The sequence below is a fragment of the Schistocerca nitens genome, chromosome 2 (genome assembly GCF_023898315.1).
Source record: "Schistocerca nitens isolate TAMUIC-IGC-003100 chromosome 2, iqSchNite1.1, whole genome shotgun sequence".
NCBI lineage: Eukaryota > Metazoa > Arthropoda > Insecta > Orthoptera > Acrididae > Schistocerca > Schistocerca nitens.
The window spans coordinates 1,058,952,300-1,059,092,117 of NC_064615.1; the positions used below are offsets into that span (position 1 = coordinate 1,058,952,300).

Here is a 139,818-nt window from a genome sequence, read left to right on the forward strand (position 1 = left end):
ATTAATTGAAAGGTTTCTGGATACCTTCCCAACAGCGAATATGACTCTAATTTGAGCTATAGACAAGAAAAAAAACTTACACAAGTGTCTGGTTCAAAATGGCTCTGAGCACTATGGGACTTAACATCTATGGTCATCAGTCCCCTAGAACTTAGAACTACTTAAACCTAACTAACCTAAGGACAGCACACAACACCCAGCCATCACGAGGCAGAGAAAATCCCTGACCCCGCCGGGAATCGAACCCGGGAACCCGGGCGTGGGAAGCGAGAACGCTACCGCACGACCACGAGATGCGGGCACACACAAGTGTCTGTCCATAGTATTTAGTGAGGTTATGAAAGCAGCTGTAGGTAGGTGGATGCCACAGGGGAGGCTTTTAGATGGTTTTTCCTGTGATTATTGACTAGATTAAATGAAAGATGTTTCCTTCTATATAGCTTGTTAAGCCTCGGCCGATCGGCAACGTGCACCAGAATCGGCTGATAGTCAATTTGTCTTCGGATGTAGCGGCCGTTATCCTACCAACAATTTTGGGTGAGGTACCCATTTCTGTCTGTTGTATTACAGTTCTGTACTCCATTTCATACGGCTTTCTTTTCTTGTGATGAGTGCATTTAATTTACATGTTTATATGTAAGACGATGTCAGTTTTAATTATGAAAAATGTCTAGCGATTTTGAGCTCTGTGCATGATTTCTGGTCTCGTGGACGCATAAACCACTGGTTAACTTTATATCCTGCACGCGATAGCTACGGCTTTTCACCCTATACTGGTGCTGGGTGTACTTCCTCTGTTGCCCTCATTCCATTCATCCAATTGGCCAACTTACAGTTATCACACAGTACATTCTTCTCCTTGGTAATTGAGTGAGAACGTAAAAGAACAAAGACATCGTGTTTTAGGTTCAAATTTTTATTTTTTGCGAAAAAGTAAAAAAGGCATGTAAAAGAGCGAGTGATAATCGATGAGCAAGTAGGTCAGTCTGATGGAGATGCTCGAGGAACTCTGCCAGTTCAGGCGGTGGTGTTGATGTCCTCCTCGCGGCGGTGCACGACGAACGTCTCGTCGAAGTGCGCGTTGGGCACGTCGAACTCGAACTCGACGACGCGCCTGTCGAACGGGAATCCGGCGGGGTGGTTGTCGCCGCGCTCCAGGATGGGGTGTTTCTCCTGTGAGACGGCAGGGGTGACGATGGCGAAGACGCTGAGTGGCAGCCCACTGCGGGTCCCGCGGGGCAGCGCCAGTCGCTGGGGGAAGCCGAAGTGCGAGCGGAACTCGTCCAGGAAGAACTTGCTCTCGCCCTTGATGGCGGCGAGGGTCGAGTGGTGCAGGTCAGAGTAGCTCGGCGCCTCCTTGCCGTACAGCGAGAAGTCTCGGGAGCTGCGCTTGATGTCGTTCTCACCAACGGACACTGCAAAAGGCGAAGTATACGATCAGCACCAGTTATCAACTGATTCTAATAGGGCAAGCTTCATGTCATTGGCTTTCGGGAGGAAACTATTCAGCCATCTCAATAACGGAATGTCAGTTACTACGATATGAACATATGGACAACGGACCCTCATCAGAGAAATCTCCTAGCCAGCCAGGAATCGACCACAGGTCTCTTCGCATAGGGATCCGGTCAAGTATATGTATCGTCTAAGAGTAAATTTTAATGTACTGGCCCCACTGGGCAGGAAACTGGACTGGATGCCCATTGCTGCAGAGTGTAATGACGTTAGGACCAAACTTTTCGTGTTTTTTCTCGGTATTTAGGGAAGAAAGTGGGACTAGCTGAAGCATTCGGTTTAATTTTAACATCTAAGAACCAAAAATGTCACCTTTCATGCCAACCTAGATCTTTGGCCACGCTACAGATCACTAGGTAAGTTCCTCGAAGAATTTGTTTTCATGATAACTCACAACCAAGCTGTATCCTTACACCATCACAAAGACCTTGGGATATGCTACAGATGAATATACCACCACAAACCTACATTCCAAAAAAATAATATATAGTGTCATACCCTACATTTCATATATTATACAGAGTGTAACCCGTGTAAGTGCAGGTATTTTTAAGTGTAGCGGCTTAATACATACACAAATCTGTGTATTGTTTTTTTTCTCTCTGTGTCGAACAGTCCTGCTACAAACACATCAAAAACTTTACGACCTGATGTTTTATGCATGATCGTAACTGCCCCACTAAGTAGACTTCAACTGTCAGTATAGACTAAACGTTTTGTGCCAATGCATCCACACTTCAACACATGACTTGCTGCCCAGGGGAAAATAAGCATTACTACCTTGCTCTTGACACACGTGATTGAAGGTACTAACCAACCTAAAAACATGCAGTTCGTTAATAGCTATAATTACGTGTCAGCAAATGATGTAAATACTGATGTAATATTTTTCAGGTGCCGACTTCAGTTACTAACGGAAATATCTACCTTTACACCCGTTAAACCTTGTGTAATGTCAGTGCTCTGTTATCCCTCTGTTTGCACATTATGGAGTCACATGCCACATCATCATTACAACAGTATGCGTCGAAGCTGACATGTGCGACTTGTAAGCCACCGACAACAATCTCGCCTAATCTGGCTCTATCTTTCGTAGATCTGCTTAACAGGAATACGGATTCTGTTGCCAGTAAGAATTATTCCAGTCATCACTTACGCTTCTGGTTGAAGATGTCCAGGAGAACGTAGTACTGCTTCCTCTCCTCCAGGCTGAGTTTGCGGCCGAGGGCGTCGTACTTGGGACCAATGAAGACACGGACGACGGAGTCGACTTCCTTGTCGCTCTTAACCTTGATGTGGTAGAAGAACGGCTTGTGGTTCAGGCGGCCCTGGCGAGCCACAAATCTGAACTTTTCACCGTCTTCAGGCTTGGAGAAGGTCAGAGCGTTGCTGATGTCAAAGTCGAAGCTGTCGAAGTATGTGACGAGTTTGTCGAAGGTGATATCTTCAACGGTTACGCCTGGCAGGAGCAGCTGAAATACAAGATTCAGTTTAGTTCACGACTAATGTAGTACTCTTCGAGAAACGGTATATTTTTATATCAGAGGTTTCATTACTTACCTCCTCGTGAGTGTAAGGCTTCAGAAGGTTCTTGTAGTGGTAGAAGATGGAAAGAACGCGCTTCGCGATCCTGTAGAAGAGTGGGTCCCTCAGCTGGGTTTCTGGTAGTTCAAGGACGCTAGCAGGAACCTAAAACGGAAGTAAGTAATGTACCCTCGCATCCAAATACAAATAAGACCAGTGTAACGTCAGAGAGAGTAGACATCTTGCGGACATACTCCGTATCGGTGAACAGGGTCGACAATGTGGCCGAAGAGGGAGATGAGGTTCCTGAAGTATGCGCCGTAGTACTCCCAGTTGATGTTCTCGTAGTTGCCCTCGACGATGTTTCCAAGGATGTTTGTGAGGTCCTTCTCTCTCAGGTTGTACTTCTCGTAGTAGTGCTGTTGTTTTAGAAAGATAAGCAGAAATGATGGACGCATTTCGTATAAAATCGAATTAGAGACAAATCTGCGAGGACACACTTACGCCTGACAGGTAGCCGTAGTCGATTCCGTCGCGGATCCTCCTCTCGTAGTTCTTGATCTCTTCCACGTACAGGATGTCGACGTTGCGGGGGAAGACTCCCTCTGGGCGCGCTGGGGCCTCGAGTCCGTTCTGCAGCCTCAGCTCAGGGTAGTAACCGACCTGCAAACGTAATACACAATTTAGTGTCGTCGTAGGGAAGGTGGATTCTCCACTGTCGTTGCAGGAAGTGAAACTGGTGCCGAAATGTGACGTACCAGCACAGGGTGGTCATAGTCGATGGCCTTGACGTCAGGCAAGTGGTTGGACAGCCTCTCCAGGTAGTAGCGAGCCAGGAGCTGCTGCAGGACGAAGAAGAAGCTCTCGCCGCGGTACTTGTACTCGGGAAGGCTGTAGTTGGCGGGGTTCAGCCAGAAGGGGTACTTGTAGCTCAGGTATGCGTAGAAGGAGTTGAGGCCGACGTCTTCGGTAAAGTAGGAAACCAGCTGCTCGGGGTTGCTCGGCACGGGGTAGCCGCTGTGGTTGGAGTAGAATATGTAAGGAGCCTCCTTAGAGCTGACTTGACCTGCAGAACGGAACACGTAGTTTTGATTAGCGATTGTGTGATGTAACGTGTTGCTATAATTAAAGTGCAGCTACTCGTTGATGTCCATTGTGGATTGTAATTATCGTATGGCAGCGAAATTTCGTACATATGCTAACACGTTTTTTCTGAACGCTGAAAGAAAGCTTAGTTCCAATTTCGGCCACCTAGTGCAAATCTGGCGCTGTACAGTATCTCGTCGACTTCTTAGGTGCTCCTGTTGAACAAATTGTGTAAGCAGCTGTTGATAATAAAATCAACATTATGCCTATCTCAGTTGTTTGGCGTTCCCCAAGGTAGTGTTGTAGCTCCTTTGTTGTTCCTTATCTATATAAACGTTTTGGGAGTCAATCTGAGCAGCCGTTTTAGGTTGTTTGCAGATGACGCTGTCATTTATCGACTAATAAAGTCATCAGAAGATCAAAACAAATTGCAAAACGATTTATAAAAGACATCTGAACGATGCGAAGATTGGCAGTTGACCCTAAATAACAAAAAGTGTAAGGTCATTCACATGAGTGCCAAATGAAATTCGTTAAACTTCGGTTACACGGTAAATCAGTCTAATACATAGGTCGTAAATTCAACTAGAAGCCTAGGAATTACAATTAAGAACAACTTAAATTGGAAGGAACACATAGAAAACGTTGTGGGGAAGGCTAACCAAAGACTGCCTTTTATTGGCAGGACACTTAGAAAATGTAACAGATGTAGTAAGGAGACTACCTACACTATGCTCGTCCGCCATCTTTTAGAATACTGCTGCGCGGTGTGGGATCCTTACCAGATAGGACTGACGGAGTACATCGAAAAAGTTCAAAGAAGGGCAGCACGTTTTGTATTATCGCGAAATAGGGGAGACAGCGTCATTGAAATGATACAGGTTTTGGGCTGGACAGCTTAAAAAAAAGGCGTTATTCGTTGCGACGGAATCTTCTCACGAAATTCCAATCACAAACTTTCTCCTCCGAATGCGAAAATATTTTGTTGACACCGACCTACACAGGGAGAAATGATCATCAAGATAAAATTATGAATTCAGAGATCGTATGGAAAATATACTAGATAATTGTGAAGGTGGATCGATGAACTCTGCGCCAAGCACTTAGATGTGCGTTACAGAGTATCCATGTAGATGTAGATGTTATGCCAACGTCTCATTCGTAAGCCGTTACAAGAAACATTGGTAAACGTCTTTCTTGCATTCACAGCGGCAGATTCGCACCTGGTGGCCAAAGTTTGAACTAATAATTATCCTGCAAAAATCGTTTCCGCGTTAACGCATCACAATGTGCACTAAGTTTCACTACCATACACCTGTTAATAGGCACAGAGGACCACTGTGTGATGCAGACTTTAATTATAACCACCCGGTATACGTTTAGCTCAAGTACTTTTTGTTTCATGTAAACGGGAGGAATTATTTTAGGCAATTATAAGTCACCCCACATAAAACAATACCCCGAATACGTGACCATGCGATTTTGTTATTATACAGAGCAACGTATTGGCCACTTCATTAGTATTACATTTAGATCATTACATTTACATCACCATGATGAGGGTCGTTTGCAGCTGGGGGCGAAACGTTGATTTATACAACAACGTGATTACGCGATCACATCCATTTAAAAGTCTATTTGAGCTACAAGGGGCTTCGCTGCACATGAAGCAATAACGATCTGTAGCGCTATTTGGTAGTATAACAGTGGTTGAGAGAGAAGTGAGGCCGAGAGGGTACTTGTAGTTCACGTGGGCGCAGGAGGAGTTCAGTGGATGTATTGATCATGTTGTGAATAACATCAAAAAGAAATTTGGAAAGGGAATTAAAATTCAGGAAGAAGAGGCGAAAATTGTGAGGTATACTGTTAACGTATAAATTTTGTATGACACGTCAACTGGCTTGGAATGGATAGTGTCTTGAAGCGAACTTATAAGACCAAGAAAAACAAAAATAAAACAACGGTAATGGTATGTGGTCAGTTACAGCAGTCGATGTTGAGGAATCTACATAACGAAAGGAGACACTAAAAGTAAGTAGATGATTTGTGCTATCTGGGCTGAAAAGTAGTTGATGATGCGTGAAGCAGGGAGCATAGGAAATGCTGACAAGCATTTCTGAAACGTATTTCTCTGGGGCGTAGTTTTTTACTGGTGTGTACCGTGGTCTGTAAAGAGTTCGCACAAGAAGAGAATGCCGATTATTAGATTGACAGATCGAATATGGGAGAAATGAAATTTATGGCCAGAACTCGATTAATAGAGTGAAGCAGTTGATAGGTGGTGGTGAATGTTAGGGAGGGGAGAGGGGAGAAGTAAAAATTGTTGGGTGAGACCAAGGTTCGTATGGATGTAGGTTGCAGTAGTTCTGCAGAAATGGAGAGGTTTGCAAAGGATAGAGTAGGGTGGAGAGCTGCATCATACCTGTCATCGGATGGAAGACCACCACCACGATAACAAGGACAACTACATGAGTCCTATACGGGCGGATATGTGCTCAACAAACTAGTGGATAAGTATTTACGTTCGATTCTTAGACGTAGTACACATTAAGAATCCTTATGACATTCAGCCACTGATGAGGTTGATAACAACGATTGTTGTATAGAAAATATTATTCTCAAGTTGATCTGGTTGTCGATTTACTTTGCACAGTTGGTGGTGGCTCCGGAAATGACACGTGCACATAGTTTGTTTGTACACACCTTGTAGCTGGGCGTCATACGCCTTCTGGATGACCTCTGCGTTGACGAAGAGCTGCGGGTAGATCTCGTAGGGAGCTGGCAGTGTGACGTCCTTGGTATCCTCGCGATGCAGCACAGCGACAGTGAGTGAGTAGACGAACAGTGCCTCGTTCAGGTGCTCCCGCGCCCAAATGGCCGTCTGGAATCAAAAGGACACTCGTTATACAGAGGAATGTTTCGGGGAGATGCAGTGCTAACTACGACTTACTTCCTAGTGTCCAGACATAGGTGAAAATTTAGATGAAGACACAATCGACCAGTTCTTCGTGTACAATCTCACTTTACACAGCGCATTCCTTCATAACGATGTAACCAATGCCTGGAATATAGATGAGTCTTGCTCAGGAACGCAGAGCCCTAATTTTTGCGGATTATTTGTGAGTTTCATGTAGTTTGATGGGGAGTAGGCGGATTTAGGACAGATTTGCCAATGACAATTTTCATGTCTTAGTTGAAAAAAATTATGTATGCTCTTCCTCCCAATGCTAACAGAAGATACTTAGTTTGCTCTGGATTCATTAAGAACTTTGAGGTCTGTGGAATTTGGTTTTGGTGAACGTCCCATATGTTTTGGCATCTTTATGAGGACTGCCTATGTTGGAGCACCAGATGGAAGACATTATACATATTGTGAGATGAACATGCCTTAAATGTGCGTCCACTTATTAAAGTTGGACATAGTGGTGAACGGATATTATTCGATAAGCTGCTTCACGTCGGTGTTACGCAAATGAGCCGAAGAAAAAATTGCCAACGATAAAAATCGAAGGTATGCTATTATTTGCAAATACATAGGTATGATCAAAAATTAAGAGGAACGTTTGCTAATAACTTGCTGGTTCAAGCAAAATGAAAAAATCAAAACTGAGTAGTATTTTGTGTCGAAGCGCTCGTACCTTGATGAACGTCTCAAAGTCCTTGGCGAAGTAGAACAGCTCAAACAATGCCCGGGCCTGGTAGTAGTGCTTCTGGTAGTAGATGGAGAACACTTCCCCTTTGGGCAGGAAGCCAACGTCGACGTAGTACTTCCAGAAAACTTCGACCTTCTCCTTGAACTGTAAAGATAAAAAAAACGGAAGATCGCTATAGTTGTCTGGCCGTCCAAGAAATCGGATCCTGGTTTGTAATGTCACGTATTTATACCTGGTAGTTGTCGACGTGTTCAATAGGTTTGTAGGTCTTTGCAATTTCCTGTTCTTCTTTGATGAGTGATGGCTGATGTACGTGGAAGAAGAGCGCCAAAATCTTGTTCTGTTTCTCCAGAAGTTCCTTACCGGCTGGAATAACAATTAACAAAACATTAGATACAATATTCAGGTGGTGGGATCACAACAAAATTGTTATAGGGAGTATTGGACGTTTACTCTACACAGTATATATATATATAGTGTGTGTGTGTGTGTGTGTGTGTGTGTTTTATACAAGCTCAACATGCGACTTTAGCTTGTACGTTAACTATAATTTGATATATGTCTTTAAACGATTTCTTACTCCCAAGGGGAAGAAGTAGGGTGTCCAACATCACTCCAACATACAGGAAATTTTCTCTTTCCTTAATGAATTTTTATTCATCATTTCGATTCCTATTTACTTACATAGGCACTTGCAGGACAGCGTAGTTCCGCTTACAACAATACGCATACGAGGTTTGCTGAATGCAATGTTCATAGGTGTCCCAACGATGGTTTCTCTTTTACATCTAATTCACTGACGTTTATTCACTTACTATATTATGCATCTTTCCTCAAAATCGACTCAGGCTACTACGCACATTAACAAAGGCAGAGAAGGTTAGACAATGCGAACGAGAGAAGGTAGTATTTACTTAATCTACCCGCTGAAATCAATTATTATCACACGATCACATACCATGTCGCAGTGCGCAAGATTCAAGCAAATGCACGCGCTAAAATGGTGTAATGCGCAAACATCTGTGGATCCGTGAGTTACCACCTGATGAAATGCTAATTACTAGTTAAAATGTCTTTTTCGGGAGTAATAAATTTAAGTTAGATGATCAAAAGCTACATTTGCTCGGTTTGAAGAAACCAAACAAAGAACACGTTTGGCGACGCAGACTGCTTGAATTTGCGCGGACGACAACCTCATTGGGTAATTCAGTGCTAAATAACTCGGAAATGGCGCAACGCATCGAATTTTTTTCTGAACAATTGCACCTCAGGTCCGCCTACCCAGCAACACCCTAACAAGCTTTTCATACTGTTTGTGACGACCCTGTGTGTTGAAACGTGTATTGAATTTCAAAGCTGTTGGCAAATAACTCTGCCTAGAAAAAAAATGAAATTTCTAAACCGGTGACGGCCTCTGACATCTAGGTAAAAAGGTTCATTCATGCAAATCATAACGAAAGCTACAATATTCCTACAGCTCCTGTTAAGTTGCTTATGTGTTTTACAGGCCCCAAATATCAATGTACACTACCCACAAACAGTAGAAAAGCAGAAAATGACGCCAAAGCTGAAGTACGAACAACATCGACACGTCAGCCACAGTGCAGCGAGATGGTATACCAACATCATTATCAAATAATCTTTTATTTTTTACGTAACAGCCATAAAAACATTTTACATTGCAATTTGTTTCACCTGCCAGTGGTCATCAGCAGTGTACAAGCACATGATGAATACGCTGACTAGCATTGTTGAGTAGCGTTAATAATTACGTTTACAACGGAAATGAAAATTTACAACGCATGCAGCATATGATGTTAGATGGCTTGTGCGTGTTATCTCCTGGGGGTGATAACTTTTTTTTGTCCCATGTGCTTAAGTAATTATGGAAGTGAAGGTTAACTAACTTTGTGTTCTGACTATTGGCGACGCTAGTTCCATGATCTGCTCCAATGGCAAACGTAAGTGCTACTGCGAATAATTCAAAGATTTCAGAAGAAACGGATTTTACTAGTTTTAGGAGCAGAAGAGTTGTGTAAGATGACAGCTCAGTTCTGTATTTTTCCGTTTTGTTCATGGAAGGTTTACGTTCACATTATTAACGAAAAAGACTATTACTAATGCCTCACTATTTTACATTATATTTGCAGCAGGATTTTGCAGTGTACTGACAGAACGCTTAGAAGAAGCGTAAGGGCTACGAAAGACAGCCTACGCTACGCTTGTCCGCCCACTGCTAGAACATTGCTGTGCTGTATGGGAACCTTACCAGATAAGGTTGAGGGAGGACATTGAAAAAACTAAAGAAGGAAAGCTTTTTTTTTAGTATCCCGAAACAGGGGCGAATTTCTCACGTATATAATACGAGAGCTGGACTGGCAATCATTAGCACGAAGTGTTTTTCGCTTTCGTTTCACGAAATATTAGCAACACTTTCTCCTCTGAACGCGTCCGCTTGCTTATCTTTGTAGCAATATGCCTGCCTCCCATGCAAGGGGCCCGGGTTCTATTCCCGTCCAGGATGGGGATTTTCTCCGCTCGTCGACTGGGTATTGTGTTGTCCTCATCGTCATTTCATTCTCATCGTCGGCAGACCAGTCACCCAAGGTGGTGTCAACTGCAATAAGACTTGCATTTGGCGGTCGAACTTCCCCGGATGGCGCCTTTCGGCTAACTATGACATACGCTCATTTCATTTTTTCCTATGAAGGCGAAAATAGATTATTGCCGACTACCTTGTGTAGGGAGATATGATCATCGTAATAAAATGAGAAATCAGAGCTCCTACGGAAAGATTTAGATGTTAATTTTTTCCAAGCGCTGTTAGAGAGTGGAATGGTTCAAAATAACCCTGTGCGCGGCTCTTCAGTGTGGACTGAGACTAGACATGTAGATGCGGATGTAGCTTGCCATACTGCCCTGTTCCTCACACTGAGAGGTCCAGTATTCGTCTATATGCGTTCTCTGCAAGCTACCTACTGCGTGTGTGTATGTGGCGCAGGGTACTTCAGGGGCCATCGTCAATACCGTCCGTCTTGGCTATGTTCTCTTTTTCTCGTAGTGGTCCTTTGTGATACATGTGTGGCACGAAGTAATATTTTGCCCGCCTCTTTTCCGAACACACGCTCTCAGAATAGCACCAGGAAACCTCTCTATAATACGTAATACAAAACCGGCCATGAAGGATTGATTTTCGCCAAATTGAGTCAACCAGTACCTACATCTGCGTAGTACTAAACTCTCTACCGCTTACGCAAGTGTCGGTTCACCACTTACGTAGAGGCTGTGAACAAGTAGCAGAGTGACTCAGTATGGCGAAAGTATAGTCCGCTCACAACGATCTGAAAGAATTCGTAGGGCGAAGTGGGGAACGGAGAAAGCAAGCTTCACCCACCGATTTCCAGCACGTTTGCAGCCGAGGGTGGACAGGCAGTGCGGGGGAAAAACTCGCGCTACAATCACGCAGTGCTGACATTACGCATGTGCTGACTGGTTTGGCACGACAATCGCCTCGTAACGCCTACAGTTCACATGGCTACTGTATTTTAGGTCGCCAATGTTGGCACCATCTGGACTCAGGAGCATTAGCGGGCTGACATCAACTGAGTTCTACCGACTTCTGGCTTCCCAGAATTCGGCTGCCATGGTTAAAATCACTGAGAACAAATAGTGGTAGGAGGAGCGACTGACTTACCCTCGCTGTGCGGTACAACCGCGGCGGCCGCAAGGGCTGCCAACAGTGACAGGACGACAACGGTCGTAGTCCTCATGTTGCTCGCAGAGGAAGTACGAATTGTGTGCCGGCGGGCGGGCTTCTTATAGCGGATGAGGTGTGCGATTAGCTGGCGTATCTGCGCACTTGGTGGGGGAGGCAGCGACCCCGCGACCTGCCAACGGTAAAACGCCCGAAGATGCGGCTTATGTAACAATCGACATTACAGTTCCCTGCCCCCTGCTATCGCTCGTGCTAGCCCAGTGGTCGAGGCACAGACTGGTTTCACAGAGCAGTGGGGTTAAAATCCCAACACGATCATCCAGCTTCCATTTGACAGAATTTAACTAGGTGCAGTAGCATCCAGACGCAAAGACAAGCAGAGTTGTTACTTGCCCCATACAATACTAGTGTTATAAATATCCCATTATGCAGAAGACATTGTTAGTAGCGGTTTACCGTAGAATTATTGAGTGATTCTCTGGAAATGGACTCCCGCTTAATTTTGAGAAAAAGCTTTGCAATCGTGTTCTGTTGTTTGTTGTTGTGGTCTTCAATCAAGAGACTGGTTTGATGCAGCTCTCTGCGCTACTGTAACCTGTGGAAGCGTCGTCATCTCCGAATAACTACTGCAACTTACACCTTTCTGAATCTGCTTAGCGTATTCATCATTTGGTCTGCCTCTCCGATTTTTGCCCTCCGCCCTTCCCTGCAGTACTAAATTCGTGAGCCGTTGATGCCTCGCGACGTGTCCTACCAACCGACTGATTCTTCTTGTCAAGTTGTGTTACAAATTCCTCTTCTTCCCAATTGCATTCAGGACCTCCTCATTAGCTATGTGATATAGCCATCTAATCTTGAGCATTCTTTTGTGTTTACCAATGCATAGCAACTATGACTACTAAACGGGTACATAGTAATATCGGTATTATGTAGGTAACCAACTCTGCTATGCATTTGGTTTTTCATTAGTAGCCTGTGGTGACCATTGAACCTATGTATTTATCAATGCCAGTAGGTGTTTGTCATTGTCTGAAGTGGCGTACACTAACTACCTGGGTATAATTACCGACTGTATGATACCGAATGAAACAATGTGGTTCCAGAGGCGTTTTAAAGTCTCAAACATGCATGACATATATACTGGGTGTTTCTGTAAGGGCACGAAAAAATATGACGCAGAGAATGCTCCACTGAACAGTTTTAGGTAGGGAACTTGGCGTCAGAGAAGCCAGCTTAAGGTGATATGGAAGTAAACTTGTCTACCGCTTTGTCTAGCACTACTTTTTTCCAGCTTATTTACAACTAACATGCGCACACGTTTAGACGTACTTTGCTGCTGATTTACATGTACACTCTTTATTTCCTGTAAAAAGACAAGGAAGACGAGCCTCATTACCAGGAAGTCATGATACAGGTTTTGATTGCTTCATTTCCCATAAGGTGGCTCTGTTTTTACATGAGAAATGTGGTGTAGTCCTTTACTTTCCTTAATAAGCTGAGTTGCAACTTCAACACAATTATCATGCGGTATACGTCGGATCCTATAAGGTCCATTGTAGGTCAGAAAGAATTTATGACTCAAATGTTCCTTCTTATGTGACAATGAATGGGGTTTCATGAGAACTTCCTGAGTAATATGTATTTTCTTTGCATTTGTCCTATCGTGTAGTTTTCTCCTTTTGTCTGCAGCAGAATTAGTATTTTTAATAGTCAATTATGCCTTTATGTCGAAGTTTGCGTGTATTCGGAAAAGGTACAATTTCTCTGATTCTGTTCGGTGGTTCCTCATTCTTCAATACAAGAACAGTTGGTAAGGCAGTGGAGTCATGAGGCATTTCATTCAGTATGTTTTGAAATAAGTGTAAGTATCTGTCCCAGTACTGATGCTTCCTGTGACAATAAAGTCTGCAAAGCTTATTGATTTCTTTCACCATCCTTTGAGACGGGTTACAGTGTAGTGAGTACAATGAAATAAAACAGGTTTGATTTTACGATTCCGAAGCACGCGTGACCAAACAGCAGATATGAATTGTGGTCCATTATCTGAAATGACTTTGGTAAAGTGTCCAACTTCATGTAAGAAATTTTAACAAAGGCCTTGGATACAGACCGTCCAGTGGCTATGCGTAACGGTGTGAAAGAAACAAATTTTGAAGTAAGTTCATCTGCGACTAGAACGTACGAAAATCCATTCTGTGTTTTGACACGGGGTCCCAGAAGATCAACAGCAGGCAATTATTTTAATCTGGTAGGAACGAAGAGTAGGCTGAAGTTCAAGACATTAGTCAGGAAGAATCAATACGCAAAGAAGTGGGATACGGAAGTACTAAGGAATGACGAGATACTTTTGAAGTTCTCTAACGCTATAGATGCAGCAATAAGGAATAGCGCAGTAGGCAGTACAGTTGAAGAGGAATGGACATCTCTAAACAGGGCCATCACAGAAGTTGGGAAGGAAAACATAGGTACAAAGAAGGTAGCTGCGAAGAAACCATGGGTAACAGAGGATATACTTCAGTTGATTGATGAAAGGAGGAAGTACAAACATGTTCCGGGAAAATCAGGAATACAGAAATACAAGTCGCTGAGGAATGAAATAAATAGGAAGTGCAGGGAAGCTAAGACGAAATGGCTGCAGGAAAAATGTGAAGACATCGAAAAAGATATGATTGTCGGAAGGACAGACTCAGCATACAGGAAAAGTCAAAACAACCTTTGGTGACGTTAAAAGCAACGGTGGTAACATTAAGAGTGCAACGGGAATTCCACTGTTAAATGCAGAGGAGAGAGCAGATAGGTGGAAAGAATACATTGAAAGCCTCTATGAGGGTGAAGAGTTGTCTGATGTGATAGAAGAAGAAACAGGAGTCGATTTAGAAGAGATAGGGGATCCAGTATTAGAATCGGAATTTAAAAGAGCTTTGGAGGACTTACGGTCAAATAAGGCAGAAGGGATAGATAACATTCCATCAGAATTTCTAAAATAATTGGGGGAAGTGGCAACAAAACGACTATTCACGTTGGTGTGTAGAATATATGAGTCTGGCGACATACCATCTGAGTTTCGGAAAAGCATCATCCACACAATTCCGAAGACGGCAAGAGCTGACAAGTGCGAGAATTATCGCACAATCAGCTTAATAGCTCATGCATCGTAGTTGCTTACAAGAATAATATACAGAAGAATGGAAAAGAAAATTGAGAATGCGCTAGGTGACGATCAGTTTGGCTTTAGGAAAAGTAAAGGGACGAGAGAGGCAATTCTGACGTTACGGCTAATAATGGAAGCAAGGCTAAAGAAAAATCAAGACACTTTCATAGGATTTGTCGACCTGGAAAATGCGTTCGACAATATAAAATGGAGCAAGCTTTTCGAAATTCTGAAAAAAGTAGGGATAAGCTATAGGGAGAGACGGGTCATATACAATATGTACAACAACCAAGAGGGAATAATAAGAGTGGACGATCAAGAACGAAGTGCTCGTATTAAGAAGGGTGTAAGACAAGGCTGTAGCCTTTCGCCCCTACTCTTCAATCTGTACATCGAGGAAGCAATGATGGAAATAAAAGAAAGGTTCAGGAGTGGAATTAAAATACAAGGTGAAAGGATATCAATGATACGATTCGCTGATGACATTGCTATCCTGAGTAAAAGTGAAGAAGAATAAAATGATCTGCTGAACGGAATGAACAGTCTAATGAGTACACAGTATTGTTTGAGAGTAAATCAGAGAAAGACGAAGGTAATGAGAAATAGTAGAAATGAGAACAGCGAGAAACTTCACATCAGGATTGATGGTCACGAAAGTCAATGAAGTTAAGGCAGTAAAATAACCAAAAGCAGACTCGCTATGGCAAAAAGGAATTTCTGGCCAAGAGAAGTCTACTAATATCAAATACCGGCCTTAATTTGAGGAAGAAATTTCTGACGATGTACGTCTTGAGTACAGCATTGTATGGTAGTGAAACATGGACTGTGGGAAAACCGGAACAGAAGAGAATCGAAGCATTTGAGATGTGGTGCTATAGACGAATGTTGAAAATTAGGTGGACTGATAAAGTAAGGAATGAGGAGGTTCTACGCAGAATCGGAGAGGAAAGGAATATGTGGAAAACACTGATAAGGAGAAGGGACAGGATGATAGGACATCTGCTAAGACATGAGGGAATGACTTCCATGGTACTAGAGGGAGCTGTAGAGGGCAAAAACTGTAGAGGAAGACAGAGATTGGAATACGTCAAGCAAATAATTGAGGACGTAGGTTGCAAGTGCTGCTCCGAGATGAAAAGGTTAGCACAGGAAAGGAATTCGTGGCGGGCCGCATCAAACCAGTCAGTAGACTGATAAAAAAAAAGAAAGGAATGATAAGGAAACAATGGAGCACAATGTGACATGGTAGAAGGTTTATCTTTTTGACAAAGTTTACAAATAGACAAGGCTCTCCTAATTATCTTTTCCATATTGTTAAAATAACGAGTCATTCGAAGAATATGATAACATATTCGTGTACCAAAGTGTGCGTAGCTGAAATGAATGTACCAGATGAGCTTCTTAACAAATTCGTCAGGAATACAAAGTACCCATAACTTATCATCAACAGTGCAGTGTTTGAAGAGTATGTTGTTTCTAACCAGATAATAATGACGAATCTGCGTGTGTGTCTTTTCATACCATTTACTGTGGATATCTTTCAAAGTCGGATCTTTGCTTGTTCATACGCAATGTCCTTTAATGATGCAGTGATAAAGTTTTCAAAGGCTACTTTTTGAATGTAAAGAATTCCGAAATTTTTCTCAAGGCTAGCTTCCCTGTTGCTTTTCTCAAGGCCAGCTGGCGCACGTGGCTGCCTGCGGTGCGAGTCATTGTCTATTATCACTTTGTGGTCACGCGTCGTTACTGGGATTTAGAGATCTAATTTCCACAATTTCAACTTGTCGAGAGGGCCCTGCCCTGTTTGAATCCCGCCAGTTCTGATTAAATTCAGGTCTGTCGTCATGATTATATCGGCTGTCGTCATGTCGGTAGTTTCTTTCTTGTCGGTTCAGTGGTAGAGAATTTCTCGCAGAATCATAACTGCGAGGTGGTCCGTTGCATCTGGAGTTATTCTGTTTCCCTTAATAATAATTATTCTGGTTACCACATTTTCTGTTTCTATAATTATCTGTGTGTGGCGAAATAAAACATTTAAATTTAATGATTTTTTGAAAAGAATTAAATATGAATATGGAACTTTAAAGTCCGAATTTTTCAAAGGCTTTTATACGGACTGTATTGACCGGCGTGAATGCGGACAAATTCGGTGCTGCGAGAAATTTGCCTGAAATATAATTTACAATAACGATTAATAATATTTTTGAATTCTACATCATTGTTGATTTATACAGAGTTCTCACCCTGTTGATGTTGTTGTGGTCTTCAGTCCTGAGACTGGTTTGATGCAGCTCTCCATGCTACTCTATCCTGTGCAAGCTTCTTCATCTCCCAATACCTACTGCAACCTACATCCTTCTGAATCTGCTTAGTGTATTGATCTCTTGGTCTCCCTTTACGATTTTTACCCTCCACGCTGCCCTCCAATGTTAAATTTGTGATCCCTTGATGCCTCAAAACATGTCCTACCGACCGATCCCTTCTTCAAGTCAAGTTGTGCCACAAACTTCTCTTCTCCCCAATCTTCTCACCTTAAACGTAGAATAAGTCCTTTTGCCTCAATATTAATTCATTAGTCGCCATCGATGTTCTTCTCTTTGTTGACCGTTCGTATCCTCCTAAGTCGGCATCGGTTTACTTCACCAAGACGGTGGAAATAAAGGAATACAATGCTACGTCGCTTTTAATTATTTCCGTAAAACTTAGATACTTTTCACTATTTTTTTATTCATAAGACAATAAGACTTGCTATGCTCGTCAGACAAATCATAAATACTAACATGAAGGCTGCCTTTCAGCACACACCAAAAATTACGTCCATCCCCTACAAGGTAACAATTGAGAGAGTATCTTAACTCCTTCTTGGATTATGAAACATAAGAGAATCCAATATGAACTCAACTGAGATTATATTCTACATTCCTCTCAATTTAATCTTTGGCGCAGACTTTAAGGTAATGTATCTCTCTGCGTCGTAATGTGTCACTACAACTGCCCCCCTACTGTATACTGTCACTAGAAATTTTGTTTGGTTGACAGGATACAGTAGTCGACCTTGCAGTTGATAGGTTAGGGGTTTTATTTACCAATTTCATTTTTACTGTCTCATTTTCATGTCACTGTGAATCCTTTCGTATTACTGAGTCAGTTTTATTTGGCATTCTTATGCTAATATTTAGAAACTTTAGTCCTAATATACAAACTTTTGATTTATACTGATAAACCAACATCATTTAGTAAAGTTTATAGAATAAAATATAAAAGAATACCACGTTATTTACAAATGTATCCTTCCTCATCGGAGGTGAAAATTAAGTCCGTGTATTGCTTTCCGTTTTATTCTGGTGTGGCAAGCTTTGTTCGCTGGCCCCACTGTTGAATATGGCCGGGCGATATGTGCTCCTGATTGTTTAGTTGTTCGTTAGTGGGCGACGTTGGCTGATTGCGGGCCAGTGTAGTAAATCTCCAGAGTGCGGGTACCGCCTACACTTCAGAACCTCAGTATGCGTGTGCTTTTTGTAGCTCCCTCCATTATTTTGACCGGATATGTCGTGGTACATTTTAATATGTTCCCCGAAGAACACACCACTCTATGGCCTAGGCGGGGGACGGTCCCGTCCATGCACATCCAGGTAAGAAGCGTACCATGTCAAACTTGTATGGCATGGTCTTATCTTATTATGTTGCCATGGTCGTTTGACGATACAAGCTTCAATTTTCGATGTCACTTGTTTAGGATCGCTGACACTTGTAACGTAGCACTATTTTTCACAAAATGGTTCAAATGGTTCGGAGCACTATGGAACTTAACATCTGAGGTCATCAGTCCCCTATAACGTAGAACTACTTAAACCTAACTAAGGACATCACACACATCCATGCCCGAAGCAGGATTCGAACCTGCGACCGTAGCGGTTGCGCGGTTCCCAACTGATGCGCCTAGAACCGCTCGGCCATAACAGCCGGCACTAGTTTGTACAATTTTGATTTCTATACACCACTTTGATCGCGAATAATGCGATCGAAACTTCCTTTTTCACTACTCTTTTTTCTTCACATTAACCCCTTTTACCTATTGTGCCGAGATTCATTCCCCTCGATACTTCTCGTCAATGCACATAAATATTCACAAATTTGTAAGTCACGGGACTTGGCATGAAATACAAAATACATCACATACAACGGAATAACACATAAGACACACACAATACATTGTTTTCATTAATTACAGGAAAATTATGGACGAAAATAGAAAAATTTGTGACCACTCATAGTGAGGATTTTGCCTTGTATCGTACTGACACACGCCCTTTGCCATTAATTGGTTGGAAGGAACAAGTCCTTTGTTTTCGTTCTTGAACTCGTGTGTAAGTTAAGGTTTACCTTACGTTATGTGATCTTCATACGCAACGACATGCATCAGCGTGCACAGAATACGCCTGCAGCCGCTCCAATGAAGCTTGCGAAGAGAATTTTCTATCTTCTACGTATAAAATTTCAAAATGCAGGAAATAATCATTTATATGTAGCTTAACCCTAATATGTACAATGTTTCATGTTTGAGCACATTTTGGTGTGTTTGTAAATAATTCTCCCTAATAAAACTTACTACACTAACATGGACATATAAACATAAAATCTTAAAGTTCAGTTTGTAACTACTATTACTACGTACAGTGTTTCATAATAGCGGAACGCCCTTGCGTGCGTGCATCATCTTCAATTAAAGTGAGCTTATAGGCGTCTTGTGTTATCATGAGAAAAATATAAACGTTTTAACGCATTGGTTGTCATGAAAATCTATGTACACGAATAATCCGACTTTCATAATTCTAATCCAGCATACAAATTCTGTGTGACGGTTTTTGTTTATAGTTTATAAGTGAATCCTTTCGTTTACAGGTCGTCGATCACATTACTTACCTGTTCTCGTACAGCGGCGGTAACATTTTCAATCTTTGTGATTTGTAAATCGTGATATGTATGAAAGATATAATTTTCACATGATTTATCACTTCATGTTTCAAGTGTGTAAAATAATTCATAACTTCCTTCTGCATACGTGAGTGAAGTAATGCTAATGTTGCACGTGTAATAGGTTTTCCGTATTTTCTCGTAAACTCGTAGAGTCTTACGGTTTTAATTACGCTGTTTCTTGACGTTAGGTACACATGTTTATACGAGGTTGTCTTAGAATTTAATTTTTCCGTATACACTCATATTTTGTGAAGGTTCCGTACACGAACAGTGCTTCTTTCGCCTTTCGCGTGTTCATACATACATTTATACACACAAAAAATAGCTACCACTATAAAACACACTTTACTGGTGGGTCCCTTTCTCGGTACCCTGCACCATTCCCTCAATATTCCAAAATAATTCAGGGTGTGCTGAGCATCGTCCCCTCATACTAATAATACTTGCAACTAAATATTTCTTCTTACATACATAACCGACTTACGGTCAGTTAATGAGCAATTATTCCATATTTTCCTCCTTTACACTTTAGCTTTCGTACATGTACCCTCGTGTATAGTTTATATATTCTACATAGTTGTGTTTGCAGAGTGCTTTAGGTGTTTTCTAACTTTAATATGTTTCTCTCTCTTATAGGTTTTTGTTTTGAGAACGATTCACTTTCATTACTCACGTTGCATAGATCCGTTTATTATTTTTCTATTTTCAAACTTTTATCATTCGCTTCTTTAGTCACAAAAATTCACGCGTTTATCTTGTTGTTTATTCTGAAAATCGCTCGTTACTGTGTAATGTAAATGTATGGGTTATCTCTTTGCTGCTAGCTTTTCCCTGTATGTAATTGTGTGTTGTTCTCGTGTACATAGCATTTCTTCCGGTTATATATCTGCATTATTGTTTTTTTTTTCTGTTGTGCTCTTTTCTTTCTCCTTCCGTACAGCTAGTCTTACCTCTAAGATTTTATTCATCACAATGTAATATTACAATATCGTCCATGACCAGTATGTACTTGTGTGTCCACTTAATACTACGTAGTAGGCCGGCCGGTGTGGCCGTGCGGTTCTAAGCGCTTCAGTCTGGAACCGCTTGACCGCTACGGTCGCAGGTTCGAATCCTGCCTCGGGCATGGATGTGTGTGATGTCCTTAGGTTAGTTCGGTTTAAGTAGTTCTAAGTTCTAGGGGACTGATGACCACAGATGTTAAGTCCCATAGTGCTCAGAGCCATTTGAACCATTTGAACTACGTAGTACCAGCTTATAAATAAATTTTCTAAGCCACTATTTACAAGACTTGTGTGCCTTTTCTTTCTTGTTTATGAATGACTTTCGTCACTGTGTCTCATAGTAAGAGTAGTGTCAAAACTTTTATTAAACGTTCCGCGCATGCGCGCTTGCGCACCGCGACTGGACTGCTGGCGAGGGGAAAACTCTGAATTGTTGGTGAATATTACACGTGATAGCCGCCATCGCGTAATATGGGTCACGTGTTTTCTGGACTCGACCGCGTATGCGCCTTCGCGCTTTGTATACGCTCGGCCAGGCAGGGGGGGGGGGGGGGGGAGATATCTCCCGGGCTCGCTACCTACAGCGCGCCTAGTGCCTCGTTTTGCCATGCAGCTATCGCGTGCTCATCTGCTGAGCGTTGGATTGCAACTTTGACGCGCGGTTTGTTGCTCGTCTCAAGCGAACAAACTCTGACCTTCGCGCTATATTTGTCATTGTTCCTCGCTCCTAAATAATTGAGTTAAGACTACAAAAGTACCGTATGGTTTATTTTATAGTGTTAAGATTCACAGTAACACATGTTTCATTAGGTGTGGTTAACTATGCGTTTTAAAGCTGGCACATGCCCCCAAGTTGGTAACTAGTTTCGATGTTTAATTGAAACTTCAGTTATGTTTTCTGGTTTAATGCATGTTTTTCACTGACTGACTGTCTTTTTCACTGTACCTTTTAAATTACGAACACAGGACTTAGACTATTTTTCCCATGTTCGCAAGTTTCTTACGCTTATGACAGCAATTTTACTGTGTGATAAAATGTTGTATATTTTCTGTTTTAATAATACAACATATGACATTTAATGGAAAAATTCCCTGATATGTTTGTGAGGGTATAATCCTTTCACCTTGCCCGTTCGTGAGTTACCTAACAGATTAGATCGTGGGTGAGGTTTGTCTATTATAACGAGAGGGCCATCATACAATAACTGCCACTTTTTGTTTAATGCCTTAATTTTACAGGATTTTGGGTGGGTACTGTAGCGGGACTTTGAATTTCGCAGCGCTACACTCGTTCCCTCAGATAAAAAATATCCTGTCGCAGCGGTATGAGCGCTCGACGGCAGAGAAAATACTAAAATCGTAACTTTTTTTGTTTTCTATCCGTTTCTTTATTGTCTCTCGAGAGCGGAAGCTTAATGCAGACGTGATGTGATGAAGACGTTAAAAAAACTTATTAGCTAGTCTTGATCTGATTTTAATGTGTAGACATATTGTGGAAGTTGTTAAGAAATTCGGAGGATGGAAGTAGCAAAGTAAATTAAATTGCATACAGTATCAAGATGATTTTAATTGGTATAAATTAGTGATTCCTGGACGATTACAAGATTTCAAAGCAGACTTTTCACGCAGAATTGAAGGAGATTTTTGAAGACCTGGACGCCGCACGAAAGAAGACATGTTAACCTGGTAAAGGATGAACTCTAAGCTACGCCATTTCCCCCTGTCAGTTACATTTTGTTATTCTCTGTTCTTTTTCAATATTTTTTGTAGTGGAAATTGGTTTAACGTTTGCTCAAAAACGCCACAAGGACCACCCCAACAATAGCTTTCCCGAATAACGAAGTCCGATAGCTTTTCTGTAATACAAAGTCCGATTTGCGTTTCATTCTTTCCTTTTTTCACGGTCATTTACGATTTTAAAACCCCCTTTTTATTCACCATTTCTTCCCACATTTCCAATCTTTCCTTTTCTTTTCTTCTCTTTTTCTTTTTTATTTTCCACTACAACTGGCTCCCGCAACAGGACGCAATTTTCGGATGTGTCGTTTTTGAGCAAATCTGAAACTTTAATTTGTATTTTTTCCCAACAGAGAATATCAAAAAATCCTGAACTTTAAAGGGTAACTAAAACACCAACTTTATTGTACCTAAGCAAATGATTATACCACAATATTGTAAAGAATTTTTGTAACTAATTCAATCTGTTTTTCTTTGCATGGCATTTGTTGATGCAAAACTGTTATTTTGAGGACTTTTGGTGATTATCCGATGGAGATGTATTAAGAAAATCCATATTTTGACGAATACGATTTACGCAGAAGTGATTGACCAGCCGCTGCAGGACAGAAAATTTAATGGTGAGTCACACAATTATGTTTCATTCAAGCATTCAATAGCCAACTGCAGAATCCATTTTTCCCTTTCCACACATCCTGTAGTTTTCTTCTAGATTTTTCCAAAATTATCTATATTATAGTTTGTGGTAATTATAGTATTGTTGAAGCTGCATATGAAGATCGTGAATTTGACCGCCAAACAGTCATTTGTTACGAAAAATTTTGTCCGCCCTGCTGCATTTTTCTCAACCATTGTTTGCAATAGAGCAATCATTTACATTGACGAGGAAATATTTCACCCTAAATTTGAGTCAAATCTTTATTAATCAGACTTATATTATTCCCTTTTTGACTTAACGATTATACATCCTATTACAATGGAACGCGGTAAGGTCGAGATAGTTTCAGCAGATGAGTTAAGTGAAATAGATTCATCGTTCAACCAACAAGAAAGTCCGCGTTTCCCTCCATGGACGAGTACACAGATCAATGTAATGATTTTGCCTCAAACTCGCAACAGTTGTGATAATACACAGATGACGACTTTAAATGACGAAATGTGGAATGGACGCGAGACTAGACCGTCAGCGCCATTGTTAACATCAATATCAGAACCGAATATGAGACAAATTCAGCAATATGACACAAATCGGACACAGGAAACTGACAAACTGGACCGACTATTCGAGTTATTTGCAGACATGAAACGAGACGTTAGTCAGAAAATTGGACGCACTTGGTCAGGACTTTAAACAAAGGCTAGATAAAAGCGACGAAAAATTTGACGTATTAAACCGTACTATGACCGAAAATTTTGAACGAACGACAAAACAGATGACAGTATTAAATAACACCACTCAACAGCTCAGCCAGCGATTTGAGACATTGTCCGATCGAGTCACTAAACAGGGAGAAACTTTGGTTACATTCATACATGAAACAAAAAACAATATCATTCGATGTGAGAATCAGTTAACTCAAACAGTTAATGTGCATCAGGAAGTGAATACTCGTGTGGAAGAGTTACCTCAGGCCCACACTTGAGCTAGCTCCACCCAAGAAGAGCTGACTGACGAAGTGGGAAATATTACCCAACAGCCTACAATGGTAGTTCTTGAACAAACCCAACTCAAAGAAAAGATAGAAAAATTAGAAGATAGAGCAGACCTCGCGTCACTAAACAACGACACCAACATGGCCGAAAGAATTGTACACGAATGTAAATTGTGTGACGACTATCTGGACAAAAAACTTGAAACAATTACGCAGGACATACTTTCAAAAACAAAGACACATGTTAAAGACGAGACAAAACACATAGAAGACGAAGTGACAAAATTACGAGACAATGTAGTGCCGTGTTTGGCGGCTGGTGCAAACGCATCGTCGGGGAACGACAAAACAGCTAAAACCATGGCTAATGACACAGACAGAACACCTATTGTGGAATCACCTATTTCCAATCAAAATTACAATGTGCCGCCTTCTTTTCCACCAAACGAGCAATATTACGATACAACACCTAGAGTAGCAACTGACACAAACCACATCAATACAGTTATGCCAACCGGCATGGCCGATGACACGTTTGTAAGACATGGGTATTTCCAGACATTTTCCAGTGAGGACAAGCACAAAGTCCACCCTATTGTGTTTATTAGATCATTTGACGGTGTTTTTCCACGTAGTTGGTCAAAAGTCGATAAAATCAGATACGTCACCAATCTCATGAGAGGACGAGCAGCTAAGTGGGGTGCCGCTATGAAACGGCGGTGCCTTACGTTTGAACAGTTCGAACAAGCCTTCTTGGACGAATTCTGGTCCAAGAATGAGCGACAGAGTCTTAGGAGAGAAGTGTGCAACCCCAAGACCTATGACCCTAAAAAAGAGACATTAAGACAATACTTTGAGAGGCACCTAGACAAGACACTGTACTGGCCCAAACCAGCCGACTTGCCAGCGATAATTGACACTTTAAAGAGCCACTTACCCTTTCCATACCGAGACAGATTAATAGGAGTACCGGAGAATGACGTTAAGACTTCCTTAAACTTCTTAGATCAAATGGACGTAGTTTACAGAGGCGATTCACGCCATTCAAATTTTTCTCATATTAGTAACCAAAATCAGCACCCACCCCAAAGGAACCGTAGTGACGGTGGTTGGTGGAACCATCCGTCCGCGCCGCGACACAATACGATGCCTGGGCGCGAAACATATTCAAATGGAAACGTGTATGACAGTAGGAACAACCGCAGAAATTCGTGGAATAATAATAACAACAATAATTATCACCCATATCAAAATGGTAACTACAACCAAAATGAAAATCACAGACAGTACAACAACAACAACAATAGGAGACGTGAGAATAACTGGTACAACCCGGGCTACTTTGACAGGAACATGACATATAACAGACATAATTACCACCAAAACAACAACAATCCCAACAATCACCGACAGAATATGTGGAACACACAAAATTCACGCATGACAAATCATAACCCTCCACGGAATCCACCGCCGTTCCCAGTACAGTTAAGCACTCTCTGCCAAGAAGTAGCATTAACAATTGCGGCGCGCCATCAGCTGACGCGTGGGCGCCAACCGGCCGGAATGTAAACATAGTGGAGCTGGTCAATGAACCCGACCAAACACAGCAGACGACGGAAAACAGTCGACGACCGAGCTAAGCTCTCGTGCTTCGGTCGTGAGGTGTTGTAAGAGCGCAACGGCTGAGACGGTTTGTTTCCTCAGGTACGATGACAAAATGACAGCAGAACAGGAATTAACCGACGAGATAAACATTAAATCAGACAGTTGTGTTAAAGAATTCATACAAGCTACGGCATGGGTTAAGTTTAACGGTTATGATGTACAAATTTTATTCGATACTGGTCCTACTGCAAGTGTGATGTCAACCGCATTCTATAATGAATTGAAACAAATTATAAACATACCTACATTACCTGTACAGAATTGCCACGTGGTTAGTGCCACAGGTACTAAATCTAAGAACATACGCATGCAAGCCCTTGTTAACTTCACGTTTTCCAGTACACAGTTCAAGTGTAACTTTCTGATTGTAGACAAGCTTATCGTACACTGCATCCTAGGGATAGATTTCTTAAATGAACACAAAGCAATCATAGATTTAAGTAATGGCATATGTCAATTATCCGTAGGAGAACAACTAATTAATGTTGAACTTAACAAGAAGATTGAACCACGACAAAAACATTACGAAGTAAGTCAATTTCAATTGGTATATCCTACCATAGTTAGTGTATGTAATTTAACACCTGAAGATTCAGACTATCAGGAGACTGAGCAGGATTTATTGTATCAGAAATGTGTCGAATCTATTTAACGAAACAACAGCAAGAAGAATTGTACAAATTATTATGTGATTATGCACAAGTTTTCAGTGAGAGGCCTGGTGTAATCAGAGGTTATAGCTACAAAATGGATGTTAAGCCACATAAGACTTATTGTAGGACACATTATAATATTCCATGGGCGAAGAAACCTGCAGTTTTACGTGAAATCGAGCGTATGTTGACCTGGGGTGTCATAGAAAAATCACGTTCCCCTTATTGCAGTCCTATCCTGGCGGTAGGCAAGCAAGATGGCAATGTCAGATTGGTGCTAGACGCACGTGAAATCAACAAAATTATTATACCTGTTAACACAAGACCCGTCAACTTGGATGAACAGTTGCTAAAATTTTATAATGTGCAATACCTAACTAATATTGACCTCCGCTTATCGTACTGGCAGGTGTCCCTTCACAATGACAGTCGTAAATACACTGCTTTCCTTTGTGAAGGACGCAGTTATCAGTTTTGTGTGTTGCCTTTTGGTTTGCGCGTAAGCGTGGGCGTGTTCATCGAGGCGCTTGACGCCGTTCTCGGTCCGTGCTTGCTGTCACGCGTCACGGCGTACGTCGATGATATTGTCCTGGCAACAAATATGTGGGAGGAACATATTGATCTGTTACAGCAAATTTTATTTAAATTTTCACAAGCTGGAGTCACAGTAAATCTTTCGAAGTCCAAAGTAGGAAGGCGTGAAATCAAGTTTTTAGGCCATATTGTCTCGCCGGAAGGCATTCGTCCCGATTCTAAGAAGATTGATGCTATTCGTAATTTCCCTCCTCCACAAAACCGCAAACAGTTGAAAGCATTCTTAGGTTTATCTTCTTTCTTTCGGAAGTTTGTTTCAAAACAGCTTCTGAACAGCTCTCACCTGCTAACTTTACTGAAAAACAACGCAATTTGGAGATGGACAGAGTTTTGCCAAGCTGATTTTCAGGCTATTAAAGATGCATTGGTGAACGCACCCCTCCTCTGCCACCCTGACATGACGTCAGATTTTTGCCTAGCCACGGATTCGTCATCATACGGCCTTGGAGCTTTTCTATTTCAAATTCAATCCGAATCAAGACAATCTGTCATCACCGGCCGAAGTGGCCGTGCGGTTAAAGGCGCTGCAGTCTGGAACCGCAAGACCGCTCCGGTCGCAGGTTCGAATCCTGCCTCGGGCATGGATGTTTGTGATGTCCTTAGGTTAGTTAGGTTTAACTAGTTCTAAGTTCTAGGGGACTAATGACCTCAGAAGTTGAGCCCCATAGTGCTCAGAGCCATTTGAACCATTTTTTGAATCTGTCATCAAACCGATAAGTTTTGCGAGCCGCACGCTCACTGAGTGCGAGAGGTCGTACTCGGTGACGGAACGGGAGGCTCTTGCCATTATTTGGGCATTCCGTAAGTTTCGCTACTTTCTTTGGGGTAAACATACTCGCATATACACAGACCACCAAGCCCTTTCTTTCTTGCTATCATGCAAATTGCTTCATTCACGGCTCACCCGGTGGTGCCTTTCACTCCAAGAATACAGCTTCGAAATTATTTACATTAAAGGTAAATCAAACGTAGTAGCCGATGCCCTGCCCCGTTTGCCCCAAGGCATACAGGATTTTTCGGAACTTTCCGAGCACACATCAGATTTTAACATCTTACTTATGTATGATGGTACATACGCTCAAAAATAAATTACGTACAGGTCCTTCTTCACATTTACAAAAATATTACACAATACACAAAAATGTACTTTTTCATAGGCGTACCCCAGACTCGCACCATTGGTGTGTTTGTCTACCTGACGCGCATGTTGACGATTTTATTCTGTTCACACACAAAACTTGGGGACACTACGGAGTCACCAAATGCACTGATAAAATAGTACAGTACTGTTATTTTCCCAATCTGCGTCGGAGAGTGTTGCAAATTGTTCGTAAATCTATCATCTGCCATAAAGCAAAATTTTCCAACCGATTATCTTTGAATGAATTACATCCTATTGTACCAACCCGACCTTTGGAGTTAGTATCGTTGGATATCGCCGGTCCTTATCCCAGAGCTCGAGGAGGTGTGAAATACATCGTTGCTGTATTTGATGTCTTCTCAAAATACTTAAAATTGTATGCTATCCGCACTGTCAACGCATCTGCTATTACTAGACGTTTGACTAACAGTTACTTTACAAGGTTTGGCAAACCCCACAGCATTATCACGGATAACGCACGCTATTTTACGGGAAGAAAATGGAAATCTTTTGTTGACACACATAACATCAAAAATATTCTTACATCAGCATTTCACCCGGAAGGGAACCGCTTAGAAAGGATTTTTAGAGAGTTTGGTCAATTCATGAGAATACATTCACCTCGCAAACACACAAAGTGGATCGAATTTTTAGCACCCTTTGAGCAGATAGTAAACAATTTGCATCGTGCCTCAACAGGATACCCACCACAGGAATTATTATTAAACAAACCTGAACAGAACAAATGGGCTATGCCCATTCCAAAGCTAACCGCATCCACAACACATACACATTTGGAAGAGAAAGTAAGACAGGCATACACTACGTTGTGCAATAAAGCCAAGATCAGGAAAGAGAAGTATGACAAACATGTTACAAATACACAAACCTATCAGGTTGATGACCTTGTTCTTTTGCGTTCACATCCCAAGTCTACAAAATTAAAACAACTGAACAGAAAATGGCAGCTATTATATTCAGGTCCTTTCAGAATAGCAAGCATACCTCACCCAGGTTGTTACTCCCTAGAATACCCGTTATCTCACAAGCCGAGGGGGCTGCATCCCCACAGACATTTGAAACCCTTTGTGCACTAAAACAACATAATATAATGATAACTAAGTTGAACATGAGCAAGTTGTTGTGAAAACGAGATCATAAATATTTGTATTGAATACACGAACATTAAGTTATACAGCCTAAGAACACAAACATTCATTTATGGAAATTATATACTGCAGTTACACTTGTACACATAATTATGAAGAGAATGTAAACCCAAGTGAGTACACTTACTGAATGAGAAAAGATATTCATATAGGAATGAGATCTACACAGGTTACATTTGTTGTTAATTGTAAATTATAACGTGAATCAACAATTAGTTAGTTATTTCAAGGCACTCTAATGACAGGAGATAATAGCTGTTGAAATCAGTAATGACATAGGTATGTAGCAGAATGAATGAGGATGTAAGAATGAATGATCAGTATGAATGAGTTAATATTTAAGTTAATATAAGAAGGTAAGTTACTGTGAAGTAGTTGATGGAGACAGATTATTTGAGGGAAATATTATTGGAGTTTTATGAGAATGGAAATGGCAAATGGCCCCATGTACGTGATATATTAATGTTTGATGAGGAACATGTTTAATGTATACGGATATATATATTATGATGAATATGTGAGTAAAGAATGAGTGAGAATGTTTTGGTAATATTGTGCTACATAGAGAAGTAAGTAAACAGTCTACATCTTTAAGATTACATTAGAATTTCAGTTTGAAAGAAAACATTTGTGATGAGTTAGAACACGTGAGTACAAGTCGCTAAATGTGAATCTATTTTCAGTGCCCTTGAAAATGAACGAATGCAAGAAAAGCAGAGTGAACATAATGATGATTACAGCTGTGGAAATAAGTGTAATAAGAATGTAACTTGGAAACACATAAGCTTTAATTTATTTCAGAAGTATAACTTGGTAACCCTTCGTTGTGTTAAGCCATTGTGTGGAAGAAAAGATTTATAGTTTGTGTTCAGACGGGAGAATCATATTTTAAGGAACTTAAGTTGAAATATAGTTTTTACACAGCCCTCATGTGAATACATTTGTATAAAAAAATTTTTACGAAAATGAAATGTAGTGCCATGTTAGCCTTTATTATATTTACACACAACATGAAACTCTGGGGAAGCAAAAGATAGAGTTATTAAGGCCGTTTTTGCGACTCGTACAACACCTCCACTTAGTGAACAGATGACAAAATTACATCTACTTTGAAGACAACATTTGACTTTTCAGGTAATGCAAGGTAAGTGCAAAGGAGAAGTGACCACCCGTGCAGCCGACGTAGCAACGGACACTGAGATAGAGACATTTTACTGTCAATTATAAGACTAAGTTCTTTATATATGTTTTATAGAAAGAAATTATATATATATATATATATATATATATATATATATATATATATATATATATATATATATATATATATATATATATATATAGTTTAACCTTCATTACAGTAGAAGAAAGTTCATGGTTGAACTCTTGAGAGGAAATTTGATATGTCATTATATAATACACATTATGAGAGAGACAATCTCTGAGATACGTTTTCCATTTGTATAGACGGTATCCACAAGAAGTGGAGATATTGAGGAAGTACTGAGCAGATATGTGATTTACTCATGCAAGGAGTTGTTAAGGTATCATACACTTAGTCATATGAACAGTCAGAACACAAACAGAGAATCTGTCATGACGTTACACTACACAGACTTGACGTAAGGACACTTACATTTACCCATGATTTGGTAAATTGAAAGCACCTCCTTTCACACACCCCTTGAAGGTGATGCAAACGTTATAATGTATTATGTTCTCTTTTTTTATGTATTAGCTGTAGGATTTGGTAGTTTTTAGGTAGTGAATAGTTTCTTCCAGTCTATCTTTCTTTCTTTCTCCATTATCCTACCACCTCCTGCAGCTGGGTATTGTTTGTTTGTGGAATGTAAGAGTATATTGTGTGACAGTAAACTTTCAGGTATGAATAAAAAGACATGAATATTGATGGCATCACAAGCCAGGTCAACCACTAGCCAAAGATATGGAATCAAAAGAAAGAAATAAATAATAAATGAAGGAAAGCCCGTGCTTTAAATATTAAGTCTGATATCCCTTGGCACGCCCAAACCTGAATAAAAAAAACTAATGCCCCAATAAATGAAAGCCAATGGGACTTAGTATAATTTTTTTTAGTGTAAATATTTCACATGCATATTCTTGTAAATTTATATGTATTTGTATATGTGTTAAAACTTTGCATATTGTCAACATATTTTGAAATGTGACCACGAAATGTAAGCTTTCATAATTAACTATGTAAACATGCTGGGACACGGTGAACTTCGATAAAATGTAAATATGGCAAAAAAGTGTTGCAAACTGTGTTAAACTGTGAACGTTATAAACGACGAATTTTGTGTTATTTGTGAAACTTATGGTGCATAAACCAAATAACTGTTTGTAAATCGATATAAACTGCAATTTACTTCGACGATAATGAGGATTTTCACACTGCAAATGAACGTTTGTTGGCGAGTGTAAACAACGTGATGATACACCTACCTTTGCGAACATCGACGCCGTTGTTCCTGGCCGGCCTTCAGATGCTTTGGAGACAATAAACTCAGCACCTGTCGTAGGCGATGTGGAGGCTAAAAACTACATCGACCATATATGCCCCGGGAACAATTGTCATGAAAACGCACGGGGACCTGGAGTGTTGTGCCGTAACAGAAGACATGGACGTTGCTTCAGATCACGCACACGCTCAATCTTATGGTGTCGCCGAACTTAACACGCCATTTATGCTGGAATAACAACTTGTAATGAACACTATGTGAAAGTGAATACTGTGCAAGACTGTCATAACACAGCGATTTTGAAACTGCTGCACGCGAAATTCAGTGATGATATTGCGCATGCGCAAAGACTACGTGCTGCCAGAGATGCATTGGGAAACCAACGCTGGAAGCGCACAACATTAACTGCGCTGGCGAACAGCTTGTACAAACAAACTGTATGTAAATATATATTAATTGTGTAAAAAGGATCAAAACTGTAACAATTGTATATAGTATACAGATTTAGAAAAGTAAGAATTGACAAAGATAATCACCTAAGTATGCACGTGGCGTTTCCTATGAAAATATGTATAATAGACATTTAGGTATATCTATTCTATTGTTTGCTACCCTGCCACGCTAAATGTTTTAGCGTGACAGTCGAGGGGGCGATGTAGCGGGACTTTGAATTTCGCAGCGCTACACTCGTTCCCTCAGATAAAAAATATCCCGTCGCAGCGGTATGAGCGCTCGACGGCAGAGAAAATACTAAAATTGTAACTCTTTTTTTGTTTTCTATCCGTTTCTTTATTGTCTCTAGAGAGCGGAAGCTTAATGCAGACGTGATCTCATGAAGACGTTAAAAAAACTTATTAGCTAGTCTTGATCTGATTTTAATATGTAGACATATTGTGGAAGTTGTTAAGAAATTCGGAGGATGGAAGTAGCAAAGTAAATTAAATTGCATACAGTATCAAGATGATTTTAATTGGTATAAATTAGTGATTCCTGGACGATTACAAGATTTCAGAGCAGGCTTTTCACGCAGAATTGAAGGAGATTTTTGAAGACCTGGACGCCGCACGAAAGAAGACATGTTAACCTGGTAAAGGATGAACTCTAAGCTACGCCATTTCCCCCTGTCAGTTACATTTTGTTATTCTCTGTTCTTTTTCAATATTTTTTGTAGTGGAAATTGGTTTAACGTTTGCTCAAAAACGCCACAAGGACCACCCCAACAATAGCTTTCCCGAATAACGAAGTCCGATAGCTTTTCTGTAATACAAAGTCCGATTTGCGTTTCATTCTTTTCTTTTTTCACGGTCATTTACGATTTTAAAAACCCCTTTTTATTCACCATTTCTTCCCACATTTCCAATCTTTCCTTTTCTTTTCTTCTCTTTTTCTTTTTTATTTTCCACTACAGTACGTAATAGTACTTCCTGTACAATGTTGACTTCTGTAATCTTTCTTATCATTTTGTTGAACTGTTTTCTCTTTATTTCTGCTTGTTCTTCCATCTGTAGTAATGCTTGACGTACCTTTTCGTCTAGTGTTATTTCCTTTGTGCTTAATTTAGGTAAAGGTTTAGCCCGTTCGTCAAGTTCTGTGCCTTGAAATATTAACTCTATAGATGTAAAGCCTGTTGAAGTATGAATTAAATTATTTACAATATGCTGAAATGGGGCTAGGTATTCTACCCATTTTGACTGTTTATTTGGTATCTAAGTTCTTATAAAGCGATTAAAGTCTTTAAAATGTCTTTCAATCGGGCTCGATTCTGGGTGAAATTTGGACACTAATATATCTTTTATGTTTTGAGATTCGAGAAATGTTTTCCATTTATTACTAGTGAAGTTTGTTGCATTATCAGTTAATATAATTTTCGGTTTTCCTGCTCGTCGTATGTAATCTTCTATCATGCGTTTGATTATTGATCCCGACACTACTGCTTTTATAGCATACATTTTTAAGTACTTTCTGAAGACATCATAAAATGCGATCACGTATCTAACTCCTCCCGTAGCTCGTGGATATGGTCCTGCTGCGTCCACGAAAACCAGTTCTCTTGGTCTAGTTGGAATGATGGGGTGTAATACGTCCAAACAAGAAATATTTAGATGTTTAACCTTCTGACATATAGTACACTTTCTTATTATTTGCTCAATCCTGCGGGAACTAGCAATACGTTGATATTTTCGCTGTACATTTTGATACCTCATAGTGTCCCCATACTATATGTGTGTGTCTTATCAAATTGTTGATGTATTCTTGCGGGATGCATACACACCAGGTGTTGGGTTGTGGATTGCGCCTGTAGAAAAGAACATCGTTTGACAGTGTGTAATATTGTTTCAGTGTACTATTGTCACCTGCCTGTAGTTTTTGTATAACTTGTCTCCATCAGTTGTCTTCCTTTTGTAGTTTGCTCATGTCTTCACACATCTTTCTGTAATGTGGTTGAAATGTGCCATCACACTGCCCGATCAATTCACTGAACTCGCTGAAGCCTTGTGGCAAGCGCGACAATGCGTCGGCAATTACATTTTGTTCACCTCGAAATCAACTCCCTGGAGGAATAAACACCAACGTGCAATCCGTTTGTGCAGCAATTTACATGTGAGTAAAAACGATAATGCTTGATGATCACAAAACACTCGTGAATGCCTTCCCCACAGGTAGTACTGGAACTTGCGGACAGCCCACACTACAGCTAACGCTTCAAGTTCCGTTGCCGAATAGGTCCTCTCGCATTCCGTTAAAGTTCTATTGGCAAAGCTAATTATGTTTATCTTCTGTTCTCCGTTGTCATTTACTAATTGGAACAGACAAGAGCCTAATTCCTGACATGAGGCGTCCGTGCTCAAACAAAAGTTGTAGTTCATGCCAGGATGCTTCAGAATGGGTGCATTTATGAATGCCTGTTTGATGTTTACGAAATCTTCCTCACATTTTTCTGTCCACAACCATGTTTGGTTTTTCCTTAAAAGGTTGAGTAGGGAATCACTATTCAGTAACTGTGTGCACACGAATTTTCGAAAAAATGACGTGACCCCTACAAAAGCTTTAAACTGTTTACGTGTTTGTGGTGAGGGGAAATATTTTATGGCATCAAGCTTTTTTGGATCTGGTAAAATTCCGACTGGTGAAATAATGTGGCCCAAAAATTTTATTCGATCTCTTCCGAATTCGGCCTTTTTAAAATTTGCTGTGACGTCATATTCTCGGAACTTTTGGAATACCTTGTGTACCAATTGTACATGCTCTTGCCAGGTTTCCGTGACTATTAATAGATCGTCTACATACAACGTCACTTTACTAATCAGTTCTGGACCCAATACTCTGTCTAAAGCCTCTATAAACACACCAGCACTCACGCTGAGCCCGAATGGCAGTACTTGGAACTGATATCTTCTGCCAGCATGAATGAGCGCAGTGTACTTTCTGCTATCATTATGTAGGGCTATTTGCCAATACGAAGCCTTCATGTCAACGGATGTTAAATGCTTCACTCCATGGAATTTAAGCAATTGCTCATATAAGTTTTCTGGCCTAGTGCGTATTGGTACGATGATCTTATTAATTTCCCGCGCATCTAGCACTAATCTGACTGATCCGTCCGGTTTGCTAACAGCTAGTATGGGACTGCAGTATGGTGAATACGAAGGCTATATCACCTTCCACTGAACCATCCTACTTATCTCCTTGCCCAGGGTACCGCATAGGATATATGTCAGTACGTTTTATGTGGGTAGACCTCCATTTTGTATTCATAATTTTTGATTACTATCGGAAGTTTTCTAAAAATGTTTCGGTATTCATAAGTAACGTCTGCTAATTCATTTTGTTGAGGTTCTGAAAGACAGGTGGATTTTCCTACCTTCTCGTGGGCGGCCTGTTCTTTAATTATTTCTGTGTATATTTGTTCGGGGAAAGGAATATCTATCAATAACACTTGTAAGTAAACTAATTTTACTTCAGCTTGTTTCTGTAATTAATTTGCCATTACGCTCTATTGTTGACTTTACAAAATTGACCTTCACACTACGACTGCCCACTCGGAAATAGCAAAGTGCACGGCCTATGTCGGTGTTTACTTTATACTGCCGGAAAACTTCGATACATAAAATACAATTGAAGATTAACTTGTCAACGATTTAGAATGTACAGTTTATCGTGACGTCGCTAATGGTAAGAGGTATTTGAGTGAGCCACTTAATACTTTTTGACTTGCTACTTACAGCTCTCAAGATTTTACAAATTTCCTTTGGCAACACTGGAACTTTTAATGTTATCGAAACCTCTTTAAGTAAATTGTTAGAAATAATATTCGTAGATGCATCTGTATCTACAATTTCGTTGGTAATTATACTCCCTATCTTTGCTGTTATTACAGCCGACACGACGTCACTTACTTTGTTCGGTGCTTTCATCTCTTCTTCACATAGATCTTCTACGGTAGCATCCTGATCATATCATAAAAATAATTGTTTAAGATGTAATGTGTGTATGCCTGTGCCCCCTGTTATCAAATCGGTCGGCCGGTGGGGGCTCATTACGACCGATGATTGTCTACTGGGGGAGACAACGGCGTTGCTTGATTACTGTCCGTTACCTCTACGAAGTGTACTGAGTGGTTATTCTGTCGCCAATTAATTTCCGGACCTCTGCGTGCAATATTTTCTAGCGGCAGCCCGTCGCTGTTTCTCCTTGGTCGGTCATTCCCAGGATTCGAACCTGCGACCGTAGTGGACGCGAGGTTCCAGACAGTAGCGCCTAGAACCGCTCGGCCACACCAACTGTCTCTGGTCTGGTAATCGATGCTTAATCAACTGTGTGCAAGGTTTCATTTGCAAGTGGTTCGTTAATCACTGTGGAGTGAAATTGAATTGTATTTACTTCTACATTATGTTGTGCTGAAAAACTAATTGTGTAATCATTTACGTCACTATTGTCAGTATCGGTGACGTGTCCATGAACATTTGTCAAATTAAAATTCTCTGATTCCATTGTGAAGATATTACTTTTGTCTGGTCTTTATTGTTTATCGAAATCTTTAAATCTCTTGCAAATGAATTAATAACAATATCTCGCGATAGTTATTTGGTGCAAATTTACAAGATGGCGCACTACGTCTTCTAATTCTGCGAATGTTGAACATAAAAATATAATAATCAAAGTGTAATTGTGCGTTGCCACAGACACTACCAGGATTTTAATAGGGAGAGGAAAAAGTTCTGCTTTAAGTGGAGCTAAGCCAAGGTGCAGCCGCTGAACGCGTTTGCGCTTTCCTACCTTAATTCCGGCTGAGCTGCGTCACTCACGATTACGTTAGTTATGTAAATCCCTGTCCTTGTTCCTTCTGGTTATTGTGACATCCGTTTATACAATTAATATTGTTTCACCTTATTCGTCATTTTCCATGTGCGTCATGTAACAGAGAAACAGTAGTTAGTACAACTACAATTGTAATGCAACAATCAAGTACTTACTCTTTGTTCCACCAACACTGTCCCTGTCAGCGGTAGCTAGTGTGGCGAAATAATTAATAAATTTAAGTTTATTGATTTTTTGAAATGAAGTAAAATATGGATAAGGAACTTCAGAATTTTTGAAAGGCTTTTATACGGACTGTATTGACCGTTTGGAATGCGGACAAATTCGGTGTTGTGTCAATTTTGCCTGTAACATAATTTACAATGCCGATTAATAATATTTTTGAATTCAGACTTCTCATCTTAAACGTAGAATTAGTCCTTCTGCCACAATATTAATTCATTAGTCGCCATCGATGTTCTTCTCTTTGTTGACCGTGCGTATCTTCCTAAGTCGGCTTCGGTTTACTTCACCAAGACGGTGGAAATAAAGCAATATAATGCTATGTCGCTTTAAAAAATTCTCGCAAAACTTAAGATACTTTTCACTATTTCCTTATTCACAATAAAACTTGCTATGCTTGTCGCACAAATCATAAATACCAGCAAGATGGCTGCCTATCAGCACACACCAAAAATTACGTCCATCATCTACAAGGTAACAACCGAGAAAGTATCTTAACTCCTTCTTGGAGTATGAAAAAAAAGAGACTCCAATATGATCATTACATTGATTATATTCTACATTCCTCTCACTTTTAATCTTTGGCGCAGACTTTAAAGTATTGTATCTCTCTCAACGGTTATCTTACGGGTGGTGTCTATTTTGGTCACGATTTGCGTTATGAAAGTGGTCTTGTCGTGTCCGGTTATTATTTCTGTGAAATGGTTTACGTGGCTCTAAGTACTATGTGACTTAACATCTGAGGTCATCAGTCCCCTATACTTAGAACTATGCAAACCGAACTAACCTTAAGACATCACACACATCCATGCCCGAGGCAGAATTCGAAGCTGCGACCGTAGCAGCTTCGCTCTGAAGTGCCTAGAACCGCTCGACCACTGCGGCCGGCTTATTCCTGTCGTCACGGAATTGTGACGGATGTGGCCTGTAATTGTTGTTTTCCAGTTTTCGCATCCCGCTACAGTCTGTGTCAATTTCCAATTCTTGTAAAAGTCCCTGAAAAGCTTCGATGTTGTCTTTACAACGTCCTGAGGAAATAATGTCTTAAATGTTCTGGCAACTTAATTCAGCAAATGCGGAAGAGTTCTGGGGGGCTGTACGGGTTTGACAAATACTAATTTTTGTGCAACATATCCTCAAAATATTTTAACGGGCTGGAAAATTCAGGCTATTCAAAATGTTTCATCATTATAAAGGCACGATAGAAATCTTCACTGTGACAATGGCGAATGACCGATTGCATTCTTACAGCTGGTTCATTTTCTAGATAGCCACACATAAATTCTAATCTGTGCTCCAATGACCATTTGGGAGGAAAACAATGAGCAAACTGATGAAGCAAAGCTTGTGGATGTATATCATTACAGGAATTTTTGAATGTTTTAAATTTACGCATTGTGATGAAGAGCTTATAGCCAAATCACCGTGAATCCCTCTTCCCGTGTCGGAGCGTGGTGTCCTCTGAAATATGTAATTCTTGTACTACCTGTGCCAAATGACGTAGGCCTACTTCCCGGATTTCTCTATTGTACTGTGTATTGATTTGATTCTAATTTTGTGTGAATTTCCTAATTTGTTCGTACTCTTCTGTGTCAGTAAAGGCTACCGGTCTTGTATCAAGCCGATCATCAACTACCTTCGTAGATAAATTAGTTACCTTGTCCGAATGTTCAACTACTTGTTTCGATAATGTACTGATTACCTCCACGTGTTTTTCTGAACCAAGTTTCATAGTGTCCATTTGTGTCGAAATCGTATCTACTGTGTCCTTTAGGTTTTCCTGATTTTGAACAAGTTGCGTGACCGTATCGGTAAATGCAACTGAGTCAATTTTAGCCTGCAAGATGTGATTTTCGTGATCAATAGTCTTCAGTTTCTTTATGGCTGCCTCATAATTCTCTAAGGCGTTTTCATGTCGCAAAAAAATAGGCTCAAATGACTCTGAGCACTATGGGACTTAATTCTGAGGCCATCAGTCTCCTGGAACTTTAGAATCATTCAAACCGAAATAACCTAAGGACATCACACACATCCATGCCCCAGGCAGGATTTGAACCTGCGACTGTAGCGGTCGCGTGGTTCCAGACTGAAGCGCCTAGAACCGCTCGGCCACACCGGCTGGCAAACTTTTTGACATTTCTATTCGATTTTAAGTAACTCAGCCGTTAAATCTTCACGTGGTTGCCCTAGCGTTTTCTCAATTTTGTTTAACTTTAGAAGAATTTTTTCCACTGTGTCTAACTTTTGAAGCGTTTAGCCCATTTGTTGTAATAATTGTAGTAACAATATATTAGTGTCTGGAACATGTTCCTTTGTGCTTTTCGGCAGTGCATTTGCACCGGCGACATTCACATTTTGAAAACCAGAGTGTGAGTCTTGGCTTAATTGAGAAAAGGGAAGGACGCAAAACCTGGATCTACGGTATTTGCAAGTGTTTGTTCTCTCATTTCGCATTCCTGATGCGAACTATTGCCGACCAATCGATCGACAATGCTTCCCTGTTCACTAACTGTTTCACTATCTACACCGATATTTACTGCCTGGTCCATTTCTCTATACACAATTACCTAGTTATTTTGGACATTTGTCACTTTATTCCTAGGTGGTGCTAACACAGTACTCTCATCTTCACTGTAATTTCTCAGTTTACTTTGGAGCCTAGTGTTGCGCATTTCACACGCCGTGATTATCACAGAATTTCACACGATAACACAGAAAAACAATTTGAAAAGTAAAAAAAAAAATAATAAAACAAAAAGACACATTCAAAATAGCACTTAAAATAACTTCTAATTATCTGGAAACGCTATTGGGAAATACTTGTGCAACTCCACATGCATGCTGCAACTGCTTTGCTCATTACAATATTGAACAACAATGAAAATCTACAACTACAAATTCTCTATACAACTACACGCTAGCAGTAACAATAATTTCTAACCATGCACTAATTATTCAAAGTACCAGTACCAGAAAAATCGGAAGATTCCAGTGAGGTATATTCGGCTACGGGCCGACAGATGAAACTTCTTTATTTAAACGTATGAATCTGCACTTAAATTGCTGAATGACTGATACCCACAATATCCTAGCGCAACGCAATCTGACTGCTCAAAAAAGATAATCTGACGTCAAATAATTAATTCAAAAGAATGACCCTGACTAAAATTAAATCCTAACAATAAATTATACTTTTCATTATTCACTTACCTCACAAAAATCTTCATTACGCGAACTACTGCAATACAGAGAGCACCAATACTGCCAGCTAAATAAAAGATTCAGTAATTTCCAAGAATGATTGCCTATCGAAGTCGCTGGGATATATATATCGAACGTGCGATCGAAAAGCGATCACGCGGTTCTGCCGGGATCGTGGGTATATTTACGTTTGTCGCTACAGCAACGACAAAGGAAGAGCGTTACAAAAGTAGTAGTAACTGCAAAGGAGACGACTTACCTTACTCGTCGTCGGCGTCGTCGTCATGTGAAAGTCCATTACGGTGGTCTGAATGGATAATTTGGAAGAGTCGAACCATGTATTCTTCCTGATACTCGTTCGTTTTTCGCCATGAAATTGTAACGGTATTTCACCATCGAAACTATTTTTACGAAGTTTCACACACTTCGCACCACCGCAGTATGCACAGTCCTTTCTTTCGTCGTCCGGTAGTACTCCATATTTTGTACAAAAAGTCGAACAATTTTCTACGCCGCCTAAACATGGAATTAGATTCTTCCATGTGAGAGAATCCACCGTAGAAACGTCAAGAACACCAGTCATCCCACTCACTAACGACATAAATCGTCTGGGTTTCCCTAGCAACTCACAAATAATTTGCGGGGATATGTAATTTAGAGCAAGTAAGGGAACGACGCAAAACAGATAAAAACGACGATCACAAATAACTCATCACAACCCCGCCACCGGCGTCGCATGATCGATTTCCGATCGCACGTTCGATATGTATCGTTTCGACCCAGCGACTTCGATAGGCAATTATTCTTGGAAATTACCGAAGATTCACTATGACCTACAAGGAACAAGGCGGCTCACCTCCAGCTGCGCAACGCTTCGCGCTGTTAACAGCCAACTGCCCACCACTACAATAGCCAACAACAATGCAAACCAGCCACAGACTGCACACAGCACAGTCAGTGTTTTTCAAATAGAGTGCTACGTGGCGTTACCAACATAAAAACCTAAGCCCCCATGCTCCCCACAAAAAATCTTACAAATTGTTTTGGGCAGTGTCCAATAATAATTTGATAAAATTTTTCATAATTACAATAACAAAGATATCAATTGCACATACTTATTGATGCAATGTTGGTCAAAAGCAAAAATTGTTCTCATAAAGACAGTCCTGATCATTCATCACAATAGTAATTACAGTTATTTTTTTTCTCAAAGTCTGAGCAGTAAAAGAAAAGCACACGGAAGTAGTGGATTTCCATGCAGTCTTGAAGAAGTAGTGTTGTCCTTCCAACGCAAAGACAGTGGTGTCTCTTGACGTGCAGACAGGTAATGGGCCACAACAGAACAAACCCACAGAAGAGTCAGTCGAAGTTTTGAAGAATATTGGTAGATGGGTCTTCACAGAGCAGACCCACTGTAGTCCTTGTAGAGACGGCCAGCAGCCATCTGTTGCGACTGTGCCGGTGCACAATCATCATCGAAGAGTCTTGCTGACAGTATAGCAAGTCCATAAACCACCACTTGTGCACTCACAAAGTGTTTGGAATTGTCCTTACAACCAGCAATGCTGTTAACCAGTCCCTTGCTAAATTATTAACACACATTCAAACACTAACAGCCCCAACTTCTCATATATTGTGCATATAGTATGACCAACAGAAACGTGTGCAGAGATATGAATGCTTACAAGTTACTTAATTTGATGAACTGGTGTCAATTACAATTTTACAACATGAGAATACAATTACAAACATCATTAAAAACATAATAATACAGATAACATTTGTAGTAATACAGGCTTTACAAAAGAATAGAAATAAACATGTGCATCCTTGTTACAGGAATTATGACATAAGTAAATAAATAAAATAATGAGAATAGCTTTCGAAACATTAATTTCACACATGAGCGTTAAAACAGAACATAATAAATAATGTCTAAGCACCTTTACAAAGAAAATAACATATTATTAGAAAAATTCTACATATAACTCTTATCAGATCAACACATAAAGTCGGGAAGAACACAGATACACAAGGGTACACAAACACATAGTGGAATAACACAAAAGCAAAGGACAGGGTTTGTTTTACTGCAGTATTTTGCAAACAAAACTTTCTTTACTTCTTGGAGATCTCCCTTCATTCATCATTATTACCAAAAGTCCTATCTATACCTGCTTTCTGTATTCTATTCATATCCCCTTTCAAAATAATTGTTCTTCATTGTACAGTACCTTTTTCTACAAACTTTTTTCGTATAATTTCTCAATGCATTTCTTCCAATTCATCGCAACTCATTCTCTTATACAGCCTATCCCCTCTTAAGCTAATTTAAATCTACTGAGCTCAGATGCATAAACTAAGGGACGTGGAAATGCAGCTGCAGAAAACAATTAACACAAACAGCAATGACAAAAAAATGCAAATTGGCAAAGCTAGCAGCAATAAATATAAATTAGCAAAGCAAATGCAACAATACAACTACTATGAGCCAATGTGCAGTGTGGTGTCACAGCCAGACACCACACGTCCTAGGTGGTAGCTTAAATCGGCCGCGGTCCCGTAGTACATGTCGGACCCGCGTGTCGCCACTGTGTGATCGCAAACCTAGCGCCACCACAAGGCAGGTCTCGAGAGACTGACTCGAACTCACCCCAGTTGTACGGACGACAGAGCTAGCGACTAGACGTACTAAGCCTTTCTCTCTCATTAGCCGAGAGACAGAATAGCCTTCAGCTAAGTTAATGGCTACGAACTAGCAAGGCGCCATTAGCCTTACAGTGATTGTAATTAAAGTCTCCTTTGTGCGATGTACCACAATGAGTTATTAAAGATAAGTATGATACCAGCTACGTACTTTTCTTCATAGCATTAATTAGGTATCCTGTTCCAGTACTTCACGCCCATCTGCGTTAGTCTAGCGTGCATTAAGCCACCTCTATCTACAAGGTGTTGGCCCAGCTGCCGACACATCACATGGCGACGAGGGAAAAGTGTTCTTTCTGATTGCTTACATTTACTTGTGTCATGGCTTCGCCAGATGTACTGTCCGAATTTTATCGCTTGCAGAATCAGCAGACGCAGGCGTTATTGGATGCTCTTGGACAGCTCGTCCAGGGTCAACGTGCGCTGCACACCGATGCGGCCGCCGCCGCTTCATCGCTACCGCCGCCACAACATGCTGTTGCACCTCAATTCAGACCCTTTGACGCAACCCAAGAATCATGGCAAGAGTGGTCCCGTCAGTTCGACTTCCACCTAGCAGCCTACAGAATTCAAGGTAATGAGCGGCAGCCGTTTTTGCTTTCTTGTGTCGGTGTGTTCACCTACCGAGTGATAGTGAAGTTGTTTCCCCAGCGGAACGTAGCAACTCTGTCCTACGAAGAACTTTTGTCTGCTTTAGATGCCTATTTCAAGGAAACAGTAAATGTCGTTGCAAGAAGGTATACGTTCTTTCGTACAAAACGTACGGCCGGTCAGACTAATAGGGAGTGGGTTGCGACATTGCAAGGACTTACTAGGGAGTGTGCGTTTGAATGCGAATGTGGCCTTCCTTATTCAGATACTATGGTGCGTGATGCAATAGCACAGAACGTTTCTGATGTTCGCATACAGGAACAGATTTTGAAACTAGTTAATCCCTCCCTTCAACAAGTGATAGACATATTGGATAGGCAAGACACACTTGACTTTGCTCAGGCCTCGTTTGAAACTTCGCCAGCAGTGTGTCACATTAACCGGCCCGCCGGGCCCGCTGCACGGGACGCTAGGCGGCCCTCGCGCCCGTCGGCGCGGCGGCAGCCTAGCTCGCAAACACGTGCGCCGCGTAAGCAAGCTAATGCAGTGAAAACATGCCCGCGGTGTGCAACTCGACATTCGCTTTTACTGTCATAAGAAAGGACATGTCCAAAGTGTTTGCCAGAAAAAGCTCAGATCAGACACTCACACCGATTCCAGGCCCTTTGCTTCGCGCCGGAATCGAACCAAGGTAACTCAGGCTCGTGAACCTTCGCCCATGGATATTCATGTCGTTCATTCCACCCCGTCCGGTGACAGTGTTCATTCCACAAAAAGTGTGCGTCGCCGTCGACGGAAGTCCCGTCACGTCGCACGTGATTCTGTCCCAGTGTCTGTTCCAGTTGCACAAAACAGTCGCTTTTGTCGTCAGCAGGACAATAAACTTTTTGTAGACTTAGACTTTGCAGGCAAAGTGATACCATTCCAGCTCGATACTGGAGCTGCAGTTTCATTGCTCAATCACGACACGTACAACCAACTGGGCAAACCTCCGTTGCGTGCCGCCAATGTTCAGCTCAATAGTTACTCTGGCCAGAAAATACCAGTGTTAGGACAGTGCAGCCTTCTTGCAACATACAAGGGACAAACAAAACTTGTGTCATTTTACGTTCTTCGTTCTTCTACTGCAGTGAACTTGTTTGGTTTAGATTTATTTCAGTTGTTTAACTTGTCTATAGTCAATCAGGTCCTCTCAGTGATTCAGACTGTGCCTTCCGCCAGTGTTTCTAGTCTCTGTGAAGAATTTGCGGACATTTTTGCACCGGGCCTTGGTTGCGCTAAGAACTATGAAGCACATTTGGAACTGAAAGCAAACGCGCACCCGAAGTTTTTCAGAGCGCGCAATGTTCCCCACGCATTGCGTGATGAGGTCGCAAGAACATTAAACGATTTAGAATCTCAAGGTGTAATTGAACGTGTGCAGGCTTCTCTCTGGGCCTCGCCCTTAGTAATTTTGCCAAAACCTTCCGGAAAATTGAGACTTTGTGTGGACTTCAAGGCAACTGTGAATCCACAACTAGTAACTGCTACTTTTCCTTTGCCCCGCCCGGAAGATCTTTTTGACAAACTGTGCCCGGGAACATATTTTTCCAAGTTGGACCTAGCTGATGCGTACTTGCAAATACCTGTGGACGAAGAATCCCAGCGCGTCTTGGTGGTAAACACGCATCTTGGCTTGTATCGCTTCAAAAGACTGCCTTTCGGGTGTGCATCCGCCCCTGCATTGTTTCAGCAATATTTACAAACTGTTTGTGCGTCGGTCCCTACTGCTGCGAACTATCTGGACGATATTGTGATCTCCGGAAAGACAGAAGCCGAACATTTGCACAATCTCCGAACATTATTTCTGGTCTTGCGACAAAATGGTCTTCGCTTGAGGAAGGACAAATGTGTGTTTTTTGCTCGGGATTTACCCTACCTGGGCCATGTAATAAATGCCCAGGGCATCCATCCGAGTCCAGAGCACCTCCGTGCCATACAGGATTTGCCGTCACCGCAGAACTTGAAACAACTACAGAGTGTGCTGGGTAAAATCAATTATTATCATAAATTTCTGCGCAATGCTTCTTCCATTTCAGCTCCGCTTCATCGCTTACGCCATAAAGGTGTTCCGTTCGTCTGGACGACGGAATGCGAACGCGCCTTTTGCCAGTTGAAATCGGCGTTACTTTCAAATACTTGCCTTACGCCGTTCGATCCCCAGAAACCCCTTTTGTTGATGGTAGATGCATCGGATTTCGGGATCGGTGCTGTGCTTGCGCACAAAGATGGATCGCATGATCGCCCTATTGCCTTTGCGTCGAAATTGCTCTCATCTGCGCAAAGAAATTATTCACAGATAGAGAAAGAGGCTTTAGCTCTCGTGTTTGGTGCTACTAAGTTTCACGATTTCTTGTATGGTCGTCACTTTACCATCATCACGGACCACAAACCTTTGACATCGCTTTTTCATCCGAACAAGCCGGTACCTCCGCGCACGGCGCAGAAATTCATTCGCTGGTCTCTTTTTCTCTCGCAGTACCGCTACGATATCTTGTATCGGTCCACTGCTAAGCACGGAAACGCTGATGCGTTGTCCCGTTTGCCTGTTGCTGAGGATAAAGCATTCGATTCTTCCGAACTTGCTTGCATGTTCATTGATGCGGAAACCGATGACGTGGTCGCATCGTTTCCGGTTGATTTTCGTCGTGTCGCTACAGCCATGGCTGCTGACCCTGTCCTTGCTACTGTTTTGCGTTTTGTTGCTACGCAATGGCCCTTGTCAAAGTCACGGATCGCGGATCCGTTGGTTCGCCGATTTTTTGCTCCCAAGGAGAGACTTTTTGTACGACGTGGTGTTTTGTTGTTGCGTTCTGATAATGATCAGTCCCGAGTCGTGGTCCCACGTTCGTTACAGTCCTCTGTCTTACGGCTTCTTCACCAAGGACATTGGGGTATAGTGCGAACGAAACAACTTGCTCGTCAGCACTGTACTTGGTTCGGAATCGATGCTGCGATTACGAATATGTGCTCCTCTTGCGTGGCGTGTGCCGAGCAACAATCCGCACCGCCGCGGAGATTCTTTGCATGGCCGACAGCCACTTCCCCTTGGCAACGCTTGCACATCGATTTTGCTGGTCCATTCTGGAATGCTCGTTGGTTGGTTGTGGTCGATGCTTTCAGTAATTTTCCTTTTGTTGTCCGGATGTCTTCCACGACGTCTTCTGCCACAATCCAAGCCTTGTCTGCTATCTTTTGCATTGAAGGTCTTCCGCAGACTATTGTTTCCGACAATGGCCCACAATTCATGTCCGCAGAATTTCAGTCCTTCTGCAAGGCCAATGGTATTCAACATCTGACGTCCGCGCCGTTTTCGTCTCAGTCAAACGGTGCCGCGGAACGATTGGTCCGGACTTTCAAGTCACAGATGTTGAAATTGAAAGAGTCACATTCTCGGGAGGACGCATTATTGCTCTTTTTGTCCTCGTATCGCTCTCAGCCCCGCGATGGTCGCTCGCCGGCTGAGTTGCTCCATGGTCGTTCTCATCGAACCTTGATGTCTTTGCTCCATCCGCCGCATCGGGTTCCTGTGCAGCTGCTTTTGCTCCTGGCGCCGTTGTCTTCTATCGCACCTATCGCGGTTCACGGCGTTGGCTCGCAGGGCGCATTCTTCGCTGCCTCGGCCGCGCGATGTATTTGGTTTTGGGGGCCTCTGGTGAGGTGCGTCGGCATCTCAATCAGCCGCGCCTCTGTCGTCGCCCGGGTTCTGCCGCTCCCCGTCTGCTTTCAGCGACGGAGCCGTCAGGTCAGCGCCCTGGGGACCCATCTACTGGCTCGCCTCTTCCCCAGGTGTTACCGACGCTGCCTTCCATTTTGCCTCATGGCGTCGCGCCGCCGCTGCAGCCGCCGCAGCCGCCTCCGGCGCCACCCGCAGTGGACGCTTCGCTGCAGCCGCCACGCGCCTCCCTGGGTCACGCGCCGCCGATCGCTTCCTGTGACCAGCTGTCCTCCGCCATGGAACTCTTGCCCGCTCCGGACCAAATGTCGTCATCGCGCGTCGGATTCTCCGACCACATGGAGGTCGACCCTTCGGCCCCTCCTGTCTCTTTACGGGCGCATACACCGCATGTTGACGTTCACCCTGGACTAGGTTTTCAGGCGTTTCCTCGCTCCCCTCGGACCGAATGGCCGGGTGCGGGTGGCACAGCCTCGCCTGTTGTTAGGCTCCCCACCTCATCGCATACGTCAACATGGAGTCCTCCCCACGGCGGGCGGAAACCTTATCTCACGACCGTTCGCCGATTTGCGGGGGAGGAATGTGGTGTCACAGCCAGACACCACACGTCCTAGGTGGTAGCTTAAATCGGCCGCGGTCCCGTAGTACATGTCGGACCCGCGTGTCGCCACTGTGTGATCGCAAACCTAGCGCCACCACAAGGCAGGTCTCGAGAGACTGACTCGAACTCACCCCAGTTGTACGGACGACAGAGCTAGCGACTAGACGTACTAAGCCTTTCTCTCTCATTAGCCGAGAGACAGAATAGCCTTCAGCTAAGTTAATGGCTACGAACTAGCAAGGCGCCATTAGCCTTACAGTGATTTGTAATTAAAGTCTCCTTTGTGCGATGTACCACAATGAGTTATTAAAGATAAGTATGATACCAGCTACGTACTTTTCTTCATAGCATTAATTAGGTATCCTGTTCCAGTACTTCACGCCCGTCTGCGTTAGTCTAGCGTGCATTAAGCCACCTCTATCTACGAGGTGTTGGCCCAGCTGCCGACACATCATGCAGCAACAAGAAAAATAAATCAGTAGTACAACTGGCTAACAGAGTAACACAAAGTGAAATTCAGTAACACTATGCCTGGCAAACAGCAGCAGCAAATGCAATAACTTATATGTAAACATGACAAACCCACAAGCAGAAAAAATAGTACACTAAAGACAACAATGGAAATAAGGGAAATGTCTATTCACATCATTAAAGTGGTGCACCACAACAACTTATTCAAAAAAAAAATTACCAAGTACTTGAAAAGAAAATTATGTATGCAGTTACTGTTATCAGTCCCTTCTTATTGTTCTTTCCTTTCCAAGTGCTCCTTTTTCGAAGAATATGGATCATAAATTTATTATTTAATAGATCTGTTGACAGAAAGTGTTCACATTAGCAAATGCATTTAGTTTTATTTTATAAAACCAATGCTGCAACACAGCTGAAAACCAGATATCAAATGAAATAAGCAACTATATATAGAGCAAAGCATAAAAACATCATTCAATAGCCACGTGGCATTTCATAAGTCGGTAGAACTTCTCTCAACTCTCGTAGAAAGACAATTGTCATAATCAGGTGTGTAGATGCAAGAAGATTTCCCATCAATTCATAAGCATTTCAGTAAGTAGCACAAAGCACGAGCTCCACAGTATAATCATATGTTCCCAGGTAATAGCGTGTCATATTTACGATGCTTTCTACAAAGGAATGTCAATAGCAACGTTAATGGACTCTTTTTTTCTCCACCTATGGGCTTTTTCTCCAGGCGACTGGCCCAGTTGGGCAGCCACAACGCATTACGCCAAGGTCACTTACCTTCCTTACCCAGAAATTTACGTAATCAGTTTGCACTGCAGTGATAGTTTGATTCCAATAAAATTTCACAGGTCGAAAAATTACAGTAGAAATGTGTAGAAACGAAATCTCAGGAATAGCAGTGTCGTAATACATTCATGCATGGACACACAAGTCGTAACTGTTAAAGTATGATTCTTGGTTTCTAACATCCTTTTTCACAAACCAGAGTCCTAACTATTCATTATTCATAAACATATTAACACGTAATCACTTTCCTCATATACGGTAGCATCAGCTTATTGATCATAAACATACCTCAACAGCATAATACAGATTGTCGTCATAATAATAACATCATAAAACCTCAGCCAAATCTCAAAAGTGTAGTGGCTTTCTGCAATAATTTCAAAACCTAAAAAAATTTTCTGTTCATTACAGCAGTGTCATCTACCTCAAACGTACTTTAAAAATCATGATCCCATACCAAATACATGATTCAAAGCTCTCATAGTGTGACAATGGGTCTGGAAAAATATGAAGAGTTCACAAAGTACAGACAAAATACAATTTCATAAGTGTGAAGTTATCCAACTGTGTAATTGCGTAATATGTGTCACTGACGTAGTAAAAAAAAGTTTCTCTCTCAGTTAAATGATCAGTTAGCTGATCATGGTACCGATGTGTAAAGTTGTATAAGCAAATACCATGTTAGCTAGGGCTCCTTGTGCTTGCCACACACATGGTACACAAAGTAAGCGTTTACCCCCATGAGGATAAATGAAATTATACGCTCACATGTTGCAGATTACAGCAATGGAATGAAATGTATCACGGAAAACTTTCTTTGTGTCTTTGTAATTAAAAAATCTTTAAAAATAAATGTTTTATGTACAAAAATTAATCACTCAAATGCGTGTCCTGTAGCGCTAAACTGTGCGTCTTGCTGTAAGATAATTCTGTGGAAGTGTCGTAGTTATCGTCCTCCGTAAGCAAAGTTCTGCAAAAGTCAATGTACTTACCTCATCATAAACAAAAGTGAAATGCTTTGCGTATAGATATCGTTGTTATTACGCTTATTGCCGTGATGAAGAAAGTACTGTACTGTAATGTATTGTTGTACTACAGAAAAGGCTGCCTCATTGTAGCTACACCACAAAGTTACTAATAGAGAATGTTTTACTTTCCAGAATAATACAGAAAAACTGTGCAGATTTAAAACAGATACACCTCAAAAGCAACACTGTAAATTGTGTCACACATTAGTAGCGTCGTGATATAATCGTGTAGCTGTGAAAGAAACCAAATACTAAGTCACCTTTAATCTCACAGAAAGTACTTTAAATAAAGAATGTCTTTTCAAGTAAACCAAAATGTTACATCAAAATATCATTAGCAGTATATGTTCTAAGTATGTAAGCCTTATAGTCGTTACGTAATCGTGCAACTAATAAGCAAGAATGTACAAACAACAACACTGTGTCGTCTGTTCACTATAACATTGCATTCTTAATTACTGTCTAAATATGTTCCCTACGTTCTAGACTGGATAGTTAACTTCAAAACATTGTTCCATGTTAACAGTTTCTATGAGTGACAAAGCGTACTAGTAACGTGAAGTGAAAAATTTTATATTAAAGACTAAACGGTTTTACATGTGATATGTGGTGTAACCCTTTTACCCTTTCTAGTGTGCAGAGTTTCAACTTCAAAGCAATTATCATGTTGTATGCGTCGGTAAGAAATGCTAAAGTTTTTCTCAAGGTTGGCGTCTATGTTATTTTTCTCTTTGCCATCCGGCGCACGTGGCTGCCTGCTGTGCGAGCGATTGTCTGTCTCTTTGTTGGTGTGTGTCGTTATTAGGATTAGGAGACCTAACTTCAACAAATTCACCTTGTCGAGAGGGCCCTTCCCTGTTTGAATCTCGCCAGTTCTGATGAAATTCAGGTGTCGCGTTATGATTATATCGTCAGTCATCATGTCGGTAATTTCTGAAATTTCTTTCTTGTCGGTCACGTCGTAGAGCACTTCTCCCTGAGTCATAACTGCGTGCTGAACTGTTGCATCTGAAGTTATTCTGTCTCCCTTGATAATAATTGTTTTGGTTCCCATATTGTCTGTATCTATGGTTGTCTCCGTCACATTCATTACTATGGAAATACGATCTTTCTCTATAATTATTTTTACTCTGCCAACGGTTGTCATACGGGTGGTGTCTGTTTTGGTAACGATTTGCGTTGTAAGAATAGCCTTGTCATGTCCAGTTATTATTTCTTTCATCGCGGAATTGTGACGGATGTGACCTGTAATTGTTGTGTTCCCGTTTTCGCGTCCCGCGATTGACAGTGTCAATTTCCAATTCTTGTAACAGTCCCTGATAAGCTTCGATGTCGTCTTTGCAACGTCCTGCCAAAATAATATGTCGTAAATGTTCAGACCATTTGATTAAGCAAATGTGGATGAGTTCTGAGGGGCTGTATGCGTTTGCAGATACTGATTCTTATGCAACATGTCTTCAAAATATTTCACAATACTGGAAAATTCAGATTGTTCGAAATGTTTCACCATTATGATACTCGATCTTGCGTAGCTTGAGACCGATATGCTGGGAGGAAGGCATGATAAAATTCTCCTTCACTGTGACAGTCGCGAATGACCGATCGCATACTTACAGCTGGTTCATTCTCTAGGCAGCCACACATAGATTCTAATCAGTGCTCTTAATGACCAATGGGGAGGAAAACAATGAGAGAATTGATGAAGCCATGCTTGTGGATGAATATCGTTGCCCGAATTCTTAAATGTTTTGAATTTATGTGTAGTAATGAACAGCTTATAGTCAAAGTCATCGTGTCGGCGAGGCGCATATCGGTCATTGTTACGTCGTGTCAGCAGGTCCATCTCAAAATTCAGTGCACCTTGCCAATTTCTTTCATAATTTCCGAAATGCCTTGTGTTATTGTTTTGTGGCTTTTCCGTATTCCTAAGTCCCTCTTCCCGTGTTGGATCGCGAGGGTCCTCTGAAATATGTAATTCTTGTATTACTTGTGCCAACTCATCTTGTACTTCCCGGATTTCTCTTTTGTGTTGAGTATTAATTTCATTTTGATTTTGTTTAAATTTCTTAATTTGTTCGTACTCTTCTGTGTCAGTGAAGGCTACGGGTCTTGTGTGATTTAGATCATCATCTACCTTTGCAGATAAGTTAGTGAACTGATCCGAAAGTTCGGCTACTTTCTCCGATAATGAACTAATTTCCTCAGTGTGTTTTTCTGAACCAAGTTTCAGAGTGTCCATTTGTGTTGAAAACGTATCGACTGTGTCCTTTAAGTTTTCTTTAGTTTTTGCAAGTTGCGTAACCGATAGATGCAACTGCGTCAATTTCAGCTTGCAAGGTATCGTGATTTTCATAAACAATAGTTTTCAGTTCCTTTATGGCTGCTTCGTGATTCTGTAACATTTTCATGACGCGTAAAAATAGGTTGAAAATGCTCACAAATTTATGTTTTTACGTCATAACAGAAATTTTGACATTTCGATTCGGTTTTAAGTAACTCAGCAGTTAAACCTTCACGCGTTTGTTCAAACATGGTGTCTAACTTTTGAAGATTTTGTTCCATTCTGTCTAACTTTTGAAGCTTTTGTCCCATTTGTTTATGATTTTGTTCAACCGTTGTGTCTAACTTTTGAAGCCTTTGTCCCATATGTTGCATTAACTGTAATAACAATGCACTGGTGTGTGAAACATGTTCCTCAGTGCTATTCGGCAGTGCATTTGTACTGGCAATATTCGCATTTTGAAAAGCAGAAAATGTGTGTGTGACAAGATTGTGTCCTGTCATTTCGGATTCCTGAGGCGAGCTGTTGCCAACCAATCATCGATAATGCTTCCCTGTTCACTAATTGTTTCACTGTCTACATCATTATTTGCCGCCCGCTCCACTTCCCTATGCACACTTACCGAATTACTACTTTGAATGTCTGTTAATTCATTACACAGTGGTGCTGATAGGCTATGCTCCTCGTCACCATCATGTCTCAGTTTACTTTGGAGCCTAGTGTTACGTTTTTCACACGCCATAACTATCATGTATTTCACGTGATAAAAAGAAAATCACAATTTGAAGAGCAAAAATAAGAAAACACATTAACATAGCACTGAAAATAATATCTAGTTAATTGCAAGTGCAGCTGCGAAATACTTGGTGCAAATCTACATGCATGCCACAACTGTTTTACTGTACAACAATGAAAAACTACAACTAAAACGGGAATTCTCTCTACAATTGCACTCTAGCAATAAACAATAGCTACACTAATTACACAAACTACAAGAAAAAATCAGAAGATTCCAGGTTCGAATCCCGGCAGGGTCGCCTTATGAAATCTCCCTTTTAAAAATATTTTGAATGACTGTGCTGGGAAACCTCAAACAGCTGAGCAGAACTAAACGTACTCAGACATTGCGCTCTTTACTTATTCTGATCAACATTAAACTGACACACAATATTTTTAGCGCAACTCAATTTGACTTTAATTAATCCCTACAAAAGAATGGTCCTGACTAATAATAACCTATAACTCCCATGACTCACTTACCTCACAAAAATCTTTGTTACTCGAACTACTGCAATACAGTGAGCGCAAATACTGCCAGCTAAATAAAAGATTCTAACTACTGAAGGCACTAACTACTGATAGGCATAGTTAGCAAATGAAAGATTTTGATAGAGAACAAACAATGTATTTACCTTAATGATGTTCAAAAGTCATCATATACATATCAGTTCATTATATCCAGTGTTACAAATTCACTCTTTCTGATGAACACACGTCCAGATCGTCCGCTCTCAAAATTCTGCCATCTCTCTCCCCACATCCACCACTGCTGGCGGCTCACCTCCAACTGCGAACGCTATGCTCTGTTCACATTCAACTGCCCAACACCACAGTAGCAAATATTCCAACAATGCAAACCACCCACATACTTCACACAGCACAGTCAGTGATTTTCATATAAAGCGCTATGTGGCGTTACCAACATAAAAACCTAAACAGTCTACTTACAGACTTAACGTCTGCAGGACGCAATGCTATCAATGTTGCCCAATTCTGGGTCCATACTATATAGTTTTCTTTGTATGTATTGAATATGTGTTCATTTTAGTGTACCTCTGACACGTATAATGAAGAAAGACCAAAGATTCTAAGTGCTAAAGTCACTATCTGCTAATAGGTATATGGTTAGCAAAGGAAAGATTTTGTTGCAAACCAAATAAAGTATTTTTTACCTTAATAATGTCTCATGTAGCTCAAACACGAAAATAAATCTTCATTGACGTCCAGTACAAAGCTATATAATCATGAATATTATACAATCACCTTGTCAGATACTTCCAGATCGTTAGCCTGTGCTAACACTTCAGACCCGTACCCTTCATCAGTGTAAATTCTATCTGACATCCATCACTGCTGGATGTTCACATCCAACTGCCCAACAGTACTGCCATTACTGCTGGCGACTAACTTCCAACTGCCCAACACTACTGGCGATTAGCTTCCAACAACGAGTCCAACCAGCCACAGAGTCTCTTACAAAGAAAGGGCTCAGAGATCCAATGCAAAGCGCTACACAGTGCTGCCAACACAGAGGCAGCTCACTTACATAGTGAGTAGGAGACCCAGGTTTAATTCCTGGCCTTGGTACAAATTTTCATTCATCTCTTCAGTCTGCATTATACATTATGTAATATGTCGACTTGAAGTGTGTTGTTTGCCATGTCTTTCAATATTCATTAATGTCGCAAATTTACTTCCTTTTAGGTGCTCAATTAACTGACATCAGTCAATATATTGTTCATCCAATCCATAAACTGTTTGTTGTCTGTATCTTGTTATTTGGTGTGTTTTAAGTAGGTTTTCAGGCAGTGTTGCTGATAGTCGGAGTGAGAACGAACTTGAAGGCGTTCTGTAGATCACATCACTTGTCAGACCTCTGTTTCAGAGCAAAGTCGATTGTGCCATGCGTTTGTCTTCAAATCTCAGTGACTTTGGAATTAACGCCACCGCTTCTACCGACGCCACACTGGTTAAGCTGGTTGAAGTTCTGATTGGCGTCTGGTGCTGGGTGCACTCTGAGGACATTGTGTCGTCGAAATCGAAAATGGTGCGCTTATCCAAACTAAAATTAAAGCACTGGATAAAGGACTTAGTTTTACCATGACCTACTGTGCCAAAAATGCCCTGTTCTCCACTTCCCAGGCACATTGAATTGGTTTACCCTTATTGGTGGCGCCATCGCAGCAGTCGTACCAACAACAGCTCTTATGTCATTCACACATACCAGTGCATATGATGAGACGCTGATGATAACATACTGATTATTAAGATAATAATGCGTGCCCTGTAATGAAGTGTAATAGAGTTTTTTTGATATCCATAGAACAAAACTGAAACGAATATTATATACGAAGAATGTGTACAGGGCTAGGAAGAAACAGGACAAGGACGTCACTGAGTGAGTAGGATTCCAGGTATGCAACAGGAAGAATGATTGGAGCCTTCAGCTGGAAAGGGGTGGGTAGGTTAGGTTAGCCTTGATTGCCTTGTGTAGTATATGTTGGTATATATGGGGCAGCAGGTTGGAGTTTTAGAGGATGGGTAACTCCTTGCTGTGAGATAAAGAGAGGAGGGTATGGAAAGCAACGTGACGTGGTGATGCTAGCGAGGAGGGGTGTTCCGAGCTAGCTGAGCAATGGTGAAAATGGGATGGACATGTGTTATTATCTGTCGCAGAGTAGAGTAATGTTTGACGGGTAGTAGCTGGAGATTCCTAACAGGTTTTCCATCAGACTGGTAAAAATATGCGTTGATGACAGGATATGGGATCGGTCATACGTAATGTGTATTGTCATATTGGGCGACATCGGTACTGCCAGTGACACCAAATAATTGGGTGGAGCGGACGAAGCAGTGAAGTCATTTGTCCCATCAGAGTGGGGAAGGATGGGCAAGGAAGTCATCGATACCCCTTCAAAGGAACCATCCTGGCATTTGCCTCAAGCAACTTAGGGAAATCATGGAAAATCTAGAGCAGGGTATCCAGACTCGGGTTTGAACCGTCGTTCAGCCGAATGTGAGTCCAGTGTGCTAACAACTGCGCCACCTCGCCCGGTGATCTATATTGAGCTAATATAAAGTGTCACTGTGTTCCCCGGTGCTATTTAGTCTTACACCAGACGACTTTTATCAAGCCAGTCACAAAGAAAGCTGCTGTGTCCTCAGTTATAGTAGATATCTGCTTTTTATCTGCTATTATTAGTTTAAAATTTACTTGGATAAGTATTTTGCACAGAGAAAATTTACCTACATCTGTGAATAATGAGTCCTATATACAGCACATTATCATCACGCAGTTTTACAACGAAGACTGATACTTGCCCTTGACCTAGCAGAGCTTTTCAGTCCTTGAATCTAGATACTCAGACAATTTGTAGAAAGAGTAGGTAATTAGCATTTTTGTAATTTTTCTTCGAAGGGGTACAAATTCTCAGTCTCTTGCTTTGTGTTAATTGAGACGTTTTTGGATATCGTCCCACCAGCGAATATAGTTCTAATTTGAACCATAGACAAGAAGAAAAACTTACACAAGTGTCTGTCCATAGTATTTCATTATTTAGTGAGGTTAACAAAGCAGCTATAGGTAGGTGGATGCCACAGGGGAGGCTTTTGGATGGTTCCTTCTGTGATTAGTGACTGATTATTGACTAGATTAGTGGAAAGATGTTCCCTTTTATTTGGATTCTTAACTCTCTGTTGGGCGACCAACACCCATCACCTGAATCGGCTGATAGTCATTTGCCTTTGGATGCAGCCGCCGGTATCCAAAGAACACTCTTGTGTGAGGTACCCATTTTTGTCTGTTGTATTACAGTTCTGTACTCCACTCCATTTGATACGGCTTTATTTTCTTGTGATGAGTATATTAATTTACATGTTTATAGGTAAGACTATGTCAGTTTTAATTACGAAAAATGTCTAGCGATTTTTAGCTCTATGCATGATTTCTGCTCTCGTGGACGCATAAACCACTGGTTAACGTCCTATCCTGCAGGCGATAGCCACGGCTTTTCACCCAATATTGGTTCTGGGTGTACTTCCTCTGTTGCCCTCCGCCCATTCATCCAATTGGCCAACTTACAGTTATCACACAGTACATTCTTCTCCTTGGTAATTGAGTGAGAACGTAAAAGAACAAAGACACAGTGTTTTAGGTTCAAATTTTTATTTTTTGCGAAAAAGTAAAAAAGGCATGTAAAAGAGCGAGTGATAGTCGATGAGCAAGTAGGTCAGTCTGATGGAGATGCTCGAGGAACTCTGCCAGTTCAGGCGGTGGTGTTGATGTCCTCCTCGCGGCGGTGCACGACGAACGTCTCGTCGAAGTGCGCGTTGGGCACGTCGAACTCGAACTCGACGACGCGCCTGTCGAACGGGAATCCGGCGGGGTGGTTGTCGCCGTGCTCCAGGATGGGGTGCTTCTCCTGTGAGACGGCAGGGGTGACGATGGCGAAGACGCTGAGTGGCAGCCCACTGCGGGTCCCGCGGGGCAGCGCCAGTCGCTGGGGGAAGCCGAAGTGCGAGCGGAACTCGTCCAGGAAGAACTTGCTCTCGCCCTTGATGGCGGCGAGGGTCGAGTGGTGCAGGTCAGAGTAGCTCGGCGCCTCCTTGCCGTACAGCGAGAAGTCTCGGGAGCTGCGCTTGATGTCGTTCTCACCAACGGACACTGCAAAAGGCGAAGGGTACGGTCAGCACCAGTTATCAAGTGATTCTAATAGAGCAAGCTTCATGTTAGTCGCTTTCGGGAGGAAACTATTCAGCCATCTCAATAACGGAATGTCAGTTACTAGGATATGAAGATAAGGACAACGGACCCTCATCAAAGAAATCTCCTAGCCAGCCAGGAATCGACCACAGATCTCTTCGCATAGCGATCCGGTCAAGAATATGCATCGTCTAAGAGTAAATTTTAATGTGTTGAACCCACTGGGCAGGAAACTGGACTGGATGCCCATTGCTGCAGAGTGTAATGACGTAAGGACCAAACTTTTCGTGTTTTTTCTCGGTATTTAGGGAAGAAAGTGGGACTAGCTGAAGCATTCGGTTTAATTTTGACATCTAAGAACCAAAAATGTCACCTTTCATGCCAACCTATATCTTTGGCCACGCTAAAGATCACTAGGTAAGTTCCTCGAAGAATTTGTTTTCACATTCGTTGACTGTGATAACTCACAACCAAACTGTCACGTTACAGCATCACGTGGACCTTGGGATATGCAACAGATGAATATACCACCACAAACCTACATTCCAATAAAATTATATACAAAGTGTCATACCCAAATTTTCATATATAATACAGAGTGTAACCCGTATAAGTGCAGGTATTTTCAAGTGTAGCGGCTTAATACATACACAAATCTGTGTATTGTTTTTTTCTCTCTCTCTGTGTCGAACTGTCCGCCTACAAACACATCACAAACTTTACGACGTGATGTTTTCTGCGTGATCGTAACTGCCCCACTAAGTAGATTCCAATGTCAGTATAGACTAACCGCCTTTTGTCGATGCATCGACACTTCAACACATGACCTGCTGCCCAGGGGAAAATAAGCATTACTACCTTGCTCTTGCCACACGTGATTGAAGATATTAACCAATCTAAAAACATGCAGTTAGTTAATAGCTATAATTTCGTGTCAGCAAAAGATGTAAATACTGATGTAATATTTTTCAGGTGCCGGCATCAGTTACTACCGGAAATATCTACCTTTACACCCGTTAAACCTTGTATAATGCCAGTGCTCTGTTATCCCTCTGTTTGCACATTATGGAGTCACATGCCACATCATCATTACAGTATGCGTCAAAGCTGACATGGGCAACTGGTATGCCATCGACAACAATCTCGCCTAATCTGGCTCTATCTTTCGTAGATCTGCTTAAAAGGAATACGGATTCTGTTGCCAGTAAGATTTATTCCAGTCATCACTTACGCTTCTGGTTGAAGATGTCCAGCAGAACGTAGTACTGCTTCCTCTCCTCCAGGCTGAGTTCGCGGCCGAGGGCGTCGTACTTGGGACCAATGAAGACACGGACGACGGAGTCGACTTCCTTGTCGCTCTTAACCTTGATGTGGTAGAAGAACGGCTTGTGGTTCAGGCGGCCCTGGCGAGCCACAAATCTGAACTTTTCACCGTCTTCAGGCTTGGAGAAGGTCAGAGCGTTGCTGATGTCAAAGTCGAAGCTGTCGAAGTATGTGACGAGTTTGTCGAAGGTGATATCTTCAACGGTTACGCCTGGCAGGAGCAGCTGAAATAGAAGATTCAGTTTAGTTCACGACTAATGTAGTACTCTACGAGAAACGGTATATTTTTATATCAGAGGTTTCATTACTTACCTCCTCGTGAGTGTAAGGCTTCAGAAGGTTCTTGTAGTGGTAGAAGATGGAAAGAACGCGCTTCGCGATCCTGTAGAAGAGTGGGTCCCTCAGCTGGGTTTCTGGTAGTTCAAGGACGCTAGCAGGAACCTAAAACGGAAGTAAGTTATGTACCCCCGCATCCAAATACAAATAAGACCAGTGTAACGTCAGAGAGAGTAGACATCATGCGGACATACTCCGTATCGGTGAACAGGGTCAACAATGTGGCCGAAGAGGGAGATGAGATTCCTGAAGTATGCGCCGTAGTACTCCCAGTTGATGTTCTCGTAGTTGCCCTCGACGATGTTTCCAAGGATGTTGGTGAGGTCCTTCTCTCTCAGGTTGTACTTCTCGTAGTTGTACTGTTGTTTTAGAAACATAAGCAGTAATGATGGACGCATTCCGTATGAAATCGTATTAGAGACAAATCTGCGAGGACACACTTACGCCTGACAGGTAGCCGTAGTCGATTCCGTCACGGATCCTCCTCTCGTAGTTCTTGATCTCTTCAACGTACAGAATGTCGACGTTGCGGGGGAAGACTCCCTCCGGGCGCGCTGGGGCCTCGAGTCCGTTCTGCAGCCTCAGCTCAGGGTAGTAGCCGACCTGCAAACGTAATACACAATTTAGTGTCGTCCTTCGGAAGGTGGATTCTCCACTGTCGTTGCAGAAAGTGAAACTGGTGCCGAAATGGGACGTACCAGCACAGGGTGGTTGTAGTCGATGGCCTTGACGTCAGGCAAGTGGTTGGACAGCCTCTCCAGGTAGTAGCGAGCCAGGAGCTGCTGCAGGACGAAGAAGAAGCTCTCGCCGCGGTACTTATACTCGGGAAGGCTGTAGTTGGCGGGGTTCAGCCAGAAGGGGTACTTGTAGCTCAGGTATGCGTAGAACGAGTTGAGGCCGACGTCTTCGGTAAAGTAGGAAACCAGCTGCTCGGGGTTGCTCGGCACGGGGTAGCCGCTGTGGTTGGAGTAGAATATGTAAGGAGCCTCCTTAGAGCTGACTTGACCTGCAGAACGGAACACGTAGTTTTGATTAGCGATTGTGTGATGTAACGTGTTGCTATAATTAAAGTGCAGCTACTTGTTGATGTCCATTGTGGGTTGTAATTATCGTATGGCAGCGAAATTTCGTACATATGCTAACACGTTATTTCTGAACACTGAAAGAAAGCTTAGTTCCAATTTCGGCCACCTAGTGCAAATCTGGCGCTGTACAATACCTCGGCGACTTCTTCGGTGTTCCTGTTGAACAAATTGTGTAGGCAGCTGTTGATAATAAAATCAACATTATGCCTATCTCAGTTGTTTGGCGTTCCCCAAGGAAGTGTTATAGCTCCTTTGTTGTTACTTATCTATATAAACGTTTTGGGAGACAATCTGAGCAGCCGTCTTAGGTTGTTTGCAGATGACGCTGTCATTTATCGACTAATAAAGTCATCAGAAGATGAAAACAAATTGCAAAACGATTTATAAAAGACATCTGAATGATGCGAAGATTGACAGTTGACCCTAAATGAGAAAGTGTAAGGTCATTCACATGAGTGCTAAAAGAAATTCGTTAAACTTCGGTTACACGGTAAACCAGTCTAATTTAAAGGTCGTAAATTCAACTAGAGACCTAGGAATTACAATTACGAACAACTTAAATTGGAAGAAACACATAGAAAATGTTGTGGGGAAGACTAATCAAAGACTGCCTTTTATTGGCAGGACACTTAGAAAATGTAACAGATCTAGTAAGGAGACTACCTACATTACGCTCGTCCGCCATCTTTTAGAATACTGCTGCGCGGTGTGGGATCCTTAGGAGTTAGGACTGACGGAGTACATCGAAAAAGTTCAAAGAAGGGCAGCACGTTTTGTATTATCGCGAAATAGGGGAGACAGCGTCACTGAAATGATACAGGTTTTGGGCTGGACAGCTTAAAAAAAAAGGCGTTATTCGTTGCGACGGAATCTTTTCACGAAATTCCAATCGCAAACTTTCTCCTCCGAATGCGGAAATATTTTGTTGACACCGACCTACATAGGGAGAAATGATCATCGAGATAAAATAATCAATTCAGAGATCGTATGGAAAATATAGGTGTTCGATCTTATCCGCGCGCAATACGAGATCGGAATACTAGATAATTTTGAAGGTGGTTCGATGAACTCCTCGCCAAGCACTTAAATGTGCGTTACAGAGTATCCATGTAGATGTAGATGTAGATGTTGTGCCAACGTCTCATTTGTAAGCCGTTACAAGAAACATTGGTAAACGTCTTTCTTGCATTCACAGCGGCAGATTCGCACCTGGTTGCCAAAGTTTGAACTAATAATTATCCTGCAAAAATCGTTTCCGCATTAACGCATCACAATGTGCACTAAGTTTCACTACCATACACCTGTTAAAAGGCAGAGAGGACCACTGTGTGATGCAGACTTTAATTATAACCACCCGGTATACGTTTAGCACAAGTACTTTTTGTTATCAAGGAACCATGACTTCAACAGTTTCATGTAAACGGGAGCAATTATTTTAGGCAATTGTAAGTCACCCCACATAAAACAATGCTCCGAATACGTGACCATGCGATTTTGTTATTATACAGAGCAACGTATTGTCCACTTCATTAGTATTACATTTAGATCATTACATTTACATCACCATGATGAGGGTCGTTTGCAGCTGGGGGCGAAACGTTGATTTATACAACAACGTGATAACGCGATCACATCCATTTAAAAGTCTATTTGAGCTACATGGGGCTTCGCTGCACATGAAGCAATAACGATCTGTAGCGCTATTTGGTAGTATAACAGTGGTTGGGAGAGAAGTGAGGCCGAAAGGGTACTTGTAGTTCACGTGGGCGCAGGAGGCGTTCAGTGGATGTATTGATCATGTTGTGAATAACATCAAAGAGAAATTTGGAAAGGGAATTAAAATTCAGGAAGAAGAGACGAAAATTGTGAGGTATACTGTTAACGTATAAATTTTGTATGACGCGTCAACTGGCTTGGAATGGATAGTGTCTTGAAGCGAACTTATAAGACCAAGAAAAACAAAAATAAAACAACGGTAATGGTATGTGGTCAGTTACAGCAGTCGATGTTGAGGAATCTACATAACGAAAGGAGACACTAAAAGTAAGTAGATGATTTGTGCTATCTGGGCTGAATAGTAGTTGACGATGCGCGAAGCAGGTAGCATAGAAAATGCTGACAAGCATTTCTGAAACGTATTTCATTGGGGCGTAGTTTTTTACTGGTGTGTACTGTGGACTGTAAAGAGTTCGCACAAGAAGAGAATGCCGATTATTAGATTGACAGATCGAATATGGGAGAAATAAAATTTATGGCCAGAACTCGATTAAATGTGTGAAGCTGTTGATAGGTGGTGGGGAATGTTAGGGAGGGGAGAGGGGAGAAGTAAAAATTGTTGATTGAGACCAAGGTTCGTATGGATGTAGGTTGCAGTAGTTCTGCAGAAATGGAGAGGTTTGCAGAGCACAGAGTAGGGTGGAGAGCTGCATCATACCTGTCATCGAATGGAAGACCACCACCACGATAACAAGGACAACAACTACATGAGTCCTATACGGGTGGATATGTGCTCAACAAACAAGTGGATAAGTATTTACGTTCGATTCTTAGACGTAGTACACATTAAGAATCCTTCTGACATTCTGCCACTGATGAGGTGGATGACAACGATTGTTGTATAGAAAATATTATTCTCATAGTTGATCTGGTTGTCGATTTACTTTGCAGAGTTGGTGGTGGCTCCGGAAATGACACGTGCACATAGTTTGTTTGTACACACCTTGTAGCTGGGCGTCATACGCCTTCTGGATGACCTCTGCGTTGACGAAGAGCTGCGGGTAGATCTCGTAGGGAGCTGGCAGTGTGACATCCTTGGTATCCTCGCGATGCAGCACAGCGACAGTGAGTGAGTAGACGAACAGTGCCTCGTTCAGGTGCTCCCGCGCCCAAATGGCCGTCTGGAATCAAAAGGACACTCGTTATACAGAGGAATGTTTCGGGGAGATGCAGTGCTAACTACGACTTACTTCCTAGTGTCCAGACATAGGTGAAAATTTAGATGAAGACACAATCGACCAGTATCTTCGTGTACAATCTCACTTTACACAGCGCATTCCTTCATAACGATGTAACCAATGCCTGGAATATAGATGAGTCTTGCTCGGGAACGCAGAGCCCTAATTTCTGCGGATTATTTGTGAGTTTCATGTAGTTTGATGGGGAGTAGGCGGATTTAGGACAGATTTGCCAATGACAATTTTCATGTCTTAGTTGAAAAAAATTATGTATGCTCTTCCTCCCAATGCTAACAGAAGATACTTCGTTTGCTCTGGATTCATTAAGAACTTTGAGATCTGTGGAATTTGGTTTGGGTGAACGTCCCAGATGTTTTGGCATCTTTATGAGGACTGCGTGTGTTGGAGCACCAGGTGGAAGACATACATATTGTGAGCTGAACATGCCTTAAATGTGCGCCCACTTATTAAAGTGAACGGATATTATTCGATAAGCTGCTTCACGTTGGTGTTACGCAAATAAGCCGAAGAAAAAATTGACAACCAAAAATATTGAAGGTATGTTATTGTTTGCAAATACATAGGTACGATCAAAAATTAAGAGGAACGTTTGCTAATAACTTGCTGGTTCAAGCAAAATGAAAAAATCAAAACTGAGTAGTATTTTGTGTCGAAGCGCTCGTACCTTGATGAACGTCTCAAAGTCCTTGGCGAAGTAGAACAGCTCAAACAATGCCCGGGCCTGGTAGTAGTGCTTCTGGTAGTAGATGGAGAACACGTCCCCTTTGGGCAGGAAGCCAACGTCTACGTAGTACTTCCAGAAAACTTCGACCTTCTCTTTGAACTGTAAAGATAAAAATAACGGAAGTTCGCTACAGTTGTCTGGCCGTTCATGAAATCGGATCCTGGTTTGTAACGTCACGTATTTATACCTGGTAGTTGTCGACATGTTCAATTGGTTTGTAGGTCTTTGCAATTTCCTGTTCTTCTTTGAGGAGTGATGGCTGATGTACGTGGAAGAAGAGCGCCAAAATCTTGTTCTGTTTCTCCAGAAGTTCCTTACCGGCTGGAATAACAGTTAACAAAACATTAGGTACAACAGGAATCGTTCAGGTGGTGAGATCACAACAAAATTGTTATAGGGAGTACTGCACGTTTACTCTACACAGTATATATATATATATATATATATATATATATATATATATATATATATATATATATATTTGTCTTTAAACGATTTCTTACGCCAAGGAAGAGAAGTAGGATGTCCAACATCACTCCAACATACAGGAAATTTTCTCTTTCCTTTAAGCATTTTTATTCATCATTTCGATTCCTATTTACTTACATAGGCACTTGCAGAACAGCGTAGTTCCGCTTATAACAATACGCATACGAGGTTTGCTGACTGCAATGTTCATTGTTGTCTCAACGATTGTTTCTCTTTTACATATAATTAACTGACGTTTATTCACTTACTATATTATGCATCTTTCCTCAATATAGACTCAGGCTACTACGCACATTAACAAAGGCAGAGAAGGTCAGACAATGCGAACGAGAGAATGTAATATTTACTTCATCTGCCCGCTGGAATCATTTATTATGTAACAAATGTTTCGAAACTTACTTGTTGAAGTTGTTTATGTGCGTCCATCGTAAAAACACAATTTATTTCGTATATCTGTTTTGGTTGGTGTAATTGTACACGCTTTAAGTATTTTTTGTGCTGAAGAAATCCTTATGTTGGCTGGTCAGAAAAGGTCTGAAAAGCTTGTAAGTGCTTTACAGCGGAGGCTGTGCTGACAAATGACTGGTAATAAAAACGATAGGTTGTGGTGTTTACCAGTTATTTAGAATAGAAGTTAGACGATCATGTCGTAGTGCGCAAGATTCAAGCACACGCACGCGCTAAAATTGTGTAATGCGCAAACATCTGTGGATCCGTGAGTTACCACTTGATGAATTGCTAATTAACAGTTAAAATGTCTTTTTCGGAAGTAATAAATTTAAGGTAGATCATCAACAGCTACATTTGCTCCGGTTTGAAGAAACCAAACAAAGAACACGTTTGGCGACGCAGACTGCTTCAATTTGCGCGGACGACAACCTCACTGGGTAATTCAATGCTAAATACCTAGGAAATGGCGCAACGCATCGAATTTTTTTCTGAACAATTGCACCTCAGGTCCGCCTACAAGCTTTTCACACTGTTTGTGACGACCCTGTGTGTTGAAGCGTGTATTGAATTTCAAAGCTGTTGGCAAATAACTTTGCCTAGAAAAAAAAATTAAATTTCTAAACCGGTCTAGGCCTCTGACATCTAGGTAAAAAGGTTCTTTCATGCAAATCCTAACGAAAGCTACAATATTCCTACAGCTCCTGTTAAGTTGCTTATGTGTTTTACAGGCCCCAAATATCAATGTGTACTACCCACAGACAAACAGTAGAAAAGCAGAAAATGACGCCAAAGCTGAAGTACGAACAACATCGAAACTTCAGCCACAGTGCAGCGAGATGGTCTACCTACATCATTATCAAATAATCTTTTATTTTTTACGAAACAGCCATAGAAACATTTTACACTGCAATTTGTTTCACCTGCTAGTGGTCATCAGCAGTGTACAAGCACATGATGAATACGCTGACTGGCATTGTTGAGTAGCGTTAATAATTACGTTTACAACGGAAATGAAAATTTACGACAACGCATGCAGCATATGATGTTTGATGGCTTGTGCGTGTTATCTCCTGGGGGTGATAACTTTTTTTTTGTCCCATGTGCTTAAGTAATTATGGAAGTGAAGGTTGACTAAATTTGTGTTCTGACTATTGGCGACGCTAGTTCCATGATGTGCTCCAAAAAAATGGCTCTGAGCACTATGGGACTTAACATCTGTGGTCATCAGTCCCCTAGAACTTAGAACTACTTAAACCTAACTAACCTAAGGACATCACACACATCCATGCCCGAGGCAGGATTCGAACCTGCGACCGTAGCAGTCGCGCGGTTCCGGACTGAACGCCTAGAACCGCTAGACCACCGCGGCCGGCGGTATGCTCCAATGGCAAACGTAAGTGCTACTACGAATTATTCAAAGATTTCAGAAGAAACGGATTTTACTGGTTTTAGGAGCAGAAGAGTTGTGTAAGATGGCAGCTCAGTGCTGTATTTTTCCGCTTTGTTCATGGGAGGTTTACGTTCACATTATTCACGAAAAAGACTAATACTAATGCCTCCCTATTATACATTATATTTGCAGCAGGATTTTGGAGTGTATTGACAGAAAGCTTAGAAGAAGCATAAGGGCTACGAAAGACAGCCTACGCTACGCTTGTCCGCCCACTGCTAGAACATTGCTGTGCTGTATGGGATCCTTACCAGATAAGGTTGAGGGAGGACATTGAAAAAACTAAAAAAGGACAGCTCGTTTTTTAGTATCCCGAAACAGAGGCGAATTTGTCACGTATATAATACGAGAGCTGGACTGGCAATCATTAGCACGAAGTGTTTTTCGCTTTCGTTTCACGAAATATTAGCAACACTTTCTCCTCTGAACGCGTCCGCTTGCTTATCTTTGTGGCAATATGCCTGCCTCCCATGCAACGGGCCCGGGTTCAATTCCCGTCCAGGATGGGGAATTTCTCCGCTCGTCGACTGGGTGTTGTGTTGTCCTCATCGTCATTTCATTCTCATCGTCGGCAGACCAGTCACCCAACGTGGTGTCAACTGCAATAAGACTTGCATTTGGCGGCCTAACTTCTCCGGCTAACTATGACATACGCTCATTTCATTTTTTCCTATGAAGGCGAAAATAGATTATTGCTGACTACCTTGTGTAGGGAGATATGATCATCGTAATAAAATGAGAGAAATCAGAGCTCCTACGGAAAGATTTAGATGTTAATTTTTTCCAAGCGCTGTTAGAGAGTGGAATGGTTCAAAATAACCCTCTGCGCGGCTCTTCAGTGTGGACTGAGACTAGACATGTAGATGCGGATGTAGCTTGCCATACTGTCCTGTTCCTCACACTGAGAGGTCCAGTATTCGTCTACATGCGTTCTCTGCAAGCTACCTAATGCAGTGTGTATGTAGCGCAGGGTACTTCAGGGGCCATCGTCAATACCGTCCGTCTTGGCTATGCTCTCTTTTTCTCGTAGTGGTCCTTTGCGATACATGTGTGGCACGAAGTAATATTTTGCCCGCCTCTTTTTCAAACACACGCTCTCAGAATAGCACCAGGAAACCTCTCTATAATAGGTAATACAAAACCGGCCATGAAGGATTGATTTTCGCCAAATTGAGTCAACCAGTACCTACATCTGCGTAGTACTAAACTCTCTACCTCTTACGCAGGTGTCGGTTCACCACTTACGTAGAGGCTGTGAACAAGTAGCAGAGTGACTCAGTATGGCGAAAGTATAGTCTGCTCACAACGACCCGAAAGAATTCGTAGGGCGAAGTGGGGAACGGAGAAAGCAAGCTCCACCCACCGATTTCCAGCACGTTTGAAGCCGAGGGTGGACAGGCAGTGCGGGGGAACAACTCGCGCTACAATCACGCAGTGCTGACATTACACATGTGCTGACTGGTTTGGCACGACAATCGCCTCGTAACGCCTACAGTTCACATGGCTACTGTATTTTAGCTCGCCAATGTTGGCACCATCTGGACTCAAGAGTATTAGCGGGCTGACATCAACTGAGTTTTACCGACTTCTGGCTATCCAGACGTCGGCTGTCATGGTTAAAGTCACTGAGAATAAGTAATAGTGGTAGGAGGAGCGACTGACTTACCCTCGCTGTGCGGTACAACCGCGGCGGCCGCAAGGGCTGCCAACAGTGACAGGACGACAACGGTCGCAGTCCTCATGTTGCTCGCAGAGGAAGTACGAATTGTGTGCCGGCGGGCGGGCTTCTTATAGCGGATGAGGTGTGCGATTAGCTGGCGTATCTGCGCACTTGGTGGGGGAGGCAGCGACCCCGCGACCTGCCCACGGTAAAACTCCCGCAGATGCGGCTTATGTAACGGTTCCCTGCCCCCTGCTATCGCTCGTGGTAGCCCAGTGGTCAGGTCACAGACTGGCTTCTCAGAGGAGCGGGGTTAAAATCCCAAAACGATCATCCAGTTCCTATCTCACAGACTTTAACAAGGTTACAGTAGAATCCTGACGCAAAGACAAGCAGAATTGTAACTTTTTGCATTCAATTCTAGTGTTATGATAATTATCATAATACATAAGACATTGTTAATGACGGTCTTCAAAGAATTCTTGTGTGATTCTCTAAAAATGTAGTGACTCTTAATTTTGAGCAAAAGCTCTATACTTCTGTTTTTACAACAAATAAAATCATACTGTCTAAAGATGCAGCACTTGGACATGAGTGTGACAACAAGGCAGACTGCTTTAAAAGCTCATGTGAACATGTCGATGAAAATTACAACTGTAAAAAGAATATTTCTCAGCTGCTCAAACAATTAAGATCAACTATTTTTGCTCTTCGTAGATTTGCTTAGTCTTAACAAATTTTAAGGAGAAGAAAGCACTATCGTAAAATATCGGCGATAAAAATCGACCGCTCGCTAAAATTTTGGCCGCAATTCTGATAGTAGGCAGTTATGATATGATAGGCAGTTATGATATGAAAATACAGCGCTGACCAGTTTGTCGCTCGGTCCGCCTCACTGAAGCCGCCTAACGCCGAAGCATACAACAGTGTACAGCAGATTGACAACCATGGCCCTCCTCTTCGCGGGAAGTTGACGGCGAGGGAAGACGAGAGGAGAGCAGGGCACGTTTGTCTCCGCGAGTTTCGAAATTTGTTCAAGAACACGTTTTAGGTAATAATGATTGTGTAATATGTCTCCTTCACGCGTTCGGAAATACCCGTTACAAACGTGAATGATTCTAATGGCTCTGAGCACTATGGGACTTAGCTTCTGAGGTCATCAGTCCCTTAGGACTTAGAACTACTTAAACCTAACTAACATAAGGACATCACACACATCCATGCCCGAGGTAGGATTCGAACCCGCAACCGTAGCGGTCACGCTGTTCCAGACTGTAGCGCCTATAACCGCGTGGCCACTCTGGCCGGCAAACGTGAATGAGTACATAATATTTTGAATAGGAAAGCATGTCGGGAAACGTACCATTCCCGTGCTACAGTGGTTTGTAAACATGTTTGCTAGGTATCCGCAACAGGCTAGTCGTGATGTGGCCGGGGGGGGGGGGGGATAGGATTGTTTAAGTCGAATCAACTGATGTTATTTGACGTCTCTCCTATCTCTCTGACCTGGTTCTTGCTTCGTTCATGTGTCTGTGACTGTTAGAGCAAGATGGTAGAGGACACGTTTGCGCAATACACTATAAGCCAAACATTATGAGCACCTGCTTAATACCTTGTCTGTCCATCTTTGGAACGAAATATATAATTGATTCTGCGTATCAGGGATCCGACGGTTTGGTGGTAGTTTTGTAGAGGTATCTGGCATTAGATATACCGGGTGATCAAAAAGTCAGTATAAATTTGAAAACTGAATAAATCGCGGAATAATGTAGATAGAGAGATACAAATTGACACACATGCTTGGAATGACACGGGGTTTTATTAGAACCGAAAAAAAGTTCAAAAAGATGTCCGAAAGATGGCGCTTCATCTGATCAGAATAGCAATAATTGGCATAACAGCCAGCCGGGGTGGCCGAGCGGTTCTAGAAGCTACAGTCTGGAACCGCGCGACCGCTACGGTCGCAGGTTCGAATCCTGCCTCGCGCATGGATGTGTGTGATGTCCTTAGGTTAGTTAGGTTTAAGTAGTTCTGAGTTCTACGGGACTGATGACCTTAGAAGTTAAGTCCCATAGTGCTCAGAGCCATTTGAACCATTTGAATTAGCATAACAAAGTAACACAAAGCAAAGGTGATGTTCTTTACAGGAAATGCTCAACATGTCCACCATCATTCCTCAACAATAGCGGTAGTCGAGGAATAATGTTGTGAACAGCACTGTAAAGCATATCTGGAGTTATGGTGAGGCATTGGCGTCGGATGTTGTCTTTCAGCATCCCAAGAGATGTCGGTCGATCACGATACACTAGCCACTTCAGGTAACCCCAAAGCCAATAATCGCACTGACTGAGGTCTGGGGACCTGGGAGGCCAAGCACGACGAAAGTGGCGGCTGAGCACACGATCATCACCAAACGACGCGCGCAAGAGATCTTTCACGCGTCTAGCTATGTGGGGTGGAGCACCATCCTGCATAAACATCGTACATTCCAGCAGGTGTTTATCATCCAGGATGGGGATGATCAGATTCTGTAACACGATTGTCATGCTCTGTCACTGACGATTTGCCGTCCAGCGCCATTTGTCGGACATTTTGTGAACTTCGTTTTTTTGTTATTGTAATAAAAACCCATGTCGTTATAAGCATGTGTGTCAATTTTTACCTCTCTATCTACATTATTCCGTGGTTTATTAAGTTTTAAAATTTATACTGACTTTTTGATCACCCGGTAATTCGCTTAAATAACAGGCCGCTGATTTGCATACGATGCGATGGCGCCCGACATGGGATTTACGTCGGGCGAATTTGGTCACCTAGGCACCAACATGGGTTCACTATAATGCTCCTCAATCCACTGTAGCACGGTTCTGGCTCCGAGACACGGACAATTGTACTGCTGACATGACATAGCCGTCGCGGAAGACATCACCCATGAAGGGTTGCAGGTGGTGCTCAGTTGTCAGCGTATCTTCGATTACTACCACAGGCCCCACGCAAGCGCAGGAGAATGTCTCCCATAGCATACTATTGCTCCCTTTAACCTGCATCTGTGGCGCGTCGAGACGCCGTTCAGCTCGATTACTGGGTTCACGGAGACGACCAACGACCTAGTGTTACAAAATTCTGATTCACCCGAAGAGCCGACACGTTAATTGATCTACGCTCGAGCACCGATGTTCCCGTGCCCACTGCGTATGTAACTGCCGATGTTGCGTCAGCATGTGAACGCATAGGGGTGGTCTGCTGCGGAGCTCCGTGTTCAACAATGTACGATGGACGGTGTGTTCCGAAACACTTGTGCGTGTACCAGCACTGCGCTTTTTCAGCAGAGATACCGCAGATCACCATCTGTCCTACTGTGCAGAGCAGACAAGCTTCCGAACGCCACATTCTCTGAAGAGTCGTTGCCATCCTACTGTTCAGCGCGTAGTGGTAGTTTCACTGTCATTCTATCTCTTTTCATAGATGTTCAAGAGAGTAGCACGTGAACATTCAATCAGCTTCACTGTTTTCCAGATACTCGTGCACAGGCTCAGCGTAATAATAAACTGTCCTTTGTCAAAGTCTCTTATCTCAATGGATTTTTCTATTTGCAGCCCATATGTTCGCTAGGGTTATCCCCCGTCAGTGTCTGCTCCGCTTAAGTACTTTGGTTTCCGCGTCACCTGCCCGCAACGCCACCTGGTGGCATTCAACGTCGCGGAGGGCAGTGGTCATAATATTTTGGCTTCTCAGTGTAAGTAATTTCTTGTAATAAGCCGTAATTTTTCATTCAGATAAGGCTTCGCCCCTCTTTTCCTATATTTCCGCTTGGTTATGCGAGGGTAAGTCAATTATTATCCGCAAAGTAGTTATAAAATTTTATTGTAATCGCCGGTCGCGGTGGCCGCGCGATTCTAGGCGCTCCAGTCCGGGCCGCGCTGCTACTACGGTCGCAGGTTCGAATCCTGCCTCGGGCATGGGTGTGTGTGATGTCCTTAGCTTAGTTAGGTTTAAGTAGTTCTAAGTTCTAGGGTACTGATGATCACAGCAGTTGAGTCCCATAGTGCTCAGAGCCATTTGAACCACTTTTTTTTATTGTAATCAAATAGGAAACTTATAAGAGCATCATTTTTCGACATAGTCTTCTTGCGTTTCAACGCACTTGGTCCATCGTAGAAAAAGCTTCCTGATGCTCTCATAAAAGAAGGTTCTTGGTTGAGCTACGAACCAGGTATGCACCGCTTCCTTGAGTGCTTCGTCAGAGGCAAATCGACGGCTCCGTAATGCCTGTTTGAGTGGCTCAAACAAGTGATAGTCAGAAGGGGCAAGATCGGGACTACATGAAGCATGATCCAGTACCTAAAATTAGAGTTTGTGAAGCGTTTCAGGAGTGTGGGCAGCAATATGCGGACGGGCATTGTCGCGCAACAACACAACACTTTTTGACAGCAATCCTCGGTGTTTGCTTCGAATTGCAGGCTTTAACCTGGCAGTAAGCATCTCACTGTAACGTACACTGTTTATTGTTGTGCCCCTTTGCCCAGAATGTTGCAGTACTAGACCTTGTGCGTCCCAAGCAACCTTAAGCATCAGTTTTCGTGCGGATGGTTGGGTCTTGAACTTTTTCTTGCACGGCGAATTTGGATGTTTCCATTCCATACCCTGCCGTTTACTCTCCGGCTCGTAATGGTGGATCCATGTTTCGTCACCAGTAATGAACCTGTCTAAGAAGTTGTCCCCTTCGTTACCATAGCGATCCAAATGTTTTTTGCAGTTGTCCAAGTGAGTTTGTTTTATGCAACTGTGTGATTTGTTTTGGGACCCATCTTGCAGAAAATTTATGAAGCCCAAGTCTGTTGTGGATGATTTCGTAGGCAGAACCGTGACTAATTTACAGAAGATGTGCCACTTCGTCAGTAGTTAATCGTCTGTCCAATAGAATCATTTCACGTAAACACTCAATGGTTTCTTCGTTTGTGTCGGTAAACGGTCGTCCGGCTCCTTCATCGTGCGTAACTGTTGTGCGACCATTTCGGAATATTTCTATCCATTCGTAGACACTCCGTTATGGCATATCACTGTTCCCGTATTGTATCGAAAGTATTCCATGAATTTCGGCCCTGATATGCCTTCCGACCACAAAAGACGGATCATTGAACGTTGCTCTTCTTTGGTGCAAATTGCGGAGCAGCCATGATTAACAGCAAGGCAGAGATAACGAAACTAACCTAGCAGCTTGAAAATTGCAAAGATATAACAACAAATAAACAAAGCTTGCGTCATCAACGTAAAACGACAGTACTACCAAAATAAACAACAATATAACTGAATTGCCGATAAACCCGGCCAATGATAGTAAAAGTAAATGTAGAGGGCGGGACGTGTTAAGTACAGCGAAACCTCTGCCCGGGCGTTCTGAATGCTTTCGACCGTTCATGCAATACGATATTCGACAAAGGTTTTGTGAAATCGATTAGTACAAGATTCTGTTTGGTACGGCAACAAGTCTGCAAGGCTCCATACGAGTGTTTATGATCGTATTCGAGACACCTCGGAGGAGGTCAACTTGTCACTACTGTTGGCATAGTAAAGTGTGCGTCCAAAAGTGTCATCCCACGATTAGTAAAGGACCGCTGAAGGTGGAAATGCTATGCCAAAGCATACTGGTGGTCACTGACGGACCACTACAACGCAAGATGATCGATTCGTAGCCCTAACTGAGAAAAGGAACAATCTCACTCCTAGGCAAATCGCTGCAGACCTTGCAACCGCTAATTGTACACGTGTTTCTGCCAGAACCTTTGCCCGGCGATTAAATCAGTCTGGTCTGTAAGCTCTGGAGCCTGTTAAATGCAACCAACTTCAACAGCGCCATCGTCAAGAAAGAGTTCGTTGGTGTAGAGAGAATGTTGGTTGGGTTGGGGTCGGCAGTAGCGGTCCCGACTGACTTCTCCGACGAATTCCGCTTCACTGTAGCAAGTGGTTCTGGCCACCAGGTTGTGTGGAGAGAGGGGGGAACACGTTACACAATACAGAATGTTCATAAAGTCATCGACATGGCCTGGGCGTCATGGTGTGGCAGGAATTACACTCAGTGGCCGAACATCACTGCCTGTCTTTGCACTGCGTAGCGGTAAAGCACAGTGGTATTGCAGGGAGGTTGTTCTGTAACATGTCCGTCTCTTTAGGGGTGTGGTAGGAGCCGAGCTTCTCTTTACGTGTGACGATGCCTGCCCACATAGGACCACTGAGGTGTCGGACACACTGGAAAGTGAAGATATCGAGCGTGTTGAATGACCTGGGTACCCTCCGGAGCTAAACTGCAGAGAGCAAGCTTGGGATACTCTTGGAAGACGTGTTTCTCAACCAACTCCCTCTCGTCGAACCGTGGAAGAACTGAAAACAGGTTTGAGAGAGGAACGGGACACTGTCTCCATAGACTCCTCAACAGTTGGTTGCCAGTATCGATAAAAGGTGCAAAATGTCCATTAATAGCCGAGGAGGGCATATTCCTTACTATTCGTCCGATGTCGACCTCTATATTGGGAGGCCGACCTGTGTCAAATACATACATTATTTATGTCTGTTATCCTGCTTTCTCACCTTGTCAAATCTGTACCATTTTTGGTTATTAGTGCACCACTCCATCTCTGTTAGATGTGTACTGTGTTTCATGTCGTCCATCATGGCCTTTGATTACTCCCGTCTAACAATGTCTCCGTTCCGTAGTAATTGTGAGGCAGTTTCTGGGCATTTATTGTACTACATTTTTGGCTTTTAAAAATAGTTTATATCGTCGACAGGAAGTTAGTGTGGGCGATAGTAGAAAGCAAACGCTGGCATTCGCCGGTGGTTTGTACGGTTTACACTCATCACGTGAAAAAGGTTAAAAAATGGTTTGCCGAAAGGCAATATTCGAGACATATGGATCTGATTCGGAATAGTGAACATTCCTTGAGAATCTTCAGGGTTTGATGTGATAGGAATAGAGCACTCTTGATTCTAGGTAGACAATATTAATTCGTAACACCTGAAAAAGATGGACCTAACACTGTTATGGTTCAAATCAAATGGCTCCAAGCACTATGGGTCTCAACATCTGAGGTCATTACTCCCCTATACTTAGAATTACTTAAACCTAACTAAGGACATCACACAAATCCTTGCCCGAAGCAGGATTCGAACCTGCGACAGTAGCAGCAGCGCGGTTGCAGACTGAAGCGCCTAGAACCGCTCGGCCACAGCGGCCGGCCACAGTTATCGTATTCGATATCTATCTTGACAACTACAAGAAGATATGCATTTCGCTTTATTGCCATAAAACGTGGTCAGTGGTCTGTAGTGATATGTAATTAAATTTGGCTTGCTTTCTAGATCTAAAAACAGTTCGTTAGAAAAGATGTTGGTTTTTACTTACAATATTTTTATATTCGATTTTCGCTCACATCAGGGAACTCTATCTGCTTTCTAAAGTACAGTAACTGATGAGAAACATGACGTGTTTCACACAAGATGGAAGACAACAGTGCCAAATGAGGGAACGCCTCAAAAAAGTGCAGGAAAGTGGCGTTTCGCGATGAGAGCTATTTGGGGGCCGCGCTGCTGCTACGGTTGCAGGTTCGAATCCTGCCTCCGTCATGGCTGTGTGTGACGTCCTTAGGTTAGTTAGGTTTAAGTAGTTCTAAGTCTAGGGGACTGATGACCTCAGATGTTAAAAGTTCCATAGTGCTTAGAGCCATCTGAACCAAACTTCGAACATAAAAAACAAAAGTAAAATCAACGTCTTTTGGAACGAACTGTTCTTAAATCTAGATAGCAAGCCAAATTGTGAATATGTTACATTGCAGACCGCTGATGATGATTTATTTCAGTGAAACGAAACGCGTTTGCTGACAAAAATACGCACTTCCTTGTAGTTGCAGAGATTGATGTAAAAAACCTTCAAGAAGCGTATAGGAGTTACGGACAATATGTCAACGCAAACGAAGAATTTCTTTTCTGAAACTTCATTTCAGATTTTGTAGCTTACACTTTGTTCCACTTTGGCCCACAATTGGAATACTGCGTAGAAATGTTTTAATCATCTCTTTGTACACTGTTTTTTTTTTTTTTTTACTTTTTCTTCTTGTAATGTGTTCATGTCTCAGTTTCAATAAGTAAGACATTTCTCGTTACAGTTGTATAAGCTTTTTGATGTGATCATCTGTCCATTATTTTATTATACGAGTGGCAACTAAAAAGCTCTGTACGTGGAATCCAGGGGAAAAGTCGTGGACTTTACGAATGTGGCCCGTTAGTGAAATCGGCACGTGTGTAGCCGGCTGCAGTGGCGGGGTCGCCAGTTCAGAGAACTGAAGATAACGAACGGTCTGGTCAGCGTGCCCCAACTCACGGCCAGACGGGGCCTGCATGGTTTGCAGAATCCGTAGGAGATACCCGTGTCACGCCGCTTAGAACAGCTCGTCTGTCTACAGTTGTTATATAATCAACCTCACTTTGCCCCTGGTCAGTATTGGAGGTATCGAAGGCTCTTTGTTTAAATCATTCTGTCCGTCTTCTTTTCTACTCGCAGAAATTTTCCTCATACACTTTTCAAAACCAGCAAACTTAGTCTTTTTTTTTGCACAAATTTACCTCATACGCTTTTGAGAAACAGCAGACTGGGTTGCTTTTTTTTTATTTTGAAGAAAATAAAAAATTTTGCCAAAATTATTGTTTAGTGACGCGTTTCGCCTTTTTAGGTGATCATCACGCAGAACGTGTCATTAAACAATAATTTTAGCAACCAAGACTGTCTTTCTTCAAAATACAGGGTGTTTCAAAAAGGGATGTACAGCTTTAAAAATTCATATAAATTTATTAAAAGAAGACAAAGAGCTGGGTTTAATGTTATTTTGTAGGGAAAGACATCAAGTTTTCTTACCTTAAGCTAAAGATAATGTATGTGGCATCCGTTGGTTAGCATGCACACATACCGTCGGAAGTCAATTTCTTCCCAAACTCGCTGTAACATTGCAGGTGTAATTTGCTCAGTTGCGGCGTTAAATTCTTGCCGTAAGGTCAGACAGAGAAGTCGGCACAGGTGGTACAAACATGATATCCTTGGTGAATCTTTATTAAAAAAAAAATTCGTGTGGTGTCAGGTCTGCGTCATGCTTTTGGAGCATCACGGCCAATCCACTGACCTTGAAAGCGGTCACTGAGAAAACCCGGGCGTCCGCCAGGTAGTGAGATGGTGGACCAACTTGAATGAAGTAAACATTTCGTTCTTGGTCATCCTCATCGATCTGTGGTATAAAACTTTGTTGCAACATATCCAGGTGCACTATCCCGTTGCTGGTTATCTCACGGAAAAATGGGAGCAGTACACTTTGCCGTGGTTCAATACATAAAAAACGTTCAGTTTAGGGCTATCACGAACATGTCGCTACATTTTATGTGGATTTTCACTGCCCCATATCCAACAGTTATGTGTGTTAACCTTACCACTTAAGTGAAAAGTCGACTCGTCACAAAAAATGATTTTGCCCAAGATATGGTTCAAATGGCTCTGAACACTATGGGACTTAACATCTTAGGTCATCAGTCCCCTAGAACTTAGAACTACTTAAACCTAACTAACCTAAAGACATCACACACATCCATGCCCGAGGCAGGATTTGAACCTGCGACCGTAGCAGTCCCGCGGTTCCGGACTGCAGCGCCTAGAACCGCACGGCCACCGCGGCCGGCGCCCAAGAAATGTTCATCCTCATGCAATAGATTTAACTTATCCACACATAAGTTCTTGCGAGCAATTTTATCATTGTCTTTTGTTGCTTGTACGATCGTCAACCTGTACGGTTTCAAATGCAAATGGTTTCTCAACACACATCATACAGTCGTATGTGGGATTTGCAGTTCGCGAGATGTACGCCGCCTCGATTATGTAGGGCTGTTGACAAAACGTTGTCTCACTCGCTCAACGTCGTCGTCAGATGTGCTTGGACGACCTGATGATTTCCCATGTCTAAACGAGCACCCTGTTTCTACTGAACACTTATGACACTTATAAATTATAGGCCTACTAGGAGGATATTTAGCGTACTTGGTGCGGAAATTACGTTAGCACACTCGGGTCCAGTGAAGGCAACCATCTTTAACGCAGCTGCCGCTCGGGCTCCTTATGGAGCGATTCGGCACTAGCCAACCACACGAGAAAGATCTTGATATATTTCCCTACAAATTGACACTACAATCACCTCTGCAGGTACTATATATTAATTTATATGGATTTTCCTAGTTGTGAAGTCCTTTTTGAAACACCCTGTAATCTTTATGCGGTTGCTGTACCAGCCAGCCTGATGGGTTGCGAAAATTTTTAAGCTCACCTATGTCTGTCTGTTATCATTCTATTGTTTCAGAAAGTGAACCCGCACGTGCTTCTATTGGATGTACGACTGACCGCCCATAACTTAATCCTGAACGAACTCTACAACGGACTTTTCCGAGATGATTATTGAATACTCTCCATACATGATTTTGTAAGTAGGCTGTTTATGTTTTCTTATTGGCAACGTTAAGTAGCGCTCTGTATGAAAATCACTGGCTGTGCTGTGTGCAGTCTGTGGCTAGTTTGCATTGTTGTCTGCCATTGTAGTGTTGGGCAGCTGGATGTGAACAGCGCGTAGCGTTACGCAGTTGGAGGTGAGCCGCCAGCAGTGGTGGATGTGGGGAGAGAGATGGCAGAGTTTTGGAATTTGTAAGACTGGATGTCATGAACTGCTATATACATTATGACTTTTGAACACTATTGAGGTAAATACATTGTTTGTTCTCTATCAAAATCTTTCATTTGCTAACTATGCCTATTAGTAGTTAGAGCCTTCAGTAGTTTGAATCTTTTATTTAGCTGACAGTAGTGGCGCTCGCTGTATTGCAGTAGTTCGAGTAACGGAGATTTTTGGTGAGGTAAGTGATTTGTGAAAGGTATAGGTTAATGTTAGTCAGAGCTATTCTTTTGTAGGGATTTTTGAAAGTCAGATTGCGTTGCGCTAAAAATATTGTGTGTCAGTTTAAACACAGTCATGTATAATTGTTCTAAGGGGATGTTCCATATGTCGACCCTTAGCCGAGGATACCTCACTGGAATCTTCTGATTTTTTCTTGTAGTTTGTGTAATTAGTGTACCTTTTGTTTATTTCTAGCGCGTAATTGTAGAGAGAATCTCCTTTGTAGTTGCAGTCTTTCATTGTTGTACAGTATAACAGTTGTGGCATGCATGTAGATTTGCACCAAGTATTTCGCAGCTGCGCTTGCAATTAACGAGATATTATTTTCAGTGCTATGTTAATGTGTTCTCTTATTTTTTATCGTTTACAGACAAATGATTGTCAGAGATAAGTGGGTTGTCTTGGAGTTCTTGTTCAGCGAATTTTAACTGATGATTTAGGAATGAAAAGGGTTGCTGCTAAGTTTGTTCCTTGGGATCAATCAAAAGGAACGTTGAGTTGAAACATGTCGCACTCTGAAACAACAGCTTAAAACTGATCCAGATTTTCTGTCAAAGGTCACTACTAGCGATGAGTCACGGTGCTATGGCTACGCCTCAGAAAGGAAGCAACAGCCAAGGCACTGAAAGACACCATAGTCACTCCGTCCACAAAAATGTCGTTAAGTCAAATCAAACATCAAAACAAGGCTGGTTTGCTTTCTCCATGCCAAGGGCGTTGTTCATTCAGAGTTTGTTGCCCAGGTCAGACCGTCAACCAGACCTCTTATTTGGAAGTTTTAAGAAGGTTGTGCAACCGTGTTCGTCAAAAAATTTGTGGCACACAGAAGTCTGGTTCTTCCGTCACAACAACGTACTTGCTCAAACAGCCATTTCTGTTAGACAGTTTTTGGCTAAAAGTGGCATGGTTCCGATGCACAACGTACCTTACTCGCGTGACCTGGCTCCGTGCGAATTTTTCTTATTTCCACGCATGAAAAGGGTCATGAAAGGACAGCAGTTTGACAACGTTGAAGAAGTCAAGAAAAAGAAACGGAGAAGGAGCTGTCAGCCCTTTCTAAAGATGACTACAAAAAATGTTTGGAACATTGGAAGTACTTTTAGGGTAAAAGTATTAGTTGTAATGGAGGGTCTTCTGAAGAGGATAAAGTTGCTTTGTAAACAATTTGAAAGTATATAGCTTTTAAAAAAATAATTCTCGCTTTTGGGTGCCCGCTCGTACATTGCTTGTGCTATTACATCCAGCCACGCTACTAACATGTCGCTGAGAGTTGCATAATGCTTCAGTATTCCGCATTGCTAAGAGGGTTGCCCAGAAAGTAATGCACCATAGTTTTTTTTCTTCAACAATTCTTTATTGAACATAATGAGAATTACACACACGAAAGAATGGCGTTGTATCTACACACCCTGTTTTTCCACGTAATCTCCATCGCGTTCTATGGTCTTTCTCCAGCGCGAAACAAGGGCGTGTATGCCCTGTCGGTACCAATCCTTGTCATGGTGGAAGTGTCAGTGCTTTGCTTTATGAATCATCGCCTTCAGGTGTGACAGCCGTGGATGGTCTCTCGTACCGCAGCAAATCGTGCAGTTCTGCTGAACCGCCTTCTGATGGCCTCACCCTCCGTGCCCAGCGACTAACTGTACTTCTGTCGACAGCAGATGCTCGATAGACTTTGCACAAGCGTTTGTAAATATTCCCCACAGTTTCTTCTTCTGCAATGATACATTAAATGACGGCACGTTCCTTGTAACGTACATCACCTACGGATACCATTTTGGAATCGTTCTGCAGCTACGCTACCTGTCGGAAGAGACGGAAACTTGGCGCGCTCACTCAAGAGACTTCAAATAATAATTATGAAACGTTTCGCGTTCGTAGCACAGTTTTCGGCTGAAAAAAAAATGTCGTGCATTACTTTCTGGGCAACACTCGTATATCATTCTGACTATTTTCATATGCGCCTAAAAGCGTACGTGCACATTCGTTTAAAATATTTTGGACATCACTACTGTGTTCAGGCCAGTTATCTACCGCCTTGAGATCATTAATAGAAACTGTATGACTTTTATCCTATGTGGCACCGTTTGCTAACTGTTCTCCATGTATTCCTACTTCGAGATCAGGAAATAAAATTTTACGTTTGGTTATGTTGAGTAGAAGACGGAATATTCGTCTGGGACAGTACTGTTTAACGTGGTCTGTTTCATTACACATGAAGCATGCTGGGGACTGCTCCATGTTTGTAACGTATGCCTGATTGTCATTGAAACTCACTGTGAACGTGATCAGCTTTTGAACTTCCATTTTAATAGGTCTTACTTGGGAAAGGGAACGAAAAAAAAAAATCCGCTAAGGTCTGGTTCCGAATTGCACCAACGCTTCCACAAGTTTGAAACTTACTGTGTTTAGAACTTCCCTGAAAATGTTTAAGACAGATACATTTGTCAAGTGGCCTTCGACTCGACTAACGATAAACATAGTGATATATCCTGTTGTTAAAATAGACTCTTAAGTCATCAGAACACTGAAGGATTACTCGCCCCAGTTCAGAGCAAAGTCTGAAATAGTAGACTGACTCGTTAGTATTAAGTTGCACTCTGTGCGCTTGATATCTTGTTAGTTCATGCAGGTAGTTAGCTAGTTTTGAATTTCGAGAGCATTCGGCCTCTCGTTGCCCTTGGCGAATTCCAGTTTCAGAGTGTTCTTCCGTAGGTAGGTTGCTGTTGTTCGACATAAAAGAGTGTAAAGACTCTCCGTATAATGCAGCTGTGTAACAGACGCTACGCGAAGACGACACAAATAGCGGGTAACTTGTAAACATTGGCTGCAGCGCACGTACGTGAATACCACGTGACCGACCGCTACGACAACCGTGGCGAAACTACAGGCTGCTCATAAATTATCTGTGCAACAGCTCTAACAATCTTAAACCTACGCTAGATATTAACAAATGGTTTTCAGTATGTGATAAGATAACCCTAAAAGTTTGCTTGCCTTCCATGTGACGCAAAACTGATCTTGGTTGTTTGGTTGCTTTGGGGGAGGGAGACCAAGCAGTGACGTCATCTGTCCCATCAGATTAGCGCCGGATGGGAAAGGAAGTCGACCTTGCCGGTTCAAAGGGACAATCCCGGCATTTTGCCTGAAGCGATTTAGGGAAATCACGGAAAACCTAAATCAGGATGGCAGGACGAGGGTTTGAAGCGTCGTCCTCCCGAATCCGAGTCCAGCGTGTTAGCCACTGCGCACGTCACTCGGTCTGAACTTAAAAACCTGATAAAATGCGGACGCCACAGGAGAAAGCTTATTGTGTGATGTAGTTCAAACAGACGACATCCGATACTAACCGACCAACCATACAGGCTTGGTATACGTCGTTTATGGAAAATGTGGGCGGTTCGCTCATCTGTTTCAGACGCCAATGTGGACAAGGTACGGCAGGCGTTTGCAAGGAGTCCGAAAAAACTGGTGCGTATGGGAATTAGATGGTCAACATTGCACAATATGTTTCACAAAACGCTATGCCTATATCCCTACAAGGTGCAGCTGCTTCCCACATTAACCCTCGCAATATCGTGGAGGAGGGGGGAAGGGGGGGGGGGAACTGTGTACCTACATTTTGAAAAAATCGTAATCTAGTCTGGTACTTTATGTTACAAAATTTTAAAAAAAGCAATTGTTTTTAATTATTCGTTATATCAGATTATGTAACAGTTTTAGATTTGTCAGTAAAACTTAATCCAAAAATTTAAGTTTTAGTTATAAATGCGACTTTTCGCAACAAATGTCATATTCATATTTTCAGGTTCATGGCCCTTCTTACATACGTACATAACTTTCAAAAGTATGTTGTGAATAAAAATCAACGCCAATATTAACACAATTTGAATTTAAAAAAAATTGTAGTGGTCCTAAAGCACCTCTCCATTTGGAATAAACATTACGGAAAATACGTTCGTATTAATAAGTTTGTGCTAAAAGATATTTTCAGATATTGCACTCTACTTATATATCAATAACCATTTAAAAATTGTGTTGTTAACAAAAGATGAACACACTTAACGGATTTTGTTTCTTGTTTTTAGCTTTTTTTGGTGGTGGGCACATGGTACCCCCCCCCCCCCCCTCTCCCCATTGGTATTACTTGTAGCCGATAATGCGTTGGTATTGCTAGTGCTAAATCCTAAAGACAAACATCAGCACAAACAGTTTCCGGTGGATATGATAGGTAACACTGATGCAAACAATGACTTTTTGGAAAAGATTTGTTTGTCCGATGAGGCAACATGTCATGTATCCCGCAAACTGATTGGTTATAACGTTCGTACATAGGATTTGCATGGTCCTCATCTTACAAGTGAAGTGGAAAGAGTCTCAAGGTCAGTGTCTGGTGCGGAGTGACACACAATTGCATCATTGGTCCATTCTTTTTCATCGAGTCTGCCGTCATCGATGGTGTTTACCTGAACATGTTACAAGAGTTTCTTCAGCCAGAATTGGAACCTGATGTCATATTCCACACTGGTCTGTAAAAGTCTGGCAATTTCTAAATGAAAAGTTCCCGGATAGATGGATTGGACGATCCCCCGACTTCACACAACTACACTTCTTCCTGTAAATGCTCTGGTGCACCAGACCAAGTTTAGGGACTTACAGAACTTGAAGGCACGCTCTTTCAATGTATTTGAACATGTTATCGTGGAGACCTTGAATCGAACATGGAGAGAATGGGCTTCCGACTACATATTGTTCGTGTCACTAAGGGTGCACACGTTGATGTATATGAGTGAGGAAACCATTTGAATTTAAGTAGTATAGTTTTAAAGGAATAGTTTCAAGTTGTAAATATAATTTATGGGAACCTCGTATTGCATTAGAGCTCCAGGACCGGCAGTCAGAAGGTAGATATGCCACTTAGCTATAGTAATTATAAGTTAACAGAATGTGATGGCTGGTGTTCATTTTCCTTGCGTTTCCATTTCTTTCCTCTCAACGCCAACAAATGTACGACTTACGTTACCCCAGCTACGTGTTAATACGGAAGAGTCACGGTCAATCGTTTGTAACAATTTTAATAACGTCAAGTTTTTTGTGAATGGTAGACTGTGGTATCTTTTTCAGCAGAGTATAACGAACAGTAAACAGGTGGGTCAGGAACAGACGTTGTCCCAGCAAAAAAGCAAGTTGTAACGTTACGTACTAATATCGTTGCTAGCCTATTTAGGCATTCTCGTGTCAAGCAATATACACTCCTGGAAATTGAAATAAGAACACCGTGAATTCATTGTCCCAGGAAGGGGAAACTTTATTGACACATTCCTGGGGTCAGATACATCACATGATCACACTGACAGAACCACAGGCACATAGACACAGGCAACAGAGCATGCACAATGTCGGCACTAGTACAGTGTATATCCACCTTTCGCAGCAATGCAGGCTGCTATTCTCCCATGGAGACGATCGTAGAGATGCTGGATGTAGTCCTGTGGAACGGCTTGCCATGCCATTTCCACCTGGCGCCTCAGTTGGACCAGCGTTCGTGCCGGACGTGCAGACCGCGTGAGACGACGCTTCATCCAGTCCCAAACATGCTCAATGGGGGACAGATCCGGAGATCTTGCTGGCCAGGGTAGTTGACTTACACCTTCTAGAGCACGTTGGGTGGCACGGGATACATGCGGACGTGCATTGTCCTGTTGGAACAGCAAGTTCCCTTGCCGGTCTAGGAATGGTAGAACGATGGGTTCGATGACGGTTTGGATGTACCGTGCACTATTCAGTGTCCCCTCGACGATCACCAGTGGTGTACGGCCAGTGTAGGAGATCGCTCCCCACACCATGATGCCGGGTGTTGGCCCTGTGTGCCTCGGTCTTATGCAGTCCTGATTGTGGCGCTCACCTGCACGGCGCCAAACACGCATACGACCATCATTGGCACCAAGGCAGAAGCGACTCTCATCGCTGAAGACGACACGTCTCCATTCGTCCCTCCATTCACGCCTGTCGCGACACCACTGGAGGCGGGCTGCACGATGTTGGGGCGTGAGCGGAAGACGGCCTAACGGTGTGCGGGACCGTAGCCCAGCTTCATGGAGACGGTTGCGAATGGTCCTCGCCGATACCCCAGGAGCAACAGTGTCCCTAATTTGCTGGGAAGTGGCGGTGCGGTCCCCTACGGCACTGCGTAGGATCCTACGGTCTTGGCGTGCATCCGTGCGTCGCTGCGGTCCGGTCCCAGGTCGACGGGCACGTGCACCTTCCGCCGACCACTGGCGACAACATCGATGTACTGTGGAGACCTCACGCCCCACGTGTTGAGCAATTCGGCGGTACGTCCACCCGGCCTCCCGCATGCCCACTATACGCCCTCGCTCAAAGTCCGTCAACTGCACATACGGTTCACGTCCACGCTGTCGCGGCATGCTACCAGTGTTAAAGACTGCGATGGAGCTCCGTATGCCACGGCAAACTGGCTGACACTGACGGCGGCGGTGCACAAATGCTGCGCAGCTAGCGCCATTCGACGGCCAACACCGCGGTTCCTGGTGTGTCCGCTGTGCCGTGCGTGTGATCATTGCTTGTACAGCCCTCTCGCAGTGTCCGGAGCACGTATGGTGGGTCTGACACACCGGTGTCAATGTGTTCTTTTTTCCATATCCAGGAGTGTAATAAAGGAGAAAGCAGTGCTAAGGCTAGCCTAGCCTTCCTTGTCACACACACACTTAACTCTTAATATCTGTTCACACTACAACACAGTGATGTAACCTTGCAGATAACTGTACTAGTAACTTGGAAATGAGACAAGTAAATGGCCAGCGAGACAGCAAACGGTAACAAATGCCTCTCGAAAACACGTACCTTAAATGAACTATATGCAGCAGTTTATAGAACCAATCATTAACAGACATGAAACTAATAGCAATACTAAAAAGGGAAGAGCATGAAATGATTCTGATTTCAATGAGAGGGTCTATTAATGATCATGCTCTATAAAATCATTCCTTAGTACATGGTCCCTATGCCTGTGCAATAACTAACTTGCATTAGCATACCTAACATGGTAAATATTTCATTGTGAAGATCGGTTTGAAGCAGTTAACCAAAATGCAAATCGAACTACACTGGCTCTGAAGGAGCCTTTGCTTTGCTTCATTAACTAACTAGCCTATAAAATTTTGTGATTCTGATCAAAGTACGTAAATGCAACAATTTATAATCTTTTTCATTTCAGATCAACTTTACTATTTTCTGGCAGCTTTTCAAGTAAGGAAATTTCCTGCAGATTGATTTAATATTGCACTGGAAGTGGAGTATTTCTCCAGCTACAAAACTGAACTTTAAACACCATAACTCCACACATTGGGCCGCCCGGGATTAGCCGGAGGCCGGCCGCGGTGGTCTAGCGATTCTAGGCGCTTCAGTCTGGAACCGCGTGACCGCTACGGTCGCAGGTTCGAATCCTGCCTCGGGCATGGATGTGTGTGATGTCCTTAGGTTAGTTAGGTTTAAGTAGTTCTAAGTTCTAGGTGACTGATGACCACAGATGTTAAGTCCCATAGTGCTCAGAACCAATTGAACCATTTTTTTGATTAGCCGGAGCTGCATATTTAAGTATTGATTTGTTGTTAGATATTCTGTACATCAACAAGTTAGCGTCTGCTTATCCGCCATAGAGCAAGATTTGAAAGAAAAACAGTGCACGTTCTCGCTTGGCGAAAGCCACTTTGCTAACAGTGTAATTAATGTAAGTGGCACAACAAAAGGTGTCCGTCGTGTCCGTCGTTCGGTTTCGTCACATATCGAATTTGTCCTGAACATTTCATGTCGACTTTCTGTTTTTTTTTTTTTTTCATTTCTGCCAACGTCAGTGACCCAGCAGTTGTAGTGTCAAAATAGCGTGGGGGAGGTAAACGATGTGCCCATTACGTCTGCATTAAGCCTCACACGTCTCCACCCACTGCAAAGACCAATCCTGTCATTCAGAATTTTGCTCGTCATTTTCAGTAACTGTTTTTGAAGAACGCCATAGTGAAGAAATAGCACACTGATTGCGTTAAAAATAATTTGTAACGCAACTGGTGTACTATTCCATTCACACCGTCACCCCCAGTACAATCAGACTTATCTTTTGTTCCACCTAAACTTGCTTCACATATTCAAAGAAAAAGACTGGACGTGATGAAAGCTCAACAAGCAGTAAGACTCTTTCACATAGTGAAAGTACAATTATGTTCTACTACAACTTCAAAAGAACAATTTGAAGTATTTACCTAAAATTGTGAAAAAATATAAAATAAAAATATTGGCAGTCGATATTGCCATTTTGATGTCGACGTACCGGGAGAAGAAATACTGCCGATATATATCGATATTTATTGGGAAAATGTCAATATGTCGGTTTTATCGTCAGCAGCCCTATCCTGGAGTTCGTGGGGCGTCACTTTCACATGAACGTGAATTTAAGAGACCAAATGCTCTGTCAAGCAGCATTGTTTACGCAGGTTAAATGTTCTGAACGGTAATAACTGTTGAGGCAGCAGACAGACTGTATAGTACCAACTTACAGACAGTGAGTGTAAAAAAACAAGTTCCTGTAGTCCGACCCACGAACGATGGCGGTTCGCGCCTGTCGTGACGCGGACGGGGATTGCATAGTCGACGATTCCAAGCGACAGTCGCGGTACTCACATGCTCATGCTTTACGCTTGACGAACGCGTATATCCTTCGACACGAAGCGTTGACTGATTTTTTTTTCACTTATTCGTACGTATTGCGTCTTCTATGGGAGTACATTGCAGTAAAAGCATTTTGAATTTTATAATGAAACTAATGGAATAAAAGCCATTTACAAAAGCTTTATAAAACATATTAACGTGTGTAAAAGCATATAAAGAGATATTGTGAAGAAAACTTCAAAATTTAACAGTAAAAAAAATACTTAAAATCGTGCCATAAACGTCATGAGGCACTCTCTGGAATTACGTGCATTTGAGTGAAAAGGCAGCGTTATATCAAAGAATTAAAAATTCGGACTAATATTCCTTTCATATTCCTGTTTATAACAAAAGCAGCCATTAGAAGCTTTTAAAACGTATTTTCTTAAGTGTATTGTTGTGTGATGACAATATATGAATCAGAGAAAAAACAAAGGTATTTTCCATATCTGATATGCATCTGTCTGCCTGGTGCCATAATATCAAGTCGTTGTTGTCTTTGCACGCACGCCGTCCGTTTCAGGACACATTTTCATAGGACCTTTCTCCCTCTATTCCCAGTCAGAAATTCGTCTTTCAGTTTGTCGGTTTTATTAATGTTCACTTGTATTGTTATCTTACCGACTAATGTAAAAACTAGTAATGATACCAGGCAACAATCATCTCGAAGACAAAAACAGAACTGAAATAAACACAAGCAGCGCCTTCGTATAGTTAGCTGCCGCTCTGTCGAACAAGGGACGCTCTACGCAGACGTTGTACATCCCCCTCTGCTTGTGAACTCGTGACTGGGATACATGCAAACACCACTGGAAAATATAGAGAAACATCAGTAATTCATTATATACAACAACAACAAAAACATCGGCACTGACATCAGACTTTTACCAGACTCTACACTATGCTTCCCATTAACTCTTCTAAGTACCGGAAAGCATTTCATCGACTCACTGGCATTAACCCCAAACCGCACTACCCGCTCCTCCACAACAACCATCCCTTGCCTGACAATGTCAGCAAAGCTGACTACTTGGTATCCTATCTCTCCATCTTCTGCATACCTAATGACCCTCATTTTTATTACTCAGTGTTCCCTACCGTTCTCGAACGTACGAATATTGCTGTCCCATCCCTAGCTCTCAGCTTCGAGTCCTTGGATGTAATCCTAAAAACAGAATTAAATACAACAATCGCAGCATACGACATCAAACTGCATTACTTATCGACACCTTAAAGAATGCCCCCTCTCCTTTCGAGTCACCCTTGCAACGCTTCATACCACTACCCTCTCCACGGGTTATTATTCTCATTCATCTAAACCTCAAAATTCTCCTTTCCCTCAAACCACAGAAATCTTCTACAGATTCCTCCTCCTCCCTCTTTGCCTCACCTCAGTGTTAAGGAAGGTCTTCTAATTCAGCCCCACTCGACGCATCCACCAACACCAGAACCAACACCATCTCCTTCCCATTAACCAAAGTGGGTTCAGTCTCGATTTCTCCTCTGATGAGCAGTTCCTACACCTATCTTCCGTCCCACCAAATCAACTCCTGTAAATCCGCTATTTTTATTTCACTCGACATAGAGAAATCCCACGACAGCGTAAGGCATTCTGGTCCCCGATTCAAACTCCAGACATACGCACATCCACTTAATTATGTACACCTTATTGCATCCTTCCTATGTAATCACCCCTCCATTGACACTATTAACAATACACATTTCCTTACCTTCCATGCTACTGCCAGAGTGCCCCAAAGCTCCGCCCTCCATCCTCTTAACTTATCTCCACTACACTGCTGATATGCCCGAACCAACCGCACCAGTGCACGTCCTTCGGTATCGCCTTCCTCGCCCTCTTCCGTAATATCCAGAAAACCCAACGATCCTTCCAAATTCACCTCAATCAGTTTACCTCCTGGTTAACGGCTCCACAAGATCAACCTCTTTAAAACCTGGACAATAATCATAGTACGAACAACACACAGCTTTCGTGCCCATGACTTCTACCACACCATTTAAGATCATCCTGTCCTGTTAACTAACACACTAGAATATTATAAATCTGACATAAAATCATAGAGGAGGCTGGCGAATTACGACAATAATCTGTATTTCTGCATTCAGGTTGATTGGGTCGCAACGGTAAAAGTCAAACATAGGGCAAAGAACGACATTTTGCTCATATGAAGCGTTTCGGAATTTATCCCTCATCAGGTACCCAGGAGCGAACGTTTGTTTCACATATAACATAAAACGCCATTTCTACGTGCGGCTACACGTAGATACGGCGTTAAAAATTGTGTGTGAAAGGAACTTTCTCAGACCACCTAGTAACTCAAATACCTTGGACTAACGCTCGACCGGAAGCTAAGGTGGAAACGTCACCTACTAGTGTGATAGAGTAAAACTACTAAAATTACGCATAGACCAAACAAGGGGATTACACCCCTTCAGCATTCTTCAAACATGAAAAATCCTGATCTGAACCATTCTCTACTATGCAAATATTACGTACAGCTCCACCAACCAAAGTTATGTAAGTCCCTCCAGATCCTCGAAAGCTATGCACTCCGTCTCGCTTTCTGGATCATTTTACCTTCTCTCATATGGATCCTCTAGCATCTTATCATATTCCCATCTCTTCTCACCTTCACTGAACACCTCCCCATCTCCTACAGTATCCGCAGACTAGTTCCAATAACCCCATTATCTCCCTTTGATCAAATCACACCGTCCCCACACCTACAGTCATACAGTCACTCCATATCGTTTCCCAACACAACTTCTACCGACCCCATCTCCCAGACAATGAAATCGACTCCGATATTTATACACCACAGCTTTTTCCCCTATTTCCACGACACATCAGTGCTCCCCCTCCCTCTTATCTCTCTCTTTCACTCCCTCCTTCCTGCTCTGATACCGTGGCCCTGACTGTCCACTAGATTCATCCTTCTTTTTCGTTTTTACAAATACGAACCTTACCGACTTCCCTCTTTCTACAAATACAACTCAACGGATTTAAATTAATACTCGCCATCATCCAAACGTTTCACCCCGCCCACAACTTCTTCAGCCAACTCAGATCCTCCAGCTCTTTAATGAAAGTACCGTACTTCATTTTAACGAACGTTGCCATTTCATTTTCATTTTAAAGTTTTAAATGTCAGTTAGAGTCTCTTTATTTTAAACTGTCTCTTTAATCACATCTATTTTCTATTTTAAAATCCTTTTACATTTTTGCGTTCGTAAATATGTTTTTTCATGTCATCGTTAATTTTTGAAACTACTCTAGGCTGAAGAGCGCGATATTGTACCGCTGGCAGCGCACGCCCCGCCCATGCGGGGCAAAGAGAATACAATAGCAGTAAAGAAAGAAGAAGACGTTGTACATGTCCCTTATGGGTCGAGACGCCATTTGTTTTTTGACACGGGGGTCTTCAAAAAGCTCCCAAAAATGGGTATTTTTACTAGCACCGTCTTATTAAGCAGGTGGACGCCAGAGGATTTGAGATGGCAAAATATCTCGCTTACTCCAGAATGTTCATTAACCATCCCTTTCCGGATCGATGCAGCAACTTCACGTGTGACGGGGTAGATGGAGCCCCGTATCTGCTCCCAACAAGGTGGGCGGCAAAATCAGATTTATCCGCCATATCCCTTCTCTCCAGAGCTACGTGTTCGCCAGAACGAACTTCTCTTCTACGCCAGGTCTGTCCCACGTAGCACAGATCGCAGACTGGGCAATGGATTTTATATACACCAGACTCATGAAATATATTACTTTTGTCGACACCATTAGCGAAAATCAGCTGTAGTTGTTTGTTATCGGAAAGGAAATGCTAATTTTACGTTTTTTAAAGATCGCGGCGATCCTCTCTAAATGTTTCATAATATGGCATGGACATATATTTCGTATTATTATGTTGTTCTAGTGTTCTCACTCAGTGCTCTGTCATTCTTGTATTTTCTAGAAAATTTATTACAAATTTTAAGTATATCATTTGGTTGGTAGTTACTCGTTCTGCCAGTGTAGTTAATTGTGTCCCTTTCCAACTTTTGCGCTTTATGAGACAATGGAAGTTTAATTAAATGGTTGAAAGCAAAATTAAAGAATGAATATTTATGTTGATGTGCATGATTTGAATCGTAGTTGACAATACAGTCCAAGAAGGTTTTCTTGCGGAAAATCCCAAAGCAATGTTTATCATTCACATTACTGGCATTTAAATCAGGAATTTAAAAAGAACCATCATTTTCCACCTCACATGTGATATTTATTTTCTCGTGTAGTTCAATAATTTTTTTTTTTATTTAATTCCGACTCGCCCCATATGCGAAGGAGGTGGTGGTATCTTTCAGCGGAACAATCAACACAATCTTCAGATGGGAATAATAATGAGGCTAAAATTTTCAGGGGTAGAGAAATAGGGAGGAAGTGGTGAAAAGACTGCACGTAAATGACGAGAGGGGATGGAGAGGGTGTTCTGATAATGTGGAATAGGTGGGGCGTGTGGTGTCACCGCCAGACAACACACTTGCTAGGTGGTAGCCTTTAAATCGGCCGCGGTCCGTTAGTATACGTCGTACCCGCGTGTCGCCACTATCAGTGATTGCAGACCGAGCGCCGCCACACGGCAGGTCTAGAGAGACTTCCTAGCACTCGCCCCAGTTGTACAACCGACTTTGCTAGCGATGGTTCACTGACAAAATACGCTCTCATTTGCCGAGACGATAGTTAGCATAGCCTTCAGCTACGGCATTTGCTACGACCTAGCAAGGCGCTATTATCAGTTGCTATTGATCTTGTTAATCATGTACCGCCAGACCGACGTTCACCTTTAATGGATTAAAGTTAAGTATTCCACCAGCTACGTCCGTTTTACTAAAGTCTAATTTCCTTGTCCTGTTCCAGACCTCACGCCAGCCTGCGTGAGCTAAAACGCGTGCCTTTCGGCTTCCTTTACTAATACGGGTAGGCTCTCCTGCCAATCCACAACAGGGTGCATCTAAATTTGGTAGGATGGGTAAATTTCGGGGTGGAGTTAATGATCTGTGAGGGAGAGACCGTTGAAATTTCTTTGGGTGCAGGATTGTGGTGGTAGAGGTGTGGCATCGCACGCGGTTTAAGCTGTAGCACTATTGGAGTCGAGTTCGCAGATAGTTGATTGCTTGGTTTGGAGAAGGGGACCAAACTGCGAGGTCATCGGTCCCATAAGCTTACGGAAGGATCGGGAAGGAACCCGGCCGTGCCCATTCAAATGAGCCATCCCGGCATTTCTCTGATGCGATTTAGGGAAATCACGGAAAACCTAAATTAGGATGGCCGGACGCGGGTTTGAACCGTCGTCCTCCTGAATGCGAGTCCAGTGTGCTAACCACTGTGCCACCTCGCTCGGTTTCAGAGGTTGTGCAGGTGGTTCTGAGAGGTTCAGTATGAGTTGAGGAGACGCCGTAATTTGATGAGGTGTTAAAGGATCCTTGTGGGGGAAGGTAAACAGATGCAGAAAGCGAGGTGAAGTGCATGGCATTCCAAGATCTGACGGTACTTATAGAACATAGATGGGATGAAACTCAAACTTGGGGCCAGTCTGCAAACTGACGACACCATGGGTGTTCTGCAGGGGATCTACTACCAATATTGAGGTCAACGGCAATGATATAGTTTGAAAAGGTGCGGTCGACGTGGGTGAGGAATTCCTTGATTTTAATCAAGGAATCAACAGATTCCTGGTTAATCAACAGATTGGCAGTTTATCGTACGAGTGTGCTGCTTGTATTTATTTCAGTTTGTTTTTGTCCTCCAAAATGGTTGTTCCATGGCACTCTTTACTGGTTTTAACCAGTTCGTAGGGTAGCACTGTAACTTCTTTTTATATTTGACTTAATGGTTATGTTTTTACATATTTGTAGACGATTTGATATTTTGCTGCAGGGAGATGGAGTTTTATCTGATATGTAAAATGCTCTAGCTCTTTTGCCTCTTATTTATATATTGTTATGCCACAGCAATATACTTTTAAAAGTTTGTAATGGCTGCTTTTACAAAAGACAGCACTGTGAAAGTGTGTGAATTAATAGTAGTCCAAATTTTTGGTTCTTTAACATAAAAATCTTTAGATTACAACCTCATTCATGCCGGCCGCGGTGGTCTAGCGGTTCTGGCGCTGCAGTCCAGAACCGCTGGACTGCTACGGTCGCAGGTTCGAATCCTGCCTCAGGCATGGGTGTGTGTGATGTCCTTAGGTTAGTTAGGTTTAAGTAGTTCTAAGTTCTAGGGGACTTATGACCTAAGATGTTGAGTCCCATAGTGCTCAGAGCCATTTGAACCTCATTCATATGCACATAATTCCCGAGTGGAGGCCACATGATGGCTATGGTACGATTTTATGTTATTTTATTTTACCATAGATTCTACAGGTTTATTCACAGTATCTCTTTCCACTCTTTGACACACACATTAATGAAATATGTTGTAAAAACCTTTCGTAAATGGATCTTAATCTATTAAAAGTATTGTAAAATAGAAAATGATTTTGGCCAGCCGTTGTGGCCGAGCGGTTCTAGGCGCTTCAGTCTGGAACCGCGCTGCTGCTACGGTCGCAGGTTCGATTCCTGCCTCGGTCATGGAAGTGTGTGATGTCGTTAGGTTAGTTAGGTTTAAGTAGTTCGAAGTCTAGGGGACTGATGACCTCAGATGTTAAGTCCCATAGTGCTTAGAGCCATTTGAACCATTTTTGAATTTGAAAATGCTTTCGTCAGTATGTAGTCCCGTAGGGGATGAAACGTGTCCTCCACGACTTTATTTGTATGTAAACTCCGTAGCTTGTGTTTATGCATTTATACATTCATTGTGTAAATTTTTAGATTCATTTACCAGTTACGGTCTTCATTTGAACGAAAATATACTTTCTTGGATGTATACTCCAATAGATGGCACTACAGGTTCTTGATGACGAATAATCATGCCGTCTGCGCTGGTTGTAAGAAACGGTCTCAGTTTCGTTTCTGCTGTGTAAAGGCCAGTGCTATTTTTGACAAGTTTATGCTCTGACGTGTTCGTACGTGTATGACTCTGTTGGTAATGGTATGATTTAGCTATGTTTCCACTTATGTCGATTTGTATAACTGTGTTATATACTGATTTTGTACCTGTTCTGATTACACCTGTTTTTTTGTTTTAGCACCTGTGATGACTATTTTACAACCGAAATATAAAACTGCAATAGATTGCAGATTTTGCTGCTAATTTGCGTCCTTCCTTAAACCTCAATATTTAATGGCCGATATGCACACAGGCATCCAATGAATTCCAATTTAGTTAAATGGATTTCTTATTCAGTAAGACAGTCCATTGGTGGATGGCGGCCATTAGTTTGCTTAAACAGTCCATCAGGCTGCGGTAGCTGCTTCAGCATCGTACAAGGTAACGGTGTTTGGATCCATTTGCTCGTTACGCTGTGCAGGACCGCTGCCCCATCATAGTGACAGCGGTTAGTGGCGGCACTGCCTAAAAGCAAAGCCTACACACTGACTGCTAGACGTCAAAATATGGCGTTGCACATAACGTATACCTTCAGTATTGTAGGCATTCACGTTACATGGCACGTATCGCAATGTAGTGCCTTCTAGAGTGCACTTACTACGATGACTAAAGTAAATTTTTTCTTTTTTTTTTTTTTTTTTTTAGTTTCGGTGCTGTAGATTGGACGATTTCTATGTGTCCGATCAAACTGTGATCTTGTTTGATACCGACAATATGCCGTCTCTTTGTTCTGTGCAGAACTGTGGAGAAAATTATGATGGATGCCCAAGAGTTACTATATTTAATTTTTCGGAGAAATAAATGATGAGGAAGAGATGGTTACCGAGAATTAACTTGGCATTGCAGAAAATTGGCTCTATTACATTCACTTTCTACTACATTTTCTCTTTGCAAATAATACTAAACGGTTTCTGGTGAAGTGTGATGTACATACTGATTATAAGTGAATTCAACACACAATAGCTATAACATTCACTTCTGTTTCTGCTGTCAAAACTTTCAGTTACCAGCCTGCTGAAAAACGACAAGAAAATTCGTGTCCTCCTACCCAGTAATTGAGAACGTGATTAAAAGAGTGCTACTTTATTAGTGCATGTCTAATAAACTGTACGTAGGAACCTGAGGTTCAGAACCCCAGTTGGTAATTCAGAGCATACTCTCTGGGTAAAAGATGCTTCTTTAAAAGTATAGATATTATTCATCAACATATGAAAATGCAAGGGTTGATGAATGTAGCAAATGGAACGACAAGAGAATTGTGGGTTTTCGGGGATTTATAGTACTTCAGCAGACACAAAAACGAAAAATCTGTAAACATACAGATGGGTAAAATAGTTGCAGGTATATCTTATCAGTTCATCCTGCAAATTGTCTGAATTTCTTGGTCTGGAATTGCAGATACATGAAACCTGCCAACATTCTCCTTATAAATAAACAATGAAATCGCTTGAAAACCACGGGGTGCCTATGTTTCTTCTAATATGCAGCACGCAGGTGGCAGTGTTTTAGGCACCCTGACACTGTCCGTTTTTGTATCGGAAGTAAGTTATTGTCTATGAAATAATAGTTGAAACACAGAGACACTGAAGTGCCTCACCGGTATTAGTTTCATAAATCCACTACTTTCAGTAATTTGCCTGTACTGGCTGTATTACGTTCATTTATGGTAGCATTGTGTGTGTGTGTGTGTGTGTGTGAGAGAGAGAGAGAGAGAGAGAGAGAGAGAGAGAGAGAGAGAGAGAGAGAGAGGGGGAGAGGGAGAGAGAGAGAGAGAGAGAGAGAATTTAATACGAAGGAATTGGAACGAAAAGACATGTACGTTCTGGAATTATTAGAGGGATACATATATGTAGAGAAAACTATCCATCTAGTGAATTCGTGACGCTGTAGCCTTGGGGAAATCTGTGAGTTTTATGGTCTCGTGGTAAACATCTCAAACTGAGATAAGCTTAAGAAGGGAAAAGCAATAATAATTGTTCTATAACAGCTGCTGCTGAAGGTCGTCAAGTAAATAAACATGTTACATTTTGTTACAAAGCCATTTAAAAACACTCAGAAATAAGTGACAGTCGGCTAAAACAATCATGTCATTTCAATAAGGAAATGCTACCGTTCCAAAAACCATTTGAGAGCTCAGATCGGTTTCTTCACGAATTTTTGACTTCGTGCGCCAAGGTAGACGATAGACTACGTGCGATGACGTCACAGACCGGTGCACAGGCTTTCTTCTATAGGTGGTGCTGGCAGTCGTGGCATTGCTGACTTAAGCCTTATGTCAGGTATTAGCAGGCAGCAAGCGCGCATGTGCTGGACTATTCTCTACTCTGGCAGCCGGCCAGGTGCATGACGCAATGGCGTGCGGTACCCGAACCCAAAACACCTTCGAGACTCTGTAACAGATATTTTCTCTCACACAAAACAACATAGTGCATTTTTAGTGATTAAATACACATGTAACTATATATGTAGGGTGGTCGGAAGCAGTCTGTAAAGCTTTTAAGGACGTTGTAAGGTAGATTGTACTGCGAAATAGTTGATAAAAATTGGGTACGTTGTGCCGTTTCTGAGTTAAACAAAATGTAAATGTCATGTGACTAGGGCCTTCCGTCGGGTAGACCGTTCGCCGGGTGCAAGTCTTTCGATCTGACGCCACTTCGGCGACTTGTGCGTCGAGTTTCTAAGTTAATTAGCATTAAAGTCAGCAAATCACGCCACAGTGCGTGCAGATTCAAGCAGCTCGTCACAGACGGGGTCGCCAAACTTATTCTTCATTTGGTTTCCTAAAATTGGACATGGGACGGGAGTGATGATCGAGCAGGAGCTAATGACTTAGTAGTCTCGTGCGTCATCGTCTACGCTGTGAGAACAGCTGACAGTATTGTATCTGGTGGGCCAATCGAATTTACATGTGTAATAGCCTTATTGGATAACTTCATCAATAACTAACTCGGAAAATGTGAAACGTATCAAATTTTTTTCTTAACAATTATTTCTGACCACAAACCACCCTGTAACGTCCTTACAAAGCTGTCAGACTGTTTCTAACCACTCTGTGTTTTTGTACATCTTTGACTCCTTGTTTCTATTTTGTTATTTAAGTGTAAATGAAAGCTAGTGTACCATACAAACAGGTTCTAAAACATCACTTAATTTTGTGTGGATTTTATACGTAAGGAATATGCTTTGGTCCAATAGGTACAGATTTATATGTGCTAAATTTTAATTAACGAGGATGTGACAAATGAAAGGAGTGAATCGGTGCAGAGACCCGGTAATGCAGTGACTGCTGGAACGTATTGCTAATTAAGCGAAAAGAGTGGTAAATTCGAGAAAAGTGGCAGTTTCCCATGCGGGGAAAATTAGAGGGTAGTCTTTGGCGGAGAAAACAGTTTGAACAAGCAGTGATGATTTGAACCCAGAAGTTTACAGAAAGCGGTCTTAGCAGCTGTTGCACTAAAAAACGAAGTTTAGAGAAGTAACATGACTTTAATATTTTCGCTGAAGAAGAGTTTTCGCAAAAAGGAAACTTTACAAGAATAGAAGACGCAAAGATTTAAAGACAATATACAAACATAGAAAAAAGTTTTTCATCACCCCAGTTCCCAAAACTCTTGAAGATAGATGTTGACTGTGGATATTGTATCACAGACACAGTCCCTTTGACTGTTCAGAGATGTCACTAAACCCGCCCAAAGATGTAAACAACCATGCATGAGCAGCGCCTATTAGACGTAGGGAGTCAGACAGCCGATCAGTTCCAGTCATTCCAGCAGGAAGGACGTGAACGACTCTTGTTGTCTATAGTTCAACCACGCCAAGACGGTCAATACCGCGGTTCGGTGGCGTCTGCATTGTTACTTTGTGCCAGGAAGGACTCTCTCTTAACAAGGGAAGTGTCCAGGCGTCTCGGAGTGAACCAAAGCGATGTTGTTCGGTCATAGAGGAGATAGGAACTGTCGATGACAAGCCTCGCTCAGGCCGTCCAAGGGCTACTACTGCAGTGAATGACCACTACCTGTGGCTCGGAGGAACTCTGACAGCACCGCCACCATGTTGAATGATGCTTTTCGTGCAGCCACAGGACGTCGTGCTACAACTCAAACTGTGCGCAATAGGCTGCAAAATGCGCAACTTCACTCCCTACGTCCATGGCGAGGTCCATCTTTGCAAGAACAACACCATGCAGCGCGGTACCGATGGGCCCAACAACTTGCTGAATGGACAGCTCAAAATTGACATCACGTTCTCTTCATCGATGAGTGTCGCATATGCCTTCAACAAGACAATCGTCGGAGACGTTTTTGGAAAAAACGACATTTTGTCTACGGAGTGCGTGCCTGATATGTGATAAACATGTGATTCGTGTCGGAGACGTGTTGGGAGGCAACCCGGTCAGGCTGAACGCCTTAGCCACACTGTCCAGCGAGTGCTGCAAGGTGGAGGTTCGCTGCTGTTTTGGGGTGGCATTATGTGGGGCCTACGTACGCCGCTGGTGGTCATAGAAGGCGCCGTAACGGCTGTACGATACGTGAATGCCATTCTCCGACCGATAGTGCAACCATATCGGCAGCATATTGGTCTTCATGGACGACAATTTGCACCCCCATCGTGCACATCTTGTGAATGACTTCCTTCAGGATAAGAACTTCGCTCGACTAGAGTGGCCTGCGTGTTCTCAAGACATGAACCCTTCCGAACATGCTTGGGATAGATTGAAAAGGGCGGTTTATGAACGACGCGAACCACCAACCGCTCTGAGGGATCTACAGCGAATCACCATTGAGCAGTGGGACAATCTGGACCAACAGTGACTTGATGAACTTGTGGACAGTATGCCACGACGAATACAGGTATGCATCAATGCAAGTGCACGTGCTACTGGGCATTAGAGGTACCGGTGTGTACACCAATCTGGACCATTACCTCTGAAGATATCATTGTATAGTGGTACAACATGCAATGTGTGGTTATCATGAGCAATAAAAAGGGCGGAAATGATGTTTATGTTGATCTCTATTCCAAGTTTCTGTACAGGTTCCGGAGCTCATGGAACCGAGGTGATGCAAAGCTTGTTTTGATGTGTGTAGTTTTGGTGGAGGATTTATGCAAAAGGTCGGAAGATTGCAGCATTCCAGGTGAAAGATTCCAATAACTCATATCAGGCACCGGACCCTGTTTTCTACATCTTCGTAAATATTCATGTTGAGGTCGAAGCTCACTCTTGTGTCTGTGTTTGCTTACAAGTAAACTCATTTAAGGATATGATCCCACTTGGGTGAACATATTTTTTTCTTCTTTTTACCCAGAAATGTGTCACTGAGGCTACAGCATCATGAGTGGGTCTTTTAAATTTTTTCCATCAAGTAACAGGAAAATTATTTGTTTTCATTTTTTAAGAAACTTATTCACTAACATTACAACAGAAAAAATAATTTATATACACCTTCTTATCACATGCTTCTGTTTTTGTGACTTTCTTTGTTTTGTGTTATAGTCATGTTTCATTCACAGTGTGTCAAATTCAGCAATAGAGAACTTAATGCAGAAAACTTGTTATATCAAATATTTATGACTGGGAATGTTTTGGTAAACGTTAATTTAATCTATTGAAAGGTGGCTACACTGAGTCACAGCGCCAGAGATTGCGCCGAAGAGTATTATTCCGCCGCCTCCACTGGCGCAGTAGTTGTTCAGAGAATGTGGAGGGCAGTAGTAGTTCTGAGGTTGCCGTGGGAAGTGCTTGTTGAGAGGATGTTGAGAGCTGTACTAGTTGAGAGCATGTCGTGTGCAGTTATTGTTCTGTTGGTCGAGAGAGTTGATACTGTTCGGTTGGTGTAATGTATATATGGAAGATGTTGCAATGATCACATTGTATTTTTCGTCAATATATATGGAGGTAACAAATTTTTTTTATTTCAAATTTCCTAAATAACAACGCATCTTGGTCACAGGTTCAGTCAATAAAGCATCTGGCTCGTGTTCATGTATTAGACTTGTAATTCTGGTTTCTATGTGCAATTATAGTATTTCTGGTTTTTCAATTAGTTCATTGTAAATGGTGTTTAAAATATCTCGTCGTATTGAGGAAGAATCGTGCCAGATACGTGTACGTTGAATCACACTTCCACACACAGAACAGTTACACTTGTGCTTTGTTGTTTCGTAGCTTTTATAGTTGGTGGGGACTTAATTAATCAATTGTGTTAACGGAAATTTCCTTTCATTCTTTATTGTTATTTTATGCAGTCAGATTGCGTGCTGTGTGCGTAATTTTCGTATAGGGACGAGTTTTGTATGTTTTGTAAGTGATTACGCGATCGATGAAAAAGGCCAAAATGATGGATAGTCAGAATGACGAAATTGTTAACATGGCGAACTCGCCAACACAAGAGAACAGTGTGATGAATAATGAAGTAGAAAACAATTTAATAAGCCGGGAAAATAGTCCGGAACCCGTTCAAAATTTTTCACAATCGGAATATTTTCAGAATATGAGATTAAAATAGAAGATTCTGAAATAGTATCGAGCACAGATAGCTTTACAGCTGTGATGAAGGAGGTTAGTTTTACGTGAAATGTTAGGGGCGAAAAGAATTTCGAACCAGTTAATATGGAGCAGTTGATGAGTGCAATATTAAATTTGGGATCACAGATGGGAACATTGGCAACACGGTTAGACTCACAAATAGGGACAATTAAAATGGATATGGGAACAATGGAAACACGGTTATACTCACGAATAGGGACATGTTTCAAAACATGAAAGATGAATGAAACAAAGAAATTAGCGAAGAAGTACAACCGATTTTGAATTCTCACAATAATAGATTAATTTCAATAGAAATTGGACAAAAGGAACAGGATAGAGAACAGGAAGAAAGAGATCGTACAAAAATTTTCAGAGTTAAATTTACAACGTGCACACGATAAGGAAGAAATATTTGAAGGAATCGAGGAATCCATACCAAATGACAGAATAAATAACCTAACACAACAGTATGAACAGTTAACTACTAAATGTGTCAATACTCAAACCCGAGTCGCGACACTTACGGAAGACGTAAATAAACAGAAAGAAAAAATAGGTGACTTATCGGAAAGAGTTGAGGAGATTTCAGATAAATTGACAAGTCTTAGTTTAAATGGGGACAGACATTCAGATGATACAGCTCCATTGCCATTTGCAGAAACCGAAGAGTACCAGAACATAAATAAACATGTTGAAAATCAGGGAAAATTTAATGAACGCGTTAAAAGGTAATTTGAGGCGTTACGAATGCAAGTCAAACAAATTGAAAGCGAAATCGTAGGAAAAGACAGTAGAAGAAATTTAGAATCACAGATAGCAGCGAGTTTTGAAGAAAATAGTTTATTTCATTTACGAGATGCAACAAGAGAGCGCCAGGCGCGCGAACTTGGCAATAATCGACATTAGGACTGGGGCAGACGCGGTAGGTCTTTGTCGCCACGAGGTGAAAACTTTGACTATAAACACTTTTTAACTGTTCGGAAATTTAAGATCTTTCGCAATTCTAAGAATGACATACATCCATGTTCATGGTTAGATCAATTTATGTACGCACTTCCACCAAATTGGCCACTAAGTCGCAAACTGGAACTTATGTGTGGCTATTTAAGTCCTCAGGGGATTCACTACACTAAGTGAATATGTGCCGTAGCGTGCACAGGGCCCCGAGCTGTAGTAGTGTTATTTGCGTTTTAGTTTTTTGCACAGCTGCCTTCTCTTTTACTATTCTTTGTGTCTATCAAAACAACTCTTCAACTATCAACCTATCTAGAAAAGGAGTCAGTAAAAAATAACGGGATATGACTATTTTCATAAATTACCGTTTGGACTTACTATATCTTCTGCAGCATTCATTCGTAGTTTAAACGAAATTTTACCTGTTTATCTTCGTAACAATATTACTTCATATGTTGACGATATTGTTATTGCTAAACGTTCTTGGAGTGAACATATCAAAATTTTGGATTCATTATTACGTATTTTTGCAAGAGTTGGCATTACAGTGAACTTGGAAAAATCTGAATTTGGTCGTTCTCAGGTGAAATTTCTTGGTCATATTATTTCTACAGAAGGTACTCTTCCTGATCCAGAGAAACTAGACGCTATTCGTAATTATGCTGTTCCTACTACAAAACGTGATGTTCGTAGTTTCCTTGGTGTATGTAATTTTCTTAAACGCTTTGTTAGATTGGACAATTTGGCCACACCTCGTTTATGTGAACTATCTGGAAAGAATTCTAATTGGTGTTGGGATGAGGAAGCTCAATCAGAATTTGAACAACTTCGTGATGCTTTAGTTGCTGCTCCACTTATTTCACATCCAGATTTATCTAAAGATTTTTGTTTGGCGTCGGACTCATCATACAAAGGCCTAGGTGCACACTTATTTCAAGAGATAGAAGAAAACGGCGTTGTAGTACAGAAAACTATTGCATTTGGAAGTCGTGTTCTCTCTAAATCAGAAAATAATTATTCAATTACGGAACTTGAAGCTTTGGCTGTTGTTTGGGCTTTCATAAAATTTCGCATCTTTTTGTATGACAGACATACTAAGGTTTACACCGATCATCCAGCTCTGGAATTTATTATGTCAACAAAATTAACACATGGAAGATAGTCACGATGGACGCTGTATCTACAGGAATTTGACTTTAGTATTGTTTACATACAGGGTTCTTCAAATATTATTGCTGATGCTTTATCACGTGCACCTATGGGATTGAAACAAAGTGCTGAGGAGGACTACAAAGAAAACAATTATTGTTTGATGTATATTCAAGGTGTTGCGTTTGGAAATTTTATTTCGTCTTCGCTCCAGGACATCGCTAAGGAGCAAAACAAGGATCCAATCTGGAAGGATATTAAGGAGAAGTGGAAGAGAAAGGAAAGCGTAGCGATTAGACAGTATTATTTAGTTCGCAATGATATTCTTTGAAATGAAAATGGGTTGACAACTCTATTTGGTTAGTTTGCATTCCTGATGAGTGGGTTAATAAATTGATTTGGTATACACAATTCAGTTATGCACACTTTGGTCCTAGAAAATGCTTTCATAAATTACGAGAAAATTGCTATTTCAGTAATATGGAAAAACGTATTCGATCTGTTCTTGCCACATGCAAATTATGTCAAAAGGCTAAGCCGCCAACTATTTCTCACAGAGCACCGTTGTTTCCCAACATTCCAGCAAAATTAAAGGAGATGGCTGCAGTCGATTTGTTCGGTCCAGTGGTTCGTTCTACTAATGGTTTTGCGTACATTTTGGTAGCAGTGGAATTGACATCAAATTATGTGTGTTTTACACCTTTACGCAAAGCAACAGCTCATTCAGTATCTAATGCTTTCATCAAACATTTTCTTCAAGAAGTGGGTCATGTTGATAAAGTTATATCAGATAATGGATCTCAGTTTCGCTCTAAAATTTGCCTTCGTACTCTACGGCGTCGTAAGATTAAATCAATTTTCATTTCACTTTTTCACCCTCAATCTAACGCTTCAGAGAGATGGATGAAGGAAATCAATAAATTGTGTCGACTTTATTGTGATCAGAATCACAGAACGTGGGATCAGTATCTTCATATTTTTCAAAACATTCTGAATGAACTCCCTAATGATTCAACTTCTTTACCGCCTATATTGAAATTAAAAAATAAAGCACCGAGAAATCGCATTTCTGAAATCGTTCCTTTTCCGCTTATACAGAAACTGCGGCATTCTGAAGTTGTCAATCTGGCTCTACAAAATATTGCATCTGCGGCTGCTAGAAAAGAGAAATCAGCTAAACGTCCTGGTCGTTTAAAAACCTTGTCAGTTGGTCAAAAGGTGTTAATTAAGTCTCACCGTTTGTCTCACAAAGGAAAAGGCTTGTGTAGCAAATTTTTTCTGCTTTATAACGGTCCATATAGAGTTCGCAAAATTATTCATGATAACACTGTCGAAGTAGAAACTTAAATCTCGTCGCTCTAAGCAAATACATCATATATCAAACGTTAAAATTTTTGTGGAATGACATACTTTTGAGAAACTAACAATTATACGTAAACATGCAGAGAATATAGGGATACCGCGCCGTGTTCTGGCGGCGGCACATACTCAAAGCAACAGTCAAGTCTGCGCGCCGCACAAGGCAGTCGTTGACCGCAAACAATTACTTCTTACGTCACGCGTACCTACAGCTGATCGAGCGCACAGTGCGAATGCACTGACAGCCGTAAACAAATACACAGTCTAATTTCCTCGAATAAATTCAGTATAAAGCTATAGTGACTTGATAGATTATGTTATTAACGTTCGGTTTTGTTCAGGATACAGTTGTATAAAATATTTAAGAACTTCAGGTAAATTCTGTGTGTCTCTGACGTTAAGAGGACTTGCTATCGAGAAAATTTCAGGAAGAATGTAATTTCGAAGAAGAAAGAAATTAACTAAAAAGGTAACTATTAATTCAGTTTATTTTTCAGGTAACATATTTCCACTTAGGTACGTACTTTAGACGTAATTTGCTGCTCGCGATTACGTGATTTATTCTTTGTGTTAACTGATTTTGACAATGATTGATTAATGAACAGGGTTGTTACTTATGTGTATTATGCATCGCTTGGCTGCTCTGCTTTTTCACTGATGTCATATTTTTTTTTATTATGTTCCTGCTGTGCTTATTTATTTAAATTATAGTTGTCACCTGATTAGTTGTGCTGATATAGTTATGTACGTAAATTATACTTTGTGATTTATCTGCTTGCGCCTTCATGTTTACTTATTAAGATTACACATGAACATTTATTTGCTTATGCTGATATGATGCTAATGACCTGTTTATTATGTAAGATATATATTTGCTGCTTTGTGTATGGATTGTATATTTACACATTTCTGTTTAGTTGTCATAACTACTCTTTATTTTGGTATATAGAAATGCTGATATACTGTGTACGAGCATGGAGTTTAGGTCACACTGTGATATTAATTATAGATTGTTCGCTTGGCAGAGCCTCGTTGTAGGGATTGTACTATATCCATTTGTTGACATGCTGTTCTCTACTGGTATATTTACTCGCTATTGCATGTTTTGCTTACGCTCAGTGCTTTGTATTTTAAGATAAGAAAATGAACTGCTATAATTCTACGAACGACATTGGTACAAGAAACTTCATCGAAGTCACATGAGCTGGAGGTTTTATAGAAGCTGTATAAATTTATGCTAATAGAAAGGAAGCTAACGACATGACATACCAACACTAGGGTTAGACCATTGACAGTCATTACATTGCATTCTTCGTGAGCAATTGAAATAGCAAGTGACACTTGACACAAGAAATACTCCACATGTTTGCTTCTGTTTTGGCATGATTCTTGAAGTGGTGTACACACTGTGAAATATTACGATCATTCACACTCCGTACTCGTACTTACTTACTGAAAGTTGTTCAAACTAAAGGCTGTTAGAGGTCATGTATGCATTTCTTTTATTTAATGATGGACAAGGTAACCAAAATGTATTTTATAATTCATAATGAGTAGAAGATTTGGGTCAGATAGATCACACAGAGTTTGTGTGTGGACATTGTGTCTTCGGATTGTATGGGATGATGAACTGAAGTTTGCACTAGGATTTTATCTATACTTGTTCGAGGAGACTGACTAGAGGAAAGAGTTGTTATGGAAGTGAAATGATATTGGTTATAAGGTTTACATGTATCGACGAATTGAAGAGGTATTATTGAGGTATTGAGATTGTGTGAAGTTGATGATTATTGGAGTTTTGGTGGACAAGAAGTAAGGTAAATGATATTAATGATAAGGTTTATATGTATTGATGTAAGAGGTATTATTGAAGTGTTAAGATTATGTGATGCTGATGATTATTGGAGTTTTGGTGGATAAGAGGTAAAGTAAGTGAGGAGCATATTTTTTTTTGTTTTTTGTTGGTTTATATGGAACAAGGAGGATGAAGATGGCAGACTAGAACACTCAATTGGAAGGAAGATTGTCTACAACACACATTGTTAAATCAATAAGCAGTGTATAATTTTTTTTTGGAGGGAGGAAGTAATTGCATATCTTGGCACACTGACAGTTGTTCAGCAACCGTACATTTTGATTTGGCTTGGCAAACATTGGTCTTGACATGATGACTATGACGTTGACTGACTATTATTGACTGTTCTACACTGTTACCACTACTACTTGATACACATGTTGAACATAAAATTTTGACAGAATTGCAATTACATAGTTAAAACTATTCAATTACACAGTAGTACTTAATATGTGGATGAAAGATGACTGAGTGTGTTTTGTGTGTTTTCATTTCCTAATCCCAAATAACTGGTACAGACCTATCTCCTAAATATTATTTTACTTGTTTGTTGTGGCTTGCACTGACACCCATAAATATTATAGGTTTACTGATATTTGTGTATTTATAATAGTTAATATGACAATTATCTGATATCATTTGTGTGTTTATTATAATTTGTATGTTTAGTGTAAGAGCATTGATAATAATTTTGTAAAAGCAATTGTGTGTGCATTCAAACTGCTATTCGTGCTTACACGTATGAACATTGATGCGTGCCACTTGGAAATGTTTAATTCCTGCTGATGAACTCTGATGAACTGTTTAATTAGTGATAGTGAATATTATGGACTCTTACCAGCACTTGTTCAACATTGATGGGTGCCACTTGGAAATGTTTGATTACTGCTGATGAACTCTGATGAACTGTTTAATTAGAGATAGTGAATATTATGGACTGTTACGTGCACTTGTTCAACATTGATGGGTGCCACTTGGAAATGTTTAATTTCTGCTGATGAACGCTGATGAACTGTCTAATTAGTGATAGTGAATGTTATGGACTGCTATCTGCGCCTGCTCAACATTACTCGGTGCCAGTGTTGGAACTCCTTCTACTGAAATGATGTCACTTGTTGCTGTGTGCACCTGCTCAACATTGCTGGGTCCCACTGATGGAACTGCTTCTACTGAAATGATGTCACTTGTTGGTGTCTGCACCTGCTTAACATTGCTGGGTGCCACTGATGAAACTGCTTCTGCTGAAATGATGTCACTTGTTGGTGTCTGCACCTGTTCAATATTACTGGGTGCCACTGATGGAACTGCTTCTGCTGAAATAATGTCACTTGTTGCTGTCTGCACCTGCTCAACATTGCTGGGTGCCACTGATGGAGCTGCTTCTACTGAAATGATGTCACTTGTTGCTGTGTGCACCTGCTCAATATTACTGGGTGCCACTGATGGAACTGCTTCTACTGAAATAATGTCACTTGTTGCTGTCTGCACCTGTTCAACATTGCTGGGTGCCACTGATGGAACTGCTTCTACTGAAATAATGTCACTTGTTGCTGTCTGCACCTGTTCAACATTGCTGGGTGCCACTGATGGAACTGCTGCTACGGAGATAATGTCAGTTGTTGGTGTCTGCGCGTGCTCACCATTGCTGGGTGCTACTGTTGGAACTGTCAACTACTCTGAGGAGTGCTACCTGTTTATTGAACTATTGAATAGATTTTATGCGAATATTTGTTTAAACTAATTTTTTGTGTATTTACTGTTTATGAGTCTCTAACCTGCGCCTATTCGTCATAGCTGACGCTATTGATTGTATTATTTAACCACATTGTTTAACAAAGGATATTTGTGTTAACTACTATGTAAAATCGCATCTATGCAAGCATTTGTATTCCTCACTGTATTTTATACACTAGGTTATTGAAGGGTCAGTGCAAAGCCACAATTTATTTAGTTATGTGATATTTACTTATTAATATCATCTTTTATTTTTGTCTGTATTTTCTTTTGACGAATTTGGTGGTATTTTCACCACCAATGCTGGCAAAAATACCATCAAATTCTAGCCCATGGAGGAGGGGCATATGAAAGGTGGCTATACTGAGTCACAGTGCCAGAGATTGCGCCAAAGAGTATTACTCGACCGCTTTCAGTGGTGCAGTAGTTGTTCAGAGAATGTCGAGTTGAGGTTGCCGTGGAAAGTGCTTGTTGAGAGGATGTTGAGAGCTGTACTAGTTGAGAGCATGTCGTGTTCAGTTATTGTTCTGTTGGCCGAGAGAGTTGATACTGTTCGGTTGGTGTAATGTATATATGGAAGATGTTGCAATGATCACAGTGTATTTTTCGTCAATATATATAGAGGTAACAAAATTTTTTTTATTTCAAATTTCCTAAATAACAATGCATCTTGGTCACAGGTTCAGTCAACAAAGCATCTGGCTCGTGTTCATGTATTAGACTCGTAATTCTGGTTTCTATGTGCAATTATAGTATTTCTGATTTTTCAGTTAGTTCATTGCAAATGGTGTTTAAAATATCTCGTCGTACTGAGGAAGAACCGTGCCAGATACGTGTACGTTGAATCACACTTCCACAGACAGAACAGTTACACTTGTGCTTTGTTGTTTCGTAGCTTTTATAGTTGCTGGGGACTTAATTAATCAATTGTGTTAACGGAAATTTCCTTTCTTTCTTTATTGTTATTTTATGCGGTCAGATTGCGTACTAATACCACTCAGGGCCAACCGGTTATGAGACTTCGTAACCGGACATACAGCTACTAAAATTACTTTTATTGCATTCATTTTATAATTAAGCCCCCATGCACTATGTAGAACATGATGTGTGTGTGTGTGTGTGTGTGTGTGTGTGTGTGTGTGTGTGTGTGTTTGTGTGTGTGTGTGTGTGTGTGTGTGTGTATGTATGTAAGTGGGTGGGTGTTTGTATGTGTGAATATGAGTTCAGTTCTTTGAGACGTAGTGCCCTGGGGTTAGCACGCTATGGTGGGCAACGACGCCAGGTGAAAGTAAGGAGGTCGTCGGTTGACTAGCTAAGCATGTCGATCATGGTATCTCAGACGATAGATGCCTGGCTGTTGCCCGGTTTCAAAACATCAAACATTTATTGTTCTAAGAATACCATAGTTGAGATAGCGACATACAGGCAGTCAGTGCTGGCGGGAGCAGTGGTGGTGTTCTGCCATGGATGCACAGGTCAGAACTTGACACACAGTCAGGCGATGCATCGACTCAGCTATACCGACGACATGAGATTGCGACCTCACCTCATGAAGACGGGTGAAGTCTTGTTGTCTACTATGAGGTGACACTGACATCATTTCCCCCATCGTGTTCGGTCAGCTGCTGAAAGGTGCCCCAAGTCCACCTTTCAGGAGAAGTAGCTGGTAAATTTCACAGGGCCAGCATGCAGAATAGTTGTTATTGGATCCAGCTAAGGTTTTCTTGCAACAGGTCGCGCAATTAGCATTATGACAACATCGCTGTCGGCTCGATGTCATTGTGTTACCTTGCTGGCTCGGGTGCCCAGCTCGTTCAGTATGTCACAATAACTTCCGTGTTCGCTGCTGCACCATCAGCCGTTCTTTCTCGGTGGCATTCCAACTGGCTAATTATATATTAGTGGCTGTACCCAAATTTGTCAGACAGGACCACACCCTCTGTAACGCAGGGGACCAAGGTAGAGCAGCATGAGAAGATTTAGTCCCACATTGCGAGCGAGGTACTGGTGTCTGGCACCTTGCAGTTCCAGCAATATTCCGGCCCCTACAGTCGGATTTCACAGGCAGCTAGCTTGCTTCAGGGGCACCATCAACCCACTCTTCAGCCAAGTTCACAAGTAAAACTAAATTACATGAAAACACGCTAACATAAATCTGAGATATTACAAGGAATTAATGCATAGTGTTGGATATTTCGATCTTTAGCATCATTTACCGCCACCAGTGGAACGCACAATGAATAATGCACTCGACTAACTGGAACTTACGACCCACCCATCAAATGAAAACCCAGCATCCTACCAAGTGTTAGAACAAAATCCTCCATTAAGTATATAGCCTCTCATCAAAACATGTATTTGAAGGACGGAGAATAACACGGCGTCACGTTTCCACTGTGGACGCACCTCTTCCCACGAGTTGCGAAGTGCGCGTGGAGTTGTGTTGCCGCAACGTATAGTTTTTAGTTTTTAATATCCTGCTATTAGCTAAACAATATTTACTTAATACGTTTTGCTTCTGGACAAAAAGTTATTTCTAGTGGCTGAGGTAAAGGAATCGTTCCGTATTTCAAGACGAATAGTAAACAAACCCAACCATGAACCATAGAGCTTGCCGTTGGTGGGGAGGCTTGCGTGTCTCAACGACACTGATAGCCGTACCGTAGGTGCAACCACAACGGACGGGTATCTGTTGAGAGGCCAGACAAACATGTGGTTCCTGAAGAGGGGCAGCAGCCTTTTCAGTAGTTGCAGGGGCACAGTCTGGATGATTGACTGATCTGGCCTTGTAACACTAACCATAACGGCCTTGCTGTTCTGGTACTGCGAACGGCTGAAATCAAGGGGAAACTACAGCCGTAATTTTTCCCGAGGGCATGCAGCTTTACTGTATGATTCCTCTTGGGTAAAATATTCCGGAGGTAAAATAGTCCCCCATTCGGGTCTCCGGGCGGGGCCTACTCCAGAGGACGTCATTATCAGGAGAAAGAAAACTGGCGTTCTACGGATCGGAGTGTGGAATGTCAGATCCCTTAATCGGGCAGGTAGGTTAGAAAATTTAAAAAGGGAAATGGATAGGTTAAAGTTAGATAAAGTGGGAAATAGTGACGTTCGGTGGCAGGAAGAACAAGACTTTTGGTCAGTTGAATACAGGGTTATAAATACAAAATCATATAGGGGTAATGCGGGAGTAGGTTTAATAATGAATAAAAAAATAGGAGTGCGGGTAAGCTACTACAAACAGCATAGTGCACGCATTATTGTGGCCAAGATAGACACGAAGCCCACACCTACTACAGCAGTACCAGTTTATATGCCAACTAGCTCTGCAGATGATGAAGAAATAGATGAAATGTATGACGAGATAAAAGAAATTATTCAGTTAGTGAAGGGAGATGAAAATTTAATAGTCATGGGTAACTGGAATTCGACAGTAGGAAAAGGAAGAGAAGGAAACGTAGCAGGTGAATGTGGATTGGGGCTAAGAAATGAAAGAGGAAGCCGCCTGGAAGAATTTTGCACAGAGCATAACTTAATCATAGCTAACACTTGGTTAAAGAATCATGAAAGAAGGTTGAATACATGGAAGAACCCTGGAGATACTAAAAGATTTCAGATAGATTATATAATGGTAAGACAGAGATTTAGGAACCAGATTTTATATTGTAAGACATTTCCGGGGCAGATGTGGACTCTGACCACAATCTTTTGGTTATGAACTCTAGATTAAAACTGAAGAAACTGCAAAAAGGTTGGAATTTAAGGAGATGAGACCTGAATAATCTGAAGGAACCAGAGGTTGTACAGAGTTTCAAGGACAGCATAAGGGAACAATTGACAGGAATGGGGGAAACAAATACAGTAGAAGAAGAATGGGTAGCTTTGAGGAATGAAATAGTCAAGGCAGCAGAGGATCAAGTAGGTAAAAAGACGAGGGCTAGTAGAAATCCTTGGGTAACAGAAGAGATGTTGAATTGATGAAAGGAGGAAAACAATCCAGCGAAGGAAGCAGGTGAAAAGGAATACAAATGTCTCAAATATGAGATCAACATGAAGTGCAAAATGGCTAAGCAGGAATGACTAGTGAACAAATGCAAGAATGTAGAGGCATATAGCAGTAGGGGCAAGACAGATACTGCCTACAGGAAAATTAGAGAGACCTTTGGTGAGAAGAGCACCACCCGTATGAATATCAAGATCTCAGATGGAAAACCAGTTCTAAGGAAAGAAGGGAAAGCAGAAAGGTAGGAGTATATAGAGGGTCTATACAGGGGCGATGTTCTCGAGGACAATATTATGGAAATGGAAGACGATGTAGATGATGATGAAATTGGAGATATGATACTGCGTGAAGAGTTTGACAGAGTACTGAAAGACTTAAGTCGAAACAAGGCCCCGGCAGTAGACAACATTTCATTAGAACTACTGACAGCCTGGGGAGAGCCGGTCCTGACAAAACTCTACCATCTGGTGAGCAAGATGTATGAGGCAGGCGAAATTCCCTCAGACTACAAGACGAATATAATAATTCCAATCCCAGGTGTTGACAGATGTAAAAATTACCGAACTATCAGTTTAATAAGTCACAGCTGGAAAAGTACTAACGCGAATTCTTTACAGACAAATGGAAAAACTGGTAGAAACCGACCTCGGGGAAGATCAGTTTGGATTCCGTAGAAACATTGGAACACGTGAGGCAATACTGATCCTACGACTTATCTGAGAAGAAAGATTAAGGAAAGGCAAACCTACCTGTCTAGCATTTGTAGACTTAGAGAAAGCTTTTGACAATGTTGACTGGAATACTCTCTTTCAAATTCTGAAGGTGGTAGGGGTAAAATACAGGGAGCGAAAGGCTTTTACAATTTGTACAGAAATCAGAGGGCAGTTATAAGAGTCGAGGGACATGAAATGGAAGCAGCGGTTGGGAAGGGAGTGAGGTTGGGTTGTAACACTCCCCGAAGCTATTCAATCTGTATATTGAGCAAGCAGTAAAGGAAACTAAAGAAAAGTTCGGAGTAGGTATTAAAATCCATGGAGAAGAAATAAAAACTTTGAGGTTCGCCGATGACATTGTAATTCTGTCAGAGACAGCAAAGGACTTGGAAGGGCAGTGGAACCGAATGGTCAGTGTCTTGAAAGGAGGGTATTAGATGAACATCAACAAAAGCAAAACGAGGGTAATGGAATGTAGTCGAATTAAGTCGGGTGATGCTGAGGATATCGGATGAGGAAATGAGACACTTAAAGTAGTAAATGAGTTTTACAATTTGGGTTGGTTCAAATGGCTCTGAGCACTATGGGACTTAACATCTGAGATCATCAGTCCCCTAGAACGTAGAACCTAAGGACATCACACACACCCATGCCTGAGACAGTATTCGAACCTGCGACCGTAGCAGTCACGCAGTCCCGGAGTAAAGCGCCTATAAACGCTCGGCCACCGCGGACGGCTATAATTTGGGGAGCAAAATGACTGATGATGGTCGAAGTAGAGAGGATATAAAATGTAGACTGGCTACGGCAAGAAAAGCATTTCTGAAGAAGGGAAATTTGTTAACATCGAGTATAGATATAAGTGTCAGGAAGTATTCTTCTGAAATTATTTGTTTGTATGTATGAAGTGAAACATGGACGATAAATAGCTTAGACAAGAAGAGAATAGAAGCTTTCGAGATGTGGTGTACAGAAGAATGCAGAAGATTAGATGGGTAGATCGCGTGACTAATGAGGAGGTACTGAATAGAGTTGGGGAGAAGAGGAGTTTGTGGCACAACTTGACTTGAAGGAGGGATCGGTTGGTAGGACATGTTCTGAGGCACCAAGGGATCACCAATTTAGTACTGGAGGGCAGCGAGGAGGGTAAAAATCGTAGAGGGAGACCAAGAGATGAATACACTAAGCATATTCAGAAGGATGTATGCTGCAGTAAGTACTGGGAGATGAAGAAGCTTGCAGAGGATAGAGTAGCATGGAGAGCTGCATCAAACCAGTCTCAGGACTGAAGACCACGACAACAACAACAGTAAACAAACATTTCGAGTTCGATAAACAGGAGACACGTGGTCAAACTGCATGAACCATCTGTAAATTACTAATTAGAAGTACAACGAGTTTTTCCTGTGGGCGACCGTAATTGTATAATTCTATTTTGTAAAATGAAGAAACCACTCAACAGTTGCTAAATCAACAATCTTTCATTGTATGCACGACCGGTTTCGGATCACGTAAACTGCTATCACCTGATGTAAACTGTAGGAACGAAGATATTCTGTTACAAGACAATGGAAAGTGGTCCTCTGGTTTGAAATGCCACATAAGAAATTATGTGGTTAATGTTTCTAAACTGAACTAAATTGAATTAAAAGAAAGAACAAAACGCTACTTATAAATAAAATTACTTAAATATCTGAGCTCATCTTCAATCCCAAATCTTGTCATTGAACAAAAGTTCCGCGTGAAAAAGATAAGGAGGGGAGGGACCTAGAAAAATTCGAGAACTCCGACGTCAGGGTTGGATACCGAAAGGCGCCAGAATCTTGAAACATGTACAATGAAATAAAGAGGGGAAGTTAAGCCACATACTGTGTGGAAATACATGAATTCCATAAGAACCGTTCCCCCGACATGCGCGACCAGGAACGCTAACAGGAAAGCTATGTGATAGTAAACATTAGCCGTAAGTACGGCGACCGCACACGACCCGTAGCGCAGGCGCAGTATGAAACAGATGTTATAATGGTGAACCGTTTAACGCGGAAAAGCGGGAAGTAACAGTAGAAAGAGGACGGAACCATCACAACATTAGGAGGGAAGAGAACCTGTACATCTGGGGAAAAAAGGAAAACTATTGCGTTATATTCACACCTTAAACTGGCTGAATTACGTCATAATCAACTAAAATATTTTTGTGATACAGGTCAGTGTGTTCTTTAATTGTATCGAGAGGAGGGGGATGAAGACTTCTTAAGATTTCAATTTCTTCCAGAATCTTGAGTGTCCGACATTTCACCGCAGTGTGCAAGATAGCTGCAGCTGATACTGGTTGTCCGTCACATTTATTGTCAAAGGTGACCTGCAATTGGCCGAGTCTACGTCTTCTTTGTTGAATCCTGCCTTGACGTCAGATATGTGGTATCTAGGAAGCCTGCCTTCTGGGATAGCTAGACAACAATCAAACAAATCGTGCTAATGAGTTTTATTACGAACTGAACATTGACAATAATTAACTTTAAGTGTCGAAAGCAAAGGGCGACATGCAAATAAACAATGTTCTACGGTATATATAATTCATAAGCCGCTGGTCTTGAAGTGCTTAATCTTGATGCTGCTGTAGAAGTAGGCCGCGACTAGTCCGAAGCGCCGCTTGACACAGAGGCCACTGCTATCGCGGTGTCGTCCTGGAGAAGGGTCTGTCAGCGTGCAATTGGCTGACTTCTTCTTCACAGCGCTCTGAAATCTTTCGTTTCCGACTGGCGTTCCGGCGCTTGACTTTACGCCGGAACATTCTTTAAATATCGTGTGAAAGTTCCTATCTTTCCTGCCTGTCTGGACAATGTATATCCTCTTACACAACTAGCTTGTATCGCATTTGATACGATAGTCGTCAGGATAGGAGAAAGAATCCTTTTCGAAGACCTCACGGTTTTGTTACGGTTGTTTTACCGGTGTTAGTCTGATGTTGGGTTGTTGTTTGACTGTGGAGACAAATGGTGCTAAAAACCGAAATATCTCTTCTTCAACATTCGCTATTACCCTTTGACGTATGCGGCTGACATTCATGGCAGCTATCTCTTGTGTGCTGGGCCCAACATTTATGACTACCAAAAACTGCTGTATAGCTTCTCTTACTACCTGCCCTATTTGGGAGGCAGGATCATGGCGAATTTTCACAACGGCCAAGGGGACCACATTCGGGAGTCGATTTTACCTTACGTACGACTTTTTGTGTTACGGTGTACAGCAGCTGATGCAACTTTAAGCATTCCGGAACCGGTCGTGTATAAAGTTAAAAATTTTTGATTCAGCAGCTGCTGTGCGATATCTGTATTGGAAAATGTAACTTGTTTTTGCAAATAGTTTGGTTTATAAGAAGACAGTTTTAAACAGAAAGTGCTGAGAAGTGTTGCAACTTCTCAGAGTACCAACATATTCTGACAGATGACGTGAAGAGCCTGATAAGAGATGGCATGATAGGTCATTGCTCGTGTAGAATAATAGGGATACAATATGCTAAACCAATATTGTTCACCTTTGAACACCATGTTCATGAAAGACTTTTAAATTCATTTCTAACAAAGTCCATTAGAATAATATAACTTCATACATCCACTGCCTTCCATGTGTCACTACCTTCCGCTCAAATAGACTGACTGCTCGTATTACACTAATGACTAATCGACTCCTGTCAACGTGAAGACATTTGGCCTGCTAACCTATAACAGTGTCGCCGCAAGTTACCCTGCAAGCATTATGACTGACTGTTGTACTGCGGGTCACCAGGAAATATTCTTTATTTAGTACTTGTGATTTCAAGAGGGTTCTGTAAATTTCTGATGTTTTAATTGTTTAAATACTGTGGAACGTTCAATTTTTGTATAAAAAGCGGAACTTTCCCTCCAAGAGGCAGTGCTTTTCTGCCTGTACGTTGGTGACAGAAATAAACGTGTTTTCAAGGCTAAGTGCTGTTATTGTGACCCGCACAATCCCCTAGCCCCTAGCGCATAGTCTACCCGGCAGCCACGAGTCGTTACCGGGCCTGCTTACGCACCAGGCGAAACTAGGACGACAGTTTACCGGCAGTCTTCCACACAGGTCACCAAAGGCAAGTAATTACAATGTACTTGGAATGTACAGCCAATAGCGCAGGGACGCGGTATCAGTCCACGCCAGAAATCAATAGCTCTAAGCCTTAGTATCGTTCCGCCCCTTGGTGTATGCTATTCCCAAAGTCCGTATATTTAGGAAACTAATGGATTTCAACCCAGTAGTACGTCAGCGGCACATCTGGTTCCATCAGTGTTTTCCGGAGATGCTGTTCACAGCTTGGGGATATAAGTGACAGGTTCAGACCCAGTCGCCAAACACAACAGGTGGGATGAAATGATATGTCTGAGAAACGTGTTCTTCTACCTGGATGGCACAACCCAGTAGTGATTCGAGACAACGAAGAAGTGCTCTATAGCTGGGACAAATTTCAGGCCGATCTGAAGAAAACATTTTGTGACAATCAGCAGCAAGTCGGAAGCTGTTCAAGAACAGCGCCAAGCTTCATGGGGAAACGACACAGCCTCAGAAACAGAATGTTTCAGCTCTAAGCGACATTGTGAATACCGATATGACAGAATCGGAGAAAATCTCACAAATCACGCAAAGAGTCGCAAAAGATGATACCGGGCTCTTCTGTAAACGATGTCACATCAACAGTGGACTTTATCAGGTGGTGCCAGCGCATCGAGGAAATCGACTCCCGAATGTAGTCCCTTTGGCCGTTGTGGAAATTCGCCACGATCTTGCCTCCCTCATAAGCCAGGTAGTAAGAGAAGTTATAAGCAGTTTTTGGTAGTCATAAATGTCGGGCCTAGTACGCAAGAGATAGCTGCCATGAATGTCAACCCCACACATCAGAGGGTAATACCGAATGTCGAAGAAGAGATATTCGGTCTTTAGCACTATTTGCCTCCACCGAGAAACAACAACCCAGTATCCGAATAACACAGGTACAACAAAATCCTCTGTCAACTACATCTCCTGTCGTAAAAACATACATCTGAAGGACGTTTCCACTGTGTACGACCTGGACACATTGTACGCTACTGCAGACAAAAAAGAAGTATGTTCGATAACTAGTACGCCCCAAGGCGTCGACTGTCACAACACTCCTGTTCACGACACTCAACTACAGACTATTGCAATCGGCCTGTGGGACTAAGGCCACTCTCGTGCGCCAGATGTCGCTCCCAAACATGCCGTTGTCGCACCACGTCGCAGGGCAGAGTTACCAATTACTCGCCAAGCTGCCCAATTTAAGAATCTAAGACAAGCAATCACCTATGGAGGAGAGGCCGCCACACATGAAAATCCTTCATGGACGGCAATCACCAAGACTGTTTTATGAAATTTCGGGCAAACTGCCGGATGGCAATAAATTGTTGCCAGTATATTTTGGCGCAGAATCTCCTGCTGTCCCAAAATGTATCCTGCAGAAAATAAACTGAGGTCCTCTGCTTAAACCGGGCTCCGCCGTGCACGTTATACCCAGTTGCCACAGTGCATACTTTGCTACAGCACTTACTATAGACAGACCACTAGAATACTGGTTGAATAGTCGGAAGGTTCTCTTGAGGAGCCTGCTGGGGTGGTCACTGAAGCCTAAGGAATACGATGTCACAATAGTATTGAAAAAGAAAGCAAACACAAGGATACCGACTGTCTTTCAATGAATCGTGCAGTTGAACACATCACTGTGGACTAAGTGTCATCGCCGCATTAAATGACATTGCTACTGAACAGAGGTAATATACAACACTGCTGAAAAACGCAGGTACATTGGAGGAGAGGGGACCGACCAAAGGAGAATTACAGTTAATAAACGGAACATTGTACAATATTAACTTTGATCCAATGGTGCAGAAATGGTTCCTCGTCATCCCATTTGATCTACTGCTAATTAAACTACTGGCCATTAAAATTGCTACACAGTGAAGATATCGTGCTACAGACGCGAAATTTAACCGACAGGAAGACGATGCTGTGATATGCAAATGATTAGCTTTTCAGAGCATTCACACAAGGTTGGCGCCGGTAGCGACATCTACAACGTGATGACATGAGGAAAGTTTCCAACCGATTTCTCATACTCAAACAGAAGCTGACCGGCGTTGCCTGGTAAAACGTTGTTGTGATGCCACGTGTAAGGAAGAGAAATGCGTACCATCACGTTTTCGACTTTGATAAAGGTCGGAATGTAGCCTATCACGATTGCGGTTTATCGCATCGCGACATTGCTGCTCGCATTGGTCGAGATCCAACGACTGTTAGTAGAATATGGAATCGGTTGGTTCAGGAGGGTAATACCGAACGCCGTGCTGGATCCCAACGGCCTCGTATCACTAGCAGTCGAGATGACAGGCACCTTATCCGCATGGCTGTAACGGATCGTGCAAACACGCCTCGATCCCTGAGTCAACAGATGGGGACGTTTGCAAGACAATAAACATCTGCACGAACAGTTCGACTACGTTTGCAGCAGCATGGACTATCAGCTCGGAGACCATGGCTGCGGTTACCCTTGACGCTGCATCACAGACAGGAGCGCCTGCGATGGTGTATTCAGCGACGAACCTGGGTGCACGAATGGCAAAAGGTCATCTTTTCGGATGAATCCAGGTTCTGTTTACAGCATCATGATGGTCGCATCCGTGTTTGGCGACATCGCAGTGAACGCACATTGGAAGCGTGTATTCTTCATCGCCATACTGGCGTATAACCCGGCGTGATGGTATGGGGTGCCTTTGGTTACACGTCTAGGTCACCTCTTGTTCCCACTGACTTCACTTTGAACAGTGGACGTTACATTTTAGATGTGTTACGACCCGTGGCTCTACTCTTCATTCGATCCCTGCGAAACCCTACACTTCAGCAGGATAATGCACGACCGCATGTTGCAGGTCCTGTACGGGCCTTCTGGATACAGAAAATGTTCGACTGCTGCCCTGGCCAGCACATTCTCCAGATCTCTCACCAATTGAAAACATCTGGTTAATGGTGGCCGAGCAACTGGCTCGTCACAATACGCCAGTCACTAGATGAACTGTGTGGTATCGTGTTGAAGCTGCATGGGCAGCTGTACCTGTACACTCCATCCAAGCTCTGTTTGACTCAATGGCCAGGCGTATCAAGGCCGTTATTACGGCCAGAGGTGGTTGTTCTGGGTACTGATTTCTCAGGATCTATGCACCCAAATTGAGTGAAAATGTAATCATATTTGTCCAATGAATACCCGTTTATCATCTGCATTTCTTCTTGATGTAGCAATTTTAATGGCCAGTAGTGTATCTTGAATTGACTGACTATTCCGTCGGTTCTTGGTAGACTATTTTATATATTATACATTATTTTATACATCACTATACCTGATTATGGCGTAACAGACGAAAACCGGTACATGTAACAAATAATAAATATTGTAGAATAATATACCAGCGTGGCCTGTGTTTCATTCACAATTTCCATGACTCTTCATCATCTAGTCACCTAGAATTCGCGAAGGCTCTAGACCGAATCAGATGTAGGTATCACTGTTCCAGGTCTCTGTCGATCGGTATGACACTGTATGAGCCACTGTAAAAATACCAGCGACTGAAGCACGTGGCATAATTATCTTTGGGGCATCTGATACGACGTTCACCTGTAGCAGAGCCATTGGAATCGGCCTCATGAGAAAGTTCCCGAAATCAACAAACAGCATTCGATGGATAATAGAACACCTCTCCCGCTGCGCTGTCACTAAAGCTGTGTCGACTGCTGAAACTCTGGAAACTGCATGGTTCGTTGTAGAAGACATGACTGTTATGTCGCTCTCTGATAGCGCAAAAGTGTTCCAGCCGAGGGTAGTATCAGAGGTCATTTCACGCTGTGAAATCATCAACAGTATGACAACCGTCCATCAGCTATAGGCGAATGAGCTCACAGAACGCTTTACTGGGACGTTGGAAAATATGCTGTCGATCTAGGTTGATGTCAAACACAGAGATTGGTATACAATATTGCTACGTTTCCATAGAACACAGAGAGGCAATACACTACAGGCTTCATATCGTTCTTTCCGCTCCACGGTAGCAAGGCCGAAAAGAAAATGGACACACTGCTCGCGTTTCAAATAGGCGATACTCAGGATGACTAGGTGAAACACCGCATCAACAAGACTGAAGAAGCAAAGCATCTGGCCTTCATAAGGACCTTGGTCTTGGAGGAGACCAATCCAGAAACCCATAACGCCAAGCACTGGCCATTGTAAGGCCTTGTACTGTATCCATAGTTGCTTCTCGGAACTCACTTATGAAGGATCCTGATCTTTTATCAAGAAACATAAGCGAAGAGAGGTCTCCCAGGTCCTCTGCATGAAGCCCTACTACAGCCCTGAGGAATAGATCGACGTTGGGGGCTTCTCGTTCAAGGACTCTGAAGGCCCGATCAGTGATCACGATGCTTGGGTGCGAAGCGCTGCCTTCGATGCTCATCGTAATGAAAAGGATGTGACAGCACCACCCGAATGCGGAGAGTTACCTCCGTTGCCTCACGTAGGACCAGTGACAACATCTATGAGGGTTGGAACTTTAATAGTGGCAACTATTTATTTACAACTTGTACAAAATACACTCCTGGAAATTGAAATAAGAACGTGAATTCATTGTCCCAGGAAGGGGAAACTTTATTGACACATTCCTGGGGTCAGATACATCACATGATCACACTGACAGAACCACAGGCACATAGGCACAGGCAACAGAGCATGCACAATGTCGGCACTAGTACAGTGTATATCCACCTTTCGCAGCAATGCAGGCTGCTATTCTCCCATGGAGACGATCGTAGAGATGCTGGATGTAGTCCTGTGGAACGGCTTGCCATGCCATTTCCACCTGGCGCCTCAGTTGGACCAGCGTTCGTGCTGGACGTGCAGACCGCGTGAGACGACGCTTCATTCAGTCCCAAACATGCTCAATGGGGGACAGATCCGGAGTTCTTGCTGGCCAGGGTAGTTGACTTACACCTTCTAGAGCACGTTGGGTGGCACGGGATACATGCGGACGTGCATTGTCCTGTTGGAACAGCACGTTCCCTTGCCGGTCTAGGAATGGTAGAACGATGGGTTCGATGACGGTTTGGATGTACCGTGCACTATTCAGTGTCCCCTCGACGATCACCAGTGGCGTACGGCCAGTGTAGGAGATCGCTCCCCACACCATGATGCCGGGTGTTGGCCCTGTGTGCCTCGGTCGTATGCAGTCCTGATTGTGGGGCTCACCTGCACGGCGCCAAACACGCATACGACCATCATTGGCACCAAGGCAGAAGCGACTCTCATCGCTGAAGACGACACGTCTCCATTCGTGCCTCCATTCACGCCTGTCGCGACACCACTGGAGGCGGGCTGCACGTTGTTGGGGCGTGAGCGGAAGACGGCCTAACGGTGTGCGGGACCATAGCCCAGCTTCATGGAGACGGTTGCGAATGGTCCTCGCCGATACCCCAGGAGCAACAGTGTCCCTAATTTGCTGGGAAGTGGCGGTGCGGTCCCCTACGGCACTGCGTAGGATCCTACGGTCTTGGCGTGCATCCGTGCGTCGCTGCGGTCCGGTCCCAGGTCGACGGGCACGTACACCTTCCGCCGACCACTGGCGACAACATCGATGTACTGTGGAGACTTCACGCCCCACGTGTTGAGCAATTCGGTGGTACGTCCACCCGGCCTCCCGCATGCCCACTATACGCCCTCGCTCCAAGTCCGTCAACTGCACATACGGTTCACGTCCACGCTGTCGCGGCATGCTACCAGTGTTAAAGACTGCGATGGAGCTCCGTATGCCACGGCAAACTGGCTGACACTGACGGCGGCGGTGCACAAATGCTGCGCAGCTAGCGCCATTCGACGGCCAACACCGCGGTTCCTGGTGTGTCCGCTGTGCCGTGCGTGTGATCATTGCTTGTACAGCCCTCTCGCAGTGTCCGGAGCAAGTATGGTGGGTCTGACACACCGGTGTCAATGTGTTCTTTTTTCCATTTCCAGGAGTGTAGATACATGTTTCAAACTTTTTCTTTTCTTCAGAGTAGTCATCAGCATTGTGTATAACGCGCTGCGAGCGATACAGCAGTCGTACAATACCCTTAGCAGCGCTGGTTCTGTGGTGCGGTCTGTTGCCAGACAGATCCCTGCAACATAATGGTAACGAATGCCGTGAAGTGTTTCCTTCTTCTTAGGAATGTAGTCTAAGTCTCAAGAGCTTAAGTCCAGCGAGTGTGGTGAATGGTACAGCACTTCCCAGCACCATCTATTGAACGAGGCAATCATAATTAGCACCCGATCATTGCCCTGCGAAGTGACGGGCGAATGATGCAAACGTCCCGCCGCTTCTTTCTCTGACATGTTTGCAGGCTGTAATTGAAGAATTACTAGATCTTACATGTGCTAAAACACATGGATTATGGTGTAGAAGGAGTACATTACATTGTTAGTGCATTGTAGGTGAGTGTGTTGATTTAGGTATCGTAAATACGGCTTTATGCACACTCTCTCCATACCCATACCCATTTTATATCCTCATATGTTGATAATGTGGAATAGTGATAAACTGCAACAGTCAAAGCTTTATAAGTACTCCAAGATGTATGTAACAAATGGAAATTAAATTCGAGAAACTAACTTTTACAATTGTAAACGTCTAGCTCAGTTTTCGTATGTTTGTATGTGTGTGTGCATCACAGTTTCCCCCAGGGTCTGAGGTAGGATCCGGAGGTGAATCCAACAGCCCTAGGTCCTGGTTGGGGTCCACAAGTGGATCCACCTACGATAGGTCTAGTAGTGTTCTGATGTGGATCCACTTGGGATATGGTCTGGGTATACCTATGGCACCCAGTTACTCATACACACACACACACACACACGCACGCACACACACACACACACACAGCACAGCAGAACACAGCTGTGCTAGGAGTTTACAAACAGATAAGTCAGATCCACAAACCATAATTCCATCTGTTACCCAAATCTTCGAGCTCTGAAGTATACACGAAGCTTTGACTGCTGCAGTTGACCAAATTCTAGTTTTGTAAATTTGTTAGACGGTCATGGAGCGGTATTTTGTAAGCTCAGTAATCTTAAAACTAATTTTAAGATAGTTAAAGTCCACACTCTCATCTATCATACTCCAACTAACAAACGCACTCCCATCTCCATCACATTCTATGCCTTTTAATGTATATAACAACTGGCTTTGGCCTTTCATATTGCGTATTTGCAGAAGGTTTCCTGGGTAGACATTTCGAGGAGGAAGAAGAGATGCTTCTGCAAGAGCTTTGTAGATACTCTAGTTGGATGGGGATTCTGTATCATGGATGCATGTTAAAGAATCCAATCCATGTCTGGAAGTGTAAATAAGTTCTAAATTCTACAACGTCATCTCTGCGAGATGTGGCATCCTGTGTGTGTCGGGTGAATAACGAAACTAGGTGCTGGTGACCACATAATAGTCGCCTTCCTCGTAGATCGCATCTGTGGAGAGAAAACCCGCTCATAGGGGCTGTACACCTGTGTGGGAGTTACGGCTCAACCTCTAAGTTGCTAGATTATTAAACAAACAATAGATTACCTCCATTACAGTACACTTGAAGGTAATGGATTAAAATCAGTTCATAAAAGAAAAATGGTTACCACCACCCCTAACTGGTTAGGCTGTAATGACCATACACATTTTGTTTAAATGCATCCCTATGACATCGATTACAGCTAAATATATTGCTTGGCGTTTACTGTATTCGAAATCAACTATAAGAATCTTAAGAATTTTTTCAGTTATTCTCCCTAGCAGCAACAATGGTGGAAAATTCGCTGCTTTCGACATAAAATTGAATGATTTCACACAAAACTGGCTGTTTTCGATAAAAAATTTAGTGATTTTGGAGGAGAATGACGGATCTGCAGTGGTTGGTATTGAACGGTATATATAGAAAACATCCAACTTGGTTATGTGTTTGCAATTGAATTGCAAGTAGAAGTGTATTTAGATGGTGTAAACACAAGTGGCATCGTGATCATATGACGGAAAGCAATAATTTTGAGAATTGAGTCATATTTTCGTATCACTTGTTTCCAAAGTACACTTTCCTTGTACTCAGGTCTTACATATGAGGGTGGTAAATCTGTTTGCAATTATTTTAAGGGTGTTGCAGGGTACGTTGTACTGACAAATAATTCTGTACATTGCGCCGTGTCAGATGTAATTGACATCGAAGTTAGCCAATCAGACCGTTGCGTACGCAAATACGTGCAGTCCTGAAGAGAAGGCGTCACCAAACGTGTCATTCGTTTGATTTCCTGAAACCGAACAAGAGCACGATACAGAAATTGCACATAGGATAATTGTAACGATCGAACCGAAGTCAAAGAGTGAGGCCATCGTTTACACCATGAGAACACTTGACAATAATTGTATCCGTATCTTTGCAAAAACTACCAGTCAACACGCTTACAAGCTTTTCTGACAGTTTCTGACAACCCTGTTTACCTTACAAATTTTAGCCTCCATCCCCATTTGCGTACTCTTAAGAAACAAAATCCCTTAATATGCGGTGGCGTTGACTTTTTCCATTTTGTTGTTCCTTACTTCTTAAGAGAAAAAAGTATCATAAACTGTTACTGTCCCCACAAATAACGTTATACCACAGGTCTTAAAAAGAACAACCTATGTACTGAATAGACTAAGGCCGGTCTCCGTTGAAGTAATTACCTCTTACGTGTAGTTAATTAGGAAAATTGGAAGAAATCAAAGCCAAAAATATTGATGAAATTGTGTATTTGTGGAAACAATTACCGCAGATGAATGCTGCCCATGAATGCCACACACTGTACTCACAGTAGAAGATATCCTTTTATATGTGTAAGCAAGGCTTTGTGTTACTGTCATTTATCCATATGCGATATTATTTTCTGCCACTGCTGTGTGGAAATTTTAGTGAAAATACCGGAGCTGTGTTTGAAAAAGTAGCCTTGCGCCCTCCATGATGGTGTGGTGTGTCGCCAGATTCGTCCCTGTTGCCCCTTTTGTTGGCAGACGGCAAGTTGTGAATCTCCTTTGGAGATAGGGGCAGTTTTCGTGGAAGTTAGCTAGCGACCTGCTCCCTTAGTTTTCAAAGGTTGGCACTTGCACCTCGTGTGGTCAGTAACAGCTTTGGCAGGCCTTAAGTTCCCAGAGAATAATTGAGTATGATACTTTTGCCATTCTTTGTGAGCATCAAACGGCTATACACTGCGGCAACGTCTGGTAAGTATGGAGGAGTCAGTTGTGTTTGCTCTAAAAATTTGGTTCAGCTGGTAGAATTGAGTTCCTCTAGACAGTGTTCTTGGTGTGCAAGGCTGACCAATCGTGAAGAAACTGCCTCGGCACAGTACCAACGTCGTGTTTAAAAATGTGTGACTTGTACACAAAATGAGGGAAGCTGCTTTTGCTTTTCCCAGCTGTATCATGAATTTAGCAATAGTTATCGCCTATGACATTGGAAACAGGATAGAGTCTTGCCATCCATGTAGAGTTTTTTGTAGTGGGGAGTTGGGAAGGTGAGTGAGGTTAGAATCAGTCAGTGGCCGGCTTCCATCTGGAGGGTTATTTTGGAAGGGTTGCTTCCCAGCGGCAGTCTGGTGCTGTTCGGTACTGTTTGCTGTTCTTGAGCAAATGGAAGTTCGCAGTCACTAGTAGTGCCATCTACAGTCATGCTCATAAATTAAGGATAATTGCAGAATGTGGTGCCACACAAAGTGGCACTACACAAAACTTGCGCTTATATCGTAAACACATAGGGAACACACAACACACAGATCTATAAGTCCACGGTATTGGTGATAAGTTGAGAAAACCACCCAGAAACACATGTGCTACAAAACGCCACTGTCTCCTGCGCACCTACGCCGTCACCAACATGGGATATGATCACCATGCACATGTACACACACCGCACAACGGGTTAGCGTACTCTGGATCAGGTGGTCGAGCAGCTGCTGGGGTATAGCCTCCCATTCTTGTACCAGTGCCTGTCGTAGGGGTTTGAAAACGTGCAGCGATACGTCGACCGAGAGAATACCAGATGTGCTCGATGGGGTTTGGGTGTGGAGAACAGGCAGGCATTCGCCTGGCACTCCTCCACCATGGCAGCTCGGTGGGGCCGTGCGATATCATCCATCAGGAGGAAGGTGGGACCCACTGCACCCGTGAAGAGACGCACATACTAATGCAAAATGACGTCTAGATACACCTGACCTGTTACCGTTCCTCTGTCAAAGACATGCAGAGGTGTACGTGCACCAATCATAATCCAACCCCACACCAGCACCACGACATCCATATGGGTCCCTTTTAAGGACATTAAGCGGTTGGTATCCGGTTCCTGGTTCACAGCAGATGAAAACCCGGCGAGAATCACTGTTCACACTACATCTGGACTCGTCCGTGAACAATACCTGGGACACTGTTCCAATGACCATGTACTGTGTTCTTGACACCAGGCTTTACGGGCACTCCTGTCACTATGGGTCAGTGGAATGCACCTTGCAGGTCTCCGGGCGAATAAACCATGACTGTTCAGTCGTCTGCAGACTGTGTGTCTGGAGACAACTGTTCCAGTGGCTGTGGTAAGGTCTCGAGCAAGGCTACCTGAAGTACTCTGTGGCCATCTGTGGGCACTGATGTTGAGATATCGGTCTTCTTGTGGTGTTGTACACTGTGGACGTCCCATACTGTAGCGGCTGAACGCGTTTCCTATCTGCTGGAATCGTTGTCATAATCTTGAGTTTCACACTTTCTGGCACACGGAGGGCCCGTGCTACGACCTGCTGTGTTTGACCAGCCTCCAATCGCCCTAGTATTCTACCCCTCATAACGTCATCAATATGTGTCCTCTGATCCATTTTCAACACACAGTCACCATTAGCACGTCTGAAAACGTCTGCACACCTACTCTCTGCACCGTACTCTGACATGCACCAGCACACCTCTCTATATGTGGACTGCTGCCAGCGCCACCGTGCGACGACCGCAGGTCAAATGCACCGCATGGTCATACCCCGAGGTGATTTAAACCCACGGGCCGCCCACCAGAGCGTTGTTTCACCATGTATCGGGATTATCCTTAATTTGTGAGCATGACTGTATATCCTGAGTAACTCTGTTACTTGTATCTTTTAATTCGGACTTATCTTCCTGATTTAATTTATTGTGAAATGTAATTTTTATCCTTTAACTTTGGATGAGCGATGTGCAGCGGTAAGGGTATGGGTGGTCTTCCTAAATTTTGGTACCTCGCACAATGTAAGCATAATTCTTTACCAGATAACTTCGCTCTGCGTAAATTTATTGTTAATTTCATAAAGCATACAGAGCAAACAAACTCCTGTTATAGATAGACTTTTAACTTGTCCTACACATAGGATTTGTTTTTATTAACTAGGGAGAGTTGAATCCACTTCTTTCAGAAGTGTAAGTTGGTCATATGCTGGGATTAATTCACAGTTCAACCACAAGACAAGGAACTTTCGACTTTCAGCATAGAATATATTAATACAGAAACAAATGGGGAATACAAGATGCCTGCATTTAATGTACTTTTTACAAATAAACTATCATCAGCTACACTCCTGGAAATGGAAAAAAGAACACATTGACACCGGTGTGTCAGACCCACCATACTTGCTCCGGACACTGCGAGAGGGCTGTACAAGCAATGATCACACGCACGGCACAGCGGACACACCAGGAACCGCGGTGTTGGCCGTCGAATGGCGCTAGCTGCGCAGCATTTGTGCACCGCCGCCGTCAGTGGCAGCCAGTTTGCCGTGGCATACGGAGCTCCATCGCAGTCTTTAACACTGGTAGCATGCCGCGACAGCGTGGACGTGAACCGTATGTGCAGTTGACGGACTTTGAGCGAGGACGTATAGTGGGCATGCGGGAGGCCGGGTGGACGTACCGCCGAATTGCTCAACACGGGGGACGTGAGGTCTCCACAGTACATCGATGTTGTCGCCAGTGGTCGGCGGAAGGTGCACGTGCCCGTCGACCTGGGACCGGACCGCAGCGACGCACTGATGCACGCCAAGACCGTAGGATCCTACGCAGTGCCGTAGGGGACCGCACCGCCACTTCCCAGCAAATTAGGGACACTGTTGCTCCTGGGGTATCGGCGAGGACCATTCGCAACCGTCTCCATGAAGCTGGGCTACGGTCCCGCACACCGTTAGGCCGTCTTCCGCTCACGCCCCAACATCGTGCAGCCCGCCTCCAGTGGTGTCGCGACAGGCGTGAATGGAGGCACGAATGGAGACGTGTCGTCTTCAGCGATGAGAGTCGCTTCTGCCTTGGTGCCAATGATGGTCGTATGCGTGTTTGGCGCCGTGCAGGTGAGCGCCACAATCAGGACTGCATACGACCGAGGCACACAGGGCCAACACCCGGCATCATGGTGTGGGGAGCGATGTCCTACACTGGCCGTACACCACTGGTGATCGTCGAGGGGACACTGAATAGTGCACGGTACATCCAAACCGTCATCGAACCCATCGTTCTACCATTCCTAGACCGGCAAGGGAACTTGCTGTTCCAACAGGGCAATGCACGTCCGCATGTATCCCGTGCCACCCAACGTGCTCTAGAAGGTGTAAGTCAACTACCCTGGCCAGTAAGATCTCCGGAACTGTCCCCCATTGAGCATGTTTGGGACTGGATGAAGCGTCGTCTCACGCGGTCTGCACGTCCAGCACGAACGCTGGTCCAACTGAGGCGCCAGGTGGAAATGGCATGGCAAGCCGTTCCACAGGACTACATCCAGCATCTCTACGATCGTCTCCATGGGAGGATAGCAGCCTGCATTGCTGCGAAAGGTGGATATACACTGTACTAGTGCCGACATTGTGCATGCTCTGTTGCCTGTGCCTATGTGCCTGTGGTTCTGTCAGTGTGATCATGTGATGTATCTGACCCCAGGAATGTGTCAATAAAGTTTCCCCTTCCTGGGACAATGAATTCACGGTGTTCTTATTTCAATTTCTAGGAGTGTATTAGATTTTTACCTATCGCAAGTGGGCTATTTTGAATTTCCGGCCACTTTTACTTTTCACATACCACGGGGTACCTTGTAACGTTGTTTACATTAGTGTATCGCACAGACGAATCCATTCATCTACGGCACAATATGATTTTTATATCAGTATATTAAACATTTACGAAACTTACCACCAACGTGCCCTTACTTTCCCAGTAAGACATAACTTGGTCATCTGCAGTAATTGCTATTTATCCATAAATCATGCCTTGTTGACGTCACTTACACTGACCTGTACGAAAAAGCTGCAGCTGAATATAACGGAGGAGCATTGAAACTGCATAAGCCCCTAGCTACCTATGTATTTCTGTATTATCCATCTTGATACTGCTTCGGGACTATCTCACAACCAGTCAATGACCTAACATAATTTTATCACTAGTGCGAATATGTCATCCATGTAATTTTTTGTTTTACTGTTATAGAACACATAGGTAAGACAGTATCGAAATGTGTGTGTGTGTGTGTATGTGTGTGTGTGTGTGTGTTTGTGTGTGTGTGTGTGTGTGTGTGTGTGTGTGTGTGAGAGAGAGAGAGAGAGAGAGAGAGCTCTAAATATTATCTATGTTAATAACACAAACCACAAGTTCGAATTATTTGTTGCTACAGAGAACTAGATAGTACCAATGCAGTTTCCATACAAATACTGCAGTGCGATTGGAGTAGTGTTCTACACGACTACCCGATGGTGTTCAAGCTAAGATTGTTGCTGCCAACAGAGTTGATTGTTCCGGTTGTTTTCCAGCAGTAAATCGTAATTCTGTTCACCTATCAGTAACCGAGAATGCTTTCGGAAATTATTAAAGACTTTGTTCTACGAATCGACTTTAACACAGAATTCATTGCTTTCGACGCAAAGACACCAATTTCGAGTGCGATCTAAGGTGAAAGAATTTTTTTTAAGAATAATTCCAACATCTTGACAGCTTAATGCTATCGAGCTCTGTCTTCCACTTTTACAGAACACCGAGGAGATTTTAGTGTGTCGTATATTTATTGAAGTATAGATATGTGGTGTCACAATCCGCTTGTATCAAGTACTTACGTTACATCTCTGCAGCTCCTACTGATAACACCTATTACTATTTGGTGAGCACTGTATGCTGCACAATAAAAACGTCCTATCACCCGACCTTCAAAAATGGACCCATTGTACTTTGCATATGCACTGTAGTTGTCCCGTAACTGTAATCAATCACTGTGAAACTGTAATAAAAAAGTCACAGACACAAGTGGTCTTGTAAATTACCCTACAAGTGTTCTAGATATCCTCTCCAAGTTTTTCATGTAATAGTACATCAGGTGCAGGATAAAGAGCCGGGGTCTTTGTTTTTGAAATGTAATTACTATGTAACTAAAATGAAATACAATTCAGTAGTGTTTAAGAAGTCACTAAGCAGTCTTGTAAATCATCCTCAGAATCTGTACTGCCATACCAGAACACATAAGAAAAAGTCTGTCCTCCATACAACCAGTGTACTAACCTCCACGGCGTTACTGTCAAAATGAGTCACGGCGTACTTCTGTTGAAAGATCTCTAAGCGATCTTGTACATGAAAATGGCCCTATCCTTCCTGACAATATAAATAAAAACATAGAACCATGTCCACGGGGTGACTTCCCTAATTACTCATGCAAAATACACATCAGATTTCTTCTTGGGGAGAGAGCATGGAGGGTTGGAACCGTCAAGGAACCATGACGTCGTAGACCTGGACTCACTTTATGTACCCAACGTCTTGATGATCTTTTGACTTTCCGCGTCTCGGATCCACCACTTTTCATTATGAGATAGTATGTCCACCATCCGATTGGCCCTTTAACGTTGTGCGAGGGGGTTATGGAGGTGGTGGAGAGGGAGTAAAATTTTATGTTAATGAAGATAACAATTCAGATATAAGAATCAAATGATGCTAACAGTATCATAAATTACTCTAGTTCAGAGATGAATTTGAATAAATTATGCTAATAAGGTCATAAAGTATGTGATCAGAATGAAGTTATTCTAACTGGGTCGTAAATTATCCAGGACACTCATCATGCGGACATAGAAAGGATGAAATTTGCACCATATCATACGTAGTGCCGTTGTTGATGTTTATAAGTACCCATGTGAAACATCTGCTCCTAAACTACTGAGTCTATTTCAAATAAATCAAACGCATCACTTGCAATTTCGAAAGATGCACTTTGGGGCTAAGAAGCACATACGCCTTGTAGGGACGGGGGTGGACGTAAAAACAGTTGCAATGCACTGTGAATATGTATCTGGACTATATTCATCAATATAGGAGAGGGTGAGCAGTTAGAGACCTCTTCTCGCTGACATGCCCCACCAACTGATGAAAGGAAAAAAAAAATTATCACTTATTAAATATTCGTTGTTCATCTAGTAAACTGCCGTGTCATTCATGACGTCTTAATTTATCACTACTTTACAATTGACTATAATGATTGATGGTTCAGGAGACGTTGTTGTTGTGGCCATCAGTCCGAAGACTGGTTTCATGCAGTAATCCACGCTAGTCTATGCTGTGCAACGTTATTTACATCCGAGTAACTACCACAACCTACATATTTCCGAATGTGCTTACTGTCTTCATCTCTTGATCTGCCTCTACCATTTTTACCCTCTACTGTTCCCTCCAATACTAAATTGGTGATCCCTTAACGTCTCAGAATGTACCCTACCTACCGATCCCTTCTTCTAATCAGGTTGTGCCACAAATTTCTTTTCTCCCCAACTCTATTAGTACCTCATCATTAGTTACGCGATATGCCCACCTAATCTTCAGCATTCATCTCTAGCACCACATTTTAAAAGCTTCTATTCTCTTCTTGTCTAGAATGTTTGGGATCCATCTTTTACTTCCATAATCTATACTAATACTTTCAGAAAAGATTTCCTGACTCTTAAATCTATACCTGATGTTAAAAAATTTCTCTTCTTCAGAAACGCTTTTCTTGCCATTGATAGTCTACATTTTATATCCTCTCTACTTCGACCATCACAGTTATTTTGCTATCCTAGTAGCAAAATTCATATACTAGTATCAGTGTCTCATTTCCTAATGTAATTCCCTCAGCATTACCTGGTTTAATTCCACTACATTCATTTATCATCGTTTTGCTTTTGTTGATGTTCATGTTATATCCTCCTTTCAAGACACTGTTAATTCCGTTCAACTGCTCTTCCAAGTCCTTTGCTGTCTCTGACAGAATTACACCGTCATTCGGAAACCTCAAAATTTTTATTTCTTCCCCTTGGACTTTAATTCCTACTCCAAATTTTTCTTTTGTTTCCTTTAGTGCTTGCTCAATGTACAAATTGAATAACATCGGGGTTAGGCTACAACCCTGTCTCACTTCCTTCTCAACCACTGCTTCCCCTTCACGCCCCTTGACTCTTATAGCAGCCATTCGGTTTCTGTACAAGTTGTACATTGCCTTTCGTCCCCTGTATTTTACCTCTGCTACCATCAGACTATCAACGACAGTACTCCAGTCAACAGTGTCAAAAGTTTTGTCTGGTTCTAGAAGTGCTATAAACGTAGATTTGCCTTTCCATAACCTGTTTTCTATGAGAAAACGTAGAGTCAGTGTTGCCTCGCGCGTTCCTACATTTCTCCCGAATCCAAGTTGATCTTTCCCCGATCAGTTCCTCTATTCTTCGCTGAAGAATTCGTTTTAGTATTTTACAGTCATGCCTTATTTAACTGATACTTCCATAATTGTCACACTTGTCACCACCTGCTTTCTTTGGAATTGGAATTATTATTTCTGCTTGAAGTCTGACGGTATTTCGCCTGCCTCATACATCTTGCTCACCTGATGGAAAAGTTTTGTCATGGCTGGCTATCTCAAGGCTATCGGTAGTTCTCATGGAGCTTTGTCTATTCCACGGGCCTTGTTTCGACTTAGGTCTTTCAGTTATCTGTCAAATTCTTCTCGCTGTATTGCATCTCCCATCTCATCTCCATAAAATCCATTTCAATAATACTGCACTCAAATACATCTCCCTTGTACAGACCCTCAATACACTCCTTCCACCTTTCAGCTTTCCCTTCATTGCTGAGGACTGGTTTTCCTTCTGAGTTCTTAATATTCATAAGGGTGGTTCTCTTTTCTCCAAAAGTCTCGTTAATTTTCCTGTAGGCGGTGTCTATTTTTCTTCTAGTGATACACGCCTCTAAATCCTTACCTTTGTCCTCTAGCAATTACTGCTAAGCTAGTTTGCACTTTCTGTCGATTTCATTTTTTAGAGGTTTGTGTTCCCTTCCGCCCACTTCATATGCTGCATTTCTGTATTTTCTCCTTTCATAAATTAAATTCAATACCTCTTCTGTTACCGACGGATTTCTATTAGTCTTCGTCTTTTTACCTATTTGATCCTCTGCTGCCTTCACTATTTCCTCTCTCAGAACTCTCCATTCTTCTTCTACCGTATTCCTTTCCCCTTTTCTTGACAGTCGTTCCCTAATGCTCCGAACAACTTCTAATTCTTTCAGTTTCTCCAGATTCCATCTCAACAAAATTTCAATCTTTTTGTAATTTATTCAGTTTTAATCTACATTTCATAGCCAATGAATTATGGTCAGAGTCCACATCTGCACATGGAAAGTCTTACAATTTAAAATCTGGTTCCGAAATCTCGTTCTTACCATTATATAAACCCTCAAGTGTCTCTAGTTCTCTTGCACGCATGCAACCTTCTTTCATGATTTTTGAACCAAGTGTTAGTTGAGAAGATTTGGTATCATGACATTAAGATGCGTCAAAACAGCGGTATGAGGTATGACGATATAATTTATCACAATTTTAATACTAATTATATTCGTAACAAATTTTGGAGACACTGCTCACTCATACCCTGTACCACTGAATCTACCTGCAAAATTATATCCTTGTACGACTCACAGTTCAGGAGAATGACGTCATAATCACTGAGATGTGTGAAAAATTAGGTTTTCTTAAAACAGAGGTCAGATTATTCCGACTATACTAAGCCAGTGTTGATTCTGAGAGCACTTAGCGACTTCCAAGCAACTTTAAACCTAATTTCCAATCTTTACCTAGCTTTTTCTGGTTTACATCCTGAATATTGAAATTAATTCATTTGTGAATTAAGCAAAAGTTTGAAGCTATTTTATACAGCCGAGTCGATTTTTTAAGGAATCGAGACTACTCGTTACTTATTATCAGGAATAAAGAAGCGCTGTGGGTCCAAGACCTATGTAGATTTCGTAGGAGTGGGATCGAAGAGTGGGTGAATTTGAAGCATATCACAGGAACACATGGAGAAATTTTAAGTAAATCTGTTAGGTACGTTGCTATTATTCGCATGAAAATATTGTTTGATTACGATTCCCGGCGACCAGTATGGGGATGTGTGGATGACAAGAGGCGACGTGAAATTGTTCTAAAACGACCTATTGATATTTATTTCCTGTATTTAGTTGAAATGGGATAATTTTAAAAGTATGAACTGTAATTTCTCTCTTATTTATGTCGTTTAGTGTGTCAACTAGGTCACGAGGATGGGCACTCACATAAAGCAATAATTTTGTGAACGTGTTTCGGGAACTAAGCTCAAGCCCCACGGCTGAGTATTGTAGATAAATTCCATATCCTCTCTGATGTATAGTGTAAAAGAGTAAGAACCAGATACGCACGTGTGCATTTATCTCACATACACATATGTTCAGCATGTCCTCGTAAGCCCATGGATCGATTTCAACCAAAATTAGTAAAACTGGTGAAACTGTTAGTTAGTGTCCGGAAAGAAATAATCTGGGGAGAGGGGGGAGGAATGGGTGTGGGGTTGGTTCAAATGGCTCTGAGCACTATGGGACTCAACATCTTAGGTCATAAGTCCCCTAGAACTTACAACTACTTAAACCTAACTAAGGACATCACACACACCCATGCCCGAGGCAGGATTAGAACCTGCGACCGTAGCAGTCCGGCGGTTCCTGACTGCAGCGCCAGAACCGCTAGACCACCGCGGCCGGCGTGGGGTTGATAATGGGAGATTGACAGAGGATGGGGAAGAGGAAGGTGGACAGGTAGAGAGTTGATGAGGAGAGCTGTACAGAGACAGAGGGCGAAAGGAAACGGTTATTACAGAGAGAGGAGGCAAGAGGAGATGTACAGAATGAAGGGGTAGGAGGGGGAGACGTGGGAGGAGATGGACAAAGAGAAGGCGCGGGGAGGGGGGGTGATGTTCAGGGGGGATTGGTAGAGGTGGGGGTGGAGGAGGAGGTGTATAGGAACAGGGGAAGAGCAGATTGACAGAGAAGAGCGAGAAGGAGACGCAGTAACAGAAGATAGGGATAAATAAATACCCAGACAAGACCATGTTTCTCAGCTAGAATTCTACAGAGGATCAGATGTCACAACTTTTAAATTTTATTTCGTGGATTAATCAAAAGAAAATAGTCAGAGAATGAAGATTTTGTTCTGAGAAATAAAGGGAAATAAAAGATAAGTTACTCACTATACAATTTCTTGGAGCAACCCGATCCGTTGCAGCTGTAGAGCGTCCAAACCTCACTTAACTATGTAATTTGTATTCTGAAAATAAACTATCCATCACAATGATGAACTGATTTAGGAAATAAAAAATTACGAAGATCGCACAAACTTGTAGATTAAAATTAGTATGTTACCTCTACAGTATACATATACCGCTTGGATATCCCATGAGAAGCGAGACAGAAAAGAAAAGAAGTCACTTTTCCCTCAATTACTTCGCAATAAATAATTGCCAACATTCATAAGGAATTCCGGCCGACATACTGACTTTATTTGTAGATGTCTGCATCATTGCAATAGAGATATATTTTATTTATGCCAGGTATTGCCGTTAAAACTTTTTATATACATGTTGCAAATGACAAAGAATTACTTGCTTCGTTTGATTTGGCAATAACTAGTATCAAATTGAAGTGTTGCAGTAACTGGGAGATATAAAGGAAGCATAAACAGTCAAAGAAAATACTATGAGGATGTCAACCAATTAGCAGTCATGAAATCTGTGAATTTTGATGTCGAATCTTTATGTGTTTCCGCGCCGGACGAGACTACATTAGGCTCTTAATGTGCTCGAAATACTGAAGCACTTGCACGCACAAATTTAGTAACCCACTATCACTGACTATTTAGTAAATGACAGTTATTTCTAATATCGTGGATTAAAGTTGAAAATGAGCATTTCTAGACGGAGGCACCATTGTCCACTTGGATATCCAAGCAAAGACGAGCTGCAGAGGTTCTGCAAAGCCGGTCGTGGAAACTTGACAAACTCGTTTCTCCGGCTCCAGACTTAGGGTTTCCCGTGATTTCCCCAAATCGCTCCAAGCAAATGTCGGTAGGGTTCCTTTTAAAGTGCACGGTCAATTTCTTTCCCCATCCTTGAAACAATCCTAGCTTCTGCTCTGTCGCTTATGACATCGGTGTCGGCGGACTGTAAACCCTTAACTTCTCTCCTTCAAACTCGTTTTCCTTCTTCTGACTTTGCGACGGATGGATTTCAAGTTTCTTAACAGTGTTCTTTCCACAGGCTACGGGAAACAGAACCTAAATCGTTGGTCTCTTGTTATCTTGCTTCATATGTAAATGAGTGTATAATACCGTTACACATTTGTAACCGACGTTTCAATGCAACTTCGGAAGCTTTATTTTGCGTTTTCTAGCCTTGCATTTTATTATCTATAAACGGATTTATACGGGCCAATAAATAAAAAATATAGGTCTTCCTTGATGAAAACGCTTTCTTTGTTACTCACACTTTAGTTTTGGCGAGCATTTCCCCATCATCAGCGGACTTTTATTCTGGAAAAATGTTGTGTCACGTGATGAAACTACGTTTTACAGTTCACAGTAGCCTGTTCTAGAATGTGAGACAGTTTCCCTTTCAGAATTAAGTATAACTGGACTATCTACTGGCAATAACATAAAGATCGTATTTTGACAACATATCTACATTTTTGGCCTGTGAAGAGAAGCTGCTATGCTACATTTAGTGACCATAACATCGCCACCAACAATCCTCGCCTTACTTTTGCGATTCAAACCGTAAACCATGTATTTATTAACCAGCTCCCAGAAACCTCAAACAACATGAAGGCATTTTACAAATGAACATAATTTACAAATCCTTATGACGCCAAATTTTCGAAACTTGCTCCCCAGCTCCAGGAGAATGAGGCCCTGATAAATTTTATTACAGAGTAGATATACTCCTTCTCGCAGTTCTAAGTAGCTGAGAGAAGGACTGTGTTAGTGAGCGAGCAGTGCAGTTAGCTCTCTCCCCCTCCCCACTCTCTCTCTCTTCCCCTTTCTCTACGTGTGTGGTCTGTGGTCGTATGGCGGATGACAGCCACGTTGGCATCCCACCGCTCTCCAGGGTGCCTCAAGACACATCTTCGATGGTCATCGCGACTCAGTTCGAAGCGGGAATCATCACTGAAGACAATTCTACTCCTGTTAGTGAGATTCCAGGCCAGAGGCCTCTCTGGAGTCGCCCTAGGCGGTGGGATACCAAGTTGACAGTCGTCCGCTGACTTTTTTGAGTCATCAGTCTTCTGTCTGCTTTGATGCAGGTCACGAATTCCTCTTCTGTACAAACCTCTTCACCTCAAATCAGCACTGGCAACCTACATTCTCAATTATTTGCTGCATGTAGCTCAATCTCTGTCTTCCTATACAGTCTCTACTCCCTAGCACCATGGAAGTTATTCCCTAATGCCTTAACAGATATCCTACCATGTTGGCCATTCTTCTTGTCAGTGTTTTCCATATATTCCATTCTTCGCCAGTTCTCTGGAGAACCTTCTCATTCATTTTTTTATGAGTCAACCTAATTTTTAATATCCTTCTGTAGCATCACATCTCAAACGCTTCGATTCTCTTCTAGTCTGGTTTTCCCACTGTTCATGCTTCACTATTGTACCTTCTCAGAAATTTCTTCCTGAAATTGTCCCATACTAGTAGGCC

General features: G+C 42.2%; 1 protein-coding gene across 3 annotated transcripts; it reads right to left on the minus strand.

Moving 5' to 3' along the window:
• Positions 1-900: 900 nt before the first annotated feature.
• LOC126237411 (hexamerin-like) lies at positions 901-68,886 on the minus strand. Of its 3 annotated transcripts, none has more exons than XM_049947520.1 (10): positions 68,636-68,886; positions 8,011-8,144; positions 7,764-7,922; positions 6,829-7,006; positions 3,798-4,105; positions 3,544-3,702; positions 3,294-3,458; positions 3,076-3,204; positions 2,672-2,987; positions 901-1,415 (listed from the first exon to the last, which is right to left on the minus strand). In XM_049947520.1, exons 1-10 carry the CDS (start codon positions 68,709-68,711, stop codon positions 1,018-1,020), a joined length of 2,022 nt encoding a protein of 673 aa, XP_049803477.1. In that variant the 5' UTR covers positions 68,712-68,886; the 3' UTR covers positions 901-1,017. The 3 variants fall into 3 exon arrangements, with proteins under 3 accessions (XP_049803477.1, XP_049803475.1, XP_049803476.1); XM_049947518.1 differs by lacking the exon at positions 68,636-68,886 and adding an exon at positions 11,473-11,627; XM_049947519.1 differs by lacking the exons at positions 901-1,415; positions 2,672-2,987; positions 3,076-3,204; ... (4 more) ...; positions 7,764-7,922; positions 8,011-8,144 and adding exons at positions 57,584-58,098; positions 59,369-59,684; positions 59,773-59,901; ... (4 more) ...; positions 64,521-64,679; positions 64,768-64,901 and having other exon boundaries at positions 68,636-68,791.
• Between the last annotated feature and the right edge of the window lie 70,932 nt (positions 68,887-139,818).

What these genes read in the sequence shown, in the direction of transcription:
- LOC126237411 (XM_049947520.1), bottom strand. Translation starts at nt 68,711, where the DNA reads ATGAGGACTGCGACCGTTGTCGTCCTGTCACTGTTGGCAGCCCTTGCG. An exon ending in GTATGACGCCCAGCTACAAG is followed by an intron (nt 4,106 to 6,828) that starts GTGTGTACAAAC and finishes TCCGTTCTGCAG; the next exon opens with GTCAAGTCAGCTCTAAGGAG. An exon ending in GGACATCTTCAACCAGAAGC is followed by an intron (nt 1,416 to 2,671) that starts GTAAGTGATGAC and finishes CGCCTTTTGCAG; the next exon opens with TGTCCGTTGGTGAGAACGAC.